This window comes from Schistocerca piceifrons, chromosome 4, assembly GCF_021461385.2.
Source record: "Schistocerca piceifrons isolate TAMUIC-IGC-003096 chromosome 4, iqSchPice1.1, whole genome shotgun sequence".
Lineage (NCBI taxonomy): Eukaryota > Metazoa > Arthropoda > Insecta > Orthoptera > Acrididae > Schistocerca > Schistocerca piceifrons.
The window spans coordinates 354,923,123-355,067,301 of NC_060141.1; the positions used below are offsets into that span (position 1 = coordinate 354,923,123).

At 40.4% G+C, this 144,179-nt stretch overlaps 1 protein-coding gene across 3 annotated transcripts; it reads left to right on the forward strand.

The window, feature by feature from the left end:
* Positions 1–31,345: 31,345 nt before the first annotated feature.
* Positions 31,346–121,229, forward strand: LOC124795254 (replication factor C subunit 3). 3 transcript variants are annotated; one of them, XR_007016668.1, is made up of 8 exons: positions 31,348–31,592; positions 39,433–39,570; positions 57,359–57,524; positions 71,160–71,359; positions 81,623–81,744; positions 105,649–105,817; positions 113,686–113,962; positions 121,206–121,229. XR_007016668.1 is itself a non-coding variant. In XM_047259199.1 (7 exons), the coding sequence occupies exons 2-7, from the start codon at positions 39,550–39,552 to the stop codon at positions 113,872–113,874; spliced, it is 867 nt and encodes a 288-aa protein (XP_047115155.1). In that variant the 5' UTR covers positions 31,346–31,436; positions 39,433–39,549; the 3' UTR covers positions 113,875–114,000. The 3 variants fall into 3 exon arrangements, 2 of the variants coding, with proteins under 2 accessions (XP_047115155.1, XP_047115154.1); XM_047259199.1 differs by lacking the exon at positions 121,206–121,229 and having other exon boundaries at positions 31,346–31,436; positions 113,686–114,000; XM_047259198.1 differs by lacking the exon at positions 121,206–121,229 and having other exon boundaries at positions 113,686–114,000.
* Positions 121,230–144,179: the final 22,950 nt, after the last annotated feature.

Sequence of the window (144,179 nt, forward strand, 5' to 3'; positions counted from 1 at the left end):
TCTGCAGCGGAGTGTGCGCTGATATGAAACTTCCTGGCAGATTAAAACTGTGTGCCCGACTGAGACTCGAACTTATCCCAGGCATGTTTGATATGGTTCATGTCTGGAGAACATGCTGGCCACTCTAGTCGAGTGATGTCGTTATCCTGAAGGAAGTCATTCAGAATATGTGCACGATGGAGGAGCGAATTGTCGTCCATGAAGAAAAATGCCTCGCCAGTATCCTGCTGATATGGTTGCACTATTGGTCGGAGGATGGCATTCACGTATTGTACAGCTGTTACAGTGCCTTCCATGACTACCAGCGGCGTATATTGGCCCCATATAATGAAACCCCCAAACATCAGGGAACCTCCACCTTGCTGCTCTCGCTGGACAGTGTGTCTTAGGCGTTCAGACTGACCGGGTTGCCTCCAAACACGTCTCTGACGATTATCTGGTTGAAGGCATATGTGACACTCATTGGTGACGAGAAAGTGATGCCAATCCTGAGCGGTCCATTCAGCACGTTGTTGGGCCCCTCTGTACCACGCTGCTTGATGTCGTAGTTGCAAAGATGGATCTTGCCATGAACGTCGGAGTGAAGTTACGCATGGTTCAAATGGTTCAAATGGCTCTGAGCACTATGGGACCTAACATCTATGGTCATCAGTCCCCTAGAACCTAGAACTACTTAAACCTAACTAACCTAAGGACATCACACAACACCCAGTCATCACGAGGCAGAGAAGAAGTTGCGCATGATGCAGCCTATTGTGCACAGTTTCAGTCCTATCACAACGTCCTGAGGCTGCACGAAAAGCATTATTCAACATGTTGGCCTTGCTAACAGGGAACTTCCAAGCCATAACGCGTAGGTAGCGCCATCCACTGCAGTAGTAGCCCTTGGGCGGCCTGAGTGAGGCATGTTATCGACAGTTCCTGTCTCTCTGTATCTCCTCCATGACCGAACAACATCGCTTTAGTTCACTCCGAGACGCCTGGACATTTCCCTTGTTGAGAGCTCTTCCTGGAACAAAATAACAATGCAGACGTCTAGGCATGGTTGAACTACAAACAACACAAACTGTGTACCTCCTTTCTGGCGGAATGAGTGGAACTGATAGGCTATCGGACCCCCTTCGTGTAATAGGCGCTGCTCATACATGGTTGTTTACATACTTGGGCGGGTTTAGTGATATCTCTGAAAAGTCAAAGGGAGTGTGTCTGTGACACGATATCCATAGTCAACATCTATCTTCAGGGGTTCTGGGAACCGGGGTGGTGCAAAACTTTTTTTGATGTGTGTATATAATTTGCTGATTTATTCTACTCTGCAGGCCCTATGGAAGGTAAATATCAGCAAACATTTGTCTTTCCTTTTTTGCTTGATCAGTCGTATTACCAAATGAAATTTACCGCAGTCAGTCAAAAAAATAGTAAGAATGGAAGAGACTGTCTCCAATAGGTGCACTGTTTCTGTATCTCACGTTTCCCTTTCATTGTAGAAATTCTCATTACTGAAACACTTAAAATGAACATGGTTAGATTACTGATGAGAATCAAAGGGAAGCAAGAGGAGAGAATGGACGAAGCATTCGTGAAGCATAATGCAGAAGAGATTTCTGATTGATGCTACAGTGTAAACAAGTTGTTTTGGAGCTTACCTTTAAACTGTATGGTTGTCACTACCATGTGTACTAAACTACCTAAGTCCACTAGTGCCTTGTCTAAACATTACCTCTCTGACATTAAAGTTTAAACAGTTCTTTTCTTTCCCCCTCACCACTCTTACATCGCAGTTTAAACAATTTAACACACACAGCACCTACCTAAAACTTGAAGCCCAAGAGTTCACTTCTCCTAAGTTTAAAATAACCGGAAAACTCGCTTTACCTAAATTTAAAAGTGACAAGAAGTTCAAAATCTGCTCATCCTAAGTTTAAAATGATGAGAAGTGCAGTGATGGTGATAGAGCAGCCCTTGATGTGAACCCCAGTGGGTGTCAGAACTATAGAAAGAGGCCTAATGGGCAAAATATGCTGAAATCAACAAATATTATGAATACTTTAGTGACAACACTAAAATTTGCATTGGAGCCAATGAAAACTTGCAGCTAAAGAAGTGTGAAGTCCATCTTCAGGTACAGTCGTCTGCTTTTAAAACGAATATTGGACTGACAACACTGAATTTTGCGTTGGGAACAGTAAATATAGCACCAAAATAAATTAAATTTGTACCTAAAGATGTGTTAAATGCCCTCTCCTTCTCCAAAAAACTAATGCAGAAAGTCCAGCATCACAGCCGAAACTGTTCCATCATGTGTATAGTAGAAAGAAACTTTTTTAATATATTTAAACCACTGTACGAGATGTCAGCAGACCGTAGCATCCATTGATGTGCAGAAGTGAGATCGCAGTGATCATGTATCAAATTCTTGTAGCCGTATGCAACTGAATTGGAGTGACAGATGCCATACGTTATGCCCTCTATGCAAACTGTTTCGGTGCATCAGATACTTCTGCACTGTCCAACGAATGGGATGTGCCAGTATTCACATTCCAATGCCATGACCATCTTTCCACAAAAAGCGATAGTGCAGACGACTGTCATGATCCTTGCAGAGTGTCTCTGATTCCATTAGATATCTTTTGTTGTACACTCCAGAATTGATTTATTCCACTAGTTTCAAAACCATTGCAATTAAAGCGAACTCCTTGCGAGGGAAATAGACATCTGCAGTACAGCAGCATTTGACATCCAAAGTTAAACAATATATTGTGTGTATACTATATATCTGTAGAATTAAAGCAACAGACACTAAAGGCTGCAGATTCTTAGGCCTATAGTTGGATGAAAACTTGTGATGGTCAACCCATATTAACTATCCATATGGGAAGATTAATAGTGGATTATATCTACACAGTCACCTATCAAAAATAGCCGCAAACTCTTATCAAAGCTGTCTATTATGGAACAATATACCTTTTACTAAATTATGGTATTGAAATATGGGGCAGTGTTGCAGGTACACACCTCAATACATTAATGTTGCTACAGAAGAAGGCAATTGAAGTAATCCATGGTTTAGGTCACCATGATCCTTGTGGAAAGGTCTTTGTGCAATGTAAGTATCTTACAGTATATTCCTTTAATTCATATAAAGTAATTTTATTTTTTGTAGATCATCAGAAAGATTCTAGAAAATGCAATGACATACATGACCACAACACTATAAAAAAAAGTAACTACATTAGACAAGGAAGTAATCTAAAAATAACAGATCACAGTACATACACTAGTGGTCAAATCTGGCTTAACAAGTTGCCAAAAGACTTATATGTGCGTGATGAAAATATCTTCAAAAGGAAACTTAAATTATTAGTGACAAAGAAATGTTAGTACTCCCTTTCTGAATTTTCAGTTGAAAACATGTGGTCCTTCAGTTTTTATTTGAAATGAGACATATTTTAATTGTATACCTATTTTTGTGGCCTTACATTCTCTTTTGTGTGCTTGTATTGCAGTTTTGTTAATTTAATTCAACTCCCTGTTTTTTTGTATTTTAAATAAAATCGCTGACGTTTGTAAAAGTCATTATCTTTTTGTCGACTCTATGGAAATAAACAAATAAATAAGAAAAGAAATAACTAGAAACTAACGGGCATGGACACGAAGAGAACAGATCACTAGATTGGCACAGTCTCTCTCTCTCTTTCCCAGTAACTATATAGCAAGAGGCAAGAGAAACATATGCTTAGAGTTGACAGGGCCTCACCAAAACTACACTCCTGGAAATTGAAATAAGAACACCGTGAATTCATTGTCCCAGGAAGGGGAAACTTTATTGACACATTCCTGGGGTCAGATACATCACATGATCACACTGACAGAACCACAGGCACATAGACACAGGCAACAGAGCATGCACAATGTCGGCACTAGTACCGTGTATATCCACCTTTCGCAGCAATGCAGGCTGCTATTCTCCCATGGAGACGATCGTAGAGATGCTGGATGTAGTCATGTGGAACGGCTTGCCATGCCATTTCCACCTGGCGCCTCAGTTGGACCAGAGTTCGTGCTGGACGTGCAGACCGCGTGAGACGACGCTTCATCCAGTCCCAAACATGCTCAATGGGGGACAGATCCGGAGATCTTGCTGGCCAGGGTAGTTGACTTACACCTTCTAGAGCACGTTGGGTGGCACGGGATACATGCGGACGTGCATTGTCCTGTTGGAACAGCAAGTTCCCTTGCCGGTCTAGGAATGGTAGAACGATGGGTTCGATGACGGTTTGGATGTACCGTGCACTATTCAGTGTCCCTTCGACGATCACCAGTGGTGTACGGCCAGTGTAGGAGATCGCTCCCCACACCATGATGCCGGGTGTTGGCCCTGTGTGCCTCGGTCGTATGCAGTCCTGATTGTGGCGCTCACCTGCACGGCACCAAACACGCATACGACCATCATTGGCACCAAGGCAGAAGCGACTCTCATCGCTGAAGACGACACGTCTCCATTCGTCCCTCCATTCACGCCTGTCGCGACACCACTGGAGGCGGGCTGCACGATGTTGGGGCGTGAGCGGAAGACGGCCTAACGGTGTGCGGGACCGTAGCCCAGCTTCATGGAGACGGTTGCGAATGGTCCTCGCCGATACCCCAGGAGCAACAGTGTCCCTAATTTGCTGGGAAGTGGCGGTGTGGTCCCCTACGGCACTGCGTAGGATCCTACGGTCTTGGCGTGCATCCGTGCGTCGCTGCGGTCCGGTCCCAGGTCGACGGGCACGTGCACCTTCCGCCGACCACTGGCGACAACATCGATGTATTGTCGAGACCTCACGCCCCACGTGTTGAGCAATTCGGCGGTACGTCAACCCGGCCTCCCGCATGCCCACTATACGCCTTCGATCAAAGTCCGTCAACTGCACATACGGTTCACGTCCACGCTGTCGCGGCATGCTACCAGTGTTAAAGACTGCGATGGAGCTCCGTATGCCACGGCAAACTGGCTGACACTGACGGCGGCGGTGCACAAATGCTGCGCAGCTAGCGCCATTCGACGGCCAACACCGCGGTTCCTGGTGTGTCCGCTGTGCCGTGCGTGTGATCATTGCTTGTACAGCCCTCTCGCAGTGTCCGGAGCAAGTATGGTGGGTCTGACACACCGGTGTCAATGTGTTCTTTTTTCCATTTCCAGGAGTGTATGAGTGTTTTACATTGTACATAGGACTTCCAACATATCTAGCGAATTTCTTATGGTATTATCTTCTGCGGTGAGAACATGCTGGTAATGATGTAATACCATACAGAAGACCTTAGGTCCATATCTTAAAATAAAAATTAATAGAGCCATACTTCATCGCTCTGTAGCTCTTCATACATCCCTCCTATAAACAGAAAGCGATCTAGTACTGAGGCGATTTTAAGCTATTGCACGCATAAATTAGAGACTGAGGTGACAAAAGTCATAGCATAGCGATATGCACATATACAGGTGGCGGTAGTATCTCGTACAAGAGTGGAAAGGGCGGTGCACTGGAGGAGGTGTCGTTTGGGGTTTTCTGGGAATTAACAGACTTTGAATACGGAATGGTATTTGGAGCTAAACGCATGGGATATTCCATTTCGGAAATCGTAATGAAATTCAGTATTCCGAGATTCACAGTGTCATGAGTGTGCTGAGGATACCAAATTTCAGGTACAACCTCTTATAATGGACAACACTGTGACAGACGGCCTTCACTTAATAACAGAGAGCAGCAGCATTTGCTTAGAGTTGTCAGTGCTAACATACAAGGAACACTGCATCAAATAACCACAGACATTAGTGTGGGACGAACGTATCTGTTAGGTCATTGTGGTGAAGTTTGGTATTAACGGGCTATGGCAACAGATGACTGAAGCGAGTTCCTTTGCTCAGAGCACAACATTGCCTGCGCAGAATCTCCTGGGCTCATGACCATATTGGTTGGGCTCTAGATGACTGGAAAACCGTGGCCTGGTCAGATGAGACCAGATTTCAGTTGGTAAGAGCTGATGGTAGGCTCCGGGTGTGGCACAGACCCCACAACGCCATGAACCAGAGTTATCAACAGATCACCATGCAAGCTGTGGTAGCTCCATAACGGTGTGAGCTGTGTTTACTTGGAATAGACCAGGACCTCTGGTCCAGCTGAACTGATCGTTGACTGGAAGTGGTTATATTCAGCTACTTGGAGAACATTTGCAGCCTTTCGTGGACTTTATAGTCCCTAACAACGATGGAATTTTTACGGATGACAATGAACCATGTCAATGGGGCACAATTTTTCGCGATTGGTTTGAAGAACGTTGTGGACAGTTCGAGAGAATGATTTGGCGAGCCAGATCACCCGACATGAATCCCACAACACATTTATGGTGCGTAATAGAGAGGTCAGTTCATGAACAAAATCCTGCACTGGGAACACTTTCATAATTATGAATGACTGGTGAGGCAGCATGGCTCAGTATTTCTGCAGGACACTTCCAACGATTTACTGAGTCCATGCCACAACGAATTGCTGCACTCATAGGGCAAAAGGATGTCAGACACGATATTTGGGGATATCCTATGACTTTTGTCACCTAACTGTAAGGATCTTACACTGCACGTAGAACATCCAACATCTCCAGCGAATTTCTTATGGTACTGTCTTCTGTAATTTAACATCTTGTGGACCTGTGAGCTGTTGAGTTCATTGTCATCATAAGGAAGATGAACGTAGGTACATTACGGATAGAACTCACGAGAGCAGATGTTGCGGTATTGTCTTCTGCCAGGCTCCACTGAGAAATACATTTCAAAGAGAATCGCCAACTAAATTACACTGCAAATAGCACTAGATTGATTGGTGATGTGTCCTTCAAATATTGGTGTGTCTCGAGGGTGGTACTTTATCTCATCTGCATAGGTTTTCCAAACATGTTTTGGTTTTAACCATTGTCTGTGGTAAACTACCAGCTTTTCAAAGTTTGTTACCAGTTATACTTACTGTTATCATGGGACATCTAACATTTCCAGCTGGTTTTTATCAACCAGACATCTCTAGCGTCCAGGTTTATTAGCTATCAATAATATACTGGAACAGCAAGCAGAACTGTTTGCAGACGAATTCCATGATAAACACATCTGATTCCAGACTTCGAGTTTCCACTATGCAATTTTGAATAATGAGACTTATTTTGGAACATTTTGTGATGTGATCTGGAGCATTTTGCAACAAATTTACTATGACACCGGGAATTTGTCACAACTGTTAAGTCTCTCTTTCACTCTCAGACATTGCAACAGCTGAATTATTGATTCATTTTACGTAAGACTGCGTAAAGTTTCTTTGATAAAGCAACAACCAGGTTGTAAATTCTCTCTCTCACATTGTAAATCTATGAACTACTACTAGGACCGAATCTCAAACAGCTGTACTGTTAAGTCTCAAGGGCATATGTATGATGGAATAAAAATATTGTAACAATTTTTATACATTGTGTACATACATCTTGTACTTTATGAAATTAGTATAGTTTAAACATTGTCATTCTTTTGTTTCTTCATCAACTGCATTAATCATCTGCTATATATTCCAAATAACTGTTTTAAATGCTTTAAATTCAGCATGTATTTCGCGCAAACAATTGGAGGACTGTAGACTTAAGAATGCCATCTGTAAACTTTGTATGCATGGAATTCCTGTTTATAGGAGGTATACTAGCAGACTTGGCGATAGCACACATAGACACACCTATATACAGATCTAACAATTCTTCTTCATTGAGAAATCTATGTTCCAATACATACTTGACAATATAATCGAAGAGTGGTTTAGTATACCTTCAACACTGACTATGTCTCACTGTAAGCAACACAGATTTGCGACAGTTGGACGCTTCAAATATACACAATGTGTCAGGTCTTGGGATTTTAACTTCTTTGTATTGCCACAAACATGTTGATGGTGGGTACCCAGTTACTGCCAAAGATATTGATATTTCAAGGGAATGGACTTTACTGTGTTGTCATGCAGTCCTCAATGTATTTCACCTTATTGCACATTTGATCCCACTCCATGTCACTGAAATGCACATTTGCACCCTGCTGTAAATTCTATATTTCCGCTATATCTTCAAAGTCCGTGTCAGGTGCTAAACCGACATTAACATGCTTTCATCCATTGTCAGTAATTAGTGATGTCATTTTGTTTGTTTGAGCTGGAGCCTGTTTTAGCTTTGCCAGGAATGTAATTTGCCTGCCCATTTGGATGCAATCCTACCAGAACCTGGCGAAATGACAGGAAAGGCATAGGCATCCAGTTCCTTTTTTGCATGCAAAGTTTTCTCATAAAATTTACAAACATTACACATTGACAAAATCAGATCATTTAGTACATTAATCACAATGAGCAAATTGCATCATTGGGAAAAAAACATCAAGGTATGAAATTTGCTTTTTTGACAGTTATTTGTTCTTGTGATTTGAGTTTGAGTTTTGAAATGTTCATAGTAAACACTTAGGAATCGTCTTATGGATTTTTGTTATGGAAACATACATAGTTTTTGAAACAGTTTATAGTAATCACTGATTTGAAATTATTTACTCTTGCTCGATGGTTGTAAAGGCGTCGCATTGTAGGTGAAGTCAGACATGCTGCAGCATTCGCCATTGCTGTTGTGCAGGACGGTCATGGGGGCGTGCTCGCAATGTTGACAAAATCTGCATATGTGTGAGCCACGACGATCTGCTTTGTTTGAGATGGAGCAAGAAGATTGCAAAAGTTCTGGAGCGGTTGTGCTCAATGGGATCCAGTCAGCTCAGGATACATGAAACATCCGGGGATTGGTGTCAGAAACACAATATTGATTTTCTGATACACACTCCCTAAAAAGAATTTTGATTAATACATAGTTATAATCTCTTACAGCACTATTTTATATCAGTTTGTTCGGTGATAGCTGTGGGTTACATACAAGTAGTATACATCTTCGTGTTGTGATACAAAAGGTCTAATGTACGATTTTTGTTCATGCACTTTACTGTCAGTTGACATCAACACCATTTCTGCACAAACACGTTCATGTTAATTTTGGTTTCTGCACATTCATTAGTGTTCTCAGAATACTGTACATTACACAGTTTGCAAATTGTTTATCAAAGTTTTCGCTTTTTAAGCGTTTAGCTTCGCATTGGCAGGTAACAATCACATGTGATATCACATTCACAAAGTTCCAGCGCTACATTCTCTTTCACAGTTTATGCATGATACACATTATCTGATTTTAATTGTAAAGTAACAACACTTCACTGTGTTTCACTTCAGTGGATCATCACACCTCTTCAATGCTGTCATCTGGGTGAGTACAAAATTAAGTTCACTTGCTAATAAAGGGCCGTCCATATTCGACATTAGGGGCAAAGTGTTTGTATTTACTTCACCAGGCGAAATTGTATTCTCATGCGTAAAACTTCTCTTGATAACACATATTTCTGTTTGCTCTTGTAAAAAGAGTCCTTCTGTGAAATGCAAATTTACGTGCACTACTTTTCCACTCACAGTTCTGTTTGTCATTGATAACTTATTACTCAGCCTCTGTCAGTATGTGTCATGTTACTTAAAACTATGCTCGAAGAAAAATCCCACAACTTATGTACCCTATGTAGGTACTAACAGTGTGATTTACAGGAAAGCCTAAAGGCATAGTAACACATAATGCTTCGAATTTTACAGGCAGGAAATGGAAATCCTTTTTGAGTGAAAATGGAATAAAACGAGTTTTCATATCCTCTTTTCATCCTGAATCAAGTCCAATAGAGAGAACGTTTCGCGAGTTTATGTTCTATAACTTTCTAACTTCTTCGTCTTACAATTCTTCGCAACATTAATTTCGTTGTGTGGCTGTTGACAGTGGTGCATACAAGTTTTACAGTGTTTTTTCAGTATGTAATGCAAGTTTAGTCATTGGTACTGGAGCCAAAAACATCGCAAACTGTTTTTAAGTCACACAAACTGGTGTGTGCCGTTGAAATTAGTGGCGAGATCTAGAGCAGAATACAAATCTACTAATGGCACAATGTTGCCATTTCCCTACTAAAATCTCAATATTTTTATCACTTCACTTTAAAAACACTACACACAGTACCATAGCTTGCTGTTTATGTTTACAAACAATGTGTTAGGCATAAACAGAAACATTATTTTACACTGCAAATCATTGCATCTGTACAAAACTTAAAATCCACTGATAGAAAAACTTTATCATCTGTATGGCTTCTGCCTTACTTTCTTTACTTAGAACTATATAGCAAAAGAAATGGAATAATTGCATCCATGAAAAATGTTACTACGATTACATCACAACAAGTTTCTTGTTTACTTTTCTCTTCATAATATTAATGAAATGACTTTACTTAAAAGAGTATTTCTGAACTTCTGTTATTAATGCGAAAGTTTGTTGTTCAGCAAAAGACTTACTTAAGATCTACTTATGCACATGAAGAAAATAAATTTGTCTTAAGACTACTATGTACATTGTGAAATGTCTTACGTAGTAACATATTTACAAATTCTCATAATATTTACATAGGTACATCCACTCTAGGAAATGTTTACTCAGCAAAATATTTCTTTACACCCTGGTGTGGATACCATTGATCTTATTTGATTCTGGATATGCTAGCAGACAGCTGCAACCATGTGATTTTGCTATTACTTTACTGTTGAAGATGAAGACCGCAGTGGACAACCATCAACCTCATGGACGGATGTCAACTTGGCCAGGGTGCGTGAACTCATACGATCTGATCGAAGATTATCCGTGAAAATGATTGCAGAAGAACTGAACATCAATCGAGAAACGGTTCGTCTAATAATATCAGAAGATCTTGGCATGAGAGAGATTTGTGCAAAAATGGTCCCCAAAAATCTCACACCACAACAGCGAGAAACACGGAAAAATGTGGCAGCTGATCTGTTTGAGCAAACGGAAATCAATTCAGAATTGTTGAGCTGTGTTATCACTGGTGATGAAAGGTGGTTTTTTTCAGTACGATCCAGAGACAAAACGCCCAAGTTCGCAATGATGCACAAAGGGATCACCCAGACCAAAGAAAGCTTGCATGTCAAAGTCAAAAGTGAAATGCATGCTTGTGTGCTTCAGTGATTCCAAGGGAATTGTTCATAAGGAGTGGGTGCCTCCTGGATAAACAGTTAACCAATATTACTACAAATAAATTTTAGAAAGAATTCGTAAAAGAGTTCTTAGCAGTTTTTAACCTCAAAACAAATTTCAGTACTACCACAACCACCTTATTCACCAAATATCTCTCTGTGCGATTTTTTTCTATTTCCAAGAGTCAAAACGGCGGTCAAGCGACACCATTTTGAAACAACACAAATGTGCAAAAAGCTGTGACGAGGGTCTTGGAGGATATTACAGGAGATGAGTTCCAGAAATGTTACCATCAATGGCGGAAGTGCTGGAAAAAGTGTGTGCACTCAGAAGGGAACTACTTTGAAGGAGACAACACTAAACTAGACTAAAACGGTAAGCAACTTTTTTTCCCACATCAGTCTCATTACTTTATTGTTGCACCTCGTACACAGAAGGTTTTCTTCACAAAGTTCATCACTCACATTTTTGCCCCCACGAAATTTGCCCCCTGTTTCTTCTGACACCGACATATGAGGGGTGTATGAGGTCGCCTTTAGTTTAACGCCTCTGAAGTGCTGTGCATAGTGTTGCCCACCACTTCTATAATTCTTACTGGTGGCTGTTAAATCCAGTTTTGTTCAGAATTATTGTGTTCAGCGGCACTGTTCTGTGATGCAGAAGCGCCAGCTGTTTGTGTCTTGGTTCCTGTGTTAGGATCCCAATCACTGTTTGACTGCTGTGATGGTGGTTGCCAGCGGTTTGGCTGATTATTTTTATTACTATTGTAATTACTGTACCCTGAATAATATCTGTTGTCTTGCCTATGCCTCTTATTAAAAGGAGCATTTCTTTTATCCCTTTGTCCTACATTATTATTACTGTTGTAAGTCTGAGGCAAACTACTCTCATTTTTGTTACCATTGCCGTTTTTATTGAGATATTGGTAATATTTATTACTATTGTTGTTTGATAATTCAGCATTACTGCCCCCATTCAATTTCGCTTCTTCATGCAACTGGTCAATAGAATCTAGCACTAACATGAAAAGTTCTATGTCTGAATCTGGTACATCAAGTAGTTTTTCTTTTATTGAGGCTGGTAATTTTGATTTTAAAAGCGATATGACTTCTTGCTTGGCATTAGTTCATCCCAATATTTCGTCTTATTTATATACTTATCAAAATATTTACGCAGTGTACCTGCTTTACTATTGTACTCCTCGGGATTATACACCTCATGCCTTAAGTGTTCTTGTGTTTTTTCTGACCAATACTTACTTAGAAAAGCTTTCTCGAATTCCTCGTAAGTATGGCAATAATCTGTTACTTCACTTGCCCATAAGGCTCCATCACCTTAAATATGGGTAGTGACAAAATGTATTTTCTGTTTATCAGTCCATAATTTTGGTAATATACCCCAAAAACTTTTGATATAATTGACAGGTTGTGGTATTTTGCGATCTGGTATAAAACTTTGGAACTGTCTATATTTCAGTAAATTCGCTTCCACAAGTATGTTAGAAAGAGAACTGGCTGCCCCTGTTCACAAACTATGTGAACGGGTTGCGGACTGGGCATTGTTGCTGAACAGCTGATTGATGTCACTGCTCGAGATGTCACATTCTGCGTCTCTGGCAATTTATTGACACTTAAATCAGACCCGCCTGCTACGTTTTTTACAAGCTCCTTTTTAACGTGTCTACTTCTTGTGTAAGTGTCTGTTTTCATTCAGAAACCTGTTCGGTGTTTTAACCTAACATATTTGCTGCAGGCAAAGCTTCATTTGTCGCTTTCTTTATGATTACAGGTAGTGCGTTCGGTAAACATTCTTGAAATTGGTTATCTTTCATGTTCAACCAGTTTACAAAGTCAAGAGTAAACTGACTACGCTACAAAATTCACTTCTACAGATTTCCCTTATTCGACAGCGAGTGTCTGTACCTGTGTAGCTATTTGGTGCACAGAATTTTCTGATGTATAGGGTGATTATAATTAAAGTTAAACTTTCAAAACACTGTAGAAATAACACCACTGCTCAGAATGACGTCAAATTGCAATGGAATATTATCGTAGAAGGGGGAAAACTTATAGCAGAAGGAGAAAACTGTGAAAGTTGATCAATAGATGGCGCTGTAAATGTGAGAATACATAAATGAAAACACCTGTTATGAGCACGACCCACTGAAGTTGATATAAACAAGCCAGGTACATGGCTTTTCCTCCTTTCACGTCTGCAACATTTGCCATGGCTGTCTCAATGCAGGATTGCGCTTATAAAGCTGTATTACAAGAATGATGACTGCACACGTCGCTCTTCAGAAGTTCCGGACACTGACGGCTCTGAAAAAAGGCGTTTGCCCGATGGCTGCAGTAGGTCTGGAGGAAATGATTCGGAAATTCGAAAAGACTGGCTCTTTTTGTATGCAGCCTAGTAGAGAGAGGAAACGAATTGATTTGACATCAGTGGAAGCAGTGGCCACAGCAATGCAGGAGGAGACGAGTGATGGTGTGCAAACGTGTAGTGCATGGAGAATTGCTAGAACATTGGAAATAACCGTGAACACAATGCCTAAAATCCTATGAAACATCCTTCTTTGCTATCCATTCAGAATTACCCATGTGCACGAGTTGCTTCCTGTTGACCTGCCAGCAAGAGAGACCTTTGCTTTAGAATTTCTTGCTCGCATGGAAGTGGAGAACGTTTGGCCATGGAAAATTTTGTGGAGAGACGAAGTCCACTTCCCTGTGACAGGCTATGTCAATACACAGAATTGTCTAATATGGACAACGGAAAATCCACTCGCAAATCAACCAGCACCACTTCATCCTGATATGTTCACTGCATGGTGTGGGTATACAGCAACATTTATCATAGGGCCATATTTTTTCAAAGAGACAGGTGCTTCTGGTGCTGTTACCTGTACCATCGCTGGTAAGCGCTGTGAGTGGTCTTTTGCGCAACCACGTCATTCCTGCTATCCAACAGTGTGGATGTGTGAATGCGATCCTTTTTATGCAAGATGGCGCGCCTCCGCACGTTGCAAATACAGTTAAGCAGCTGCTGCAGCGCCATTTCCGAAATGCTAGAATTATCAGTCGCCATTTCCCTATGTGACTTCTGGCTGTGAGGCAATCTGAAAGATGTTGTGTTCAGTGTTCCGATTGCAAACGTAGCTGCATTGAAGAAACGCATTGCACAACACATTCCGAACATGACCATGGAAACAATTCGATCGGTTATGGAACATGCACCTTGGGGAAGATCAGTTTGGATTCCGTAGAAATACTGGAACACGTGAGGCAATACTGACCTTACGACTTATCTTAGAAGAAAGATTAAGGAAAGGAAAACCTACGTTTCTAGCATTTGTAGACTTAGAGAAAGCTTTTGACAATGTTGACTGGAATACTCTCTTTCAAATTCTAAAGGTGGCAGGGGTAAAATACAGGGAGCGAAAGGCTATTTACAATTTGTACATAAACCAGATGGCAGTTATAAGAGTCGAGGGACAAGAAAGGGAAGCAGTGGTTGGGAAGGGAGTAAGACAGGGTTGTAGCCTCTCCCCGATGTTATTCAATCTGTATATTAAGCAAGCAGTAAAGGAAACAAAAGAAAAATTCGGAGTAGGTATTAAAATCCATGGAGAAGAAATAAAAACCTTGAGGTTCGCCGATGACATTGTAATTCTGTCAGACAGAGCAGAGGACTTGGAAGAGCAGTTGAACGGAATGGATGGTGTCTTGAAGGGAGGATATAAGATGAACATCAACAAAAGCAAAACGAGGATAACGGAATGTAGTCGAATTAAGCCGGGTGATGTTGAGGGTAATAGATTAGGAAATGAGACACTTAAAGTAGTAAAGGAGTTTTGCTATTTGGGGAGCAAAATAACTGATGTTGGTCGAAGTAGAGAGGATATCAAATGTAGACTGGCAATGGCGAGGAAAGCGTTTCTGAAGAAGAGAAATTTGTTAACATCGAGTATAGATTTAAGTGTCAGGAAGTCATTTCTGAAAGTATTTGTATGGAGTGTAGCAATGTATGGAAGTGAAACATGGACGGTAAATAGCTTGGACAAGAAGAGAATAGAAGCTTTCGAAATGTGGTGCTACAGAAGAATGCTGAAGATTAGATGGGTAGATCACAAAACTAATGAGGAAGTATTGAATAGGATTGGGGAGAAGAGAAGTTTGTGGCACAACTTGACCAGAAGAAGGGATCGGTTGGTAGGACATGTTCTGAGACATCAAGGGATCACCAATTTAGTATTGGAGGGCAGCGTGGAGGGTAAAAATCGTAGGGGGAGACCAAGAGATGAATACACTAAGCAGATTCAGAAGGATGTAGGTTGCAGTAGGTACTGGGAGATGAAGAAGCTTGCGCAGGATAGAGTAGCATGGAGAGCTGCATCAAACCAGTCTCAGGACTGAAGACCATAACAACAACAACAAACATGGAACATGCTATTTCGCGGCTTGAATTTGTTGCAAAAAACAGTGGACAGTATATTGAACTTGTTCTGCGTCAGTCATACGGAAATTAATAATCCGATTTGATTCTGATTGATGCTTTTCATGTGGTTTTTGGTCTCAGGACAATTAAAAATCGATTTTTCCCATCTGATGTGATATGTTCTTGCTGTAGTGGATCGGCTTACGTAACTAACAGTATCACACCTGTGTACCCATGGACATGGAGTAGTACAGTTTGTTTGACTTCAAATGTACACCTTAGACATTGTTGTATGATTCACGGCTGGCCGGGGTGGCCTAGCGGTTCTAAGGGCTACAGTCTGGAACCGCGAGAACGCTACGGTCGCAGGTTCGAATCCTACATCGGGCATGGGTGTGTGTGATGTCCTTAGGTTAGTTAGGTTTAAATACTTCTAAGTTGTAGGGGATTGATGACCTCAGAAGTTAAGTCCCATAGAACTCGGAGCCATTTGAACCATTTTTTGTATGATTCATTTGTCATTTTCAGTCGACCACTATAAAATTATGATACTCACAGCGCCATCTATTGCTACATTTTGTAATTATTTATTTTTCTTCTGCCACATGTTTTCTCCCTCCTCCAGTAATATTCTGTTGCAATCTCATGTCATTCTGACCAGTGGTGTTATTTCTACAGCAGTTTGAAAGTTTAATTTTAATCACTGTGTACTTTGTGCCACATTATCTTGCACGACCTGCTTGGTTATATTATTGACAGCTTCAGGCAAGTGCTTGTATCTTCTTCGCATTTTGTCAAATTCATCACTAATATTTTTTAGGTTAGTTTCAATTTTACTGAATTTTCTATCAAGGTTGTCACGAATCTGTGTGGCAACATTTTCTTGTATCTGATGGACAATGGCTTTCAAATTTTCGTTTACTGATGTGGCTATATTTTTTTGAATTTCAGTAGCCACAGTTTAGTTTTCCATTCAAACTGTCAGTCACATTTTGAAGTTTTGCATCTAAACTGCTAGTCATATTAATTTTGACTTCAGTTTGTAGCCTTGCATCTAAATTATCAATCACATTTTGTTGTTTTGCATCTAAACTGTCTGTTACATTTTTATGAACTTCTTTAAAGTGTGAATTTTGTTCATGAACAGCTTGATGTATTCCTTTTTCTGTTCTCTGAAAAATGTGAACAGTTCCACGAAATTAGTAGGTACTAATTCACTCTGGGTGGGTTTTTCAGTACGTTCAGTCGTAGGTGCATTTTCACTCACCAATAGTTCGTTATTTTGAGTTTTGCCATATCTTGCTCGTTACTGTCTATGTCTGACTCTACTCCAGGCGGTGTAGCCATTTTAATGTTTCTACCAACTTTGCCCATGAATTTAAGAAAATACACTTCACTGAATTTAGTAAAATTGACTGTTAATTCTAATCAAGTTACACATGGCAAATTTTATTTAATAGGAATTACTGTTAATGGATAGCAATTGACGATAAAACAATCTAGTGACGTTTCTCAGTCTGTCTAGGAAGCGGCCATCTTGCCAACATTTCGTTTTGCAAAATTCACCAAAAAATTTGCAAGCTATTGTGAGCAATGTTTTTGAAATTGAGCACTCCCTAACTGAGTTTTGCACACCAAGGCAAAGGAAAACGATAATGTCCTTACCTCCTTTCTTATTGCACTTTAGCAATGTCTCGAGTCATTATTTCTTATAAGGACCCTACTCCACATCTCGTATTACCCAGCTTGTTGAAATTGTCTCGTATCTCGTTACAGTGGTTTCTCATGCAACTGAAATATACAATTTTTTTTAGATACCACAATTATATTGATACATGTACATACATATGTACATACAAAAATAGGTCCTGTACTAAGGTAGCCATTTTAATGGTTGCTTTTTATTATTATTTATTATTGGGTTATGAAATTATTATTTAATTTTGTGTTATTCTGGCTCTTAAAATGTTCGAACTCAAATGGAAGTCTGAATCAAATTAAAATTGTCTTTGGCTAAATGACTCTTCAATCAAAGCAAGAAAATTACATAGTTGTAAAATTATGTAAAAATATTTTTAAATATTGAAATTTGAATGCAATATGCCAGATTTTGCCACCATAATAATTAATGATTGATATTTTTCTAGCTAGGCTCCTCTAACAGGATAATTTGGGACATGACTTACGCCTAAAAGTTATTGGACTTCATTTTCTAAAAAATGAAATTTTAGATGCAGGTTCTATTCTGAAAGCAAACCAAACGTATTACACTGATTAGTGCCATCTATACGCTATCATTCACTAACAGACATTCCCACACAAAGTGAGTCACATTTAATTATCAAATGGATGAAAAAAAGGCTGAGGAAAAAGATATAAATAGTCTTAATAACAAACACAATGAAATTAAATAATTATTATTAGGCAAAATGAGCACAAATAACAAAATCTCTACATAACATAGACAAAGCAATATATCTTATGACTGTACCAGACAATGGCTGAAAAGGAAGAGAGAGAACAAAAAAATTGCGAGTCCTTGTTCGCTTAAATTACATAGATAATCCAATTACAGAGATATTAATTTCATTTTCATCGCAGTGTTTATTGTCAGCGAAAAAATCACCTCAGACCTACTGCACGAAAATACACAGTCACGAAATCCACTAAAACTTGGGGAAACATTTCGCAACTGATTAGTGGTGTAGAAGAACAGCACTCAATAACGACTTAACTGAGGCTTGATGAGTAATCCAGGTGTTGGATGTAGTGGAAAGTCAGGGTCTGGATACAGTTCTACATACAGACCTGATTTCCGTGAAAAGGCATATTATCAATGATAATAACAATAATAATAATAGTAATAATAAATATTGTGAGAGGAGACTGGATTAGTAGTTATATCTAACTATCTGAGTGATTTTTTTCTGTCTAGTGGCTGTAGACCACTGATGGCATTTCATGATTACTATCAACTTTTCACTATGGTGGACAGAGCACAAGGTCTGCTTAATAGCAAATGAGAATGGAAGCTGAGAATGAGTAGTGGGAGTAGACGACTACAGCACCACAGAAACGGAAACAACTATTTTGGACTACACCCACATCCTCAGGTAAACCACCTCGGATTCTAAATTTATTGAAGACGGCATAGATTGCCATCTGGGAATCTGCACTTAGAATCATATGGGTCAGTACCTGTGGAGTGAAGCCATAGAAATACCGTTATCCTGTTCAGTGACATACTGTGTTGGAATGTCATATGTTAATAACATTTTAGAAACTCATGGCAGGGAATTCTTCTTATGGGTGGGTTCTACAAAGCCCTTTCTGTATCTTCCCAGGCCCTCTGTCCTAAATAAACTGCACAGCCCCTGCACACAGCCCCTGCACACAGCCCCTGCCACCTGTTTAACCACTTCCTGTGTGTAGCGGACGCCTGATCTATTAAGTGGGACCTGGAAACCCCCCTCTATAGGGCGCAAGTCAAGGAATCTGCAGCGTACACGATCGTAGAATTGTCTGAGCCTCTAATGCAGACTCCCTGAAGTGCAATGAGGAGTGGTGTCCCCACCACCAGAGCCTCAGGATGCGCAGTCAGACCTAGCACAAATCATTGTATTGGAGCAGTGAGATAGCAAACTTAACCCTAACCCTCGTGCACTCGCTCCCGCTTGCTTCCTTCCCCCTCTCACCCCATCCCAGCCCCACACAGCCTAAGGTCTTTACTTACATGGCTATGCAGCTACACATATGCCCTCCAAGGTGACCGCCAACAAACTCACATGCTCAGGTGCTTTGGAAGTGACGCCACCAGTTTCAAGCACCGTGCTAATGACATCCAAAAGCATTCAGCGACTGGCAGTAGGTGTGCCAGGATGCTCAGAAACTCCCTAGATCTGTACAGGCTCCAGCACCATGACCCCACCTTGCCAATCGTCTACTTAATCTATACAAGCTTAGACCTGTCCACCTTCCCACATAAATGACTGCCCTGGTCTGGACACCCTCCCCCTTCCTCATCACTACTGCAAATGGCTCTATCATCACTACCTACACATCCCACACCTGTCACATTGATCTCGTCATCAGTGAAGAGTTTCTCTGGACTTTTATCGTGGTTGATGTCACCAACCCTACCCTCGGCATAGATTTTATCTCCTATTTCAGTCTTCTTCCCAACCTCACAGAAGCATTGTCTAGTGATGACACATTGGGTCCCTCTCCCTACTGCATTTCTCGCCCTGCTGCTCAGCTTGCCATTAAACAACTTTTTGGCACTGGCCCTTTCACTGATCTCCTTACTCAATTCCCGCTTACCCACATGTCCCCCCTCAGTGCACCCGCAAACTGCACTACATTGTGACTACTCAGGGCCCACCTGTTCACTGCCGCACCCATGCTCTGTCAACGAAAAAGCTCAGGTTCCTGCTGGCCAAGTTCCATTGTTACCAGAATCCTCTGTCCATGCAAAAGCTCTTGGTACTCCATAGTTTATTTGGAACGTAAGAAGGACGGATCCTGGTGACCTTGTAGTGATTATTGGCGAATCAGAACGAGAAACATTGCTGACCATTACCCTGTCCCAAACTTATGCAACTACAGTGACGACCTTTCTGGCTCCACCATATTTAGTAAGATAGACTGTGCAAAAGGTTCGCGCAGATCACAGTCTGATCAGAGGACATTGATAAGACAACTATCATCACAGCTTTTGGCCTCTTCAAAATCCTTCATGACCTTCAGTCTCTATAATGTCATGCAAACCCGGCAACGTTTCTTAGACAATGTGTCTCGAGGCGTATCAAGCTGTTTTGCCTGCTTAGACGATATTCTTATCTACTCCTGGGACATGATCGAACACCATGAGTACCTCAGAGAGATTTTCGTCCAGCTGGAAAGAGAAGGGATCATTCTCAACTTACAAAAATGCGTGTTCGGGGAGCCAAGATTGAATTCTTAGGGCCCACCATTTCCACTTCTGGCTTGTAAGCAATGACCAATAAAGTCCATGTGATCTCCGAATTTCCACACCCCACATCCCTCAGCGTATGATTCACAACAACAAGTATGTGACGTCCAATGGCAGAGCCTACACTTCGCTGCTGCCACCAAACGGAGTCACTGACGACACTTCTCCAACGCCCTGAAGTGCACATCACACCTCACTGCTATACCAGCATCGCACACAGAAGTCTGGTAGATGGCAACAACAGCAGCAGCGCTCGCCAGCACATGCACACTCCACCACATCCTACATCAAGTGTGTTGGACACATAGTGCATAGCCATGTGTGCTCCAGCTGCCTGAGTGCCTGCCCCCCATCCACCCTAACTCAGCTAAGTTGTGCCACAACGTAGTTCCTCTTGCTGCTCGACACCTTCTCCATGCCTGTCGTTCAACCACACAGCACCTCATTCCCAAGTTGCAGTCACAGTGACATTACACCTCACCACACACACCTTCGACTGTGCACTCCAGCACACCATCCTGCCATTCAACCATTGCGTGTTCTGGACTGTCGCCTGCCACAGCACACAGCACACTGCAATCATATACCATCGTCTGTACTGCACCACCCTGGCTGCCGGCAGCAGCCAGCTATTTTCCCCCACTGCCTGCTGCACTGCCATGCCACACTGTCAACATGATGGCTGTCAACAGGGTGAGTGTCAGGCATTGCAGACCTCATCTATTACCTGGCCATGCCACTGCCACTGTCGCTCGCCACTGCGGCACTCATGTTAGCATTTGATGCCCTGGAGCTACATTTGGCATTGCTACCCCGACTTCCTCCTCTCACAGGTGGTGTGTGTGTGTGGGGGGGGGCTGTGTGGTGCCTCCCTCAATTATAAAATTTTGTGAGTCACACAGCCTGCTCCAGCAGATGTGTCCCCCTCACAGACTGACTTAGACACTCTCCAAAGCACACATGCCATAGTGTAAGTACCTGTAGATTCCTACTGTCGGGAATGTCTTTCTCCCCACAACCGCAATCTGCTTAGCTGCTTCTGCCCAGAATTCCCATCTAAATGCAGGCAAGCCTTCTTTGGTGTGCATGAGTGAGGGACGGTTGATGCAGCATCTGCGTGAAAACTCCTCCTTTTGGCCTGATCCAGTGCTACTGTTTATGAACCAGTGCTTCCATGTGTAAACTGTCTGTTTTGGACCAGCTCTTTCCACAAGGTGCCAAAGACTGCCACACGACGATTGTTTGAGGACAAATTGGGTGAGTCGACCTTTTGCATTGCTTTGGGCAGTTAGATGGTGACTGCCATAATTTGCCAAGCAAGGCTGATCACTATCCAGTAGTTTATAGCTCGCACGTCTTTTCCCTTTAGGTTTCCCAAGACACTTCCAGCTAGTTACAGGTAATATTAGTAATACTATATTTTGAAATCTGTTATCATGAAATAAACCTGCACCATAAAGCAATTCCCTTCCATTCAAATTTATATATACCACCATTGCTGATTTTAGTAAAATGAAGTATATTTTTATGAAAGCTAGAAAACATGCTTGGAAGAATACATATTTTGTATTTTACGAATAATCCACTAAAAAGTAATATGTTTTATTATAATTACATATCTGGCAACAGTTATAGTATTGTAGTAAAACCTGTATAAGTCTCGTGAAATCACTGTTGTACGCCCAGTTTTGCCTGAAGTAACGATGTTGCACCTGTGCAGATCAGTTAACATGTATTCAATGCTAACTTTGTACAGTTATGGTCTGAAATAAACAAAACTGAACCTCAAAACAATGTGTGGCACGAATTAATGTGAGCATTACAACCCACTTGGTCAGTATTTGTACCTCCAGAAAGTCGATTTATTCTGGTTTTCTGTAGCAACTGGAGCAAGATCAGCTCTTTGAAGCTGACAACACAAGTTAAGTATTTAATCCCAGTCAAAGAACAGCTCCCTTTTTATTTGGAAACTCCTCATGTGGTGAAGCAGCTGGGATCAATGTAAATCTGTGACCAGAGTGCTAACATAGTTTTGAAGTTTCAAGTATTTTTCAGTTACTTACATGATGTGATCAAAAGTATCCGGACACCCCCAAAAACATACGTTTTTCATATTAAGTGCATTGTGCTGCTACCTACTGCCACTACTCCATATCAGCGACCTTAGTAGTCGTTACAGATCGTCAGAGAGCAGAATGGGGCGCTCTGCGGAACTCAGAACTTCTAACATGGTCAGGTGATTGGGTGTCACTTGTGTCATACGTCTGTAAGCGAGATTTCTACACTCCTAAACACCCCTAGGTCCACTGTTTCCGAAGTGGAAACGTGAAGGGACACGTACAGCACAAAAGTGTACAGGCCGACGTCGTCTGTTGACTGACAGAGGCCAACGACAATTGAGGAGGGTCGTAATGTGTAATAGGCAGACATCTATCAAGACCATCACACAGGAATTCCGAACTGCATCAGAATCCACTGCAAGTACCACGACAGTTAGGGGGGAGGTGAGAAAACTTGGACTTCATGGTCATAAGCCACACATCACGCCGGTAAATGCCAAACGACGCCTCGATTGGTGTAAGGAGCGTAGATATTGAACTATTGAACAGTGGTAAAACGTTTGTGGAGTGACGAATCACGGCACACAATGTGGCGACCCGATGGCAGGGTGTGGGTATGGCGAATTCCCAGTGAATGTCATCTGCCAGCATATGTGGCGTGAACAGTAAAATTCGGAGGCGGTGGTGTTATGATGTGGTCGTGTTTTTCATGGAGGAACTTGCACCCTTTGTTGTTTCACGTGGCACTGTCACAGCACAGGCCTACATTGATGTTTTAAGCACCTTCTTTCTTTACACTGTCGAAGAACAATTTGAGGATGGCGATTGCATCTTTCAACACGATCGAGCACCTCTTCATAATGCATGGCCTGTGGCGGAGTGGTTACACGACACCGACGGACATCGATACCTCTCCTCAGTGCAGCACTCTGCGAAGAATAGACTGTCATTCCCCAAGAACCCTTCCAGCACCTGACTGAACGTATGCCTGCGAGAGTGGAAGCTATCATCAAGGCTAAGGGTGGGCCAACACCATATTGAATTCCAGCGTTACCGTTGGAGGGCGCCACGAACTTGTAAGTCATTTTCTGCCAGGTGTCTGAATACTTTTGATCAAATAGTGTATTTTGAACACGCAAGATGTGAAAAAAATTGGACAAAGAAGATAACAACCAAAAACAAAAAACTGTCTGGAGAAAAATACGACCCAAAATTCAGTTGACTACAACAAACTACAACATCATGCAACTGAGCCATCAGTAACATCATCACCTGCAATAAGGTAATTCAACAATTGTTTCTTCTTTTCTTCAGAGTGACAGTGAGTGTATAGTGTGTGAAAAACTTTTTGTTTAGGATACAATTTATTTTTTAAATTATATTTTGAGTGGTGATATTTCTGAGTAATTAAATACTTTGGGATACATAAATCATGTAAATGTCGAAAACGTGAATTACAGAAGGCAGGAGGATGTAGAAGAGCACACTCATGAAATTCAGTAGTGTAGTGTCTGAGGAAGAGTCAGTAGACCATGAAGTGAGTGGTGTACTTGGCGTTGAGAAGAGAGAAGGCATGAACTGAAGTAGTAGCAATAGTTTGTTGGAAAGATTAGCGATTTTAATAAAAGAAATCTTAGAAAAACAGAGTAAACATATCAATGACAGGTTTGGTAACCTAGAAGAGTATGCTAAGACGCAAGAGAAGCTTTGAAGTTAGAAAAATGACTTAGCTAAAATTAAAATCAGGTAACCTAGAAGAGTATGCTAAGACGCAAGAGAAGCTTTGAAGTTAGAAAAATGACTTAGCTAAAATTAAAATCAAAGTAAGGTGAACTGTAGAAAAAAAAAACAAAAAAGCTTGAGAATAATATTGTTAGTTTAAAAGAAGTTTTGGAAATGAACATCACAAAGTCAGTAATGGGATTGAGGGATTGGAGGTTAGGACACAAAAGTAAGAAACAGCCCTAGTTCATAAATTGGAAATAATCATAAAAATTTCAAAATACTGCATTTAATAGTAAAAAATGAAACACAGTTGTGAATAAGAAAGTAGATGAATCAACTAAAATTTTTAAGGACAACCTCTCTGAAATTAAAAGTGATGTTTATACATGTTTTACCAATATTTAAAATGTAACATCAGAAGTAGGATGACGCTGAGAAATGGTGCGAAGTCGTCGTTCTAACTCTTCCTACGATTGTTGCATTGGGATCAGGTCAGGACTCTGTGCAGACCAGTTCATTTTAGGAATCTTATTTTCTACGACCTACTGCATCACAATTGCTGCCTTATGATCCTGATACAAACAGTCATCGTCTCCGAAGTGTTCCTCTACTACACGATGTAGACAGTGCTGTAAAGTGTGTTCATATTCTTCCACATTTAGTGTTTTATTAAGCGCAATAAGGGACCACATCTTAACTATGAATATCACCTCATCCATATTTCACTGCTAGCGCAACATATAATGATGCCTAACTCAAACCCCTCCATCAGGCTGCCACAGACTATAGAGTGATTCATGACTTCAAGTCACTCCTTTTCAGTCATCCATTGTCAAGTGATCCTGCTCTTTACAACCCCTCAAATGTCGTTTAGTTTTGACTACAGAAATGTGGGAGTTTATGGGGAGGTGCACGACCATTGTACTTCATTCCTCCTAACTCCCTATGCACAGTCATTCTCCTAGCTGGACTGCTAGTAACATTTTGAAAGTCACGAGTGACTTCTGTTGATTTCATGGGCTACTTAACAACCAGTCTCCGCAATGCTCGACGGTCCATGTCATCTACATCTACATCTACAGTTACATAGATATTCCACAGGCTACCACACAGTGCATGCCGGATGGTACCCCGCACCACTACTAGTCATTTTGTTTCCTGTTCCACTCGCAAACATAGTGACTGCTCGTATGCCTCCCTGTGAGCCTGAATTTCTCAAAGCTTATCTTCATGGTCCTTATGTGCAAGGTATGTTGGTTGCAGTAGAATCTTTCGGCAGTCAGCTTCAAATGTCGGTTATCTAGATTTTCTCAGTAGTGTTTCTCGAAAAGGAATGTTGCCTTCCCTACAGGGTCACCCATTTGAGTTCGCGAAGCATCTCTGTAACACCTACATGTTGGTTTGAACCTACTGCTAATAAATCTAGCTGGCTGGCTCTGAGTTACTTCGATGTATTCCTTCAATCCGACCTGGTACAGGTCTCAAACACTCGAGCACCACTCAAGAATAGGTCGAACTAGCGTCCTTCATGTGGTCTCTTTTATGGGTGAACCACTCTTGTGTAGAATTCTCTCAATAAACCAAAGCCATCCACTTGCCTTCTCCAACACAGTTCTCATACGCTCATTCCACCTCATATCACACTGCAACTTCATGCCCAATTTTTTTAAATCATCTTGTATCACCCTAAAGTCACTAAACTTTGTCATCTTACCATACACCATGACATCATCAGCAAACAATTGCAGATTGCTGCCCACCCTGTCTGCCAAATCATTTATGTTTATAGAGAACAACGGCGGTCCCATGAAATATAAAATGTGATGATGTACTTATTTTCTTATTATGATCAGCTACAAAGATTTACTAATACTGAAGTTAAGAGCAACGATATCTTGAAGTGATGAGATTTTATTTACAGTTACTATCGATTTTGTAACTCTGAAGACATAATTGCTTTACAAAAGAAGTAATTTTCTAATAATATTTATGTGATGTGATAGGTGGAACCTTGCATACATATGTTTGATAACACTATGATTATTATTATTATTATTATTATTATTATTACTATTATTATAACTTGAGATGTTTTTACTGTTGCGAGAGAATGAAGAAATACTACACATATGAACACACATATTCATGATTTGCTATATAGACATATAGAATTTAATAAGAAATAACTTTCCATGTAGCACTGAAAAATTTGTTATGATATGTGGGAAGATACGCAATTGTGAGTGATGAATGAAAATTTTAAGTAGAGGAACTGCAACATAATTTGCACACATGCCTTAAAAACTTTACATTTACTTGTGGAAATTGGATTCCCTTAATGTTAATAGTTCATGTCTGAACTGCAGATAAACTCTGAAGTCTAATTTTGATGATTTTTCTTGCATAATACAAACTTGACTAAAGCATGTTATTGCAGTTATGCATGTCTTACTGCACCAAGAGAGTATATAAATATTAAGTGTAAAAGGTAAAGGCTTTAAGTGTTTTGTGTCGGTGATGATTGAGATAGTGACTAAGATGGAAGGTTCCTACTGAAAGAAGTAAAGTTTCATTTGACTTAAGCTATTTCTGATCAAAAATAATGATCATAATGATACAGGTAACTAGAGGTTTGAGTTTTGCCTATGACAGGAAAAATTTTCTCCAATTTAAAATAATGAATTTGACTATGCAACAGCAGCATTTTGAAGGAGGAAATATTAGAATTTAACGAGAAAACTTACCTGTTAAATTATGAACATAGTTTAATAACTGGAATTTAAATTGCACACACACACACACACACACACACACACACACACACACACACACAAACACACAAACACACACACACACACACAAGTTTGTGTGTGTTTATGTTTTGCTTATGGGTCATATGTTGTAAATGAGAAGTGTACTTAATAAATGTCTAAACAAATGATTTTGACACTTTATTAGCAAGGGACTTGATTATTGTAATATAAGGGAAAACTTTTTTGAAGTTTAGTTTTAGTTGGGATTGTCAAGTAGGATCACTATACCTGCCTCTTGAGCAAATAAAAAACATAAAAAACTGTGTAAAACACTTGAGTACTGAAATATGTTACAAATGATCAGTGACTAAAGTTGAACTTAGAATCTTGACTTCTCTCTCCTCAGTCATCAAAGATTGAAGAAAAAACATATTTTTAGTGGCAGAAACTGAACTGCCTGTGACATCTATATCCAAATAATAATCACTTGTCTTATAATATGTAAACTACATTTCTATAAGTAATTTGTTCTCGAACATTTGTACTCATTACCACATTGAAATGTCTTTGATACAGTGGTATGTGTTTAGAACTGTGTATGTGATATTTGTAAAGATTATTACTTGTTACTTACAAACATATTGCATTGTTACCTGTGAACTTAAATACACAAAACAACACTGGTAATCATATTTAAGTATGTACTTTGTCTTAAAGAATAATACAACTCATGTAATGCTTAATTATATATATACCCATGTGTTTGGCAATTTAATGTCAAGTTTACAAGAATACAAACCATTTTGTTCAAACAGTAAAATTTCACAGAAATGTTTGTGCTAATGATGTTCTGATTATGTAAAATTCGTATTGTGTTCATCACTTGTAAATTATATAAAGAAATGTAAAACTGTACCTGCCTGCTGTTACTTGAATAAGCTTCAAATGTATCGTCCAACCTTTAGCCGTTCAAACCTTGACTTGGTGGGGCACTGCGAAATGTAACACTTAGGACCTTACCACTTCTTTAAAATAATTGTTGCCAACAGTTTCCCATTCACAACAATTAACTGAAAATCTAATAGCATGTCAACAACAATCCTAAACGTAGCCAAATGTGAACAATATTAGTAATTCTGTACTTTGAGAACTGTACAATGTTTTCCTTATGCCTTGTGTATGCACTGTAATTGGTAGGAACGTTTAAAACTATACTATTCCCTTAAAATTTTTATATTTTTGCTGCCATCACTTGTTACCATTACTTCTAAAACAGAAGTAATTTGAAGGTAATTACATCAGAAAGAATTCAGTAATGATCAGTATTGATGATATATGGTTTAAAACTAATGTAATTAAAAAAACAAAGAACAGAGTTCAATTAAAATACGAGTGTAACTATGAAATTGCAAAACATATCCTATCTGCCAGACTCGACTTTGAAAAGATTGTTTCATTGAAATGAAGTACACTTTTTTAAAACCTAGGAACATGCTAGGAAGAATGAATGTAGTGTATTTTACGAATAACCCACTAAAATGTAACATGTCTCGTTATAATTATATATATGGCTATTTTCATTCTGAATGCGACTGGTTTATAAGGAATTTAATATATTAAGTAATGTAATTTTATTTCACGATTGCTTCAGTGTTATTTAATGAACTGTTACCTGTCAAAAATCGTTGCAGTTCTTTACATTTTCGCTTTTAGCAATTATGTCATTGCAGTAAAACCTATACAGGGTGCTACAAAAAGGTACGGCCAAACTTTCAGGAAACATTCCTCACACACAAATAAAGAAACGATGTTATGTGGACATGTGTCCAGAAACGCTTAATTTCCATGTTAGAGCTCATTTTAGTATCGTCCACCTGCGCTCAATAGAGCACGTTATCATGATTTCATACGGGATACTCTACCTGTGCTGCTAGAACATGTGCCTTTACAAGTACGACACAACATGTGGTTCATGCACGATGGAGCTCCTGTACATTTCAGTCGAAGTGTTCGTACACTTCTCAAAAACAGATTTGGTGACCAATGGATTGGTAGAGGCGGACCAATTCCATGGCCATGGCCATGACCTCAACCCTCTTGACTTTCATTTATGGGGGCATTTGAAAGCTCTTGTCTTCGCAACCCCGGTACCAAATGTAGAGACTCTTCGTGCTCGTATTGTGGACGGCTGTGATACAATACGCCATTATCCAGGGCTGCATCAGCTCATCAGGGATTCCAGGCGTCAGAGGGTGGATGCATGTATCCTCGCTAATGGAGGACATTTTGAACATTTCCTGTAACAAAGTGTTTGAAGTCACGCTGGTACGTTCTGTTGCTGTGTGTTTCCATTCCATGATTAATGTGATTTGAAGAGAAGTAATAAAATGAGTTTCCGGACATATGTCCACATAACATATTTTCTTTCTTTGTGTGTGAGGAATGTTTCCTGAAAGTTTGGCCGTACCTTTTTGTAATACCCTGTGTAAGGCTCGTGCGGAATCACTGTAGTGTACCAAATTTTGCGTGAAGTATCGATGTGTCACCTGTGCTGATCAGTTCACATGTAATCGATTCTAAACGACACAATGTTGTACCTTCAGGAAGTCGATTTATAATTTTTTGTACAGCAACTGCAGCAAAATCAATTCTTTGAAGCTGACAACCCAAGTTAGGTATTTGATCACAGTTACCATTTATCTGCAACCTTCTCATTTGTTGGAGGAGCTGGGATCAGTTTAAATTTCTGACCGTAGTTCATTCATGGTTTCGAAGTTTCAAGTATATTTCGACGACATAGCCTGGGGAGTTCTGTTCTGAACGGTGAGGATGTTAGATTTACTGTCTTTTTTTGCATTGAGCAGCAGTCTGTTGCAAGTCATAAGCTTAGCTGGGCTGTATTTCTGTTAATTGTTGACAGGAGAGATTTAGCTGTATTGTTTTCTCTGGGATAATTATTAACCTTCCCCCAATTTATAGAGGCTATTGATTGCAGTTCGTCTACTGAGTCATCTTTTACACTAAGTGCACTGTCATCCACAAACGTTACTATGTAGTCATCTACTGCTATTATCATATTGTTTACATACAGGATGAAAATAAGATGTCCGAGAATTGATTCATGAGGTATACTAAATGTTATAAGACTATTTCTGTACACTGATCTCTGTTTTCCATGTATGCTTTTATCATGTCAGATGCCCTGTATCTGATAACATATCAGTTTAATATGTGCGGTAGTCTGTCGTGACATACACAGTCCCATGCCTTCGAAAAGTCAATGGAAACACCACAGACATCGCTTTGCTCTTCAAACGTCTATATAATATCAGCTACAAAGGCAACTATGGCTGTACTAGTCGACCTACATTTTCTAAAACGATGCTGTGCCTCATTGAGGTCGTGTCCAAGTAGAGTTGTCAGGTTCAAAAATACAAAAACCGAACTCCGCCTTATCTTTAGCGAGACATTTTACCCTAAAGTTGCCCCACATATTTAAAATAGAATATGTCAGATACTTTCAATCGTTTAATAATAATCAATTACAGTCAGCTTTTTGCGAGATCAACCTTAAACGAACTTAAACTGAAAATATTAGTAAACAGCCTCATAATTTGGGAGTTATGATACCAGTAAGTGCTCAGTCCTCTAAATTGCTTAGTTTTCTTCTTGAGATAATCTTGTGTTAAAACAATCTAGAAGCTATTCATCAAGCAATATTTTCGGTAATTTTGGTTATTTCAATAGTAATGACACCGAGTAGGAGGAGCGCGTCAGCCTAACAGGGCGAAGCGTGTTGACCTCGGTTGATCGGTATTTCTACTTCGTTGAGGTCGCTCTACGCGTACTGTGATTGTGACATTGTAAGTGCTAGGCTCGTTCGGTCTATGAAGAAAAATGTGACACAGACAAAGGAATAGCATTAATTGGTACCTCCATATATCCTTATGGTATCTTATACCTCTTTATTGCTCCTAATACTTATTCCCAGCGCTTACGTCATTAGCGTGGGAGGGGCCTTAATTCATCGCCAAACAGCCTAACAATCTATATTTGGCATTTGGCGGACTTGCCCGTAAATAACGGACATGTCCGGCTAAAGCCGGAGTCCAGGTAACCTATCCCCAAGGCGATGGAGAATGATATTTAACAATGGTCTTCATCGATTGTATCTGGCAGATATCACTACACCTGTAGCACAGTTAGACTGTGCTTGTAGTAAGAGCTTCGCACGCCAATAATCTTTGGCAATTTATGAATATGGCGCGAAACTTTTGGTTATGTTGACACTTGACAGGTTATTAAGTGAAAAGCAAACAGAAAAAGATTAGGAAAACTTGGATTAAACTTTTCCTTGTGTTTGTGTTATAACAAAACAAACTAGATATGACGAACTACGGTCTTCTCGTTGATAAGTATCGTCCTCGGGACATAGCTGATCTGCGATATCATAAAGATTTAATGAAGAAACTGAAAAATCTTGTAAGTACACAAGGTTTGGGAGTTTTCAGCAATTGTGTTTTTTATTTAGCATAACGTCAGTAACTTTTAACTGTGCGTTTCAGTGTTAGGAAACTTATATCTGAAGTCCATACGAGGCTCCTACGTGTGTAGGCCTACATTGGAAAACTGTATTTTAGACCCTCAAAAAATGTTTAACACAAGCCAAGAGTGTAACTGGCAACTTTTTGACATTGAACTGTACGACTGATCTGTCTGTACCTTGACAAATTTTGCATACCTCTATTCACATTTGGCCAATAGAAAAAATATTTCGGAGTAGGCAAACACCTTGCTTATGCTCTGTCAGTAAAGTGTAGCACAACTACTATTCCATACATTGGGATAATTCCATGAAAGGTGAAACCAAAATGGAAAATTTTGTAATTCAGTAGATGTTGTGTTCCTATATATCAAGTCAGAAGTGAAAATGTATAGTTTCTGAAATTGTACGAAAACTCACACCATACTTATATACATTTTATATTTTCACTGAAAGAGGACTGATGAAGACTTATTCAAATAAAGTGGAGAAAAATTCATAAATTTTGCTACAAGATGTATTTCTTTGCTATTTCATTGTTTTCAATGTATCATTTAGACACATCCAAACAATTTTCAATCATAATTCCGTTTTTTAAAAAAAAATAAGAAAATAGTTTAAAGAATTGATTTACTAGGCTATCACAACCAAAATAAATTAAACTGAAAAGTTTGGTCAGAATGTAGTATTTTATATGTAATGAAATAAAAATTATGCTCTTGTATTTAGTCTATGATAGATAGAATTTCGTTTAAAAAATTGTTAAAACACATCACAGTGGCTGGAAATGCTGTTATGTATGAAACACCTGATTTTTCTCTCATGAAACAAGAATTCTAAAACATTTTTAAAAGGATATTTGGCATATTTCCATAAGTGTGAAAATTTAAAGAAGCATGAATAATAGGAAGAGCAGTTAAAGTGGTATAGGAAGGTTCTCTAGATGATGTTTTCAAAGTTTCGTAGAGCAAATTACCGAAGTTTCTTATACCCTGTGTTATCAAAAATAGGCAAAGTACCTTCTTTGAAATGACAAAAGCTGAGACTGTTTGAGATAGTGTTTGCTCATTAGGATGAGGTGCAGAGCACACACTGGAGTAAGGAAATTACCGTTAATGCAGCAGTGACTTACACAGCTACTGATCCAGTTTCATATGCTGTTGCATCTGATTATCTGCAGCGTGATAAGCTAGCTGTAGGCTGTTTTCTTTTAATCAGAAAATACCCATCTCCTAAAAGGTAAATTTCCTATTCTTAAAATGGTGGGAATGTTCTATGATGGCACTAGCCAACATTTCAGACAGTGGTATTCATTAGCTAATATAACATCCAGAGAAGACCATAATCTTGTATTAAATTGGTAGTTCCTTTGTACATTCAATGGAAAAATAGATGCTGATGGTATTGATGGAATGCTGTGAAGTATCAAGTGTAGCAGTGTCATTACTGATTACACATTATTTGTACACTGAGCAAAATCTATAACTGGTGAAGTTAATACAACATAAGTTGTGGCTTAGGAGGTAAACACCCTTGCTGACAAGTTACAGCAGCATTGGTGTGATATCTGATCTATTTTAAGGCGTAGTCCATATCAGTTCAGACACGGTAGGAAAAAATCTTACCTTCATAGTCTCGGATGGTACTGAATTTAGCACATGTTAAAATGAAGGACTGAGTAGAGAACCTGTATTTTTTTGTTTTCTCCAAAAAAATTTCTGCTTTGAAATACTGCCCTCCAAAGATAACAAAACACATACAATTTTGAAGATGTGAATTTTGGACAAAAATTTAAAATCTCTGTTAAGTTCTAGATATTTTGCTGTGTGTGTGTGTGTTTTTTTTTTTTAAAAAAAAAAAAAAAAAAAAAAAAAAGAGAGATAATTGCTTTATGATTACAAAGAAATCCTCCATATGGACTTACCTGTCAAAGTTAATTTACTATAACGTTCTAAACTTTTTTATAATTTGTAGAATTTTTTTTTTTCCGAAATGCCAATCCATAAAATTTTGAATTTTTTTTTTCTGTTTAGTACAATTTAGTTCTACATTCCCTGAAAGGTAGGGCTTCCACTTTTAGGTTGGACATGTTTTATAAACAATTAATTCTACATTCCCTGAAAGGGAGGGCTTCCAGTTTTAGGTTGGACATGTTTTATAAACAATTGAAATTTTTGCCATGCATAAAACCTGTTTTATTACCACATTTTCAGTTGACAGGCTCATAAAAATCAAAACCTAGCCTTATTTAACATAATTTTAGTTTTGAAAGATGAGTAAGAGACTCATTTTTCAAGCAATTTAAATGGTTTCAAAATGAATGTGAAAGGTCTGCAGACTTGAAGGTTTCAATTTATAAAAATTCTTTGCACTCTGTTTTGTACTGAAATTAACCAGTCAGTGAACTAAAAATGTGTTCCATTGCTTCAGTATCTTCCTTTGATGTAGAGTGATGCCTTATTGTTGAACCAATAGAAACTGGAGCACTTACAATCTTCAAAACATTGTGAACAGGAAGTGAGCACTGATGGCGTTGTTGCTGTTCTTCAGCTAGAAACCTATATCCAGCAGCTGATCCATGTGGTAGCATGAAGTTCACTACAATTTCGTTTAACTCATAACTGGTGTTTATAATCTCTGCAATCAACCAGTCACAGTCAGACACACACGCCACAAACATCCCCCTTCTCAGGTTGTGAATCTGAATATTATCCTGCTGTTTCTGAGGTGCTGGCCGAACGAATAAAATTTCTTCTTTCTTGTTCTTTATAGTGTATGCAATACGAATTCGTCCATCACTTTGGGTCCGAAAAGTGTCCTTTAAATTCCTGTCTCAGGAGTAGTTTGTGGACCATTCTTCTTTTTTCTTTTCATGGACTTATGTGATTTCCTCTTTGGACAAAAGAATGAGGGCTGTGGATGTGTAAGATTTCATGGCTCTCATAAAATCCTCAGCATTCTGAATCACAGCTGTATTTGGTGTGGAAAGATATTGTTTTGTAGCATGGTGCTTCGGCAGGCCTCGTACACCATCAGTGCCACCTCCCATGACCACCAGCAGTCCATTGGCACAAGTGACTTACTCAATTCAAACAGCTGGTGACGATTTTTAAAATCCATCAGAAATAATGATGATGATCTCTGCCCCTGTTTGCAGTTGAAGAATTTTGCACATTGCTAGCAAAGCATGTGCTGAGTCCACGCCCTTTCGCTTATCTGCAATGTGCTATTGTTGCAATTTCTTCAGATGCTTTCACTGACCATTTACCAAACTCATCAATGAAACTCTAAAAGGCAACAGTTTTCTTAATTAGTTTATTTTCCTCCCATGTCACATATGTAATTTCTGCAGAGTCATCTGCTACATCTTCCAGGCCAAGTGTCTGTAAAAACAGTGCTCCCTTTACAGGGCAGTCACCACATTCTTAAAAAAAAAAAAAAAAAAAAAAAAAAACTAGTCTCTCACTTTACATCTCATACTACTAATGACTTCACACTCCCAACCAAGGTGTCATATGTCACGTGCTCCAGTAAGTTCTCCAAAGTTACCACACAAAGTGTAAAATTCGCGCAGTACACACATAGAAAGACATCTCTAGGTGGGTGTGGAACTACCCACTTAGGTTGTAGTGTGTAAAATTTTGTTCTTCCAATACGTGAAGGTGTATAGTTGCTCTCATAAATTATTAAAATTTCTTTAATTCTGCGAGTTGTGTATCTCTTCACTTTCACAACTTTTTGGCCTTCAGCTGTTACAATTATAGTGTCTGTTTTGTTGGCACTTTGGTAAGAACAGTCCCATTTATCTTCCAGATAAAATGACTGCACTATTTGAACTTGAGCTGCTTCTACAGGATGACCATAATAGGGATCTGGTCTTCCAAAGACTCCTTTTACAGACCTCACATTTGTTGATTTGTCTACCATTTACTTTGATACTGATGGAACGTGGTTCAAAATTGTTTTCTTTGAAAATGTCTGTGGAATAATAGTTAAAACTTGCACTTGATATTTGTGGAAAATTCCTGGCAAGAGCTGCAGGAGTTCTTTGGTTAATTTTCTTCTGAAGGTGGAATTTCTACTTTGAAGAGTGTGGTCAGTTTTGCTGTAGTGTATTCTGAACTGTAAGTTTACTACTGGTTCACCAAAGGTTATTAATCTCTATCAATACACAAAATGTAAAGTGGAAGTAGGTGCCAAGGAACATCAGGTGAAATTACACACAATTTTCAATAACACTATTCAAATTTGGTGCAAGACTTTACGGTATTAAAAAAAAAGACCAACAATCATTTAACAAATAAGTCGCAATTTACGATAGGAAAGGACTATTAAATTATTATAAAAAATTTCACGCCAGTAAAAGGCAAGTACAGGCAAGCAATTTAACGTATACAACATGATGCTGTATAATATTTCAAGCTCAGCTAAATTACAGGTGAATTTCACTCCATTCATTAAATGGCACAGAGTCTAATTTGTCTGCAACATATAAAGACAATCCTGTTTACAAAAGTTTTCAAAATAGAAAAACCAAAATGCATGAGTCATGCATGCGGGGGGACATTCACAGTTAATAACATGATCATTTCCAAAATATATAAAAAAACAAATTTTACCAATTTCTGCCAGTTAACTTACGACAAACACACATGGTCGCCAGGTAGGACTTGTGAACTTTTACAACATTCTCCTTTCAAGGTAACAATTTCTACCCGTAATGAAATGGCAAACTTTTGCATGGCAAGAAAACACACTAATAACCAACTACCTGTATAAAACACATAAGCACGTTGAGTAAAAGCCTTAGAAGGTATTGAATTGGAAAAAAACACAACCGTTTTTGCTGACTAGAAACAATATAAAAGAATTCACTACGGCATACATTAACCTTGCTGGATTATATCCAGATATACATAAACACAAATTTACATAAGTTACAGCTTCCAGATGAGCAGGAATTCATTATGCAATTGACTAGTTCTTACCACGAGCCAAAAGTAATTTTTTATTCTTTCTTAGAGTACCTTTTACACGTGAGTCTAGTAATATTAGTTATGGCAGGCCTTGCATTTTTGAAGATACAGTCAATGGTCTTAGACTTTCACAGACATGCCAGAGGCTAACAGTCGAATAAACCTGTAGGTAAGCTGGGAGGGGAAAGCAGCAATCTGAACCACAGATTTACTCTGACCCCCCCCCCCCCCTCCCCTCTTTCATCCTCAAAAATGGACCACCCTTTCTAATATTACCACCTTCCCCCAGGTGGGCAGACGAGAATGAATGGTGGGAAACCCCCCAAAAAATACGGCTGCTATAATTAACAAGAATAAGTAAATTGAATTCAATTAAACTTCATAAATCTGTTAACAATCAATACTCAACTTCTGGTGCGAACCAGCGAAGCACCTCCAAATGCTCTGCTGAGCCGCCCGCTGCCAACCGTTTCAACGGACGAAGGAATGCGCGCCGATTTTCAGAACCTCCTCGCTGGTCGACAGCATACGGCCGAACTGCAGATTAGGCCCCTTGCGGACCCACGCTCAGGAAGATTCCTTTTGCGACGAGCAGTTAACGCCCCATACCAGGGAGCCGCTGCTCGCGTTGCTTACGCTGATACCGTGGTCTGCGTGCTGTCCCTCTAGCACCAGCAGAGAAGTTGCTTCTTGATGCCCCAACTGCCAACTCTCTTCAAGAGCCCATACAGCCACTTCTTAAACCCACACGAACAGCCCACTTTTCCCCCTTTCGCGATAGAGGGAGACACCGAAGCCTTCAATTGCGACAAAGGTGCCACTGCCAGAAAACGGAGGGCAACTGCTTCACACTACACGCTGCGGCGCACTTTACAAAGCTAACTTTACTACGGCTCATATTCATTCATAGGTTTAGTAATTTATCTGTGCTTTCTTGATGCATAGAGCTTATGACCCAACTTCACTGACCACTGTTTCTTAACAGAACTAGCACCTACCTCTGTAGTTGACTGATTCAGGGTCTTTCATTCTTCCTCTATTGATGCAAAATCTGCATCATCTGCACTATGGGAGGCTTCACCTTGTTGAGATCCTATCATTGCTGTTGTACTGTGAAAACATTTTTTTTTCCCCCGAATAGTCAGCACACTTCACTCTCCTGTGGCCCCAGTTAGAAGACATTTCAAACAGTCTTTTTCACAAAACATACTGCTACTGGCAAATTCCTCATGAAAACACAGAACTCACTGGATGGTCTCAGATTTCTTAGAAGCCTCTTCAGTAAACAAATTAGCATTGGACAACTACAAAACGTAAACCTGCAATGAACAATCATGACAAAGAAACTACAACAAAGTGTAAGTAGTATCTGCAACAATGAAAGTGAAAACAAATAACTGCAACAAAGACAATAGAAATAATCATTGTAACAAAGAAATTAGTAAGAAACAACTTCAGTGAATACATCCATTACCCTTGAAAGTTAAAAAGAATGAGTTTTTAAAATAAAGTCTGTCCAACTTAAAAGTGGAAGCTCTCCTTTACAGAGATTGTAGTACTACATGGCATTAATCAACAGAATAATCTGACTTTTCTGGATAGGCATTTTTGAAGAGAAAAAAAAAAAAAATTCTGTAAATTATAAAAAAATTCAAAAGGTGACAGTAAAAGAACATTAACAGATATATCCAGATGGAGGATACCATTGTAATCATTAAGCAATTATCTTTCAAATAAAAAAAATTGTAACAAAATATCTAGAACTGTTACAGAGATACAGCATTAAAAAAAAAAAAAAAAAAATTCGCATCTTCAAAATGGTATTTGCAGTGTCATCTTTGGAGGCCTGTATCCGGAGGCACGATTTTTTTTGGAGAAAACAAAAAATATGTGTTTCTTACTTACTCCTGAAATTTTAACATATGCTAAATTCAATAACATCTGAGACTATGAAGGTAACCCCCCTGCCTGAAATGATATGGATTATGCCTCAAACACTCATCAGGTTCATAGTGTCAGCACTATTGGGAAATATGCATTTAAAATATGCCTGTTGCCTGTAGAAGCTGGCTCACACTTCCATTTCAAACCTATTACAGATCAGAGTGATCAAGAAGAAACACACATAAACTTCTTCATTAATAGTTGCAATGATGCAAACCTTGCACTGTCTTTTCGTCAGTGGTTGTGTTCAACTAGAATCTGAATGAGGACATTTGCACACATTTGTTGAACAATAATTTAGTAAAGAATGCGAAAAAGTTAAATTCATTAAGAGGGTAGGGAATAAATTTGTATGCTCAGAGAAAGATGTTACTAGTAAAGGTGACATTTCCCAAGTAGTGCATCCTTTACATTCTCAGAAAAGGTTAGCTTTTGCTGAAATGGAATTAAATCTTCTAAACTAAGTTAGTTTTTGGAGTGCTCTTCATCTATTCATAAATTTGTCACTACACAACAGAACATACCTTATTTTATATTAGTGTACATTTATTTAATGTCAGATACATTTACATAAATACTTCCCCTTGTATTTTATGTAATATTAAATCTTAGACGTATGTTGCTCCTATTAAGGTCTATCTATATCAAAAAATGGTAACTTTTGGGATTTATTTTCACTTTAATACTTCACTTTCAATTGCACTAATGTTGTGCTCATAACCAGGAATGATTCCATTGGTATTTATGCGTATAGCAAGATTGTCAAGACTTTGTCATTACCTGTTTTAAAAAATATTTTTGATGAATTTGTGTTTGGATAGAAATCTATAAATTAAAAGTTGATTTGTAATTTTTGCAGGTGCTGGCAGGAGATTTTCCACATTTACTTATTCATGGCCCCTCTGGTTCTGGAAAGAGAACAATCATTAATTGTTTACTTCACGAGCTTTATGGACCAGGAGTTGAAAGACTGAGGATGGAACAGTCAAGCTATATGGTATTTTGAGTTACACACATTAATTATATTTGTGTTGCTTGTTATTTCAGTATTAATAGTATAGATGCAAGGGAAGCGGGTATTACCAGAGTATGCAGATACTGAAAGAATCAAGTAATTCTTGTATGCAACTCTGACACGTAAATACAGTGGTAGGCCCTATGTCTGAAGAAAGGAACTCGTGTAATGTACACTGTGTGGTCCACAGCACTGGACTTTGTTTCACGGAAGGTATCATCAACACGTTAAGTAGCTGTGGTGTAGAATGTGCCGGTATGCCAGTACTTATTTTATTTTTGTATATGGCCCAGTCAGGAAATTAATTTTGTGGATATGGTGTGCAGTCACTGTAGCCACAGTTCCATTTTATTTTGTCATCATTTTGAATGTAATATTTTTGCTTTGGAAAGCTATTAGTTTTTCTCTCAGATCTGGAGAACATGTGACTTACTGATCAGATGCTAACAGTTGCAAAAAGAAGAAGTCACATTCGAACTGTTCGCTGTTGCCAATTCCTGGTCTGGTTTTCTTTCTTGACATGTTTGGACCCTGAACCCCAGGTCTGGCCCTGTTATTTCGCATTTCATCAGACATGATAACCACACCAAAAAAATGCACTTAAAGCAATGGTAACAAAATGCACACTTTTCATACACAGCTCTAGACAAACACTACTGGATCCTTTCACACAAGACGTTCACCTATTCAGTTATCATCTTTATCAGTGCTGGTACAAGGCCCAAGCGACAAAAGATGCCGCTTGGAGCACCGAGCTGAGAGGTTTGCCAAAGGTGCCACAACTTCCGAGATTTCTATATGTGAAACCACAATTAGTAGCTGCTGCTTGGGGCACCAAGCTGAGAGGGGCACCAGTTTTGTCCAACTGCAAGACCTATGTGCAGTGCATATCACAATTGATGAAATTATATGGGGGAAAAGGGGGAAGGAGAGGGGCAGCAAATGATAAGGTGCTTGTGTGGAAAAAATGTTCTCAAACTTGCCCTGATCATTATCACAAAGATCAGCCTACAGTAGTTAAGCTTCATACAACATTGCATGAGACTGAACTTTTTGAAGACCATATCATAGCTGCAACTGATCCCTTTTTTTTTTTTTTTTTTTTTTTTTTTTTTTTTTTTTTTTTTTTTTTTTTTTTGTTAAGTCAGCAAGTCAGCAGTCAACTGACTGGCTTAAGGCAGCCTGCCACGAACTCTTCTCCTGTGCCAACCTTTCCATCTCAGAGTCGCACTTCCAGCCTACGTCCTCAATTATTTGCGAAATATATCCCAACCTCTGTCTTCCTCTTCAGTTTTTATCCTCTACAGCTTCCTCTACTGCCCTGGAAACTATATCTCTTTTGGTCAGAATGCCCTTTTTGCCATTGCTAGTCTGCTTTTTATTTCCTCCTTGCTCCGACATCATGCCCTATTTCGCCACCTAGGTAGCAGAATTCCTTAGCTTCATCTACTTTATGATCACAGTTTAGGATGTTCAGTTTCTCGCTGTTATCTCTTCTGCTACCCTTATTTATTTCGTCTTTCTTTGATTTAGTCTCAGTCCATATTCTGTACTCAATAGACTGTTCATTCCATTCAACACATCTTGTAATTCTTTTTCATTTTCCCTGAGGATCATCAGCAAATCTTATCATTGGTACTGTTTCACTTTTAATTTTAATTCCACTCTTGAACCCTTTGTTTATTTTTGTCATTGCTTCTTTGATGTATAGACTGAACAGCAGTGGCAAAAGACAACGTCCCTGTCTTACACCCTTTTTCAATTTGTGCACTTCGTTCTTGGTCCTCCACTTTTACTTTTCCCTCGTGGTTGTGGTTCTTGTTGATATTGTATATTATCCACCTTTCTCTATAGATCATCCCTTTTTTTTTTTTCAGGATTCTGAACGTCTTGCACCATTTTACATTATCGAACACTTTTTCCAGGTTGACAAATCCTGTGAACGTGTCTTGATTTTACCTTTAGTCTTGTTTCCATTATTAACAGCAACATCAGAATTACCTCTCTTGTGCCTTTTCCTTTCCTAAAGCCAAACTGATCGTTATCTAGCACATCCTCAATTTTCTTTTTCATTCGTCTGTATATTATTGTGGTCAGCAACTTGGTTGCATGACTGTTAAGTTGATTGTGCGATAATTCTCGCACTTGTCAGCTCTGGCCTTATTGGAATTGTGTGGATGATGTTTTTCCGAAAGTCAGATGGTATGTCACCTGATGCATACATTCTACACACCAATGTGATATAATCGTTTTGTTGTCACTTCCCCAATGATTTTAGAAATTCTGATGGGATGTTATCTATACCTTCTGCCTTATTTGATTTTAAGTCTTTCAAAGATATTCTAAATTCTGATTCTAATACTGGATCACCTATCTCTTCTATATCGACTCTTGTTTCTTCTTCTATCACGCCATCAGATAAGTTCTCTTCCTCATAGAGGTCCTCAGTGTATTCTCTCCACCTATCCACTCTCTCCTCAACATTTAACAGCAGAATTCCCACTGGCAATGTTACCTCCGTTGCTTTTAATTTCACTGATGGTTGTTTTGACTTTTCCATATACTGAATCATTGGTTCCAACTAACATTTCTGTTTTTTGATTTCTTCACATTTTCATCTAGCCATTTCACCTTAGGTTCTGCGCATTTTCTGTTTATTTCATTCCTAAGAGACTTGTATTTCTGTATTCCTGAATTTCCGTGAACCTCTTTGTACTTCCTTCTTTCGTTGATCAACTGAAGTACTTCTTCTGTTACACATAGTTTCTTCGCAGTCAGCTTTCTTGTACCTGTTGTTTTCTGTCCAACTTCTGTGACCGCCCTTTTTACAGGTGTCCATTCCTCTTCAACTGAACTGCCTACTGAGCTATTCATTATCGCAGTATCTTTAGAAAAGATCTCAGAAAACTCTTCATTCCTTAGTAGCTTAGTATCCACATTTTTGCGCATTGTTTATTCCTGACTAGTCTCTTAAACTTTAGCATATTCTTCATCATTATCAAATTGTGATCTGTGTCTGCATTTGCCCTGGGCATGCATTACAATCCAGTATCTGATTTTGGAATCTCAGCTCGGCCTTGATGCGATACAACTGAAATCGTGCTGTATCTCCCAGCCTTTTCCAAGTATACCTCTCCTCTTGTGGCTCTGAATAGAGTGTTTGCTATTACCAACTGAAATTTATTGCAGAACTCAATTAGTCTTGCTCTTCTCTCATTCCTAGTGCCAAGCCCATACTCTTCCATATCTCTCTCTTCTGCTCTTTCCCCTACAACTTCATTCCAATCCCCCATGACAATTAGATATTCATCTCCCTTTATTTACTGAATTATCTGTTCAACATCCTCATAAACTTTCTCTCCTCATCTTCTGTTTGCAATATCTGCGTGTATATCTGAAGTATTGTTGTTGGTGTTGGTTTGTTGTCGATTCTGATGAGAACAATCCTATCACTGAACTGTTCATGGTATCTCACACTCTATCGTACCTTCCCATTCATAATGAATCCTACTCCTGTTATTCCATTTTGTGCTGCAGTTTAGTATTACCCTATACCCATCTGACCAGAAATCCTTGTCTTCTTTCCATTTGACTTCCCTGACACCCACTGTATCTAGATTGAGCCTTAGCAGCTCCATTTTCTGATTGTCTAGCATCCCTACCACAAAAAGACATTATTGTTGTGTTGGTTATTAAATCTTTATCTCATGGTCACCTCCCTCTTGGCAGTCCCCTCCCAGAGATCTGAATGGGGTACTATTCCAGAATCTTTTGCTGATGGAGAGATCATCATGCCACTTTTCAGTTACAAGTCACATGTCCTGTGTATACATGTTTTGTGTCTTTAATGCAGTGGTTTTCATTGCCTTCTTCGTCGTCTTGCGGTTTGACGTTGCTGATTCTTCTGCCCTTTAGGGACAATTTGTCATCTTAGGGCAAGAGAGTGCCTGAACTTCTTTCCGCTCCTCCGCACTCTTTCACCAGGCTGTTGGGAGAATGAGGGAGACTTCTTATGCCGGAAGCTTTCAGCTGTCATTGCTGATGATTTGTATTCAGAATTTAAGCAGTGCCAGGGTTCGAACCCGAGACTGAGGGCATTTTGATTGCTAATCAGAGACGCAACCCCTAGACCATGGGTGCTGATTCTATAGAGGCATAAATAGAACACTACATGATGAAATGATACTGTAGTTCACTGGTTAATGTGCAGTCCTGATGTGCAAAAGATCACGGGTTTGAATCTAATAATGAGACTATTTTTTTTTTTAAATCTTTATCAAAATGAATGATTGTCATTATTTTGAACTGATTATTTTAAATCTACTTTTTTCATATTTAATATTTTCTCATGTCATTTTTATCATCGTATTGACTTTTTATTTGCTCTTATTTTTACTTCATATCATTCATTTTACATTTGGAATCAGCCTGTTTCTCCTAAACCTGTAGCTGAGAGTCAGGCAGGACTGCTCATCACTTGGTATCATGTCAGCTTGTGTGGCCAGTATGAGGATTGTTTCAGGTAGCTGATGAAAGTGAAACATTTCATTTTGCTTTTAGTGCTGAAATTGGAATTTTTCATCGTGAGTTTGCTCACAAAGGCCAGCTTTAATCACCGTTATCAAAGTGGGCATGATCAGCAGTTCTGCCGCAGGTTGCTGACCAGTGTTTTATCATATACATAGCACATCACAAGGTTGTGGTTAGGTTAGGACATGAGTTTAAATCCATAGCTACAAAATGCATTGTCTGCCGCTGTTCAGTCACTGATTACTTAAAGTCAGTTGTGGACAGAGCATCTCACATTCCCACCATATCTAATGGCAACCACTTCCAACAGTGCTCTGCTTTACATGAACAGCAAACACAGAGGGACCTGCCATGTATGAGTATCACTTTGGACCAAGCGGCAGCTAATGTGGCAACGCTATAGCAGCAACTTACAGAAGTCAGCTGTCAAGTAATTTTGATTGGACTATAGGGCAGGGTTCTCAGGCATACATAGTGTGTCCATACAATACACCCCCAGTGCAGTGAGAGTTTGTGTATGGGATCTGAAATCCAGTGTGGGCACTAGCCATGGAATATCTGAATATCTGCAACTACCTTTTCTGTCCTCGAAAGTCTTCTATTGGTGTGAAATTTATATTCACTAGGCATTCAGTGGAATGTGATAAAACAACGATTTGGCCTATGGAGATATACATTGCAGGAAAATATTATGAGCTGGGACAGAAACTATCAGTTGGATTACATATGGAATCCCATTATTTCTGCAGTTTGCTGTCAGCGAAGATGACAAAATATTTTGCAAGCATACCAAGCAAAGTGGCACAGTGGTTAGCACTATGGACTTTCATTTAGGAGGACGGCAGTTCAAATCTCTGACCAACCATTGAAATTTAGGTTTTCTGTAGTTACTCTAAATCACTTACGATAAATGATGAGTTGAATGCTTCCAATTTTATTCTCCACCTTGCTCCAATCAAATCTTGTGGTTTGCCTTGAATGACCTCATTGTTGGCAGCATGTTAAATACTAATCTTCTTTGCTTTCTTCCAAGCTACTGTAGTCTCAGTCTCCTTGGGCTTAAGGGAAAGTCACGAGAAATACCATTCGGTTTATCTGCATATCCACCATGCGTATCTGCTTGACAAGGTTGAGAAAGAGCATATTCCACTTTAGATCATATGCATGTATTTATGTGAGAGTAATGCCATTTGTCTCTTGTAAGCTGTTACCATTGACTTTGTTGTATACTTGCAGTGCCAGGCATTTGTTGTTGGGGTTTTTTTTTTTTTTTTTTTTTTTTTTTTTTTTTTTTTTTTTTTTTTTTGCTGCATTTACGCATTGTTTTCACTGAAGTAATGAGTTGCCAGTCTCGCAGTTATGCATACTTGAAGTTAGGTCTGAGAGTACTTTCCTGTAATACTACACATGGATCTCTTGAATGCAGCACTTTCTGTGTTATTGTTGTGACAGTATACATGTAGTGTTAAGGATCAGAATCTACATTCCTGTGAAAATGGCATGTTCCAACGTACCTATATTAGTACTCAACACTTATTTTCTCTTCTGTGAGTTTTATTATGAATATAAATGGTAGGGTCTATGCCTAGAGAGGAAGTGAACCAATCTTTTTCAGCCTACTTCGCTCTGTAATGTTTGATAGGAGTGAACACCCTCTATTGTCTGCCCTGTTTAGCTACATTCATTGCTGTTACTTGCCCACAATTCTTTGTATTTCATTTCCGCAGCTCAGTAACTCTTCAGACAGTGTCTGCACTTTCCCTGTTTTCTTTCCTGAGCCAATACATGGCTCTGCTGCTTTCTGTTTGCAGAAATTTTTAAGATAAGTTGAGTTTCTGTTGGTATTGTTCTATACTCACAGGTCTCTTGCGTCTTTAGCAGAACCTTTCCTGGCCCAGGCAGTGGTGGTTCCAAATAGAAGTCAGGACTGGTTCACTGTGTTGACGAATACTTGACTCTGAACTACGGCAATACTGGAAATTTTCTACATGATTTTGAATCTCTTTTTGCACAAGATAGAGGTCAAAATACTGACAGACATGTTCTTTGAGTGACCAATTATTGAGACAGATAATTTGAGTTCATAGCCTACAGAAATTCCCTGTGTGTTTCATTGTGTTGCCTGTGCAGCAGCTCTGCTTCAGCACCAATGTTTCTTCACAGTTCCTTTTGAGTTGAGCTATGGAAGCCATGGAAATGTTGAGCTGCAAGTCGTCTGTGTATGCCATGTACCAACTACTTGTACGTTACATTCGTTACATTAAAAGTTGTTCCAGTAGATCATGAATACAAACTTTCGCAACAATGTGGAATGTGCCATTTTAACATAATTTTTCTTTACACAATACAGTTTTTTCTTCTTCTTTTTTTTCAGTTGCTACTTCGTACCCAAAAATTCATGTGTTGAGTAGAAGGGTTCCAAAATCCTTTTAATTTGCTTTTAAATGCTGATTGGCTATCTGTCAGACTTTTAATGCTATTTGGCAAATGACCAAAGATTTCTGTGCCCAAGTCAGATTTAGCCCAGAGTAGTGAAGATCATCCTTCCTTCTGGTGTTGTAGCTATTATTTTTGAATTGGAATGGGTTTTTAAAAATAAATTTCATAAGTGAAGATATGAGTTGCGAAGGTACTGTGAATATCCCGAGTTTCTTAAATGTCTGCAAGGTGATCTTGGGTGGGCTCCAGCTATTGTACTGATCCCCCTTTTTTGCGCAATGAATACTTTTTCTCGTAATGATGAATTACCCCAAAATATGATGCCATTTAAAAGCAGTGAATGAAAATAGGCATAGTAGGCTACTGTATTCACAAGTAATTATGCAAAGAAAGGTGGCTTGGCACATTACGACATGCATACGAGTCTACTGAAATAGTCTGATCACTTTGTGCAACAGCATCTTGATTTCTTAAACTTTTGTCTCGTTGTGAGGGATATTTTGTATTCAGTAATGTCCATGTCATCCAGAACTGCATTCATGCAACCACCTAATTTATGCGACCTTCTATTACAGCCTTGTGTTAAGTAACCTGTGACAGACTTTTGGTGTTATTAATGTACCGATTCCGAGTGTCGACTTTATCCTTTAATGTAATGATGAGTTGTCATATGATGTCATTTGTTTGCAGACAGAAAGAGAACAGAACATTGACAACATTTCTTTTGCATCTGTATTAGTTTTTGGAACACAGGTTGTGATGAACTGAAATGTAATGTAACCTGAGGCTTACGTTAGGTTGGGACATTACAGTTTACTGGTGGGTTGGTGATGCCAATGAATGTGAATGCAAAATCTTAGATGTGCTGACTTACTGATCGTGCTGTAGCACGCGGTTATGTTGATAAGTGACAGTTCGGTTATGAGTTGTCAAAGTGGTATTGAGCACTGCAATTAATCTGACTTGCATCAGAAAACAAAACATCATTCTGAAACGTAGACAAAGATGCGTAATCAGCATGGAAAATATTTTTACATTTAGTATTGTCGCTATGAATTGCACAGTTTATCATAATTTTTCTCATATTATAAACCCCAAATACCATTAGGGATGGCACATAAGTGTAGAAATCCTAGGGTCCCTGCCAAATTTTTAGGTGACAGATATACATAATATAGTATTTTGCACACTTCAGTCGGATAAATACTGGTGTAGCATGAGCTGCATTGCCCCAGAAGATTATGCCATAAAACAGTACTAAATGAAAGTCTGAAAAGTGTACTAGCAATGCTGCTTGCATATCAACATAGTGATAGAGATTTATGAGAGCATCATGGACAGAACCGAGCTTTTTGGTTAGCATATTCAGCAGTTCAGTTCAGTTTATTACCCAGCTTTGTGAATGGATGAGGCCGCAAAGTGCAGTTTCCTACAAAATTAAACTGAAAACAATGTTTAATAATCAGAAAAGTTAATAATACAACCACTTTCTAGTATTTATCTATTATATGTAATTTTTATAAATGAGACAGTATATTTTGTTTGAAATTTGTAGATGGGCCATTTCATACCAGGTGGTCTAATTTCAGAAAAAGTTTCCTTGTGACCATCTCAGATTTTGCTGAAATTTTGTGTGAACATTTCCGCATGTTCTCAAAGAACATTAGTAAAGTTTTACTTTCACGACTTTAAAACTTGCAGTCATTTGTTTGATCACACAGTGCAGCTACAAACAGTGCACCTGTCTCTTTTCAACAACTGAGAGACATATCTCTGGCAATATTTTCTTGAAAGGAACAAAACTAGACCATCTTGCACAACTTTTTGCACTATCTTCAGCGGAATAAAAAAAGGTTTTCTAGGGTGATGTGCGTAAAAGGTACTGAATTTAATCGCTGAAAGGAGAAAACATAAAAATTTAATAAATGAAGCAGATGAAAGGGAATACAAATGTTTAAAAAATGAGATCATAAGGAAGTGTAAAATGGCTAAGCTGGAATGGCTAGAGAACAAATGTAAGAATGTAGAAGCATGTATCACTAGGGGTAAGATAGATGCTGCCTACAGAAAAATTAAAGAGATCTTTGGAGAAAAGAGAACCACCTGTATGAACATCAAGAGCTCAGATGGAAAACCAGTCCTAAGCAAAGAATGGAAAGCAGAAAGGTGGAAGGAGTATATAGAGGTTCTGTACAAGGAAGATGTATGTGAGGGCAATTTTATGTAAATTGAAGGGGATGTAGATGAAGATGAGAAGGGAGATATAATACTACATGAAGAATTTGACAAAGTAGTGAAAGACTCAGTTGAAACAAGGCTACAGGAGTAGACAACTTCCGTTAGAACTACTGATAGCCTTGCGAGAGCCAGCCATGACAAAACTCTTCCAACTGGTTAGGAAGATGTATGAGACAGGGTAAATACCCTCAGACTTCAAGAAGAATATACTAATTCCGATTTCAAAGAAAGCAGATTCCGACAGGTTTGAAAATTACTGAACTATCAGTTCAGTAACTTTGAGGTGTGCCAATGACATTGTAATTCTGTCAGGGACAGCAGAGGACTTGGAAGAGCAGTTGAACAGAATGGGCAGTGTCCTGAAAGGAGGATACAAGATGAACATCAACAAAAGCAAAATGAGGATAATGGAATGTAGTCTAATTAAATTAGATTAGGAAACAGGACACTTAAAATAGTAGATGAGTTTTGATATTTGAGAAGCAAAATAACTGATAGTTGAAGGGAGAGGATATAAAATGTAGACTGTCAATTAATAGAAAAGATTTTTTGAAGAAGAGAAATTTGTTAGCATCAAATAAAGATTTAAGCGTCAAGAAGCCCTTTCTGAAAGTATTTGTAGAGAGTGTAGGCATGTGTGGAACTGAACATGAATGATAAACATTTCAGACAAGAAGAGAACAGAAACTTTTGAAATGTGGTGTTACAGAAGATGCTCAGGATGAGATGGGTAGAGCACGTAACTAATGAGGAGGTACATCTACATGATTACTCTGCAATTCACATTTAAGTGCTTGGCAGAGGGTTCATCGAACCACAATCATACTATCTCTCTACCAGTCCACTCCCAAACAGCGCGCGGGAAAAACAAACACCTAAACCTTTCTGTTCGAGCTCTGATTTATCTTATTTTATTTTGATGATCATTCCTACCTATGTAGGTTGGGCTCAACAAAATATTTTCGCATTCGGAAGAGAAAGTTGCTGACTGAAATTTCGTAAATAGATCTCGCCGTGACGAAAAACGTCTTTGCTTTAATGACTTCCATCCCAACTCGCGTATCATATCTGCCACACTCTCTCCCCTATTACGTGATAATACAAAACGAGCTGCCCCTTTTTTTTTTGCACCCTTTCGATGTCCTCCGTCAATCCCACCCGGTAAGGATCCCACACCGCGCAGCAATATTCTAACGGAGGACGAAAGAGTGTAGTGTAAGCTGTCTCTTTAGTGGACTTGTTGCATCTTCTAAGTGTCCTGCCAATGAAACGCAACCTTTGGCTCGCCTTCCCCACAATATTATCTATGTGGTCTTTCCAACTGAAGTTGTTCGTAATTTTAACACCCAGGTACTTAGTTGAATTGACAGCCTTGAGAATTGTACTATTTATCGAGTAATCGAATTCCAACGGATTTCTTTTGGAACTCATGTCGATCACCTCACACTTTTCGTTATTTAGCGTCAACTGCCACCTGCCACACCATACAGCAATCTTTTCTAAATCGCTTTGCAACTGATACTGGTCTTCGGATGACCTTACTAGACGTTAAACTACAGCATCATCTGCGAACAACCTAAGAGAACTGCTCAGATTGTCACCCAGGTCATTTATATAGATCAGCAACAGCAGAGGTCCCAGGACACTTCCCTCCCTGGGGAACACCTGATATCACTTCAGTTTTACTCGATGATTTGCCGTCTATTACTACGAACTGCGACCTTCCTGACAGGAAATCACGAATCCAGCCACACAACTGAGACGATACCCCATAGGCCCGCAGGTTGATTAGAAGTCGCTTGTGAGGAACGGTGTCAAAAGCTTTCCGGAAATCTAAAAATACGGAATCAACTTGAGATCCCCTGTCGATAGCAGCCATTACTTCGTGCGAATAAAGAGCTAGCTGCGTTGCACAAGAACGATATTTTCTGAAATCATGCTGATTACGTATCAATAGATCGTTCCCTTCGAGGTGGTTCATAATGTTTGAATACAATTTATGCTCCAAAACCCTACTGCAAACCGACGTCAATTATATAGGTCTGTAATTCAATGGATTACTCCTACTACCCTTCTTAAACACTGGTGTGACCTGCGCAATTTTCCAATCTGTAGGTACAGCTCTATCGGTGAGCGAGCGGTTGTATATGATTGCTAAGTAGGGAGCTATTGTATCAGCGTAATCTGAAAGGAACCTAATCGGTATACAATCTGGACCTGAAGACTTGCCCGTATCAAGCGGTTTGAGTTACTTCGCAACCTTTAAGGTATCTACTTTTAAGAAACTTATGCTAGCAGCTGTTCGTGTTTCAAATTCTGGAATATTCCATTCGTCTTCCCTGGTGAAGGAATTTCAGAAAACTGTGTTCAATAACTCTGCTTCAGCGGCACAGTCTTCGGTAACAGTACCATCGGCACTGCGCAGCGAAGATGTTGACTGCGTCTTGCCGCTTGTGTACTTTACATACGACCAGAATTTCTTCGGATTTTCTACCAAATTTCGAGACAATGTTTCGTTGTGGAACCTATTAAAGGCATCTCGCATTGAAGTCGGTGCCAAATTTCGCGCATCTGTAAATTTTAGACAATCTTCGGGATTTTGCATTCTTCTGGACTTTGCATGCTTTTTCCGTTGTCTCTGCGACAGCGTTCAGACCTGTTATGTGTACCATGAGGGATCAGTTCCATATCTTACCAATTTATGAGGTATTAATCTCTCAATTGCTGTTGCTGCTATATCTTTGAATTTGAGCCACATCTCATCTACATTTGCATAGTCAGTTCGGGAGGAATGGAGATTGTCTCTTAGGAAGGCTTCTAGTGACACTTTATCCGCTTTTTTAAATAAAATTATTTTGCGTTTGTTTCTGGTGGATTTGGAAGAAACGGTATTGAGCCTAGCTACAACGACCTTGTGATCACTAATCCCTGTATCGGTCGTGATGCTCTCTATTAGCTCTGGATTGTTTGTGGCTAAGAGTTCAAGTTTGTTTCCGCAACCATTTACAATTCGCGTGGGTTCGTGGACTAACTGCTTGAAATAATTTTCGGAGAAAGCATTTAGGACAATCTCGGAAGATGTTTTCTGCCTGCCACCGGTTTTGAACAAGTATTTTTGCCAAGATATCGAGGGAAGGTTGAAGTCCCCACCAACTATAATCGTACGAGTGGGGTATTTATTTGTCACGAGACTCAAATTTTCTCTGAACTGTTCAGCAACTATATCATTGGAGTCTGGGGGTCGGTAGAAGGAGCCAATTATTAACTTCCTAAAAAACCGCCCTGTCCACGCCACACAGCCTCCGCTACCCATGTAGCCGCCAGCTGAGTGTAGTGAACTCGTGACCTATTCAGTGGAACCCGAAACCCCACCGCAAGTCAAGGAATCTGCAGCCAACATGGTCGCAAAACCGACTGAGCCTCTGATTCGGCTCTCCACCAAAGGTCCGCAGTCGGTTCTGTCAACGACGCTGCAGAAGGTGAGCTCTGCCGTCATCTCATAAGCAAGACCGGCAGACTTCACCAAATCAGATATCCGCTGGAATCCAGAGAGAATTTCCTCAGATCCAAAGCGACACATGTCATTAGTGCCGACATGTGCCACCTCCTGCAGCTGGCTGCACCCTATGCTCTGCATGGCATCCGGAAGGACCCTTTCCACGTCAGGAATGACTCCACCCGGAATGCACACAGAGTGCACACTGGATTTCTTCCCCTCCTTAGCCGCCATATCCCTAAGGGGTCCCATTACACGCCTAAAATTGGAGCTCCCAACTACCAATAGGCCTACCCTCTGCGATTGCCTGGACCTTGAAAGCTGAGAATCATCCTCTGAAACAGGGCAGGCAGCTGCATCTGGCTCAGCCAGAGGCAGTACCTGAAACCTGTTTGTCAGACGCACTGGGGAGGCTTTCTGATCAGCCTCCGGGGATGTCTTTCGCTGCCTGCCACGCCTTGGAACGACCTCCCAATCAACCACAGGCGAGGGCTCAGCCCCACTACGGGCAGCAATCGGGGCAACCACAGTGGTTCTATGGTTTGGAGTTGGCTGCTTACAGGAGTGTGGCACCAAAAGAGCCAAAAACATTCTGGCCATTGCCACATCCTTACCTTTCAGTCTGAGCTTTTATAAGGACCAGCAGCTGCAGCTTCACCCCCATCGTGGACTTATTGCTACAGTGATTTACCACCTTGCAGTGAGTAGCGGTTTAGTTGTTCATCACCTTGAACAGAACACAGCAATATTGCAAGCATGTGCTCATTGTTGTATTCACTTGGTGCGTGGATATATCTCACTCGACAGCCGCAAATCGGTGGTGCCAGGCTTGTGGTGACGTTCATAAGATTCATCGGAACCTCCTCCATTGTCACCTTGATCTGGTCTCTTGGTTCAGTACTTTCTCCCCAGCTTGACCATAGTTCCTGTTTCACTCATGTGCTTTGTGTCATTTATTATTGTGTAACACCAACAAAGGCTGTCGTCAGCAGTGTATTGTGTTTTGCTTAGTTCTAATTTCAGAAGTTGTATTTCCCAGTACCTGACAAATGAGGAACCTCCTGCAAAAAGGAACACTGCTAATGCCTTAATGTGTTGGAATATTGGGTAGATAATAAATTTAAAATCTCAGCAGCCTTTTAACATGTACCACTCCCATAAACTAGGGTAATCTCTTTCCATTTTTGCCGACTAGTACTGCAACAGCTGTGGATGGCAGTAGGGTGAGGTAGACACATCTTGTCTGGTAGGGCATAGGGCAAGTTCAGTTTACAAATATCATGCCCTTGGCTGTGTATGCCACTGGAGGGGTGAGTGCAGCTGCAGTTGGGGTGGTGGTTTGATGGCTGTCAGGAGAATAAGCAGAGGGCTAGGTTTGATTGTATTGGGGATGGCATACTTCCTTTATGCAGCTTGGAATTCAGATTTTCAAATAAATCTGTAGTATATTGGTTACATTGTTGTGTAACTGAACTATTTTCACTCTTTGGATTAGCAGCCCTTAGTTTTTTTCAACTCTTGTGGGAACTTCAGCTGTCTCCCATCAGAGCTTGAAGATAATTGATTCCAATGTAATACAGTTTGCATGTGGAGCTTGGAACTTTTAACGTCTTTCTGTATTTAAATAAATTCATAAATACTTAAATTTGCTCTTGCCAGCTTTAATATATACTGAATGTATTATAAACTGTTTAATTAGTGACAGCTGCAGTAGACTTTCTGCATAGAGAATAAACATGGTAGCTAAAGATAAACTTTGTGCCTCAGCTACATTAATTTAATATGGTAGCGTCTTGAAGAGCGATATTGTTTCTATTTATTTGTTACAATTTAACAAGCTGTTCAACAGATCCATGTCCAACTATTGGACATAATATGGTGGCATGGACCCACCCGTAATTAGAGTGAAATATAAACTTTAAGTGTATTCATGTAGAGCCACGACCCATGTGCATCATAATTGTGGGTATGTGTCACAGATAGAATTTAGCTTTATTAAAATATAGGCACTAGAGCATTCTGTAGCATCTGCATATTAAAGAAGATAGTATGATGTTGGATAATAGAAATAAAGTTCACAGACTTTTTTTTAAAAAACCTTGTGAGGTATTTCTTTAGTAATAACTATTCTTCACTGCAAATGTGAATTTGACTCAACCAGCTAAGAGTTTATAGTTATGCTATCTGACTCTCTCGTGATGTTAGACGTTAAGCATGTACCTGTAGAGGTACGTACTTCTTTAGATCATAATTTTCCTCCGTTGAAGTCTACACCTCCAGGAATATATGCAGACAGCTACAAAATTTATACATCTTTCCTCAAACGGTTTCAAAACATATATAATTATGAGCGCATTCTTTGAGTTGTTAAGTTATGGCAAGTAATAGATATAATTATTTGCCTTATATTTCACATTGCCTTTTCAAACTGCATTCGATAATATATTGGTACGTCAGTGCCTGTGCACCTGGCCTATCAGTATGACAATTAAGATACAATAAATTCTCCACCCAATACTAATGTTAAGTAATGATGTACTCTGACCTGTTCGCTCAGATACCAACACTGGAAGATGTGGAAGAAGACAATGAACATCAAATAAAATAATTAATGAGTGTAATTCCTCCACAGGTAGTGTAAAAATGTACTGACTGTTTTATCTTTGCACATGAGTCTGAGTATACAAGAGAGTGTTTTAATTAATTAATTTGAAGCATTTCTTAAATCAACCAGGAGAAAGAAATCATGGAGTTGGTTCATGATGCTACTATTGCGACCATGTGTGCCACAGGTGCAACTATACCCTTTTTTCTGATCTTCTCTGACAGAAGCCCATATTAGGGCAGTCAGGAGAAATAACTAAGGCCTTTAGAGAACTTGTAATGGTGTTCTAGTGCAATGAACACCAACCCTCCATGACCAGTTCAGTTATATCCAAAACAATTCTGGACAAAGGCATATTAAAAGAAATGAGTGCTACATCTCACCTACTAGATTGCTCATCACATTCACTGACATACTTCCTGAGCCCTGATACGTTTTCAGTGTTCTCCTAGCCAGCACATATCTGTGGCACAGCTAATGAAGATGTTAGCAGTGACCCCTGGATACCGAGCGAGGTGGCGTAGTGGCTAGCACACTGGACTCGCATTCAGGAGGACGACGGTTCAATCCCGCGTCCGGCCGTCCTGATTTAGGTTTTCCGTGATTTCCCTAAATCACTCCAGGCAAATGCCGGGATGGTTCCTTTGAAAGGGCACGGCCGACTTCCTTCTCCGTCCTTCCCGAGACCGATGACCTCGCTGTTTGGTCTCTTCCCCCAAACCAACCAACCAACCAACCCCTGGATAGTATTGAACTTTAAAAGCACAACTTTTTGAAAAGGGTAGTTGCTACTCACCATATAGCAGATGCTGAGTTGCAGATAGGCACAACAAAAAGACTGTTACAAAATGAGCTTTCGGCCAACAAGGCCTTTCCCAAAATAAGATAAACACACACACACACACACACACACACACACACACACACACACACACAAACGAACGCAGCTCTGGCTTCAGATGCCAGAGACTGTGCTCATGTGTGTGTGAGTTGCGTGCGCGCGCACGCGCACACGCTTGTGTGTGTGTGTGTGTTCGGCAAAGGCCTTGGCCGAAAGCTCATTTAGTGACAGCCTTTTGGTTGTCCCTACTGGCAACTCAGCATCTCAGCTATATGGTGAGTAGCAACTATCCTTTTCATAGTATTGTTTCATTCCCTCCTAGATTTTGCATTGTTTAAAAGCACAACTTGTAGAGATGTTGTTTTCAGTAATTACAGACCATCATTGTCAACACCTTGAAACTTAAAGTGGCCCTTTTAATGAACTTGCAGCCGAATTTTAGCTTTATGCAATCAAATACTACGACACCTATGGAATAACAGTGAAAAGAAGGGTATAATGAAGAACAACTTGTGTAATAGGTAATTTGTGCAAATTGTTAGAAAGAATGGTTAACAGGTAACTGTATTGGCACCAGTAATCCAGAAAACTTCTATCTCAATTCAAATGTGGTTTTTGAGAATTCTGGCTGACCAGTAGCCATGTTCTGCGTGTAGAATACCCAGTCTGACTTGACTTTGTACACTGGTAACGTCTGACTGCATTGTTCTTACACCTACATAAAACAACTAACTACATGACCCTATAAAATTTTGCTCACTTTACATAGTATGTTTTTCAGGCTTGTCTACACATTTTTATACAGCACCTTTTGTTACTTTGGTTGATTTGGATCATGAGTGAGCATGACATTTAGGAATCAATATGTCCAAGAAACATTCTCCCACCAGGATCAGTACTCAGCACTACTTTCTTTGTGATAACAATTAATGATACCATAACCATTGTCGGACTTATTGTCTTATCAAGATTATATTTAGATGACTTCTGCTTATACTAAAGATCAGCATCACACATCGTTTTTTGGACAGCACATATTGTGAATTTATCTAAATGTAGACTGGAATGAATGTTTGGTATCTCTGATAGTAGCTGGTGATGCAATAGCTACTGTCAGCTGTGTTTCAGGTTTTTGGAGTAGAAAGTGAACATTTCGACAACATATAATGCTGTTAACCTCTGTATTGGTGTAGGGGATGAACACTGAGGAAGTACCGCCCACAGTAGTTCTTATCCCAAGGGATGTGATGCTTTGCTATATCCTTGAAGTAACATATATGATTAATTTCTTACCTCTTATCCCTATACCTCTGTCAGTCTAGAAACACACAAGTTTTCCCTTGCCATGTTTACATAATACACAGAGATTTGAGTCTTTACTCCTCAAGATATTTCATTAACTGATGTCAGTGCAGGACGAGCATGGAGGTAGTAATTAATTTTATTTCGAGTCGTCTGATTTTGTAATTTGTTCCAAGAGGATGATGATAAAATGCCATTTGTATCTGTCACTTTTTGCATCTCACAGGCTATGTTTATTGATGTAACAAGAAATGTTAAGTGTGTTGTAATCCACAAGTTGTTTTAAACACCTCAGTTTGTATATCTTTTTGATTCACAGACTCCATCAAATAAAAAAATTGAATTAATGACTTTAAGCAGTAATTACCACATTGAAGTGAATCCATGTGATGTTGGAATTTATGATAGAGTTGTCATACAAGAACTGATTAAAGGAGTAGCTCAGACTCATCAGCTTGACTTGCAAGGACTAAGGGATTTCAAAGGTATGTGAGAGTATACATTCACTCATTGCGATTGTGAACTGCAAGTTTCTAAGCAAAGTACCTTGTATGTATGGCTTTAGTTATCCAAGCTTGCAGAACTATGTATAGGATTTTGAATCATTCCAATGGAGAGTAAGAGGAAGGAAACTATTTTACTCCTCTTTACCCAGTTATTTTGGAAGAAAAGCCTCCGCAATATCCCATGATCTTGTGCTTTCATAATAGAATACAGTATATAATGCATACAACAATATTTTGACCTTTGGGTTATTATGTATGATTGTCTTCATTGCTGCATTTTAATTACATATTCTGACTGTAAACACATTCATTTGGAAAAAATAATAGACCCCGTATTGAATGTAGATGAAATAACATTTTAAAAATATACAGAGACTGCCATCTAGTTAAGAAATCAGGACCTAAAACTTTTTCTTTAAGGAGGCTCATTTAAGTCGTACAGTCGTTAACAGTGTATAATCATAGGAAAATGCCTCAATTGCAGATGCCATACTGTAAAAAACAGAAGTATGAAAGAAAAGGAATTGACGAGGGGGTGGAGGGAGTCACATTTAAGAACATTACAACCTAAAAAAATCTTGCTGTTGTCTGATGCCCTTCCAGATCATGGGTTCCTATCCCCATGATCACTGATATGAATTGGTCTGTTTCCTACATTCCTTCCATTCAGATGGCTACTAAGCTTGAAATATTACTTAAGGTTCTTTAACATGGTGGTCTCTTCTTGCCTGTCTCATTCAGAGCCCCAGGACAAGACCTTACTCTGACTTCTGCATAGCAATTGTGAGGAGGGGGACTGGGTATACTTATGGTCATTTGATTCCTACTTGCATTGGTGGCCTATGGTATTCATCCCCATACGACAGTGAGGTGTAAGTCAACTATATAGTGAAAAGGACTGCCTCACAGACTTCGTTGAATAAAGAAATTGAATTAATGACTTAGAGCAGTAAATTCCGTGTTGTAAGTGAATCCATGTGATATTGGAATTTATGATAGAGTTGTCATATAAGAACTAATTAAAGGAGTAGCTCAGAATCATCAGCTTGACTTGCAAAGACTAAGAGATTTCAGAGATATGTGAGTATCATTCACTCATTGTGATTGTGAACTGCTCGATAGAAGCAAAAATATCACATATATAAAAACATGGTGGAGGGGAGAACCAGGTGGCTTGGGTTGTGAAGCAGCCACTGAAATGAAGCATGTTACGTTCAGCTGCATGTTGTGCCACAGGGTGGTCCACTTTGCTCCTGGCCACAAGTTGGTAGTTGTACCAATATAAAAAGCCATCCAATGATTGCAGAAGAGCTAGTATATGACATGGCTACTTTCACATGTGGCCCGGCCTCTGATAGAGTAGGGTATGCCTGTGACAGGACCGGAATAGGAAGTGCTGTTGTGTGGACTGGGGAGGTCCCTGTGGCAAGGGGTTGGGATTGGGAGTGGCATAGGGATGCACTAGGATGTTGTGTGGGTAGGATGTCCTTAATATCAGGCATAATGATGGATAATCAAAGTCCTGATGAAGGATGTGGTTCAGTTGTTCCAATCTAGGGTATAGTAGGTGACAAAGATGGTGTGTCTTTGTTGTTGGCATGTGGGTGTAATTGCAGCATTGGGTGTGTCTGCGGATATGGCAAGGGAAATCTATCTGCGGACTATGTCTGGAGAATAGTGCTTGTCTGTGAAGGCCTATCTGAGATATTCAGCATACTGGGCAGCACAGTTTTTGTCAGTACAAATATGCCGTCTCTGGGTGGCCAGACTATATGGGAGGGGTTTTGTGGTGTGGTAGGGATGGCAGCTGTTGAAATGCACATACTGTTAGTTGTTGGAGGGTTTAGTGTGGACGGAGGTGTGCATGGCAGCATCAGAGAGGTGGTCAATGTCTAGGACAGTGGCACATTAGGTTTAGGAGAAGTAGTTGAAGCAGATGGAAGAGAAGGTGTTGAGGTTATGAAGGTCTGAGGATAGGGTGTCTTGGGCTTGAGTCCAGATCATAAAAATGTCATCAATGAAGCTGAACCAGATCAGGGGTTTGGGGTTTCAGGAAACTTGGAAGGTTTCCTCTAGGTGGCCCGTAAACAGGTTGGCACAGGAGGGTGCCATACACATTCATGTGGCTGTGCCATGGAAGTTTTTGTATTCCTTCTCTTCAAAGGAGAAGTATTTGCATGTTAGGATAAAGTTAGCAAGGAGTATGAGGAATGAGGTTGTGGGTTTGCAGTCTGAAGCATGTTGGGAGAGAGAGTGCCCAATAGGGCAAGACCACAGCCATGAGGGATGTTGGCATATAGGGAAGCGGCATCAACACTGATGAGTAGGGGCCCAGAAGATAAAAGGGTGGGGATGATTGAGAATCAGTGAAGGAAGTGATTGGTGTCTTTGATATGGGCAGCTAGATTTCAGACATTTGCTGCAGGTGTTGGACATTGAAGACCAAAATTATGTCAGTGGTGGTGTAACAGCCAGCTACAATGGGCATTCAGGATTATCGGGTTTGTGGATTTTCAGATTGCATATAGAAGGTGGCTGTGTGGGATGTCATAGGAGTGAGGAGAGAAATAGATTCAGGGGAGAGGTACTGCAAAGGGCCCATGGCCTTAAGCAGGGATTGGAGGTTATGTTGAACTTCTTGTGTAGAGTTTGTGGGTGGAGCAGGCAGTTGATTGGCAGAGGTCTTCTGCCAGATAGTCACTGAGATTCATAGCATTGGTGGTGAAATCTTTGTCTACAAGTAGAATAATTGGGTCTGGATTTGTTTTGAGGTTTGTATGGCAGCCATTTCTTCTTCTGAAAGGTTGGTTTTCTGAGAAAGGAACCTGGAGAAGTACGGTGAACCCAAGTTGGAGCTGAGGACTTTGTGGAAGGTGACCAGATGGTTAGGTGGGATGGCGGGAGGATAACAGTTAGATGGTGGTGTGACCTGGGAGAAGAAGGGATAAATGTTGGGATTATGTTGGCTTTGGTTGGAAGGATTGGTGGCAAAGAAGTGTTTCCTTTGCAGGGATCAACGGAAGGAGAGTAGGTCTTTGACAAGTTTAACATGGTTAAATTTGAATGCAGGGCTAAAGGCGAGGGCTTTTGATTGGACTGAAATGTGTGTGGGGTTGAGGGATCGTTGGAAAGATTAACAACAGTGATATGACAGTGACTAAACAATGGCGGCCATGCAATGGAAACCCCCGCCCCCCCAATCCCCTATGGTCTAACAATAAACATTCCTTTCTCCTGATCCTACCCCTCTTTTCTCAGTGACCTTCATCTTTTCAGATTCTGCCAGTCCTTGTCACTCACAAACCTGGTACTGCAAAAACATATTTTCAAGGCACACTCCGATAAATCCAGAGCTGAAACAGTCCTGGAACACTGTTGTTAGTCTTCCCAACAAAATTCTCAGCCCCACAGAAGTTTCAGTCCTGTCCACAGGCCTCACCTTGAGCCCAACACCCAAATTTCACCGTGTTGGACTTCTCAAAGACCTACTCCCATTGTCTTGGTCCATGCAATTGGAACACTTCTATGGCTTCAATCCCTCCATCCAAAGCCAAGATAATCCCGACATTGAACCTTGCCTCTCCTAGGTCGTACCACCATCCAATGGTGATCCTTACCCCCAACTTTCGTACCACCTAACCACCTCTTCGGTCACCTTCCAGGAATTTCTTACCTCCAACTTGCCGTCACCATCCTTTCCCAGGTAACTTCCTAAGAACATCAACCTTTTAGTGGAAGAATTATCCTACCTGCAGACAAAGGTTCCACCATTGTTGTTATGAATCACATTGACTACCTGGTGGAGAGCCTCTGCCAATTATTGGACTACTCCACCTATAAACTCTGCCAGAGTAATCCCATCCTAGAAGTCCAGCATAACTTCCAATCTCTGCTTAAAGCCTTAGGCCCTTTCCAGAACCTGAATCCATTTCCCTCCTTGCACCTGTGGCACCCCACACACCCATCTCTTACATGCTCCCCCAAATTCCAAAAACCCAACAATCCTGGACACCCCATCGTAGCTGGTTATTGTGTTCCCACTGAAAGAATTTTTGACCCTCTTTGACCAACAGCTCCAACCAATAGTCCAAAGTCTAGTTGACCACATCAAAGATGGTGGCTTGTATAGACATGTTGTGTTTGTGCAAAAAAAAAAAAAAAAAAAAAAAAAAAAAAAAAAAAAAAAAAATAATAATAATAATAATAATAAAATCAAGTACTCTTCAACTAACCACTAACATCCTAATGAGCAATGTGAAAAAAAACTTGGATCTGAAAAGTGTGAACCGTCAAACCTGTGAACCATTATCACTACAAAAATTGTGTACATTTCTGGGTGATGGTGAAACTCTTCCAAATAAGTGGACTGCAATTACAGCTGAATTAAGTGATAGTCATAAACATGAAAGTGTGAAGTGTTGGCAGCAAACTTCGTAAACAACGCAGCAGTGGAACAAACAAGACAACTGTTAGAGATAGTGACAGCAGAACCAAGAATCTATCACATAAATGGTACACTGTTCTTTTCTTAACACACAGCCATGGCAGAAAATGGCCAGTACTTTACAAGATAATAACAAAGACTTCCAAGCAATGGGAACAGTAAAACCAGTTGCAAGTATGAAAAATGTTACTAATATTGATTGCAGGAAAAATGAAAGACGAAAATGGATGTGTCATATGAATGATATTGCAAGAAACGAGGCACAAAATTTCTTAGCAAGTCTGAAAAAGTTCTTAGAAGTTAATAGATATCGGTACACAATAGTTACAATGCTACCTCACAGGTGTGACCAAATATGCAATTTGTGTGTCAACAAGGAGACACAGAAAATGAATATTAAAATGTGTGCTTCATTTGAAAAATTTGGAACAATGGATGTAGGTAAACCGGACAAATGCATACATACCAAATATGGTTTGCATCTAAATTCTGAAACAAAAAACTTTTGTGTGCCAAGATAAGCAAAATTATTGCAGAAACAGAAGAGTTAATGAAAATTCTCAACCACGGAGGGAATAGCAATGCTTTTGTAGAGTAAAATATAGCAAATTAACTCTTATGTACCTGAATATTCAGTAAATAACAAATAAAACAATGCACTAGTGTGTATACCTAAATGTAACTAAACTGCATTTCTTCATATTAAGTGAACTGTGTTGCAAGGAAGACGAAGCATATGGATACAGACTAAATAATTACAAACTCATAAGCTTGTTCTGTAGAAAGACACATAAAGGTGGTGGGGTAGGAATTTATAGTAGAAATATTAGCATCTGAAAAAGTCAAATGGATTGATGATCGGAGTAATGAAATCGAACTTGAGGTTGCAGCAATAGATATAAAAGTAGGGGACAACAATCTGATTATAGCAGCAGTGTATAGGCAACCTGGGAGTAGCATTGAAGGATTTTTTTAATTACCTGGAGAACTTGCTGTTGAAGACATCAGCATATAAAATACTTTGTTTGTTGGAATCATCAACATAGACTCATTAAAAAATATTCTTAACTATTTACATCATGTCAGCTTACTACAGTGTTATAATTATAACCACATAAACTCTGAACCTACAAGAATTACTGTAGATACACAGACAAGCACTGACTACATTCTCACAAACATAACAAAGGAGATCATAAACATAACACCTCAGAAAACCACATGTCTGACTACTGAGCCCTTGCTATGAAAATTGATGTAGGGTATGTAGATATAACCAAAAGTGATGCATTTGTATATAAAAGAAAATGTAATTGTAATAAATGTTAAAGGGCAATGGTAACCAGCCAATGCAGCTGATGTGAATGATAAATGGGAAAATTTCTATAAGCTATGCAGTGAAACTTAAAATGAAACATGCCCTTAAGAAAAGAAGTAATGCTGAGAATTTCCCTCCTGAAATCATTGAACTGAGAGAGAAAATGAAAGATTACTATATACTCTTTTAGAGATGCTAAATTACGATATTTTTAACAAAATACTAGCTCCTCAGAAAAAAATGCAGAAATTCCTTGACTAACCTTAAAGCTCAGAAATATGGCTGTCTAATGAGAAATTCCAGTTGTGTTAGTAAAACAATGTACAAAGAGTATGGGAACAGCAGTCTCATGAACACAACAGCATAATGTTAAAAGATTTGATGAAATAAAATATGATCCAAAAGAAGTGTGTGACACATTCATACAGAAGTTTAGTACAATTGGCACAAATGAAGTATGTGACTAGGCATGCAATTTTAATGTTACAAACAATAGCCAAACTTTTTTCATCCATGGTAATACTGAGAGGGACCTCCTAGCAGTAAAACTGCAAGCTAAAATGTCTTTCGGCTGGGGTGATATTTCACCTAAGTTGCTAAACGAATGCAGAGGAGAATTAGTGAAGCCTTTGACATACCTAGTAAATACCTCCCTCTGCCCAGGAGAATTCCCTGACCTTGTAAAAATCACTGAAATTCTGCCAGTGTATAAGAAGGGAATAAAAACTGTCATAAAAAGCTACAGGCAATATCGTTAACTTCAGAACTTGGCAGATTGCTAGAGAAAGTAATACTAAGTCATTTCAAGGCATATTTCATCAAACATAATCTATTCAACAAGTTAGAAAATAGTTTTAGAAAATTAAGATTTACTGTAACAGCAGTAGCAACATTTATACATGAAATATTAATCAAGCTAGATAAAGGAGACAAGATAAGTCACTTTCCTGAATGTGCTTAAAGCTTTTGATACTGTGAATCATACAGTTCTATTGAATAAATTAAAAGAATACAAGAGGAGAGGAGTATCTTTACAACTACTTACCTCCTATTTTAAAGACAGGAGACAGTGTGTCAAGCTAACTGAAAAGAGCAATGAGCAGTTGGTAACAACTAAATCAACCTATAGGATATTTCAATGTGATGTGCCTCAAGGAAGTACATTAGGGCATTTTGTGTTCTTTGTTTATGTAAATGATGTAATTGAACCCAAAAATTATAAGGTCATAAGCTATGCTGATAACATCATTTGTTAGCTGGAGCTGTGATATCTGAGCTGCTGCCAACAGTAGTGAAATTAGTTACAATTTTCTCTCAACTTACCTTACTGCAAATAATCTGCTTGTAAATATAGAGAAGACAATGCAACCTATGCTTAGCTGTAATCAGAACATAAATGTTACTCAATTTACACCTCTGTTGTCACTTACCTATACAAGTAAACACAAATACTGGGTATGTAACAATACCAGAGAAGGAAAGCTGCTACTCACCATATAGCGGAGATGCTGAGTTGCGATAGGCACAATAAAAAGATTCACACACTCATAGCTTTTGGCCATTAAGGCCTTTGTCAGCAGTACACACACACACACACACACACACACACACACACACACACACACACACACAAATGCAACTTGCACACATATCTGCAGTCTCAGAGAGCTGAAACTACACTGCGAGCAGCAGCACCAGTGCATGATGGGAGTGGCAACTGGGTGGGGGTAAGGTGGAGGCTGGGGCGGGGAGGGATAGTATGGTGGGAGTGGCGGACAGTGAAGTGTTGTAGTTTAGACGGAGGGCAGGAAAGAAGGGGGGGAGGGGGTAAGTAACGGAAAGGAGTGAAATACAAATAAATTAAAAGACTGGGTGTGGTGGTGAAATTACGGCTGTGTAGTGCTGGAATGGGAACAGGGAGGAGGCTGTATGGGCGAGGACAGTGACTAACGAAGGTTGAGGCCAGGAGAGTTACAGGAACGTGGGGGTATATTGCAGGGAAAGTTTCCACCTGCGCAATTCAGAAAAGGGGTAGGGATCCATATGGCACAGGCAGTGAAGCCAGTGAAGCAGTCATTGAGATGAGGGGTATCATGTTTGGCAGCATGTTCAGCAACAGGGTGGTCCACTTGTTTCTTGGCCACAGTTTGTCGGTGGCCGTTCATGCGGACAGACAGCTTGTTGGTTGTCATGCCTACATAAAATGCAGCACAGTGGTTGCAGCCTAGCTTGTAAATCACATGACTAGTTTCACAGGTAGTCCTGCCTTTGATGGGATAGGTGATGTTAGTGACCGGACTGGAGTAGGTGGTGGTAGGAGGATGAATGGGACAGGTCTTGCATCTAGGTCTATTACAGGAGTGTGAGCCATGAGGTAAGGTATTGGGAGCAGGGGTTGTGTAAGGATGGACAAGTATATTGTGAAGGTTCGGTGGACGGGGGAATACCACGGTAGGAGGGGTGGGAAGGATAGTGGGTAGGACATTTCTAGTGGGTAGGACATTTCTCATTTCAGGGCACTACGAGAGGTAATCGAAACCCTGACGGAGAATATAATTCAGTTGTTCCTGTTCCGCTCGGTACTGAGTTACGAGGGGAATGCTCCTCTGTGACCGGACTGTGGGACTTTGGGAGGTGGTTGGAGACTGGATGTACAAGGATGGGAGAATAATTACTGTCAGTGAAGGCTTCAGTGAGACCCTCAGTATATTTAGAGAAGGACTGCTCGTGTCTCTCTCTCTCTCTCTCTCTCTCTCTCTCTCTCTCTCTCTCTCTCTCTCTACCATTTGGTGAATATGTACCTTTTTTGTTTGTGTTCATGATCTGTTGTCTTGTGTGTGGTTGTTGTCTGTGTGTTAAAATCTTCTACCATGTTGTGCAGTGTCTTGTATGCATATGGTCTATTTCCTGTCTCATTACACATTTTTTTGTTCAGTTTCTCTGTCATATGGGTATCATAAAAATTCTCCACTGCTATTTGTTTTATTGTATTTAGCTCCTGTGTGAAGATTTGTTTGTTTATGTGTGTTATGTTTAATCTGTGGAGCAGGAATCTGAAACTTGCTTGTTTGTGTGTCATTGGGTTGTTTGTTCGATTAAATGTGAGTGGTGGTGGTTTTGGTTGTGGGTTTCCTGTATCTTGTGAAATTGTGTGTGTTGTTTATTCTGTGTATGGTCAGATCCAGAAGATTCAATGTTTTGTCTGTTTATGTTTCTAACATAAAATAAATTTTTGGATGTGAATTTTTTTTATTTTTGTACCTGTTTTATGTGTGTATGTGGTTTGTCAGTCAGTCTTATTATGTCATTAACACAACGGTACCACTATATAACATTGTGTTTATTAAGATCTTGTTATCTAACAATAGAATGTCCAGCTTGGAATATCAACAATTATGACCGGTCTCTTCCCCTTCTCTGCTCCTCTCCCTCTCACTTCCTTTTTCACTCGCCTCTTACCTCCCTACAGCCTCCTGCCAGGCAGCCTTGTCCTGCCACCTCTAGTTCCTGTAGCACTGACTCCTCGTCCCCTTCCTGCAGCCTGCTATCTCTTCCCCTTCTCCTCACCACTCTGGATTATTGCTACTGTTCGATTTGTTTTGGTTGCATGCTGATTAGAGTGGCCAGAGATAAATCATGTTGAGAGGTGTGCTTCCTTGCTTTTGTGGGTACCAGTCTTTTTGTTGTGCCTGTCTGCAACTCAATGCATTATCTTTACGATAAGTAACAATCTATCCATTTATAATTGTTGATATTGTTCTCTAGATTGTTCATGAATCTGTTGGATAAGAGGTCACTAATCTGTGATCCTAGTGGCAGTCTGTGGTGGAAAAGAAATTGTTGAACACACAGTAATTTTTTGTGCCGTTATAGACCTGAGAATGGTTGGTGTTTGATCAGTGTGTGTTTTGTGTGTGTGGCCATGTTGCTTTATGGGATGATGTTGATTCTGTTGGAATGTGCATTGATGTCACATCAAATGATATAAGCCTTGCTGTGTCTGGAATAGCCATGTCCTTGATTCCATATATTAATTCCTCTTTAGTAGTGTGTGTGAGGGAGGGGGAAAGGGGGGGGGAGAGAAGGGGGGGAGCATTTCTGAATTTAATGGTTGGTCTTATGGGAGTATTTTGTTTGTACACTTTTGGTAAGGAATTTAGAATAGCTGTTTAGGGATACTCTGTGTCATTCTTTTTATCTGGCCTTTTGTGAATATACACTCCTGGAAATTGAAATAAGAACACCGTGAATTCATTGTCCCAGGAAGGGGAAACTTTATTGACACATTCCTGGGGTCAGATACATCACATGATCACACTGACAGAACCACAGGCACATAGACACAGGCAACAGAGCATGCACAATGTCGGCACTAGTACAGTGTATATCCACCTTTCGCAGCAATGCAGGCTGCTATTCTCCCATGGAGATGATCGTAGAGATGCTGGATGTAGTCCTGTGGAACGGCTTGCCATGCCATTTCCACCTGGCGCCTCAGTTGGACCAGCATTCGTGCTGGACGTGCAGACCGCGTGAGACGACGCTTCATCCAGTCCCAAACATGCTCAATGGGGGACAGATCCGGAGATCTTGCTGGCCAGGGTAGTTGACTTACACCTTCTAGAGCACGTTGGGTGGCACGGGATACATGCGGACGTGCATTGTCCTGTTGGAACAGCAAGTTCCCTTGCTGGTCTAGGAATGGTAGAACGATGGGTTCGATGACGGTTTGGATGTACCGTGCACTATTCAGTGTCCCTTCGACGATCACCAGTGGTGTACGGCCAGTGTAGGAGATCGCTCCCCACACCATGATGCCGGGTGTTGGCCCTGTGTGCCTCGGTCGTATGCAGTCCTGATTGTGGCGCTCACCTGCACGGCGCCAAACACGCATACGACCATCATTGGCACCAAGGCAGAAGCGACTCTCATCGCTGAAGACGACACGTCTCCATTCGTCCCTCCATTCACGCCTGTCGTGACACCACTGGAGGCGGGCTGCACGACGTTGGGGCATGAGCGGAAGACGGCCTAACGGTGTGCGGGACCGTAGCCCAGCTTCATGGAGACGGTTGCGAATGGTCCTCGCCGATACCCCAGGAGCAACAGTGTCCCTAATTTGCTGGGAAGTGGCGGTGCGGTCCCCTACGGCACTGCGTAGGATCCTACGGTCTTGGCGTGCATCCGTGCGTCGCTGCGGTCCGGTCCCAGGTCGACGGGCACGTGCACCTTCCGCCGACCACTGGCGACAACATCGATGTACTGTGGAGACCTCACGCCCCACGCATTGAGCAATTCGGCGGTATGTCCACCCGGCCTCCCACATGCCCACTATATGCCCTCGCTCAAAGTCCGTCAACTGCACATACGGTTCACGTCCACGCTGTCGCGGCATGCTACCGATGTTAAAGACTGCGATGGAGCTCCGTATGACACGGCAAACTGGCTGACACTGACGGCGGCGGTGCACAAATGCTGCGCAGCTAGCGCCATTCGACGGCCAACACCGCGGTTCCTGGTGTGTCCGCTGTGCCGTGCGTGTGATCATTGCTTGTACAGCCCTTTCCTAGTGTCCGGAGCAAGTATGGTGGGTCTGACACACCGGTGTCAATGTGTTCTTTTTTCCATTTCCAGGAGTGTATTTTCAATGTTTTCAGTGTTAGTTGAGTGTTTCTTTGGTATCTGAGATGGATCACTTATTGTTTTGGTGGCACTGTTGCCCTTCAGAGAAACTAATATTTTGTGTATGTGCCTCTTTCCATTCATGACCACTCCTCTTACATCGCCTTTGTCTGATATTGTTAGTATGGTATTATGTTGTTTTAGTTTTTATTGTAGACTACTGGATGTGATTGCTTTAGGTGTTTTGCAATTGGAGGTTATGATGGATTTGTGTTTTTTGATTATTTGCACAGGTACAAATTCTCAAGTTTACATTAAAATTTGGTGTGTTGAGTCTCTCTCATTCCTTTATAATGTGTTCAGCATCTGTTATAAGGTCTTTTGTTATTTTGTATAATGTATGTGTGAATCTTAAAGTTGTGTTTTGGTCATTTATCAAGTAAATATTTTTCTTGTTTCTTAAGATTTATGTCTGTTACTGTGATGATTCTGCCATGGAAAATATGTTTGATTCTAATGATTGATTGTAGTTGATATTCTTGTGCTGTTTATCCTGTTGAGTTTTTTTGCTTTGTGCCTATTGTTTTTCTTGGATTATCTTTTTTGTGTAAACAGGCAGAGAATGAACATGCTACATGCAAACAAGATCTTTGTCAACAACGCCAAGAACTCAACACACAGACAAAGGCCACATACAAGACACAACAAAGAAAGAACACACACGCAAAAGTGTATCATCCACAACAATAAAATAGTTCTCAGAATAACTAATATTTTTAAGAAACATGGACTTCAAATACAATACAACATAACACAGAAGGAACTCAGGACATGGTATGCTCCCACAGATAAATTCGACAAATCACACATATGCAAACTTACATGGAACTTTTGTTGGTCAGTATATATGGGGCAGACTTGCAGGAACTTCAAAACAAGGTAATCAGAACCCTTCAGAGCTCTAAAAAGTAACAGCTACCATGGTACATTTGGTAAGTACTTAGTAGCCCATGACCGTCACCTAATTTAACTAGAAACAGATTTAAAAATACGAAAATCCAGCCACAACCTATTTGCAATAGAAGAAAACTTTCACATACAAAAGATATTTGCACAAGGAAAGCAAATTATAGACAAGTAGCACCAAACTGCTATGAAAAAATGAATGTGCACACCTAGCAGCAACATAAGCAGTGTGTTCTGTAAAATGAAAAAGTGTAACATGTGAGTGAAGCTCTGAAAAAAACATGCATTGTGTTTGTGTGTAGATTTTAACAGCATTTGAGGATGGATGTTTCGAAACTAACTATAAGTAATCGCAAAATGTAGTTGCAAAATATTTTCACACAGCAAAATTATGGTTATAGAAAAAGTGGCTTGTTAACTTGCTAACAAGACTCCCATAAAATCATTTAATTGCGGACGATAAGCTACGCGGTACACAGTAGGGACAGAGGGCCCTACATAACACAGCAATGTTGGGAATAAATATGATAACAGCAACAACAGACAGAAACTGTTTTTAGGACTGATTTTGTTAGAATAATTATTACTTAAAATGTCTTTACATTTTAAAGAACTGAATAAAAGTAATCTCTGATGATAGCACAAAAATGCTGTAACATGTATGGGTTTATGTAAAAAAACAGTTATTTGGATAATATGTGGACTTGAAATCTAGTGATTTTTGTCTGCAAACACAGCTACTGCAAGAGCTTCGAAACTAATGATGAAGAATAAAATGCGAAAACTAGAATGACATAATAGTGTTGGCAAGAAACTAATACAAATAGCTGCATCAGCAAGGCATTGCCTTTAATGGATGATGTTATAAGAACATTATAAAGTAGCATGTAGAAGCAGAATGTAGCAGATATTACAACCAAGTTTAATGACCATAGGAGTGTGATTAACCATATATGTGTTATACATTTATCAGCTCATATTGTAGTAGGAAATAAAAAGCTCACAGAGTATGGTAAAGGCATTTTATTGGACCATCAATGGATCCAAGCAGTCTTTCAGATAGAACAAGGTCCGAAGTTTGTTTACGATACAGGCACTTGTTTGACTCATCTCCCCTCCCCTCCCCCCCCCCCCCTCTCTCTCTCTCTCTCTCTCTCTCTCTCTCATACACACACAGTGGCGAGTGTCAACAATTATTTTTGTTAATAATGCTTTAAAATTTTGCAGCAGTTGGAAGAAAATGTGTAATGTTTGTGTGTTCCAGTGATTGTTGTTATGGATGCAGATAGGTTAACGAAGGATGCACAACATGCCCTTCGTAGGACAATGGAAAAATATATTGCCACATGCCGTATCATTCTGTGCGCTTCATCCATGTCCCGTGTTATTCCTGCTATCCTTAGTCGTTGCCTGGCAGTGCGTGTGCCTGCTCCTTCAAAAGAGACAATTATTTCTGTTATCAAGGTGAGAATGGTTCTTTACTGTAGTGCTTCATTTTACTTCGTAATATAATTGCTTTGTAACTGTATGTTCTGTCATGCATGTAACTGTCTTTTTTTGTGTATACTTGGCTGCTCCACTACAAAAGTTTACAAACTAATTTACTCATTCTCCCCATCCACACTTGACTGTTAAAAGCAACTAAGGCATTACTGGGCCCACGGCAACATTACTACAAGTATCAAAATGGATAATCTGCCACAAATTAATGGTGTATGGGAAACAGAATGAAGTTGGCTTCTACCACAGAAATACATAAAGATGAATGATGTTGAAGGTTAATTACAGCAAATGCACATCAGTAATATTAATAACAGATGCAAGGAATGTGCCAGCAGGTGCATCAATTGAACATATAATATCTCTTTCAGAAATTGTGTATCCGGTATGACATAAATAGTTAACAAAATTAATACTGCAGTTACTGAGTGTTACATACCAATTGTTGGAAGAAAGATATGCCACCATATTTAAGTGTACTCCTGCTCCTGTTATGGAATTAAAGCTTCATTTCTTGCATTGTAATAAACCAGTGTTGATGCATAAGACCTTTACTGTTGCACTGCAGACAATATTTGATTAGCAACAACCAAATCGGTAAGACTGACAAAATTATTAATACTGCAGCTCATCGATAACACAATATAAAGAAAACAGGAACTGTGGAAGTATGAAGAAAAACAATTCAAATTGAGAACATCTGGCATATCGGTTGTTGTTGTAGTCTTCAGTTCTAAGACTGGTCTGATCCAACTCTCCGTGATATTCTATCCTTTGGAAGCCTCTTCATTTCCAAATAACTACTGCAACCTGATCCTTCTGAATCTGCTTAATGTATTCATCTCTTGGTCTCCCTCTACGATTTTCACCCCCCACACTTCCCTCCAGTACTAAATTGGTGATCCCTTGATGTCTTAGAATGTGTCCTATCAACTGATCTCTTCTCTTGATCAAGTTGCCCCACGCATTTCTCGTCTCCCCAGTTGTATTCAGTAACTCCTCATTAGTTCTGTGATCTGTCCATCTAATCTTCAGCATTCTTCTGTAGCACCACATTTAAAAAGCTTCTATTTTCCATTTTTTTTTTTTTTTGTCTAGACTATTTATTGTCCATATTTCACTTCTATACATGCTTACAGTACAGGCAGTTACTTTCAGAGAAGACTTCCTAGCACTTAAATCCATATTTGATGTTAACAAATTTCTCTTCTTCAGAAATGTTCTTTTTTTTTTGCTATTGCCAGTCTTCATTTTATATCCTCTCTACTTCAGCCATCATCAATTATTTTGGTGCCCAAATAACAAAACTCACCTACCACTTTAAGTGTCTTGTTTCTTAATCTAATTTCCTTAGAATCACCTGATTTGATTCGATTGCAGTCCAAACATTATCCATGTTTTGCTGTTGTTGATGTTCATCTTATATCCTCCTCTCAAGACAGTGTCATTCTGCTCAACTGCTCTTCCAAGCCCTTTGCTGTCTCTGACAGAATTACGATGTTATCAGCAAAACACATGGTTTTTATTTGTTTTCCTGAACCTTAATTTTCGCTCCAAATTTTTATTTTGTTTGCTTTACTGTTTGTTCACTGTACAGATTGAATAACATCGGGGATAGGCTACAACTTGTGTCACTGTCTTCTCAACCACTGCTTCCATTTCATCCCCCTTGACTCTTACAACTGCCGTCTGGATTCTGCACAAGTTGTATATAGCCTTTTGCTTCCCGTGTTTGACCCCTGCTACCTTCAGAATTTTGAGAAGAGTATTCCAGTCAGAATTGTCAAAAGCTTTTTCTAAGTCTGCAAATGCTATAAATGCAGGTTTGCCTTTCCTTAACCTATCTCCCAAGATAAATTGTGGGGTCAGTATTGATTCGCTTAATCCTATATTTCTCCGGTACCCAAACTGATTGTCTCCGAGGTCAGTTTCTGCCAGCTTTTCCATTCTTCTGTAAAGAACTCTTGTTAGTATTCTGCAACCATGGCTTATTAAACTGATAGTTCAATAATTTTCACTCTTGTCAACAACTGTTTTTTTTGGAATTGGAATTATTACTTTCCTTAAAGTCTGAGGGTATGTCGCCTGTCTCATACATCTTGCACACCAGATGGAAGAGTTTTGTCATGGCTGACTCTCCCAAGGCTGTCTGTATTTCTTACAGAATATCGTCTACTCCTGGGGCCTTGTTTCGTCTTAGGTATCAACGTATCAACAGCTATGCAATACTTAGTAACAACAAAATGTTTTTGTCATGTCTTTCTTGTGGGCCTCGTTATGATATGGGAGGCATCACAGTTATTTATGTTTCTAACAGGTTGTGGGAAAATATGGAATGGTGGTGTGAAAAGCACTACAAGTAAATTTCCTCTTACTCTAGATGACTTACATTACATGTGACAGTGTGTGACAAATTTCTTAAATCATGGAGCATTAAACTCTCATTCAAAATTGAGAACCAGCCACTTAAGAAAGTTTCAGGCCCAGAAGACCAGCCATTTATGCCATTATTTAAAAGTTTACATTTGTGTTTGATATATTTTAACGGGCAACAAACGCTAAAAAATACCAAGTTTTGATGTTTATTTTTCATATTTATTTTAATTCTTTCGTAGATTACAAATTATGCTATAACAGTGGCAATAAGTACAATTTTCCTTAAGAAGGGTGCAAGGTGAATTCTTGAGCGATTTCACAGGTAGTTGGCTTTTCTATGGAAAAGTTGAAGTGTTTGATGGAACATGTATGCAGCCAGGTAACCCACAAAATGTTCATTGCACAGCAGTGAAAATTATAACAGTGCTTGTCAGTAATATTCCGCTGTTTCAATTTAAGTTTGTGCTCTTAGGATCCTGGTGAACCACACTTCAGGAAAAAAAACAGCAAAAAATTTTTGATAACTGATATTAAATGTGAAAGCTTAGCTTTTCTTGTAGCTATGCTGTTTGTATATTACCATATTTCCTCGAATCTAAGCCACCCTCGAATCTAAGCCGCACCTGAAAAAATGAGACTTGAAATCAAGGAAAAAAAAATTTCCCGAATCTAAGCTGCACCTGAAATTTGAGACTCAAAATTCAAGGGGAGAGAAGTGTTTTAGGCCGCACCTCCAAATCGAAACAAAATTGGTCCATTGTAATATGAGACACAATTTAGGTTGAATGAATGGCTATATAGCTACAGTAGTTTGGTTTGAGTCGTAAGCTTAGCAGTTAAGCTTTACCAGGTAGCCATTGCTACGCGTCCGTATTTATACAGCTACCCTTCCTTTTTCACATGCTTCGTCTGGTTTGAATCGATTGCGTATTTTTGTTTGATCTGATAAGTGCCGTTCTCTTTGTTATAGGTGTTTAAGTCACTCTAAGCTGAAAATGCATTACTGTACTGTGTCATGCATTGTTTGTCGCATTCTGATAATGAGTGTTTACGGCCTGTCGCCGCTCGCGGCATGGCTTGCTTTTGTGCACGCTACCGCCGCTTACAATTAAAAATAAGAAAGGAATCGTCTCATTAGCGAAACAATGACAAGAGACTGCTATTTGTTGTTACTTACACTGCTGCTTTCTTTGACAATGATGGACAAGAACCAAATAATAGACTGCGTATGATAGATGATGTTCTGAACGAGAGTTTAGCAAAAATGTTTCTCCGTTTGAGAATCTTTACAGACGCCTCTTTAGTACATTACATTCTGCACAGAAATAAGAGTCATCTTAGAATTAAAAATCTAGTCAATTGTCGTGCTTCATTTCTGACTGTATCACTATTAGGCATAAGAATAATAGGAATATAAACATGACATGATATGTATATTCTTCCGCGTTTATTGTTGTCCACTCTAGTTTCGTAGTTTATTAGGCATACGGGATTTAAATGAGATAGCAGCAAATATGAAAGAATACACGGCAAAATGTTTATATTCATATTATAGTGAAGAGAATACTGTACGTGATTCACAATTCATAAAAGTTCCTATTAGCAACCATCTCTTCTCATAGGTAGGAAAAAATTCAGAACGTAGAGTTGGCCATATTGACAAACATCCCAAACAGTCTTGCCAGTCAGATTTTTGTAGTACATTGAAATGCTGCTACATTCGTAGATTAACAATACGAAATTTGTATTTATGTCGTTGGATAATGTATGAAAATGCAGTGGTCGAAAATTGAGGCAGAGAAAAAAGCTCATCTTCCACCTTTTTTTAAAATTTCTTTACTGACGCAGAGGTTTTGACGCCAGTATTTATCTTTGTGCCTGCAAAGCATGTCTGTGTAGCGCTACATATATTCGACGGCAGAAGTTAGTTGTGGCGCACCTACCAGCATTTTTCAGAACTCCCAATTACTTTGCACTCGGTTCTAAGCCGCAGGCAGTTTTTGGATTACAAAAACTGGAAAAAAAGTGCGGCTTAGGTTCGAGTAAATACTGTAATTTAAACCATTAACTTTTTGTATTTGTGTATTCATGCTCCTTAACAATGATGGTGCTATTGGTTGACTACATCACATTTCCTGGGTTCTGAATATCTGCTGTCATTGGCTGGCAATGTTACGTGACAGGAACTGTGATTGCCTGAGAAAAGCGCTTCGCAGTCGTGATTTCAGTGCTTTAGAAGCTACATCTAAATCTACATCTACACTCTGCAAACCACCATGAACTGCATGGCATACCGTTCTGTATTTGGTGGAATTTGTGTTTATAATTGCGTAATACAAAAATATTTAGTGTAAATATTGCCATGCATCAAAGATCTCTCCAGAATGCTTTCTTATTTTTGCTGGTTTTTGTTTACTAAAGTGCTGGAAGTTCTTTATCGGTCTATAAAACCTTCGCTATTCAAAAGATTAACATGTTTTACAGCTCCAAGGGAAAGTATATTTTTACCCAAGAAAAAAATAGGTATCAACCTATGCTGAAACACCCATATTAGTACATGGTGTAGCCTACATGGACGGCAATGCAGGTGCTGACTCTGACATCCAGTTAGTCGTACAGAGGATGAATACTGCTCTGGGATATGTTATTCCATACCTGATTGATCTGTTCATATAATTCTGTAAGAGGTGTTGGTTGACTAGTCGCAGGAGCCACTTCTTGTTCCATCACATCCCACAAGTGCTCAACTGAAAACAAGTCCAGAGATCGTGTTGGCCAGGGTTGCTGCACAACATGCAGAGCACATTGAGTTTTATGAGCAGCGTGTGGGCACACCTTATCCTGGTGGAGCAACGCATCACCTTCCTGTTGCAAGATGGGCAAAAGAGCAGGTGTAACAACATTCTGCATGTATCAAGCACTGGTTAGCATCCCCTCCAGAAGCACCAAAGGTGAGCAAGAGTTGTAGTTTGTTGCACCCCAGACCATAAGGCCTGGGGTTGGGCCAGTGCATGTTGAGTGAATGCACTCTGTGAGACACAAATGACCACCACTTTCATGTAGGCAGAATCTGCTTTCATTGCTGAAAACCATGGTGAGCCATTCCATCTTCTAAGTGATCGTCTGACAGCACCAGTCGAGCTGTGCACCTCGATGCTGTGGCATGAGTGGAAGATGGGCTGCATGCCCATTGCCCTGCTGCTAATAACTGGTTTGTAACAGTTTGTGTTGACGTGACCGGGATCATAAGCCCTCTGACAATCCTGGCTGGCATGTATGCGCCGTTGATTTCCAGAACCTCATCTACAAGTGTGAGAATGCTCATGTGACCATTTGATACCAGCAAAGTTGAACAACTGATACAATATGTCCAGCTTGTGTGGCAATTCTCCAAAAGGACCATCTCACCACTCAGAAGGCCATAATTCGACCCCTTTCAAACTCGCTCAGTTCGCTGTAGGAAGCAGGAGTGTATCTCTGTGGCATGGTTGCCTGCTTGCTTCATGTGTTTGCACTTTACTGAACTTTCTGGCTGTGAGCATTTCCTGTTAAAGGATAGACACAGGTGGCACTCTTGCAGCTATGCCACTATCCTATCTGTTGGTGGACGACGTCAAAACCATTATCAGTATAGCTACTATCCCCAGATGACATATGCCATCGTCAGATCAAAATCAGTGCTGTCTTTCCAGGTATAATAATTCTTTTTTCTGGCAGTGTATTGGTGAAATATTTTGTAATGTTTCTCCTTATGCTGACCATAAATGGGTAGATGTACTCACCTGTTGCAGTAAGGTTGCCCAGTTTTTGAAAGAGCTCTTTACAGTGAGCATGACTACTGCATCCAGTTATTATTCTTATGGCCCGTTTCTGCGGTTTAAAGACTGTGTCTATGTTTTGTGCCTTTAATCCCCAGAAAAGGCTCCCATAGCTAAGAACTGAGTGTACAAATGCCAAATAGTCCCCACAAGACATTGACTGTAACAGACTGATGCTAACACCCTAAGAGGATAACATTCTGATGGCATTCTGTTTAGCAGTATCTTTGTGTGTTCATTTCGCAACAGCTGACAGTGTTCATCACTAAAAACTTTGTGTTTGTTACACCATCTATGGTTTTATCATCTTTGCTTAATGTGACAGTTTTCCCCTCTTTATGCTGAAGTGTACACCCTTTGTTTTCTTTACATTCACCATTAATTTGTTACATGCTGCCCAGTAATAAACATTCATTAGGGTTTCATCTGTTTTCTCTTAAAGGAGCTCTGGTGTTTCATCAGTGACTATGATGTTGCTCTCATCACCAAAGAGAATTTTTTCTCCATTTCTTACACTCTCTTGAGAGTCACTGATATACTATGAACATAATTGGACATGATGCACTACCCTGAGGGAAACCTGTGTTTATGTGTTTCATATCTGACAATTGTTTCACTAAAAATTTTTCAACAACAAATGTGTGAACTATTTTCATGTTTTACATCCTGTTTTCCAAGTAAGACTGGAACCACTCATTCACTGTTACTATTATATCTATTGCTTCTTGCTTGCTTAGTAATATTTTATGGTCAGCAGTGTCAAAAGCTGTGGAGAAGTTCAGGAAAATACCTGCTCCTTATCAGGAGCTTCAAGTACCACTTTTGTGAACTCTGTAATGACCAATTTGTACTTTTCCACTTTGGAAACCAAACTAATTCACCAAAAAGGTTCCATTTATGCATGTAATTTATTAGTCACTTTCATTATTGATTCATTTATTTTTGAGAATGGAGACAGTAGTGAAACTGGGCTGCTGTTTTCTTTACTTTCCACATTTTTTCTTTAGTAAGGGCACCACAAGTGGGGGAAATACCTGCACTAAAGTACTCATGTATTACATTTGTTAATGGGGCTTTATGCTGTCTATCCACATCTTCTGTGCAGAGGCAGGAACTTCATTATGCCTACTGACTTCTTATGTTTTAATTGGTGTTTGTCTTCCTAAGTTCAAACGCTGTTGTGGGAAACATCATTGTCGTGTTTGCTGTGTAAGACATGGGGCGTTGCCATATGTCTTTTAGGAAAATTTTGCTGCAACTTTTCCGCTATACCAGAGAAATAATTTACAAAATTTGCTAATTCCTGAGAACTTTCTATTATTCTGTCCCCATCTTTAACTAGTATGTTGTTATACTTGTGTATGCCTTTTTAGTTTCTTGTTTTATAACATCCAACACCACTTTACTTTTATTTTCTGCACTATATATAATTTTATCATTAATTTTTTTTCAGCCTGCGGTACTCTCTTGTATCTTTTTTTGTACCTATGAGAGTACTCTAAGACCTGTGGATTAATGTAGTGCCTGCGTTATGTGTCTGTTTCCTTAGCTGCTGCAGTAGAAATGTATAAATTTGGAAATGACTTCTCAAAAGTTAATTTAAACAATGTGCAGATGTCATTTGTGTACCCCAGCCTGAAAAATACAATAAATGAATTTCATCTGGAGGCACCCACTGTGTGCCCATAAGCTTGTATGGCTAGTTGAATAATAATAATAATAATAATAATAATAATAATAACAATAATTAGTAATGGCAATAGACACAGTGCAAACTACACAACTTTGAAGTCAAGTTATTGCACCTATCTTGTTTCCTGTTGCTGTTACAATAATGTAGTTCTTGTGTTCCTTGTTGTTGGAAACTCTGGATTCCTCTCTGCACAAAGGCAATCAAATCAAACATCGATGGAAATTGCTTGAAGATTTACTCTTGCCTCATTGTAGTCATGTTGTTCTTAGCAGGAAACATCCAGTCAAGCTCATCTCTCTGCTGCTGCTAAAACATTAGGGCTACAGAGTTTCATATAAGACATGATTCCTCATTCTTGTAATTAATAAATAAGTTTTTTCCTAAGAAGGAGAAGAAGAAGGAGGAGGAGGAGATTAGCTTTTAATGTCCCATCAACAACGAGGTCATAAGAGACAGTTTTTATGATTATCATCCTGCTTTTTTTAATGTTGTTGAAAGTTTCTTATCGCCTAGTGCTAAAATACACAGGTGTGTCCTATCACAACAACCAGAATTCCGAACAGTGATACATTAGTGTGTAAGAATCTTCATTTGGAAAGCAACAAGGGGAAAAAAGAGACAAGTGAGAAATTCTTAAACATTGGTGAAAACTGTTAATATAACAGCTGAAGGCTGCTCCACTCATGTCTTTGCATCACTCTATAATTAAAAAGGCTTATTGCCCAGGAATGTTTATAATACTGTAAATATTTGCTCATAATTAGAATGTTTGTTAATGGCAGCTGTAGAAAACCATTTAAAGATTCCACGCAGAACATATTGGTGTGGCTAAAAACAAATAGTTACAAAGGGTGGCTAATTATTTTGAAAGCATTTTGAACATTTGTTCACACCATGAGATACAATATGTCATTAGCTTCTCTATCAAATAGTGTAGCATTTATTTGAAATAAAGCTTTCTCCCTTAAATCTGGCCTTGTAAACAGTGTGTCCTGCAGGCTGACAGGCCCAAGGATAGTCAGGTGATATGATGTTCACCACATATGTTTAATTAGTTTGCATGTGGTGAAGAAGAATTTACTTGAATTAATATGAAGTAATATGAGAGATGAAAGCTGCCAAAGTGACATTAAATTGAGGCTGTAATCTGCAAGATTTCATTTATTTTATTCAGTTTCAGTACTGTTCTACATTTTTCTCAGAGTCCAGAGAAGACTAACCTGAGAGGATAGCATTCTCGAGATCCAAGGTACCCCTCAGGATGTCTCAGAATAACCTGAATATGACAGTGTTTTGAGGACACTTACCTCAAACAACTGAGACATTTGCTCGAAGCTCCATTGGACTTGGTGCCTCAGAAAATCTGGACTGTGAAACTGCTTAGCACTCCTCCTTCATCCAATGAAACATTTCTTTATAATTGAGCAATAGCCATGATAAAAAAGTGGGGGAGTAACAGAAGCTCTTGGCCATAATGAACGTTTGGACAAGCCTAAAGAAACTTATTTACTTGGAGATAAAGTAAACTGATACCGTGGTTCAGTCGATGGATTCATGACTGGAAGAAATAATGTTAAAATAATCATCCACCCATCGTAATTTAAATTTGCCATGGTTTCCTTAAATTAATGAAGCCAAAAACCATGGTAATTTCTTCGAAGAGGGTGAAGGTTTTTTCCAATGCAACCCAGGCTTGTGCTCCAGTTCTGATGATTCTGATGACCTCATTGTCAGCAGGATATTAAACCCTTATTCTGTTTGTACTCTCAGACAGTAAACACAGTCTTTGACTTGGCATTGCTTTCAGTGTACTCTTAGTACTTGTTTTTGCATCTGGCCTTCTCTACAGAGCTGTTTTAAAATTTGATTTTGCAGTGTTCTTTGCTGTCAGATAGCTTCACGTTCTTGGCGACTACTCTGCTAATGAAGAAGAAACTTCTCCTGTCTTTTCTGCAAGTGTTTTCTGAGCAAAATAAATTGAAAGGCATGTACAGGATAATGACAGTAGGATAACAATTATCATATTAACAATGTAGGAAAAGGCATATTGGTACTTACCATATAAAGAAGACACGTTAAGTTGCAGACAGGCACAGTTAAAAGACACTTCATAAAGCTTTTGGCCACAGCCTTCATCAGCAAAACAGAGACACACACAATTCATACACACAATTACAGTAAGTAGCAATCTGTGTTTTCCTACATTGTTGATGTTTGTACCAGTAGTTTCTATTGTTCAGTTATCATATTATTCATTAGCTTCTATATTATCTGATTTGCCAGTCTGTTATTCTGCAACTGTTTAATGTAACTTTGCTAAATCATTGCCTTATTTTGCAGAGTGTTTGTGAAAGGGAGAAGTTTGAGTTACCAGCAGAACTCATAGACCGTATTGCTGAGAAGTCAGACAGAAACATGCGTAGAGCACTTCTTATGACACAGACCTTTTTCATTGATCGAACGTAAGTAATACCTCAAGCACCAATTACTCATGTTCACCTTCCTGGCAATTGTTGCTTAAGTTATACAGAATATCTACACAGCCTAAATCAATTTATTTGTAAGACCAAACCTTACTAAGTGTATAATTGTGATATGTAAGCAAACAGAATGAAATTTAGTGGTTGCAGCAGTGGCAGTGCATGGTATTGCCACAGTGTTGCACAACTCCCAATAATTTTAGACTTTGTATGTCCCATTTTCATGTTGCAATGAACTATCTGTGGTCATACAACATACTATTACCTCATAACTGATCCAGAAATGCTGCCAGGCTTGAAGCAAACTTGCGGTGGGGAGGGGGGGAGGGTTGTACTCCTACAGCAACTCCATGACAGATAACACGGCCCCATGTTTTTCGAGCAGGGATGAGTCGAGGTCTGTCTGTAGCACCAGGAAACATGCTCGCCAGTGACATTGTGGGGTATTGCAGTCAGCATCCAACTCCCTGATTAGAAACGGTTCCAAATGCCCCGTTAAGTAGCACCTTTGTATGGAGGACTTTTCTCCCAGCTTTCTCTGCGTCCAGAACATTAATTTGCTATCCAGGCTGCTAGGATAAGCCATTTTGCCATGCACAATATTGGCAGTATTGATATTTCAGCAGAAATTATAGTCATTTTGTTTAATTCAAAAATTGATCCTGAAGGTTGAGATTTGGAGGAAATGGTTTTTCATAACTGCATTTTATATTTTTGTCAATTGTAAGTAGAGCTTAAATTTAATGCTAACTTCGTGACATTTTGTGACTAGAATATTGTGATTGTTGGTGTTACTGCAGCCGTAATGTTTATGTTTATCATATGTATGAATATTATTTCTAAGAGCCTTTTGACTGTGCAAGGTGGCACAATGGCTAGCACAATGGACTTGCATTCAGCAAGACAACAGTTCAAACCTGCATGCGGCCCTCCTGATATAGGTTTTCTGTGACTTCCCAAAATCACTTCAGGCAAGTGCCAGGATGGTTCCTTTGAATGGGCATAGCTGACTTCCTTCCCCATCCTTCCCTATTCCGATGGACCGATGACCTCGCTGTTTGGTCCATTTCCCCAAATGAAGCAACCAAACAGGAGTCTTCTGTAAAGGTGTTGTGGTGTTTCTAAGTGATTGAGTGTCTCCGTACTTGATACTGCCATTTTCTATGCATTACTGTATCTGATAAGTTCTGGACAGTGAGAACTACTAGCTCGTCGCATAGTTAGTAGGTTGTGAAGCTTGATTGAAAATAATTTACAAAGTACATATTTTCCCTATTTTTTATATAGAGCAGCTTGCTGTAAAGAGACTAGAGTGACTGTTACCAGTTTTAAATATTGTGCAAAATAATACTGAAATAGACTGGGGCATTCCCATAATGTAGGTCAAAGGCCAAAAGGTGCTTTTCAGGTTTGAAAAGAATAAACTCATTCTGGCTTTGGTGATGCTTTCCATTGAAAGATATCTCATGTTGGAGATCATAAAACCCGATCAGTGGATGGCTAACAAGTTTGCACCAATAAAAACTTGGAGGGCAAATTTTCAGCACAAGTGAAGTAAGAATAAGTGTATTTATAATGTATACTTTCTCTCTTATTTCCAGTCTTTTAAATGATGATTGTATTTCATTCAGATTAAGAACATTGGTCATTACATAACAATAATTGTTTTCCTAATTAATTGATAAATTGTAGCATGCTCTTTGGCACAGACATTTTTCTGTCATAGGTATAGGGGGTGTCATAATTAAAGTTCCAGTTTCAAAGCACTCTAGAAAGACAACCACTGCTCAGAATGACATCAAATTTGAATAGCATATTATTGATGCACGGGGAAACATCAGGGGGAAAAGAGAGAGAGAGAGAGAGAGAGAGAGAGAGTTTGACCAATAGATGGTGCTGCAAGTGTCTTAACATAAATGGGGTTGACTAAATGACACATGAATTGCCAAAGGACAGCTATGGTTTGAGTTGCGCATTACATCATCCATACTCTTCAGTATGCATGACAGCACGAGTTGTTAGTCAACAGTTGTGGCACTGTCAGTTAGGTAATCCATCCTCCACAGCAAGGTCATAGCACATTGGATGAGAAAAATCAGTTTTTAAGTGTCCTGAGACAAAAAAACTGCATAAAACGCAAAATGCATTGATTTTTAGTTGTCCTGGGCCCAAAAACCTGCATATAAGCAAAATGACACCATTTTGTGCCACAATTTGAAATCAAGTAACGGCATGTTCCACAGCTGATCGGAGTTTGTTGGCGGTCACATTCCGAATCTGTTGTGCGCTGTGTGGTTTCAGTTCATAGTTCCACCAGGTGATTTGGACAGCCAGGCTGTTGGGGAATGACAGCTGTTAATTTTAGAATTTGCTAAATGCTTCTGCAGGAGCCGCTTCTCTGGCTGTGCAGTCTGCAGAGGAACACCATCTTGCATAAAAATGATCCTACCCACACATCCACACTGTTGAAGGGTTTAAATGATTGGTGCATAAAAAGCTTTCAGAGCGTTTGCCAGTGGCGGTAAATGGTGCCGCCAACCAGCACCACACAGTCACCTTTGCTGAATGAAGTGGTACCAGTTGATGTGTGTGCACATTTTTCATTGCCCATATTCTGCAATTCTGCACATTGGTATGTCCTTGGAGATGGAAATGGGCTTCATCAGTCAACAGAATGTTCTCTGGCCATTCACTGTCCACTTCCATGCAAACAACAAATTCTAGAGAGAACATTTGTCTTGATGAAGGACAGTAGAAAGCAACTTCTGAACATAGGTGATTTTGTATGGATACCAATGCAGGATGTTTCATAGGGTTTTATGGACTGTGCTCGTAGGCATGTCCAACATTCAGGCAATTCCCCATGCACTGCATTTTTGCACACTGCCTCTTGACCCCTCCTGCAGTGCTGTGGCCCCATCTTCAACAGATGTTGGATCAACTGCTTTCCTCGCTACACCACATTGCATTTCAAAGGAACCTGTCTTTTTAATTTTGTAATCTTTTCTCCAGACCCATAGCAGACATTGGACCAATGCCATTTTTCATACCCTTGAGTGTCTGAACTTCTGCAGGGGTGCTGGCATACATTCGCTGTTCTTGTAAGAGAGCTTTACTATCATCAGCACATGATCCTTCATGAAGAGATTCATATTCCGTGTCTTGGACATAAACTGAGGAAGAGCTATATCCCGCATGTCTCAGGTGGAAACTGAGGAACAGCCATGTCCTGCATGTTTGTTGGTGTGCATATTCTGATGCTTACAGCGCCATCTATTGGTCAGATTTCACTTGTTTTTCTCCCACGACATTTGCCCTTGCTCCAATAATATGCTTTTCAAATGTGACGTCATTCTGAACAGTGGTTCCCTTTATATAGCATTTTGAGACTGGAACTTTTATTATGTACACCCTTAATCTAACTTTTTGCAAGATCTTAAATTGGGTTTTAAAAAGTGAATTTTGTGACCTTCATACACCATGAACTCTAGGGGAGTTTACATCATAATAAATGTCACAAAACTAGGCACTGAGATAAAGAATCTTCTCCCTTTTAAGTGTCTCTTATAAAAATGCAACATCGAACCTCAATGCAACACCCAACTTCAGACACCAGTGGTGGACACTGGGTTGCAGTATGGTGTTGTATAACAGTTTCTTTCTTATGTAATTAAACCGCACAACAAGGAAGTGCTTCATTTTTTGTAAGCGTTTGGATGTATGATGGCATAATACGGGGTGTCCACAATGAGACTTCAACATTTGAACTCATAAAATCTGAGAGGAAACACAATTTATTGACGAACAAATACAGGGAAATCATACAGCAGCTCATCAAGTTCTCCTACACAGGTGGACGGTTCTATACACTTGAACATGGGAGCCACGGGTAGCGCGAAGAATATCAAGTCTATAATCGATTTCGTGCCATGTGTTGCGGAGCATCTGTTCTGTGACAGAGTTGATGACAATTCTTATGCGCTGTTTCAAGTCTTGCAGGTCCTTTGCTGGTGTATTGTATACCCGGTCTTTCACATAAACCCACAAGAAAAAATCGAGGGGGGTTATGTCGTGCGAACGTGGTGGCCAAGGAATTGGACCTCCACGGCCAATCCATCGTTGCGGGAATGTGTCATTTAAAAATTTTCGGACATCAAGGCTCCAATGTTGTGGTGCACCATCCTGTTGAAACATCACATTTGGCTACAGGTCTGTTATCTGTGGCACGGCAAATTGTTCCAACATGTCCAGGTAGATGGCTCTATCCACAGTCGGCTCCTGAAAGAAAAATGGCTCAACAATGCGATTTATCATCAAACCGCACCACACATTTACTTTTGGACTGTCGCGCATGAGTTCCCTAGGTGCATGTGGATTTTTGGACCCCCAGATGCGCACATTGTGACGATTGACAGCCCCTGACACGTGAAAGGTTGCCTCGTTAGTAAACATCACGAGTGATAAAAATGTCTCGTCCATGGCAATGCGATCTAACATGGCACATGCCAATTCTTCTCCTTTTGGTCGATCATCAGGCTTGATTTCTTGTACAACCTGCACTTTATATGCGTACAAACATAATCGCTGATGAAGCACTTTGTGCACTGTTGAACGTTTCATACGAAGTTCTCGTGCTGTCTGTCACACTGACTTCTGTGGACTTTGCTCGAACGACTGTCGCACTTGTTCCACATGATGTTTGCTGATCCCAGGCTTACCACCACCATGCCCTTTCGCAACACTCCCAGTAGCCAAAAACTGATCACACTACTTCTTTATAGTCTTGAACTACGGGGGCACTTTGTTGTAAACTCGACGAAAGTTTCTTTGCACTCGGGTTACCGATTTTGTTTCTGCATACCACCAGACCACTTGTGCACGCTCCTTCATATCCTCCATTTTGCTAAAACAATTGATTGCAGCTCCACTACGGCCACTTGACGTATCAAATTTGCACACCACAAACTTGTTGAGTTGCTCTGTCTGCCCCTTCAGGATTCACAGGTCCACCATCTGAAATGAGAAAGATATAGGATATTAAAATGTTGGAGTCTCATTGTGGACACCCTGCATTTGTATTTTTCTGGTACAGAAAAATCACAGATGGTTTAAAACCTGTTTGAGATATGGAAAAAATTGAGTGCGGGGAATATAGGTAAGGAGGTAAAGCTGTCCTAAACCCAAAGATCAGTTTGATCACTGCAGTGCTGTACTAGATGCATGAATCTGCCAGAGATGCTGTTTCTTTGCCATCCTCTTATCTTCAATTTCACTTATCCAGCCAGTTATAGCAAGATCTTCAGTTTAATGTGAACCACTCTGCAGCTTGACTTTTCCACATACACAGGTCATTGCCAGAGGTCTCTGAAATGAAGCTTGTGTTACATATTATGTACCTACTTTTGTATATGTAGAGAATATTTTATTATTCTTGAATAGTAATAGAACTAGGGCACCTGCTAACATCTTCATCGAAGGGGTAGTGTTGCTGTCAGGCTTCAGTCAGAGCACGAAGAGAGAGAATGGTCTCCCAAGAGAATGGTGTTCTTGTATATTTGAGAACATTAGGTAAAAAATTAAGATTGTGATAAAACCTACAGGCTGAGAAAGGAACTTGCCTTACTAAAATAATTGCCCATTAATAAGTTGAATTGGAATTTGATACATCATTTGAATTGTGATGAAGTATTTAACTGTATTTAAGATCTTGTGAGCAATAAGGACATGAGAACCTGAAGTTTCTAAACTAAAGAAGGGATGGTAAAAATAATAACTTATCATTGTTAGAAGAGTACTAATGATTTTTATGAGGATTTAAATAAAATTGCCCATTTAACTAGTCATATTGACTGGGTGTGGCAGTCCTGGTTCTTGTATCTCTAACTTAATAACAAATCCAGTTTATTGTTTGTGTACTCTCTTTTAGTATCTCAAGGGAGAGGCAGCTTTGAGGGGTATATAGAGGGAAACTTATAATAAGGGATATCATTTTTTGTTCCCATAAGTCTGTATGACCACTTATATAATCAGCTAATATCTATCTTTATGGAGAAGCAAGAAATTCATGATTACTCATAATTAAAGCCACCCTGCAAACCTGGACTAATAGTCAACAGGAACATGTGCATGCTGGTGTACATACAAAGTTTCATTGGTAATGAAACTGGTGTTATGTTTACTTGAATAACTTTCATGTTGCACGAATTTGAATTATAACAAATCCGTCAAGCAACCCTAGTAACACTGATATGAATATTTAATGGACCTAGAGTGTTCCTTTAGGAATAGGTGTTTGTCAGGAGAGAGGTCTTCAACTTTGGGATCAAAGTCTGTTGTTTCTGTTAAATTTTGATCATGCGCCAGGCACAGTTTACTATTGTATACAATTATGCAAACAGTGACTACTAGATAGTTGGGTCACTGTAGCTCATTCAAAGCTAAATGGAACGGCCAGTGCTATACAAGCTGGAGTCTCATCGGGCTGGTTCCACTGGCGTCATCAACAGTATCTTTAGCTGTATCCAGTTGTAGGAGGGAGGAAACATTCAGCAACTGTAAGGACAAGGTTGACAACATGCTTTCTTGCTGTTAAGTGCTTGAAATGTCATATCACATCATACTTGCCCTGGCTAGAGACCTTGTGGTAGCCTGCAGATAACACATTTCCAGTCAGGCTGTGTTGTTTGCTTTGAGAGGCTGATCTATATGTTTGAGTGATCTACCATATGAATTCCCCTTTTGCAAGGGCATCAAGTTGCTTGACAAACATGGTGTGCTGCCTTCAGGGAGTAGATTCAGAAATGGTTGTGTTGTGTTCTGTTCGTGAATGGATTACAGTTTTCGTGGAGAGTAATTCTTGCCATCTCTTCCTCTGGTACCTGCAAGAGACATGTTGCAACATGGTAGTACTGTGGAAATAAACTGAAGTGGTGGCACTAGTGTTTCTGTCTGGAGTGATGTCGTATAGTGAGCGTGTATACCACTACATGTTTTCCAGGGTTACTGTGATGGCTTGGAATTTTTTTTACCTTCAAAAATTTGTGTTCCTTTTTATGGTGCATATGGTCCTGGGTTTCCTCTGATAGATGAAAGTGGCCAACCACTCGGGGATTAGCAAGCTATATTAGACAGTCTGACACACAATATGAACAGATGTGTTTTCTGTGTCTCTCTGAGGGTCCATGACACATTATCTTGATGTTAAGTGTAGCATCACTAGGGGGACACTACACACTGAAAGAGACATGCACAACTCCTAGCTAGTTGTAAGGTATACAGGGTGGTCGATTGATCGTGACCGGGCCAAATATCTCACGAAATAAGCGTCAAACGAAAAAACTACAAAGAACGAAACTTGTGTAGCTTGAAGGGGGAAACCAGATGGCGCTATGGTTGGCCCGCTAGATGGCACTGCCATAGGTCAAACGGATATCAGCTGTGTTTTTTTTAAATAGAAATCCCCATGTTTTATTACATATTCTTGTAGTACGTAAAGAAATATGAATGTTTTAGTTGGACCACTTTTTTCGCTTTGTGATAGATGGCGCTGTAATAGTCACAAACGTATGGCTCTCAATTTTAGATGAACAGTTGGTAGCATGTAGGTTTTTTTAAATTAAAGTACAGAACATAGGTACATTTGAACATTTTATTTTGGTTGTTCCCGTGTGATACATGTACCTTTGTGAACTTATCATTTCTGAGAATGCATGCTGTTACAGCGTGATTACCTGTAAATACCACATTAATGCAGTAAATACTCAAAATGATGTCCGCCAACCTCAATGCATTTGGCATTACGTGTAACTACATTCCTCTCAACAGCGAGTAGTTCGCCTTCCATAATGTTCGCACATGCATTGACAATGCGCTGCGCTGACACATGTTGTCAGGCGTTGTTGGTGGATCACGATAGCAAATATCCTTCAACCTTCCCCACAGAAAGAAATCCAGGGATGTCAGATCTGGTGAACGTGTGTGCCATGGTATGGTGCTTCGATGACCAATCCACCTGTCATGAAATATGCTATTCAATACCACTTCAACCGCATGCGAGCTATGTGCTGGACATCCATCATGTTGGAAGTACATCGCCATTCGGTCACGCATTGAAACATCTTGTAGCGACATCGGTAGAACATTACGTAGGAAATCAGCATACATTGCACCATTCAGATTGCCATCGATAAAATGGGAGCCAATTATCCTTCCTCCCATAATGCCGCACCATACATTAACTCGCCAAGGTCGCTGATGTTCCACTTGTCGCAGCCATCGTGGATTTTCCGTTGCCCAGTAGTGCATATTATGCTGGTTTACGTTACTGCTGTTGGTGAATGACTCTTCGTCACTAAATAGAATGCATGCAAAAAATCTGTCAGCGTCCCGTAATTTCTCTTGTGCCCAGTGACAGAACTGTACACGATGTTCAAAGTCATCGCCATGCAATTCCTGGTGCATAGAAATATGGTACAGGTGCAATCGATGTTGATGTAGCATTCTCAACACTGATGTTTTTGAGATTCCCGATTCTCGCGCAATTTGTCTGCTACTGATGTGCGCATTAGCCATGACAGCAGCTAAAACACCAACTTGGGCATCATCATTTGTTGCAGGTCATGGTGACATTTCACACGTGGCTGAACACTTCCTGTTTTCTTAAGTAATGTAACTATCTGGCAAACGGTCCGGACACTTGGATGATGTCATCCAGGATACCGCGCAGCATACATAGCACACGCCCGTTTTGCATTTTGATCACAATAGCCATACAACAACACGATATCGACCTTTTCCACAATTGGTAAACGGTCCATTTTAACACAGGTAATGCATCACGAAGCAAATACCGTCTGCACTGGCAGAATGTTATGTGATACCACGTATTTATACGTTTGTGACTATTATAGTGCCAGCTATCACAAAGCAAAAAAGGTTTTCCAACTAAAACATTCATATTTATTTACGTACTACACGAATATGTAATCAAAAATGGGAGTTCATATTTTAAAAAATGCAGTTGATATCTGTTTGACCTATGGCAGTGCCATCTAGCAGGCCAACCATAGCGCCATCTGGTTTCCCCCTTCAAGCTAGATGGGTTTCGTTCTTTGTAATTTTTTTGTTTGATGCTTATTTAATGAGATATGTGGCCTGGTCACTATCAATGGACCATCCTGTATATTGTATCCATATCACTGTGTCCCATTGCAAAAAGTCACTAGGACATTATCAGTACACACGTATTCATTGTGTCTCGTATTGTTTTATAGATCTTCCCCTGTCCCTCACCCCAGCCCACCCCCTCCCCTCCCCCACTCCCACCTCCGATCGAGTTACCTTTGTAATGGGTTAAGTCAAAGTTTACTTCTTGAAAGATTGAAATATGCACTAGGAACATCCATTCACATAAATGAGGTTAAGCAAGTGACTTCTAATTACAGACCAATCTCCCTCCTTCCTGTGTTAGGGAAGGTGGCTTATAACAGAACGTTTCTGGCAGTAACCTTTCAACAACGGTGTTGGTCTTATCTACAGAGAAAGCAATATAAGACCCCTGGTAAAACAATATAAAAAGTTAACCTGTTGTATTTTTATGTGTTCTTGGATAGGTCTTCAACTCTGTAGATCATAAAATTCTTCTAGGTAAACGAAAATGTTATAGATTTAGAGGCACTACTCGTGTATTGATGGAGTCATACATTAATGAGTCCCCAAAATTTTATGAGCACTGCATACTGAGAGATTGAATGCCACCTGGTGAGTCACTGGCATGTGACACAGTAAGGAAAGTGTATAGGTGAAGCAAAGGTGACTAAGGAATCGTTATATTGATGACACGGGCAGAAAATGGGGAAATCCTCAGACATAAGTGACTTCGACAACTAGCTGATTGTTATATCCTAGTGCATGGGAATGAGCACCGGAAATGGTGGAGTTGGTTGGCTGTTGGTGTGGTACTGTCGTGAGCAACTGTGGAAACTGGTTGAATGACAGTGAAAAGGCGAGCAGTTAACAAGCTATTAGGACATGTATGCTTCATCACAGAATATGGAGGTTGGAGGTTTCCCTGCTGTGTAAAGCACCAATAGGCAGCGATATGTGGCAGGTATGATACCGAGTACAATACTAGGTGTAGGCACAAGTACTTTGGAGCACACCCTTCAGTCAGGGTGTATACGGCCCGGGACATCTGGGAGATCCGGGAAAGACATGGGAATTTTTTCATCCGGGAAAAACCTGGGAATTTTTCAGAATTCTGGGATTTTTCATTGTTTTAGTTTCCAGGTAAATATTTGTAGGTTTGATGTGTAAGATCTGACACGCTGACAAAGATCTTTAGCCCACAACTGTTGAATAATATTGCAGCAGTAAAACATAAATCGGAGAATAACACCAAAATAAAGTTCAGTTGCATAGAAAATGGGTAATTTACACACTGCAGAGACCAGTTTGCCAACACCAAAAAGTGTCAAAGGCTTTAGGTCGAAGGTTATGCAGTATGTCTGTAACAACTAATCTGCATTCGATGCGCGTGACGTCACAATTGTTTACATTTCTAACAGATCACTGGAAAATATTGAATAGTGGTGAAGATAAGTCATTTATGCCACTATTTAAAATTTTACTGGCACATTTGTGTTTGATATGACTTAACATGTAACACACGCTAAAAAAAAGACTGAGCTTCAAGTTAGTTTTCGTATTTAGTGTTGTTCTTTCATAGATAACAAATTATGCAATTGATGGCAAAATGTGTAATTGACCTTCAAAAAAAGTGCATAATGTGTTACTGAGCAATGTCACAAGTCTTTTCATGCCAGAACACTTTGACTTTTCTATAGTATAGAAAAGACGAAGTGTTCTGGCATGCAGAGAAATACCAGTTCGCTTCTTTTCTACTTTTTTTGCCAGTGAATTGTCTTTTTGTCTCCGAACAGCTCTAACGTTCGCTATTGCTTCTTTCTAACTAATCCTATAAATGGACAACAGAAGGTAGCACCAGTCAATTGATAGGTAGCGGGACATCCGTACCTTGCTCTCGTACGAAATCAGTCCAGTTTTAGAGCGAAAACCTGTGTCAAGCACAGCTACTATACTCCCCACTCTAAAATTTTCTTTAAGTAAGGACAAGTACGTCTTTTACCTCTTCCATTCCTCAATTTTTCTCATTTTATTATTGTTTTTACTTGAATACAAAAGCTTGCGGTTTAGTCATTGTTAAAGACCTTTAATTACTTTCTTTCGTTTTAGAATAATAAGAGATTTTCTTCCGTAAAATATTTTGTGCATTTTTACAGTCTTTTCTTTCGGATTTTCGTGTTGCTAAATTTTACCTCTGGTCTTTATTTTAATACTTAATTTCTTAAATTAGGTTTATTTTTCAAACATTTTTGAATCATGAAAATTATTGTTTGCAATGTATATTTAAACATCTATGGGAGTTAGCAGTTTAAAATAAATAACACTACCATATTCATTTGTTTTGAAAACATTTTATTAAAGAAACATTTTAATTATTATTAGACAATACAACAAATAATTTAGAAGGAAGTACGATGTTTAACAACAAATACTGTAATTTAGGAATTTACTTTGGAGAATAACTCACTTGGAGCTGTGTGCGAGAGCATTGATTCGTTCTGTAATAGCTCTATCTGAGTGTTTTGAATGGTCCCCTCAAGTTTTGTCTTCTTCTCTTTAAGCTGTCTTATTTCTGCGTCAACAACCTTCCTTTTACTCAGATGATGCTTTTTCCTGAATGACTCGTCATTTTGATTTTTGAAGTCTTCAGCATATCGATCTCGTGAGTTTCTTACAAGAGTGTTTAAGGGACTTTGTTATAGGCACTCCTTGGACTCCGCCGTGTGTCTTGACTGTGTCGTACACCAGTCTTCTGCTCACTACAGATTGATCCCTCATATTCTCGAAGAGGCACTCTTTGTTCATCAAGAATCCTCACTCCACACCTGCTCGACTGTGCAACAAAGTGAGCGTGACTTCCATTGCCTTCTGCTGCTCGTGGCACATTGCATTCTGGTTCTTGAGACATTTCATCCAGAACTCATCCAGCCGTAGCTCCTTGTTGTTGAATGTTTCGAATTTTGTTTTGCAGTTCTTCTTTACAATCGTATTGCACTTCTGCTTTATCGGCACATCCACCATCCATCCAATTGCTCTCCACCAAAACCTGTAGAAAGGAATGAAATCATTTGAGACCAGCCTCCCTGCACACTATTGCGGGATAAAGGCAGCTTACAGCTTTTGTCAACTTAAAGTGTAGGGGAGATTTCTCCATCAACTTTGATACGAGCTTGATCATTCTTCTTCTGCATTCGTTCCGGAACTTAGCGATTTCAAGGGCTGTGAGAGACCTGCACTTCCTGAACTCATTCTTGATGGTGAACCCAATCTTGACGTGGTTCACACCCAAAAGATTGGATTCTTTGTCCAAATTAACTGACGGCAAGATCTTCATCGGCTGGACAAATCGTGTCATCGTTGTCTCCATTATCTCTTTCAAAGCAGAATGGAGGAATGGTGCTAGCGGCCAATTGGATTGGAAATCCTTTAGGAAAGGTATCAAGTCTCCAGCATGAGTTTTGAAAAAGGCAGTTTTCGGACCAAGTAGCTTGTCCTTAAGGTGATCCTCCACTACCCTGTAGCTAGTACATTTTGGTTTGTTTTTTTCTTCCAGCTTTGCAACAAATATTCGCAGAAACAGAAGCATTACTAGAGTACGCTCAGCAATGCCCACATTCTCCAGCCATCGGATCGCACAAAACTTCAAGGGAAACAGTTCCGATTCCGTTGTCAAAATATACAGAGCTCTTCTGGCAGGGACATCCTTAAAAAGATTGTTCAAGGCAGGTAAGAACTGAATTATCATCCACTGTTTCCTGATTGCGGACTTGAAGGCGCCGTGAACAACGTGAAGCCCACACGTTCCAATTTCCAATAAAACGGTGTCTACCCCTTCAATTTCTTTCAGAAATTTTTTAAATTCCCTTAAGAGCGCGAGTTTGACGTTAGGGCCGTCCTTCGATACTTATAAAAGTTTTTTCATTGCTTCGCCGGGAATTTTTTTCTTGAAGGACTCAAGTAGCTCAGCTGCTGTCGAACTGCCTAGAAAAGCCGATGCGTGCACACCAGATTTTTTTTTTTAAATGTCCCAATAACGCACTAAAATGTCCATCTGGATTCTTTTGCACATCTTGTTCGAGGATTTGTCAAAACAAACAACAATCCGTGATGCGTTTATGAGGTCAGCTTTAATTTCAGACTCAAGAAGGGAGCTAGTCCATATTGCACGATATAACCGATTTTGTGCTTTTGTAAACGCATTCTCTTGGCCACTTCACTGTCAGGGAACATTGCGGGGAAATATAACACGTCGTTCGCAGACCTACACAGTGACTTGTGTGAAATGATGCACTCCAAACACCACAATATTTCCGCCTTTGTTGTTTGTTGTTGTTGTTGTTGTTGTGGTCTTCAGTCCTGAGACCGGTTTGATACATCTCTCCATGCTACTCTATCCTGTGCAAGCTCCTTCATCTCCCAGTACCTGCTGCAACCTACATCCTTCTGAATCTGCTTAGTGTATTCATCTCTTGGTCTCCCTCTACGAGTTTTACCCTCCACGCTGCCCTCCAATACGAAATTGGTGATCCCTTGATGCCTCAGAATATGCGCTACCAACCTATCCCTTCTTTTAGTCATGTTGTGCCACAAACTCCATTTCACACCAATTCTCTTCAGTACCTCCTTATTAGTTATGTGATGTACCCATCTAATCTTCAGCATTCTTCTGTAGCATCACATTTCGAAAGCATCTATTCTCTTCTTGTCCGAACTATTTATCGTCCATGTTTCACTTCCATACATGGCTACAGTCCATACAAATACTTTCAGAAACGACTTCCTGACACTTAAATCAATACTCAATGTTAACAAATTTCTCTTCTTCAGAAACGCTTTCCTTGCAATTGCCAGTCTACATTTTATATCCTCTCTACTTCGACCATCATCAGTTATTTTGCTCCCTAAATAGCAAAACTCCTTTACTACTTTAAGTGTCTCATTTCCTAATCTAATTCCCTCAACATCACCCGACTTAATTCGACTACATTCCATTATCCTCGTTTTGCTTTTGTTGATGTTCATCTTATATACTCCTTTCAAGACACTGTCCATTCTGATCAGCTGCTCCTGCAGGTCCTTTGCTGTCTCTGACAGAGTTACAATGTCATCGGCGAACCTCAAAGTTTTTATTTCTTCTCCATGGATTTTAATTCGTACTCCGAATTTTTCTTTTGTTTCCTTTACTGCTTGCTCAATATACAGATTGAATAACATCGGAGAGAGGCTACAAACCTGTATCACTCCCTTCCCAACCACTGCTTCCCTTTCATGCCCCTCGACTCTTATAACTGCTATCTGTTTTCTGTACAAATTGTAATTTCTGTACAAATTGTAAATAGCCTTTCGCTCCCTGTATTTTACCCCTGCCACCTTCAGAATTTGAAAGAGAGTATTCCAATCAACATTGTCAAAGGCTTTCTCTAAGTCTACAAATGCTAGAAATGTAGGTTTGCCTTTCCTTAATCTTTCTTCTAAGATAAGTCATAGGGTTAGTATTGCCTCATGTCTTACAATATTTCTACAGATCCAAACTGACATTCCTCGAGGTCGGCTTCTGCCAGTTTTTCCATTCATCTGTAAAGAATTCATGTTAGTATTTTGCAGGTGTGACTTATTAAACTGATAGTCCAGTAATTTTCACATCTGTCAACACCTACTTTCTTTGGAATTGGAATTATTATATTCTTCTTAAAGTGTGAGGGTATTTCACGTGTCTCATACATCTTGCTCACCGGATGGTAGAGTTTTGTCAGGACTGGCTCTCCCAAGGCTGTCAGTAGTTCTAATGGAATGTTGTCTACTCCCAGAATGTTGTCTACTCCCGGGGCCTTATTTCGACTCAGGTGTTTCAGTGCTCTGTCAAACTTTTCACGCAGTATTATATCTCCCATTTCATCTTCATCTACATCCTCTTCCATTTCCATAATCTTGTCCTCAAGTACATCGCCCTCGTATAGACCCTCTATATACTCCTTCCACCTTTCTGCTTTCCCTTCTTTGCTTAGAACTGGGTTTCCATCTGAGCTCTTGATATTCATTCAAGTGGTTCTCTTTTATCCAAAGGTCTCTTTAATTTTCCTGTCGGCAGTATCTATCTTACCCCTAGTGAGATACGCCTCTACATCCTTACATTTGTCCTCTAGCCATGCCTGCTTAGCCATTTTGCACTTCCTGTCGATCTCATTTTTGAGACGTTTGTATTCCTTTTTGCCTGCTTCATTTACTGCATTTTTGTTTTTTTTCTCCTTTCATCAATTAAATTCAATATTTCTTCTGTTAACCAAGGATTTCTACTAGCCCTCATCCTTTTACCTACTTGATCCTCTGCTGCCTTCAATACTTCACCCCTCAAAGCTACCCATTCTTCTTCTACTGTATTTCTTTCCCCCATTCCTGTCAATTGTTCCCTTATGCTCTCCCTGAAACTCTGTACAACCTCTGGTTTAGTCTGTTTGTCCAGGTTCCATCTCCTTAAATTCCCACCTTTTTGCAGTTTCTTCAGTTTTAATCTACAGTTCATAACCAGTAGATTGTGGTCAGAGTCCACATCTGCCCCTGGAAATGTCTTACAATTTAAAACCTGACTCGTAAATCTCAGTCTCACCATTATATAATCTATCTGATACCTTCTAGTTTCTCCAGGATTCTTCCATGTATACAACCTTCTTTTATGATTCGTGAACCAAGTGTTAGCTATGGTTAGGTTATGCTCTGTGCAGAATTCTACCAGGCGGCTTCCTCTTTCATTTCTTACCCCCAATCCGTATTCACCTACTACATTTCCTTCTCTCCGTTTTCCTACTATTGAATTCCACTCACCCATGACTATTTAATTTTAATCTCCCTTCACTACCTGAATAATTTCTTTTATCTCATCATACATTTTATCAATTTCTTCATCATCAGCCTTTGTTACTTCGTCCTATATTGTCATCCGATCAATTCCTCTCAGTTTACCCCTGGGTTTTGACATTGCAGTGACATCCTTCCGTGGAGGCGCAACAACTCCAGCGGCCAATGCCACTGTTGTTGACCCAGCTGAATCCGCAGGTGTGGTAGTGGAAGTAGAATCTGTCTGCTGGGTTGAAGTGGTCGCTTCCGGCTGGGTGTAGACATACAAACTTGCTGTGCTTATCATGGCAGCTGCTTTCGCGACATGCTTCTTGGATTTTGTCATGTGACTTGTAAGAGCCGATCTTCCCATGGTACGGATGTTAATGAGGGTCCCTGGACATAATCCACATTTAGCACTATAAAGGTCTGTGGGTACTTTCACCAACCAGTCCTTGAATGCTGGATCTGAAAGCCAGCTATCTTGAAAACCAATCGACATAGCGCAGTCGTAGTGATTGTTGGTGGGCAACCTTTATTGGAGAAAGAGGAACGATGGATGAAATAAGGCTGCGCCTCAGTATTATGCATAATGAAATATGACACAGTGAGTGTTACCTACCTTGTCAGTTTATAAAACTTTGTCCCGCACGTGTGCAGAACTGCATTCAACAGATGAGCCGAACACACTGACAACTGACAGACTGTGTGGTCTGAAAAGCTAGCGAGGCACGTTTAAAAACACTGTCTCTGCCAAGCAACAATCGGCGCTAATTATGATATTATTAGTAGCGTTGCGCTTATTGACCCTTGAAGAAACTATGAATGACAAGGCTTATCAGCCAGTCTTACTCCAGTAATCTGTTGCAAGTTTCTAGCTAATTTTACATTTACAGTACAGCACCTCAATTATAAAGACGAAAGATATTAAGGCCACCACACTCATCGATCAAAGTTCTTCTCTCTCTCTCTCTCTCTCTCTGTCTGTCTGTCTGTCTGTCTGTCTGTCTCTCTATCGGCTGCTATTGGTTCCTTGCTCTCGTCTGCCATCCACGATTTCTAAGTTATGAAGTCTGCCGGTTACGAATGACTTGGCTCCCAGTTACTTTACAACTGAGGCACTTTGCTGTATGTAAAATTTCCGAAGTGCTTTAGGGCTTGGTACACCTTCTGTTGTACGTATACTGATTTTAATTTAAAGCCTAGATTCTGTACCAGTGTACATGTTGATTTACTTGTAGAGGAATGATTTACCCACTTAATTTTAAAATATGGTTTCACTTGACATCCAGTATACTGATAATGTCGCTTTTTATGTATCCCTTCGTACCTTGAAACGTAATAAATGCTCTTCAGCTGTTATTGTTGTCTTCACGCTTTGTTTTCTTGCTGTTCTTTGACGTACTTGCAAGCCCCCTCTCCATATTTTTCTGCTAATCAAGTCCGCAGTAAAGGAAACACTCTGGATGATAATTCAGTTTGTACATGCCTTGTAAAACGTATTTAAGGATTTCCATGCCAGAGTAGCTCTGTATATTTGGACCACGGAATTGGAAAGGTTGCCCTTGAAGTTTTGCGTGATCCGATGGCTGGAGAACGTAGACGTTGCGGAGTGCGCTCTAGTAACTGCTTCTGTATCTGCGAATGTTTGTTGCAAAGATAGAGCACAAAAACAACCCGAAACGTGCTAACTACACCGTAATCTGATCATCTGAAGAACATGGTACTCGGTTCAATAAACAAGTATTTTAAGACTCTTCCTCCAGATTTTCCTCCTTTAATTACTGACTAACTTACGTAATGTTATTGTTTACCACTTCCCTGCCAGCTAGTATTTTCCTATAATACTGTCTCGACGTTTTTTTTTTTCTCTTTACATATACCAAGTTATATTTTTTGGCATTGGATGTGAAACACCAATTGTTTTATTTGTATTTAATCTCAGTAACAACGGCTGTATTATTATGGCGTTTCACGGTATTGGGATTTTGAGCAGGAATATAACGATGTTAGCTGCTGAAAGCGATGGCTCGTCTTTCGGGTGATCGATGCTGGCTCGGTCACCTCACCTCGCCATCTCAGCTCGCAGCGATCTCTCTTCCCACTTCATCCAGTCACTGGATTGCTTTGCATTGACCAGCTGACGCCGTGGTGACTGCTCTCCTATTCTGTCCCATCCTTCATTGCCACTCCAGTCCCAGTCAGGCAGAACGCAGAATGCTCGCAAAGATCCCCAGACCTTGCTGTGAGTGCTCGCAGCCTTACGTCAGTGGGTGTTTAAATGTTTTACAATATATTCGGAGTTTCAAATAAAAACAGCGTAAAAGTTGTTGCATAACTCTTGGAGAAAACATGGCACTGACTACAGCTAAGTATAAACTTCACTTTGTAAAGGTTCTCCTAAATCACTGCAGCCATGATCAAGAAATAAAAACTAAATTAATTGTGTTATTGGAAAACGGCTTATGGAAAGGTTAGGGGTTTTATACTTCCGAGGACTTTAGGAAATGAAATCCAGCAAAAAACAATGCATTTTGGAAAGATCATTGATTTGCATCGCCATTTGAACTGCATGTTTGCGTAGTACGAAAGTACTTTTACGAAATACATTAAATACAGCAGTTCAGTTTCCGAAGCATTCTTAGGTTCCTGCCTAACCATGCCCTCTGAGAAAAAAACAGCAAACATTGTTAATGCCCAATATTGTATGTGAAAGTTCAGCTTTTCGTGAAGATATAGTGTACTTACATTTCTTTAACCCATTAACCTTTGGTCTTCATATGGTCACGCTACTTAACAGTGATGCTGCTAGTGGTTGATTACATAACATGTTTTATGCTCTGAACGAGGCTGACGAGAAAGACAGGCTGCGGCGCGTACATCATGAAGAACGGCCTGAGCTCGTTCGTTCCCTTAACGCAGCGGGCAAAATGCGTTTCTAAATCTGTTAACTCGCAACTGGGTACGTGCATACTCGCAACTGGGTGTGTGCATACTAACGAGAATTGCATCTTGTACTGGAATCCGTTATTATGAAGTCTTACTGATTACTATTTGTACAACAAAATTTAAAATAAAGTCTCGATAGAAATGGTATAACCGCTCGTTTATAGCATTTAGTCTCTTCTCCGTAACAGTTCTCCTTTCATAGATGTGGTGCCTTACGCAACTGATAATCATTTTGGCATGATTTTAATTGCCAAATTAGAGCCTGTTAGTAGGCCTACGGATTTCCTATCATTGTAGGACTAACAATGGTAAGATTCCATAATAGTGCATTCAAATAGACAATGCAATTCTCGTTCGTACATACACATCTAGTTACGGGTCAACTGGTGTAGAAACGCACTTTGCTGAGTTGAGCGAGCTTGGCCTACTTTCGTAACGTATGCGCCACGGCCTGTCTTTCTCGTAGGCCTCGTGCTCTGAATAACTGCCGTCATTCGCTAGTGAGACCACGTGACATGAGCTATGACTGGCTGACAAAAGCACATCGCTCAACACAATCTCTATTTTAGAGCTACGGAATATACTGTGCTGTAATTTGTGGAATTTGTGTATATATTTCCACAATACAAAAATAAACGGTGTGCATATTGTCTCGCATCAAACATATTTCCAAATGCATTGTTTTTCCTGGATTTCGTTTCCTAAAGTGCTGGAACATCCTCCGCCGGTATAAGACCTTCAAGATTCAAAGAACTGATAGGTTTTACAGCTCCAAGGGACAGTATACTGTTGCTTAACACGGATGTATTTTCACCCGCATTATACGTAATTTCATGCGGGAGAAATTGTGTTTTTAACCAGGATATTGTTTCAACACACAGCCTATTTGTGTTATACTTATTTCACTGTTAAGTTTATGCAATTTTGTTGATCTAACCAATAGGGGTTCCTTGTCTGAAACTCTGCTGTGGACTGGCTGACTCAGAACCAAAAATCGAGCGCTTATATATATCACCACAATAATAGGTACTGAAACTACACATTGTTTGATGTTTGAGTTACATAAATTACAATTAAAACTTAACTGAGTACATCGAAAAATTCGTTTCTTTTAACAGTTTCTTCTACTACAAGGGTTAGACTGAATTATTTGTTTATATGATGAAATTAACAGATATACAAGGTGTACAACTTTGCTTCCGCCTTTTTCCAATAGGTTGCAACAATGGTAAGTAGCCGTCGAAAGAAACAGATCACAGATGTCAGGACCTCGGTCAACATAACCTCATTCAAACATTAGTCAGTTTGTGTCTGCATCGTAAAGTTGTTCTTGATTGAAAATGTCCGTTTATGAGCCTAATTCCCATCATTTGCAGGAGGTGTTACTGTTTTGTTTCGGTATGAAGAAAACAGCGGCTGAGTCCCATCAAATGCTCTCAAGTACGTATGGTAAGGACGTTATTAGTGAAAGAATATGTTGTGAGTGTTTCAATGCTTCAAGAAAGGTGATTTTAATGTTGTAGACTGGCACAGTGGTGGAAGAGAGAATGTATTTGAAGATGCAGAATTGCAGACAGTGCTGAGTGAAGACTAGTGTCAAACTCAAGCTGAATTCCAGAATGAGGTTTTCACTGTGCAGCGTACACTGATATGAAACTTCCTGGCAGTTTAAAACTGTGTGCCGGACCGAGACTCGAACTCGGGACCTTTGCCTTTTGCGGGCAAGTGCTTCAAGATGAATTGGCACAATTAGTGAGAGCCATTTCAAAACGTCTCAAGGCTATGGGCATGATTCAGAAAGAAGGAACTTGGGTACCGTGTGAGCTGAAAACAAGAGACATTGTATTGCATTTGTGTGTTTTTGACAGTTGCTTCAGCGGCAAAAACGGAAGGGATTTCTGCATTGCATTGTGACCGGGGACGAAAAATGGGTTCATTATGATAAACCTAAAGGCAAAAATCATGGGGATATCCCGGCCATGCTTCCATATCAATGGTCAAACCGAATATTCCTGGCTCCAAGATCATGCTCTGCATTTGGTGGGACTAGCTTGGAGTCGTGTACTGTAAGGTGTTAAAACCAAGTGAAACAATCACAGGTGCCCATTATTGAATACAATGCGTTTGAGCAGAGCATTAAAAGACAAAAGGCCACAATACAGCGAGAGGCACGATAAAGTGATTTTGCAGCACAACAACACCCAACCCCACGTTGCAAAAGAGGTCAAAACGTACTTGGAAGCTTTAAAATGGGAAGTCCTACTCCACCCGCCGTATTCTGCAGACATTGCTCCCTCTGACTGTCACCTGTTTAGATCAGTGGTGCATGGCCTGGCTGACCAACACTTCCGATCTCATGAAGAAGTCACAAATTGGATCGATTCGTGGATCGCTTCAAAAGATGAGCAATTTTTTCGGCGCGAGAATCGTACACTGCCCGAAAGATGGGAGAAAGTAGTGGCCAGCGATGGAAAATACTTTGAATGATACATGTGTAACCAGTTTGTTTCATTAAAGCCTCAAATATTAGGGAAAAAACGGTGGAAGCAAAGTTGTACACCTTGTAGTTATGCAAACAATACTTTTGACAAAACTAGTAATTACTTTGGAATTAATTAAGGGCTGGCTTTGCTAACATGTTTTCAAATAGAGCCAAATAGATCCTTCAAGAATACTATTAGTTGATCCTCGAAATGTTTATAATTAGTAAAAAATTTATATTTGTTTATGAGTCAACAATAGAATTTAAGTTACAAAACAATTACTGATTTCATCCTATAACAAAAGATATTAACTAGAAATAGTTGAAATAAATTAGAAAATCAATTACATACAGAAAACTAAGCACAAAACTAGATCTGGTGCTGTATTCTTTAAAACTGAGGGCCAACCTTTCTCTTTTATGAAAATGCAGATTATACTCACATATGACAATGATAATTAGTCAAAAGTGAAAAAATGAATTCCAAGGAGGCAGATAGCAAAACAAGAGAGGAAATAAAAAGATACCAGCTTGCTTCCCCACACTATGCAAGCCTTAAGACTCAGTGGCTCCTTCTTGCGGCAGAAGGGTTGAAGGGGAAGAAAGTGGTAAAGGAAAAGGACTGGAGAGATTTAGGAAAAAGGGCAGAGTTTGGAAAAGTCATCCAGAATCCTGAGACGGGGCAGACTTACTGTATGGGATAAGAAGGAAAGACTGATGCCTTCTCTTCCTGTCCGCTAAGTCTCCACTAACAATGGGTTATGGGTGACTTTCCAAACTGTGCCCTTTTTCCTAAATCTCTCCAGTCCTTTTCCTTCACCCCTATTTCTTCCCCTTCAACCCTACTGCCGGAAGAAGGAGCCCTTGGCTCCGAAAGCTTGCATAAGTAAAACTTTTTTATGTGTGTTCTTCTTCTGCTGCTTGGTGAGCAGATTTTTTTAAATCTTTCCTATTACATTAATAAAGAGTTCAAAATTTATGGCTGAAGGTGTACTGCTGTGTACTTGAAATTGACCACCTGACGTTTCAACCACCATCCTCTACAAAGCTGGCATACAAAGGTGTTGTAAAGTTGTTTTGTAGCTAATTTTTGTGCCAGATGATAATACAGCTGCATAATAAACATTGAGAATTGTCATTCTTATCTTGGAAAAAAAGTTGTGATTCCCACTCATTTTGTAGGCCACTGGACTGCCTCTTTTTTTAGTGTACATCCCATTGCAATAACCATTGGACGTTCAAACTGTCTTTATACCGTGAGCAAATAGCTAGGGATAAACAGCACTGCCTTCACAAACAGAATAAAGTTGTGCCAACAAAAAAAAAAAAAGGCCACATGAATGACTGGAGGAAACAGCATTACATTGCAGTCACCTCATACCGAGTAATTCTGAGAAGGACTGAGCATAGCCAAAATGAACCTGACAAAGCTGATACATGCTGGACAGCATGCATACAGTCTGGCATGTTGTGGCTGACTGCGCTCAAATGATATTTGTGGTTAACAATAAAAGTGAATTTAGGATAAACTGTAAAATCCACAACCACAATATTAGAAGTAAAAGTCATTTCCTAATTGACCCTGCTTCTGTATCTAGGGTTCAGGATGGAATATTGTGTTCAGGTTCTAAAATCTACAACAGGCGGATAATGGATTCGGGCAGGAAATTGGAAATACGCAGACAAGAGAGTACCTTAAAAGCCACTCCTTTTATAAATCATTGAAATAATTATTAAACATGTTTTCAACTTTCCAAGTATTGAAAGCCGTAAGTTAGATAAATGTTTAGTAAAGAAAAACAGCAGTAGGATAGTGTAAGAGGCACACACACACACACACACACACACACACACACACACACACACACACACACAGAGAGAGAGAGAGAGAGAGAGAGAGAGAGAGAGAGAGAGAGACATTTTGGCACGTACAAAAAATGAAACTACATTCATGTAATGCTGAAAAGGACTTAGAAGTTATGTACAATTTTTCACTCTAACAAATGCTTGTAAAGTTACTCCGACTTGAGTAAGAAAGAACAACATATAACTAAATAATTTTGTTGTGCCTTTTTCTGACATCTGCTCACAGCTACCTGTTCCAGCACAGTTTCCAAAGGTCGTTCCTCTAACTAAAAAAGCTTTGACATAATTATTGGAGAAAAAAAAATTGTTAGGGGTATTTTTGTGTGCTAATTATGTTACTTGCTGCAGACAATTTTCTGCACGTGTCAAACTCACCCTGTGTGTGTGTGTGTGTGTGTGTGTGTGTGTGTGTGTGTGTGTTCCTATAAATTTCAGTTCTCAGTAGATTAGCACTAGCTACAATTTTATGTTAGTTGCTTTACTGCAGTAGCTGTTTTTGCCTTCTAAAGTGTAACTTACTTTGTTCCACATTCCAGAGGGCTCTTTGTAATGATGAGATTTAGGGAACTAAATGTATGAATGAAACACTGAATAATTTTTTTTTTCTTACACAGGAATACTCCAACAGCAGATTCGCCAGTGCAGTTGCCAGACTGGTTGGTGTTTTTACAAGGTGTGTCAGACCTCATGGTTGCAGAGCAAACACCTAGACAGATTGGGATAATTCGAGAGAAATTGTATGAACTCATTATCCATGGCATTCCTACAGAACTCATTTTCAAGGCAAGTGAACTTGTTCTGATAAATTTTGGCTTTAAATGCTGAACTTTTAGAGCAAAATATGGCTGTCACGTAGTTTTGGCAGAAAGTAGTAGTCAAAATGGGTGTACAAGAATGGATTAAAAATGTAATTGGGAATGAAGAGGCATAAAGGTTTCATTGCATAGTGACTGTCTTTTCTCCAGTGTACTTGGCTGTACAGTATTCATAGTTTGTGTATGAAATATTGTTTGCTCAACTTGTACATCAGACTTTCTCTTGGTAAGTGAGTCACAGCTTCAGTCCATACCGGTCTCAGACATTGAATTTGGAGTTTACAGATGATGTGGCTTGATCTAAAGCATTTTAATCAGCCTGTGCTTACTTTAAAATTTGATAGTCTTCCAAGAGTTTTGTTAGATTGTATTGCCATTTAACATTTTTTTTTTTTTTTCAATTGGGAACGAAGATATATTCTCTTTGTGATCTTTTTTGTGTAAAACACTTCGAAACAGCATCATCTAGGTCCATGTTCATGATAAGCTTCATAGTTTTACGACTTGTCGATCCATTAGTAAAATTAAACTTATATATAAAATTTGTGATGCTCCTCTTTTGCTTTTTATATTTGTAATTTTTGTGTTACCAATCTTATACTCATTAGATTACTTAGATGCAGATTCACCTTCCTCTAACCTTTTATTTATGTTATATTTATCTGTCTCATGTTTTCATTTAGGAATTTTGTGTCACAAGTTGAAACAAGTGATTGTAACAGAGCACAAAATGATTACTATTGTCGGCAATGTGACGTGTGTGTGTGTGTGTGTGTGTGTGTGTGTGTGTGTGACGCGGGGGGGGGGGGGGGGGGGAATGCTAGCGGATAGATCAGTTAAGCATTCATTTGATTGACCACACACACACACACACACACACACACACACACACACACACACACACACACAGTTTTAATGAATAAGGTGGCGAAGTAGTTTACACCCTACTGCCAGTCCGATGAAACATGTCACTCTAACTTGAAGCTCATGTGTAGTTGGCTTTACTGCAATTGCGAGGTCGCTATAGTTGGAACCGCAGGATGTTCTGCAAATGTAGGTTACAATTGCCACGTATATAAGCAGTTGCATAATAATGTATACGTAAGTATAACAAAGAACATGTTTCTGGCAATCAAGAAAACAACTACAGAGAAAAAGTGTATGCTGATATATGAAACTGCGACATTAATAAATAACAACCAAAGTTAATGACAGTGTCTAAGAGAAATTGTTCCGACTTGTTACCACAATAGCTGTGTATAAAAACTTCATATAGTAATGTAAACAAAAACACACTATCAACATTCATAGAATGAAATAAAGAAATGAGTGCTTACTATGATACAGAATGAAAGTGTTAATTCTTTGTATGTTGACATGCACCAACTTACAGTGTCAGTGGTCCAATTCCATCAAGTTCTAATCACTATCATTGAAATTGGTGCCAAAACCATCATTTTCATCAACAGACATCCTCATTTATAATTCTATCTATAGTCTGTGCTAAGCTTACCAACGTTGTCTACTTTCTTCCTCCATGAGCCATCGTCTACACTAGCAAGATCTTTGTGCAATGCTGTCGTAAGAGGCGACTAAAAGGAGTCTCAACTGTTTCGGTCTTTAATGTGATGGTCCCTTAAGGGGTTTGACCACTCCATTTCTAAATTTTTCCGTTAGTGCGTACCATTTGGGGAAGGACACCTTACATGGTGCATCTTAAATCCATCTTGCCCTAAGATCTGGCACACCTGATTTTTCATGGACTTACACCGAGCTTCCGGCCACATCCACTGCAGTGTGTTCTGGGTGGCACACATTCCCTCCAATGTGCTCTTCGATCTTTGCCCTCATGATGTACATGGATATTTCGACACCCGACATCCAGCACGGTAGCTAGTCCGTTGTGGTGGGGTCGTCATGTACCCTCTTGGTGGTAGCCTCCTGACTACACAGGGATCGCACTGCTGATGCCTGAGCTGCTACCTCCCCACGTATGCCGAGGAGTAGATGCGTATCCCTCTGGGGCATCGGGACTCCCAGCAAAGGCCATCCTGCCAGGTGGTCTTTGCTGCGGCTGGGTGGCGCCAGTGGGGAGAGCCCCTGGTCGGAGTGGGTGGCATCAGGGTGGATGACCCGCAATGAAGCGTGGTACATCGTCTCTCGCTGGTGGGCGTCCACCAGCAGCCTCTAAGCGATCGAGGTCTACCCTCAACGGGAAGAAATTTGATCAGAGATTGTTTCCCTCCCTGCCCACTCCATGGGAGGAACGCCTGGCTTAAGACAGCAGTGGGGAATATTCCCCCCGATACCTCGTATGTATGCGGGTTGATGGGGACTCGTTTATGTCGACCAAGCCCCAGTTTTTTGTGAAGCATTTAGAGGACAAGTTCGGGGAGGTGAAAGGCTTGTCCAAGATGCGCTCTGGTTCTGTGCTCATCAAAACGGCATCCTCTGCCCAGTCACGGATGTTGCTCAATTGTGACAAGTTGGGGGATGTTTCAGTTAGCATCACGCCGCATAAGAGTCTCAACATGGTCCAGGGTATTACATTCCACAGGGATCTTCTTCTGCAGTCCGACGATGAATTACGCGCCAACCTCGAACGACGAGGTGTTCACTTCGTCCGGTGCGTCCATCGGGGTCCGAGGGATAATCAGGTAGCCACCGGTGCCTTCATTTTGGCCTTCGAGGGTGATGTCTTACCCGAAAAGGTTAGGCTGATGGTTTACTGTTGTGATGTGAAGCCATATATCCCTCCTCCGATGCGGTGTTTTAAGTGCTGGAAGTTCGGGCACATGTCATCTCGCTGTACTTCCAGCATCACGTGTCGGGATTGTTGACGTCCTTCGCATCCCAATACTCCCATGTGCCCCACCTCCTATCTGTGTTAATTGCGGAGAACAGCATTCCCCCTGCTCGCCGGACTGTAGGATATTCCAGAAACAAAGGAAGATAATGGAATATAAGACCCTGGACCGCCTGACATACCCCGAGGCTAGGCGGAAATATGAGCGGCTCCATCCTGTGGCAATGACGTCCACTTACGCCGCTGCTGTCACGACGGTTCTCCCATCATTCCGAATCGGCTCTCAGATCGGTCAGAATCCACCAGCCCCCTTGCTTGTGGGGGGCCCTTCACAACCTGTTGCTCCTGCTCCATCTACTTCAGGAGCAACACCCCCCCAACATTCGGGGACATCAGTTCCCCCTTCCCAGCCGGAGAAGCATAAGACTTCTTCGGCTCCTCTCGCAAGGAAGAGGTCCCTTGGGGACCTCCCTTCGCAATTTCCGACCAGCGGCACAGCAGACACCCGCAAGTGGCTCAAACAACCACCAGTCCCTGGTCTTAGGGCCTCACGGTTGTCGTCCGTCCCTGAGACTGACCCTGTGAAGCCCTCCAAGCCTGAACCACCGAAGGCACAATGCGAGAAACTGAAACAGAAGCAGAAGAAAGTCCCCAAGAATACCGACATTGCGGTGGCACCCGTCCCACCGCTTCCTACAAGCTCTGCGTCTGAGGACGAGGTGGAGATTCTGGCGTCTGCTGAGGACCTCGATCTCGCTGGTCCCTCAGACGCCATGGATAGCGCTAGCACCGGTGCTCTATTGGAGGCAGCAGGTGACCCAGCGGCGTAATCTGCCTTCAAAGTCCCGTCACGCCTCTCTCAGACATGGCCAATAACATCCTCCAGTGGAACTGCGGTGGTTTCTTCCACCATCTAGCTGAGCTCCGACAACTTATCAGCCTTCATCCTTTTCTCTGCATTGCTCTGCAGGAAACTTGGTTTCCAGCAATGCGAACCCCCGCCCTCCGTGGCTATCGGGGTTATTATAAGAACCGAGCAGCTTATGCAAGGGTATCTGGTGGCGTCTGCATCTATGTCCTTAACTCTCTTCACAGCGAGTCTGTCCCTCTACAAACGGCTTTAGAGGCTGTCGCTGTTAGGGTGTGGACGCCACAGGCTATTACCGTCTGCAGTCTTTACCTTCCACCGGATGGTGATGTCGCGCAGCATGAGCTGGCTGCTCTGCTGGCCTAATTGCCGCCACCTTTCTTGTTACTGGGCGATTTCAATGCCCACAACCCTCTATGGGGTGAGACTGTCTCCGATGACCGCGGTCGTGCCGTGGAGCATTTGTTGGCTCAGCTCGACCTTAGCCTCTTGAACACGGGTGCTCCCACGCATTTCAGTGTGGCCCATGGCTCGTTCTCAGCCATCGATCTCTCTCTTTGCAGCCCCGGACTTGTCCCATCCCTCCACTGGAGAATGCATCCTGACCTGTGTGGTAGTGACCATTTTCCCATCTATTTGTCACTGCCCCAGTGTCATTCTTCTGGGCGCCTGCCCCGCTGGGCTCTCCACAGGGCTGACTGGCCGGCTTTTACTTCCGCTGCAACCATCGAGTCTCCCCCCCACAGGGTGACATTGACGAGGTGGTCCGTGTCTTAACCACGTCAATCATTTTGGCGGCAGAGGCTGCCATCCCCCGCTCTTCTGGACTCCCTCAGAGGAAGGCTGTACCCTGGTGGTCGCCAGAGATTGCTGAGGCTATTCGCGACCGTAGGCGGGCCCTCCAGCATCATAGGCGGCACCCGTCTCTAGAGACCCTCATCACCTTTAAGAGGCTCCGTGCCTTGGCCCGTCGTCTTATTGCATGGCGTAAGCAGGAGTGCTGGGAGAGGTATGTCTCATCCTTGGGCTCCCGTGTCTCCCCCTCGCTCGTGTGGTCCCGGATCCAGCGGATTTATGGATACCAGACCCCTATGGGTGTCCCTGGGATCTCCTTGGACGGCGGTCTGCACGGACGCTGCCGCCATTGCTGAACGCCTTGCTGCGCACTTTGCTAAGAGCTCTGCGACTGCAACTTATCCCCCCGCCTTTCGCTCTCTAAAGGAGCGAGTCGAGCAGTCGCCGTTATCATTCCACACGCGTCATTCTGAAAAATACAGTGCTCCTTTCAGCGAGAGGGAATTCCTCGCTGCCTTTCGCCGATTGCCCTGATAAGGCACCAGGACCAGACTGCATCCACGCACAGATGCTGAAGCATCTCTCCAGGGACTGCCAGAGACACATCCTCACCATCTTTAACCGCATTTGGAGCGAGGGCGTGTTCCCGTCGCAGTGGCGAGAGGGTGTTATTGTCCCCATCTTGAAGCCCGGTGCGGACCCACTGGTGGTGGACAGCTATCGTCCCATTACCCTCACCAACGTTTTGTGCAAATTGCTCGAACGTATGGTTGGGCGGCGTTTGTGTTGGGTCCTTGAGTCGCGCGGTCTCCTCGCTCCATCCCAGGGTGGCTTCCGTCGGAGCCGATCTGCTGCGGACAATTTGGTGCGGCTGGCATCTGCTATCCGTACGGCCTTTGCCCGACGTCAGCATCTTGTTGCTGTCTTTTTTGATCTGCGGAAGGCGTATGACACCACATGGAGGCATCACATCCTTGCTACGTTGCATGAGTGGGGTCTTCGTGGTCGGCCATACCTACCTGACGCACGGTCATCTTTTGCGTCAGGAGGATCCCCCCCTGTGTCGGTGTGGGTCCCGGCTGACGGGCACCCACATTTTGTTGGAGTGTCCCCGACTGCGCACCCTCCGGCAGTCTTTTAATCTCCCGGGCACTTTGCCTTTGGTTTTATGCGACGATGCCTCCATGGCTGATGACGTTTTAAATTTTATCCATGGTAGTCCTTTTTATGGTTCCATTTAGGGAGGTCCTGCACCTTTCCCTTTCTGTGTCTTTTGTCCTCGTGTCTCTCAATATTCGTTGCTGTTTTGGTGTGTCGTCGGATGGTTGACTCTTTCCCTTTTTTTTGTTCTCGTGGTCAGTCAACCAGTCTCCGGCCATCTTCTTTTCTTCTGTTTCTTTCTGTCTGGTGTTCATTTGTACTCTTCTTGTCTGTAGTGTTTGTTGCTGCATTTGTGTTCTTTTAGTGCCTGGGGGGGAGTCTCCTCCCCCCTTTGGTTTTTACCTGCTCCGCCAATTTTCGGCTCGCCTGTTTTTGGAATGGGGGACTGATGACCTTCGCTGTTTAGTCCCCCTTAAACATCCCAACAACCACCACCACCACTTTGTGCAATGCCTTTCCATTTCTGTTATAGTAAAAGATTTATTATTTTGAATGCAAGTCTCAATGTCACTCTGAGTCAGTTCAATTTTGTTGAAATGTCAGTGATAAAGTCGTAGTCTACTTACCATATGACGCTATTCTCTAGCAACTTCATCTATAGACACATGTGCTTACTTTGTTTCACAAGCTCATGTAGCAGCAGTTTTGTTAGACTCATGTCCACAGCAATGTCTCTCACCATAACCACTGCACAATAGTTGCTTCGGAGTCAGTAGGTGTTGGACTTTTGTCTAATATCACTGAATGATAAGGTGCATTATCCATTACAAACACTGTCGGAACTCTAAACTGGAGCACCAAATATTTGAAGCACTGCAGAAATTTCAGATGGTCCAGATCCTTATGGCAGTCACAGGTTTTTCTTGATTGAAAAACTAAAAGTTCTTCATACACAAAACCGTTCGAAGAACCTGTGTGGTCTACAATGAATCTGGCTCCTCTTTCCGATGATTGACGACTGCTCCTATTCAGAGTATCATCTGTTCAGCATTTATCAACTGCTTCTCCAACATTTACCCAGGTTTCATTTGACCATATAATTGAATGGCTATCCTTTCCTATAATTTTATGTAAGAAGATACTAGGAGCCACAACTGCATTAGCTTTTTGGAGCATAAGACCATATTTTTTAAAAATATAATTTAAAGTGCTGTTTTCCCTACTGAAGAAAAATCAAAGTCTTTTAAAGAAATCAGGAAGTTTGCTGTTGTGGGGTATTCTTTCCTACTATAATATCCATAAATGTGCTGAGAAACTGCATCAGTTTGGAATGACTCTAGATCTGTAACTGGGCAAGGCTGCTTATTTTTCTTTCCAGAGGTACTTGAAAATACTATGTTTTGTTCCAAATGGTCTACTTCAGTATTTTACAAGTCTTGAAGTAGCACTTCTTTCCTTATTACAGCTCTTTCTTCATTGTGTTATGAACTGAAAGGCCCTTGCACATACATTTTGGTGAGTTGACTTGATTTGCAACTTTCCTCATACTTCAAATCTGGTACAACAATAACAACTATTAGTGTATTCACCACAGTGTACAATCTCATGGACTATAGCATTCTGCTTACAGCCTGCAAATAATAGTTAATTAAAAGTACAATGAGATCTGACACTGATAGAAAATTTGTTACTTATTCACATACTTAGCATTAGATTTGCATTGAATAAAGCAAACCATACGAAGCTAGAACCAGCACAAATGGGCCGTCAAAATTTTGTCTGAATAATTACTGTTCACTTACCTTAATTGTTTTAAGTACTTCAGATTTAAAATAACAGGTCCTATGTCTTCATTACATTCAGAGATGATTGTTACCTACCATCAATCATTTTCATTACTAGTAATACATTAATAGTTGTTTGCTTTTGTTTGTATTAATAAGCCTTAGCATTTTGTCACTTACACAATTTGTCACTAAACACATCCATGTAAATCTTCTCATTGTGGATAAACAAAGTTTTTTAACAAACTATTCTAAGCATGTTCTTTAATAATACGTCTACTGCACTTAAGATATCTCCTCTTCATTTCTGGTTATATATACTGAATGTAATAAAGTAAAGACAAGACGTTATAATGGAGGTGTTACAAACTGTATGAAATTCTAGTTAATGGTCTTGGTAGTTAACATCTGTGTGAAGAAGTATTTGATGTGCTGCCCCTTTCCAGTTATTTTTGTTTATAATATTATTTTATTCCCTACAGCACCTCGTTGATGAAGTGGTGGAGAAGTGCGACATGCAACTGAAGACACAAGTGGTTGCTGCAGCAGCTTTATATGAACACCGTTTACACCACGGCAATAAAGCTATTATGCATTTAGAAGCATTTGTTGCAAAGTTTATGAGTATCTACAAAAAGTTCATGGAGGATATGATGCATGATATGTTTTGAGAAACAATAAACCACCTCTCTCCTCCTCTCGCTATCCTTTCTGACCGTCTTTCTCGTGTGTGTGTGTGTGTGTGTGTGTGTGTGTGTGAGAGAGAGAGAGAGAGAGAGAGAGAGAGAGAGAGGGAGGGAGAGGGCGGGGGGGGAGGGGGGGAGAGAGAGAGAGAGAGAGAGAAGTGAAGGTATTCATTGATGGAAAAGAATAACTTATTTTTAGAAATCTTATTTAAAGTTTTCTTTGGACTTGTATTTTCCACTGGAATATGCTTGTTTAATTCTGCACATGTAAATAATAAATCAGTACTCTAAAAACAGTTTTGCATTTTATTATTTCTCAGTGCTGTACCTTTGATCTGGATATTATTTGTGGAGTACAACAATTGAAATAAGATAGACTGCTACTCACCACACAGAGGAGGCACTGAGAGCAGCAGACAGGCATATGTGCTTACATTGTGCCTGTCTGCTGTGTTTGGTGAGTAGCAATCCATCCAATATCATTTGTTATGTAAACAAAAAATCTATTCATCAAGCAGCAGCAGGAGAACAGAGATATATGTAAAGTTTTGCGTTTGCAAACTTAAAGAGCCTTTTTCTGCCAGAAGGGGAAGGAAGAGGAGTGAAGGAAAAGGACTGGAGAAGTTTAGGAAAAGGGGTAGAATTTGGAAAAGTCACCCAGAACCCTGAGTTGGGGGAGACTTACTGGATGTGATGGCCGTTCCTCCAACATCTGTCACTGGTGTTGGTCTTACCCGTCCATTATGTCCATATGTTAGCAAATGAATTTGCAAAGAAAAAGGTAGGTCCTCCTTGAATTCTTTATCATATCTGGCTAAGGACCCTGACTGACTAACAGCATTCGAGATTCAGGCAAATGAGTGTTTTCAGAATACCTCCTTTGTGAATGAATTATGAATTACACTTTTCTAATATTGTTGAAGACAACAACAATGATAAGTTGATTTGTATTAACCACTGTTGTAAAATCTTGTTAAATGCTTAATACTAGATTACAACAGCCGTATATGTATATTGCACATTGTGCTTACAGAGAAGGTTGTTCAAAGATCAATAATTCAAGCATTTGAAGCATTCAGAATCAAAAGTTGCTACATCACTGCTTGAAATTTGTATTATGGGAGAGCTAATTAAAATGGATAAGTGGTTGCGAAAAGTAAATATTAGTGCGAGATCTGTAGACAATCTGCATGCCCCTCCTGGATTTCCTGTCGCATAATTTACGCAAAACTCCCAATTTACAAAGTGAGCTTATGGAAAAGGACCATAATGCTACCTCTACCACAACATCATGTTCTGACAAACGGAGTGCTGGACATGATTTGGCATACTGCAAGGTATATGATAGTGAATAAATCTGAAATTTTGTGGCACACAAAGTCTTACAAACATTTTAATCAAATGAAGACTGTTACATCTACTTCTAATACATCTTCAACACTACACAGCAATGCGAACGATGTAAGTAGGCCAGAAATTACATTAACATCACTTGTTGCTGCCAATAATTTACAATCATCACCTTTGATACTGTACATTGATCCCTCTGTGTAAGAACGTCTATTCTGATTCAACAATCGCTCAGAAGATTGCTTTAAAGCGTGCAAAATTTTAAAATGTTATTGGGGATGTGTTAAGGAAGTCATTCAGAGTCCTTACATGATAAACTGAGACATCCAGGTACGTTTCTTTCACTCGTCATGGATGAAACTACTCATGTAACTGTTACTAATCAATGTGCTTTAAAGGTTGTGTATTTTGATAGGGTTCCAGGCCAGATTTAAACTAGTTTCTTTAATATGTTTGAAGTTTCATCGGACAGTGCTACACTCTGTCCATCCTGAGAATAAACATGATGTAAACAAACACGATGATTGATCAGAAGCCGTAGCACATGTACACTGGTGGTGGTAAGTCTAGTTTAAACGACGACATTGGGTTGCGCCACTCGTTCCGTGGAATGAGTTGCACGCAAGTGGTTTCATATATGACTATAGACACGGCGACACCAGTATACACTTCAGTTTCGTCGCACGAGCTGTGATGGAGTTGAAGCTTGTTGCGTGGGATCGGTGCATAAGAAAAAAATAAGAAACGTATTTTTATTCGCGACTGGATGAAGAAAAGAAGTCAGCTCAGTTGCTCAGCATCCTTGCTGAAATAATTTATAACGGAAGATCCAAGAAGTCCATTTAATTATCTTAGAATGTCACCAGAATTGTTCACATTTCTTCTAAATATAGTTAATTATGTGATAAGGAATAAAGGTACTGTAATAGATGAAGCACTGTCGCCAGAGCTGAAATTACATATATTGCGTGCATTACAATCGAGATCACTCGGCATGCTATAAGTGCGGTTTAAGTTGGCGATAACGCTTTTTCACTAACACCAACAATTATTAACATTAACAGCAATAGTTATTCGAAGCAGGCCACATTACGAAGAGAACGGTTTGCAAACTACTCTCTTGAAAATAGATCTGAACAGTGGCAATATTTCAAAATTCTAACAAATTTGAATGGGGAGCATTGCAGCGATGTTTTAAATAGATGAATATTGAATAAAGAATGCAGCTTCTTGAATTTGTATAGCCTTCCCTCCTGTCAACAATATTGCTTAACAAAGAGTTGGGCGAATCGAACGATGGTATTTCAGTTCATATTTCAGTCTGTCTACACTCTACGAACACACAACCTCAAAAACTCACGCAACTAGTATCGCCAAAGTTGGAACACGCCGAAAGTGTTTAGTTTCACCAACGAGTTGGGCAAACGCGGGGAGCGCATGCGCAGTGGCCGGTAGCGCAGTCGCCTGCAACCTAGTGTGTAAGCAAGGCTTCATGCTCTTGGAAGTAGGTAGTACTTACGTATTACATATATTATTTCTAAATTCCGTTAAATGAAGCTTTAGGGTAATTTGATGTATTAACAGCCATAAACGTTTTTTTTTAATCAGGCTGTAGTTGTGTAGTTTTTATTTCAAATATCTTGTACAGTCACAGACTCTGTACTGTTGTGCTCCGATTGTCGCGCTGTTAATACACAGTATGAAAACGGCTGAGGATGCTTTCTGCTCCTCAGTGCAACACGCGTGTGGGACACGGTTAAAAATGCCGAGAAATGGGTTGTTCTTAATGTTTTTCATAAATTTAGAGAAAAAAAATCGGCTCGGAAAAGTTTTTCGAAGGACTGTATTAGAAACAGTTGAGATACAAATGCACACTGGATGTATACGGTAATGGAATCAGTAGTGCAGTAGGTTGATAATCTGGTGCGGTTCATGGAGCACTGATTCAAGTCTCACCTTGGTCTTCGTCTATTTTTTCGTTCAATTTGAAATACCTACATCTCGTATTTGTAAAATTCACCATCAATTTATGAATAATCCATGTCTTCTTGTTTCTAATTACATATGACATGCGAAATTTCTGTTTTTATTTCAAAAATAAGTTTTTATGTGAAATATTGTTAATAGAGATTGCTTAAATTAAGAAAACAAGACAATTAAATATTTTAGGACCAAAATGAAAAACCAAATATTCTTGTGTTATACTATACTCTTGTTTTATATGACACTCTTGTTTTATACCACAGATGTAGTCTCACACGAACCAGAGTGATGAATGTCGTAGAAGCATGAAAAACAATCATTTTCACAGCACTGAGCGCACTGTACAGTCTTTGACATAAAAACTGACCGCCGGCCGGCCGCCACAGAGACTAAGTCCGAGTAGTTCACATAAGGTGGTCAATAAAACTGGCCGCCCCTGACAACTCTTAAGTCCGGCCATCTGCACAATCTGGCAACACTGTAACACGCGGAAGTGTTAGGAGGAAGTTTTGTCTACTTCCGAGACGTTCTCGGATTGTGTGAGCCTATGGTCTAGTGGTCACCGTCGTGCATTGTAAACTTATAGTCGCTTGTTCGCGTCCAACTGTGTTTTACTTTTTTTTAGCACATTTCGGTCCTCATCTAAAGTTATGAGTCTGATTTAACATCGAAGATAATTCGAGTCAAATTCTACCCACCAGCAATAACAAGTATTTCCAGAAAAAAATTCCGCAGGGCAGCTCGTGTCTGCGTCGCGATCAGAACAGCTTACGCTCGAGCGTTTCCTCGCGCTGCAGCGGCTACCGGCCACCGGCCAGACGCCACCCCGCCGCCTGAAATTCGGCGCCGCCCATGTGAAAGCAGCGCGACGCTGTCAGTGTATGCATCATCTGACATTTTCGAATTTGAAGTTCTAGTTATCATATTGCAGTTAAGCATTGGATTTTGCATACTTGAAAATCATTAACTACGGTTAAGCATTGTAAAACTGAGTCGCAAGTGGAAATAGGTGTAACATCTGCAACACAATATTTACTTTTGGTATAACAGTGGGGTGAATGCAGAGGAGGCAGATAGAAAGATTTGAACTGTGTGTGGAGCGAGTGCTTTTGGGAAAAATACGCCAGATCGTTCTGGCATGAATGATTTTCCACACTAAGGAAGTCTCGACTACTGATATATGTGGTGGATTACCATTTAATAACCATCATGCGACATTTGCATTCAACAGGCAAAGTTCAGAAGTCTGATGTAGGAGTACTGCATGCTCTAACTCGAAGCAACAAATTCAACGGAGTGACTTATTGAACGTCATCAGGTCGCTCATTGAGCATTCCTATGCAGTATTGTTACTAGTGACGTGTTATGATGCCTTTATCGTTAACTTCCTAAGAAGAAATGAAAGGCTGAGCCCCACCAAAAGACGTAAACTCGAGCAAAGAGTAGTGTGAACATAATATTTTACATCTTATAGCTCCAGAAGTGTGTTTTGGGCTACGAATTCTGTCCCAAGGAGTGTGTGCATCACAGCTGGAATTTGTTGCCAACAGCTGAGACACCTTTCGGTCGCATTGTAAGAAAATCGAGCAACAAAACTACATCACCTGTGCTACTGCATGATAACGCACTCTGTTGATTTGAGAAACAAAACTATCCAGGAGATTGATAGGAAAGTCGTCTCTCAGGCACTTGTATTGATAGGGAAGTCCTCTCTCAAGCACTTGTCCATCTCGTCATCAGTAGGTTTCTACGGGCATAGAATTTGTAAACTACTTTAGCATTGTCAGATTGTTTTACATATCGTGAAAGAAAATTCTGCTGCTGATTAATTTCTCCTTGATGATTACTGTTGCGTTCAGTAAACCAATGGAAAACGCAATTAAAATATTCACTATAGTAATACAAACTAAATTCAGCTTACTACAGAAACATCACGACAGCAGTCTATCTTAATAAAGCATTTAGTATCTGTAAGACGATTGAGCTTACTTTAACACGAGTTAGTAGGATATTACCGACTTTTGACTTCGAAAAGATCTGTATTTACTTCATTTCCTGTATCATTCGCAAGTATTATGAAAATGTGGCAGTTCATAGATAAAATTACGTATTCACGACAACAAAAAATATGTCAGCATAAAACAAAAGTGGCATTATGAATTTCGCAGTACCGTAAGGTTATCGCTCTGACCCTAAGGGTTACTGAAAGTAGCAAGACGAATTTTGCTCGAGCATTGTCTTACGATTCCCTTATTGAGTTTGTATCTGCTTGCTTGTTGCTCTGCTACAAAAGGATTAAAAATCTATCTGTCAGCGTGTCTCTAAAGGCGAACGAAAGCAGCTTGCACCTGGTAGCCAAGCATGTTAGCTGGGAACTGTTTTTTTTTTCCTAAAGTGGGTAGACATCCTTTTGATGTTGAATTGTTGGCAAATGTCACAGTCATACGAGTGCCGATGGTGTAAGTGTTTCGGTGTGTTAAATTTGTACCAATGATTTTTCTATAGGTTTTTCTTTCCCAAATAGAGAGTTGAAGTCTCCCATTAGTATTTTCACGTCATCTTGGTGAATTTTGCTCATAGCTTTTTCGATTGTTTTCCAGAATTTTTAGACATTTTCGGTGTTTCTTATTTTCGATGTTTTTGGGGACATGTGCATTGATGAGTGTATATTTTTTGCTGGGGCTCTGAATGAGCATAGTCATTTCCCCTATCCGCCACACGGGATTATTATTATTATTATTATTATTATTATTATTATTATTATTATTATCATCATCATTCTGTCATCAGCAAATCCGATATGGTATATCTTCCCACCACTGAAATTGAAATGGTTCAAATTGCTCTGAGCACTATGGGACTTAACTTCTGAGGTCATGAGTCCTCTAGAACTTACTACTTAAACCTAACTAACCTAAGGACATCACACACATCCATACCCGAGGCAGGATTCGAACCTGCGACCGTAGCGGTCGCGCGGTTCCAGACTGTAGCGCCTAGAACCGCTCGGCCACTCCGGCCGGCACTGAAATAGATGTTTATTGTTCGATTCAGTACTTCCATCACATAAATATGGGTTATAATTACGTTACATTGCTTCTAGTAAACATATTTCTAATTTTTTCTTAGACAGTTGCTACCAGTTACTCCATCAAAGGAATTTATGTGCGCAACATTGTTGCAATACAGTGTAATTTCATTTCGATACCAGATCGTTCTAATTCATTCAGCCAGTCAGTCTTAATGTGGATATCCGACTACGGCTCTCATCATATGATAGACTGGGTAAACCACATTCTTAATCGGACCGTTGAATCTAGATCACTTAACTATGACAGGATCTGAATTCTTAAACACTATGGAAAATAATAATACAATGTGCTTATTACAAATACGTTATTTAAATATATATATATATATATATATATATATATATGAAGTAACGAGATAACAGTTTATTTACAGGAGCAGAGCTCTATCCATCTCAAGATTGGTTTCAGGGCCAAGAGAGGATAAAGCTGTTGCTGTTTGTTCCACGATCACCGAACAGCAACCAGATAGAGAATATGTGGGCAGTGGTAACAAGGTCATTGCCATGTGGACCTACAAATGCAAGCGACCTTTGTACGAATATAGAAAACGTATAGTGGGAAGTAAACCATCACGCTACACTATCGACGACTTAATGAAATCAATGCCCCTACGGCTTCGAGAAATCTTACGTAATGGAGGGTGGGTGGTTGGTTACTAAAAGTATACTCGTCCACAAAACCCATTTGGACTATTATCTGATAATCGGTGAAGCTTTGCTTTGTCGCAGCTCTTTAGCATATAAGTCCATTTACTTTCAGTCTCCTCCTTACAATTCTTGCAATGCAAAGTATTGAAAAATCTCATCCATTCGACGCCAACTGAGGAATTGATTGTCGCATGTGTTGTTCAACACACAGTAGTCGTCACCCTCACTGGAATCAATGACTGTTTGTGTGTGTGTGTGTGTGTGTGTGTGTGTGTGTGAGTGTGAGTGTGTTTTTCGTGTTCACGCACAATTTGAATCAATACTATTAACATTAGAGAGACAACCAACAATAAATATTGCATCAAATATGACTGTAAAGTATTTTAATGCGATGGGAAGTTACAAACTGTATTTTTACCCAACCCACGCCCTGCATATCACGTTAAGTAAGATGTATTAACTCCATAGTATCGTTAGCAGAGACAGTGCGCTCTTGTTGTCCAGGCTCGCCACAAGTGCAGCGATTAGCAGTGCCCAATGCCGCCGCGATTTGTTTATGTTGGCTGAGCGTGGACACTGCAGCAGACGCTTCGCCATGAACAGAAATAAATCACCTTGGCTCTGACTGCAGTGAGCGGATATCACTGCCTGCGTGTTCTTATAGTAACCAACGTGAGACTCTTACTTACAGGTGCCATGGAGCAATTGCAACGGGTATCATGTTATTAGTCATCAGAATATTAACCAGTGATGAAATGTCCACTCTATTTCAATCCCAAGAAAACAGGAACCTTCCACAAAGGAAGGTGAGGTGATATCAAAATTTATCCAACATACAAAAATTGACTGCAGGGCTTTCATGTACGCAGTAGTAGCACACAAGGAAATATTATGTCTTGGAAGCGTATATTTCATTTCTTCTTCTCATATCAACGCCATTGTTTTAGTATGAAGTGAGAAAATAAACACGAAAAACTTAAGTTCCTGAGAAGCATATGTCATTTCCTCTTCTCATATCATAGCTTTTGTTTCAGAATGAAGTAAAAAAATAAACAGCTTAGGGTTCTGAAGCATAATATGACACCAGATTCTTATCGTAGGCGCTATCGGAAACGCAAAAAGCAGGGAGCTTGGCCATTCTTTTGTTCAACAGTCTTTTTCCTTTCATGCATTACTTCCGCTCGGAGATTCTTATTTAAGGACTTGTGGGCATCAAGTTCTTCAGCGGAAGATAATTGCGGTATGGAAAAAATGCAACAAAGACGAGTTCCTCTAGAGCAGTGAGGATATTTGCACATGCCTGTATTCGGCAATGACTGCCAGCTGCCACAACACTTCGCAGAATCCACGCAGCAGGCAACACAACTGCGCGTGTACTTCATTCAGTAAGACGTCAGGAGATGGACGGAAACGTCAGACTAACGTCGCTTTCCGAGTCGTATTCAATCCAGACTGAAGTGTTATTAAGGTAGTTGAGCGTTCTAGCAATTATACTTTAATAATTCCCATATGAGTATTCCGATAGCCAAAAGAACCCGTTAGGGTGAAACCATCGGGAACTGCATTAATATCAAACTCCAGGAACTTGAGACAATACGTGGTCTCTTCTGTTATTTAGGATTCTCTCCGTCCTAGGCTTAATGCAAATGGAACTTCACATTCATGAGGCGCTTTCCGCTATTATTGACAAACTTGTAATCACTGCGAGTTACAACTGTGTGATGATAATGGTACAAGTTGCCAGTAGTTGTGGTTTTGTTGTCAAACTGCTTACAGTACCGTTAGTAGTGGCGCACATAATTTATTTCTGACTACCTACTTAAGTAAAGATAGTGTTGCGGCGTCATCGCTTCTCTTTATTTGGGATCAGCTTGAGTAATCCGATTTAACGAACATAGTACTCCATTCGCGAGGTGCTAGTGATACAGTATGACTACAGAGATCATCGTGCGGGAATTACATTAATTCTGCAGTGAATTGCTTAACAAATATTACCCTCAGCTATGCAGCTGGAATGACTCATTACACAGGTACTCTATGCCGCACTTGGTTAAGTGATCAGTTCGCTGCAATCCTGCTTCTACAGTTCGTAAATACTTGTATACTGACCATTCGTTATTTGACTAAATATGCACTACAATCTGATCAATCTGGTTCGCATGTATATGACATGGGTTAGCGCTGTCACAAAGCAATGACTAAGGGCTGTATGCCGTTCAATTTCCGTTACATTGATGGCAAGACAAATGTTCGCAAATCACCTCTACCACCTCAAAAAACAATTGCATCTTAAATATCGAAGGACCGACGTCCACACTGCCACAGCGCGTTGAAATACAGCGACGACGGCAGATGAAAATTTTTGACCGACTGGGGTTCGAACCTGGACCTCCTGCTTACTAGACAGACGTACTGACCACTGCACTATTTTTTTTTTTAGTTTGAAAATCTCAGCATCAGGTAGGCGGAGGCAAAGAGGGCAGGGGTCGAAGATCCGAGGCCTGGCCACAATGCCTCACCCATGCCTGTCACTGAGTAGCTGCATTATTCCCATGTATTCCATGTTTGTTCCCATATGTGCCTTAAATTGTAGAACAAAATTGAAGTAGTAATTAAGGTAAAATAAATTACAGATTGCCGCCTCCAATGGCGTGCATTCCTTGTAGAACATAGCTTATAACAGTGAAAAGGGTGACGGAAAAATAGATAACAAACATTAATTCGGAAATACAGGGTGATTCAAAAAGAATACCACAACTTTAGGAATTTAAAACTCTGCAACGACAAAAGGCAGAGCTAAGCACTATCTGTCGGCGAATTAAGGGAGCTATAAAGTTTCATTTAGTTGTACATCTGTTTGCTTGAGGCGCTGTTGACTAGGCGTCAGCGTCAGTTCATGCGAAGATGGCGACCGCTCAACAGAAAGCTTTTTGTGTTATTGGGTACGGCAGAAGTGAATCGACGACAGTTGTTCAGCGTGCATTTCGAACGAAGTATGGTGTTAAACCTGCTGATAGGTGGTGTATTAAACGTTGGTATAAACAGTTTACAGAGAATGGGTGTTTGTACAAAGGGAAAAGTTCTGGACGGCTGAGAACGAGTGATGAAAATGTAGCACGCATCCAGCAAGCATTTGTTCGCAGCCCAGGAAAATCGACTCGCAGAGCTAGCAGAGAGCTGCAAATTCCACAATCAACTGTATGGAGAGTCCTACGAAAAAGGTTACTTATGAAATCTTATCGTCTGAAATTGGTTCAAGCACTGTCTGCAGCTGATAAGATTAAAATAATCGATTTCTGTGATTTTATCCTTGCTCAAATGGAAACAGATGAATCTTTCGTTTCAAAGATTGTGTTTAGTGATGAAGCAACTTTCCGCACTAACGGGAAAGTCAACCGTCACAATGTCTGTATATGGGGCACTGAGAATCCGCGGGAAACAACTCAGTATGAACGTGACTCGCCTAAGGTGAACGTTTTCTGTGCCATTTCAGCCAATAAAGTTTTTGGTCCCTTTTTCTTCGAAGGTGCTACTGTAACTGGACTACAGTATCTGGAGATGTTAGAGAATTGGCTGTTCCCTCAGCTCGAACAAGAAGCACAACAATTCATATTTCAGCAGGTCCCTTTTTCTTCGAAGGTGCTACTGTAACTGGACTACAGTATCTGGAGATGTTAGAGAATTGGCTGTTCCCTCAGCTCGAACAAGAAGCACAACAATTCATATTTCAGCAGGATGGAGCGCCACCACATTGGCACTTATCTGTCCGTAACTACCTGAACGTCAACTACCCGAGGCGATGGATCGGCCGCCAGGCAGCCCGTGACAGAGCACTTCATCACTGGCCTCCAAGAAGCCCTGATCTTACCCCCTGCGATTTTTTCTTATGGGGGTATGTTAAGGATATGGTGTTTCGGCCACCTCTCCCAGCCACCATTGATGATTTGAAACGAGAAATAACAGCAGCTATCCAAACTGTTACGCCTGATATGCTACAGAGAGTGTGGAACGAGTTGGATTATCGGGTTGATATTGCTCGAGTGTCTGGAGGGGGCCATATTGAACATCTCTGAACTTGTTTTTGAGTGAAAAAAAACCTTTTTAAATACTCTTTGTAATGATGTATAACAGAAGGTTATATTATGTTTCTTTCATTAAATACACATTTTTAAAGTTGTGGTATTCTTTTTGAATCACCCTGTATATTCACAATTTAAGGTATTATGCACTGGATGCATATGAGGTCTGTAAGGAAGCCATATATTTTTCAACAAATGAAAGAAATTTCGGAGCCGGAGGGGTTTTGCCAAATTAGAACAGTTCTGATTTTAGAGCCAACATAAAAGAAGATTCCAGGAATAAAAAAAAAGTGAATGAATAGTAGGCCTATTCTGCTTCTAATCAATAAAACTGTCCACCTCTTTGTAGCCTACGTAAAGCAATAGATAAAAAATTTTGAAACCATTCCTTATATGTGTTATTCTTCTTCGGCTTAAAAAGTTCTTCTGCAATATAAGTTTGAAGTTTTGTTTGTTAAGACGTAAAACACAAACTGTCCCAGAAGCCACGAATAACTGTTATTCTTTGCGGACGGGTAACATTTCCAGTCAGGTTGTAAAGCTTCAGTTATCGGTATATGACTTCCTGCGGGCCGGCCGGAGTGGCCGAGCGGTTAAAGGCGCTACAGTCTGGAACCGCACGACCGCTACGGTCGCAGGTTCGAATCCTGTCTCCGGCATGGATGTGTGTGATGTCCTTAGGTTAGTTAGGTTTAAGTAGTTCTAAGATCTAGGGGACTTATGACCACAGCATTAGAGTCCCATAGTGCTCAGAGCCATTTGAGCCACTTTCTGCGGTTCTGTTGATAGTGCTACTTTCTTCCTAGTCCAGTTCCAAATTCTGATTTTACTTTCACATAAGATGTGCGCTACAGTTTCCACAAGCCGACTTTTGTCGCAGTATGGAGAAGGTCTCAATTTGATTTTCCCTAATCGTTCCGCTGTGGGTATGGTTTCGCTTACAACGTCGTTCCATACGGCACTGACGCTAGTTGGTAGAATTTTATTGTTGATAGTTTTACAGACGTTCATCCAGTTTTTAGTAGGTTAATTTACCGGAATTGGGTTGTGAAGATGATGTCTGGTAATACAATCATAGACGGTTCTAGTGTTGGTTTGTGCTGGTGGAAGTCTTATACAGCTCCAATCGCCATAGTGCTTTCGGACGTAATCTAGGCTGGCATCTATATGTGCTACATTAACAGGAGCGTTCCTGGCCCCAGGATCTAACGACAAGAACAGATGTTTCGTGATGCCTGTCTTTGTGGCATGTATTAGTTTAAAAGCACGCCTTTAATTTCAAGTCCTTCGTTTCGCCTCTGCAAAGTCGCCATGTGGAAGGATACTTTGAAGATTTTTGTTTCTACACATACTAAGACGCTACAGCTACTATTTTATGTGCGGTGACCTGCGGCATCGTTAAGACTGCTGCGACATGATATATTTTGTTAAATATGTATGTATTTATAAACTGAACTTTCTGCAGTCGGTCTAACGATCGCATGTCATGGTCCTTCAACAAGGTTCCGATGACATTAAGTTTCCGCTCCCAATTGTTCGTAGCCATGCGCTTGGGATTCGCTCTTAACCACAATCCGAGTTGGAGTCTCTCTTCAGTTACATCTAACCAGTGCGCACCTATCGATCTATTGTAAGAACCGAGATGCAGTATTTTGGATTTAAATTTTGTAAATTTGTGGTAAGATCTTATCGGACCAAGCTGCTTAGGTCATCGGTCCTTAAGTTTACTCACTACTTAATCTAACTTAAACTAACTTACGCTATGGACAACACACACACCCGTGCCAGAGGGAGGACTCGAACCTCCGACGGTGGGCACTGTCGGGACACAGCAGCCAACCTCTCTACAGCACCTATCTACACACGCTCCTCGTCAGACGCGAATTCCCATCTTTGCCGCATACCACATGCGCGGTACATCCCTCCTCCCTCCCCCCCCCCCCCCACCACCACGTCCATTAATCCCCCTCTCACGGCCACAGTGTATTCCCGCCCCGCGAGGATTCGGACGATGACGTGCGCCTAGCACTGAAAACTTTCGATGACCCGTCGAGACCCGAATAATTATACAGGATGTTTCTGTAAGAGGAGGAGGAGGGAGGAGATTAGTGTTTAACGTCCCGTCGACAACGAGGTCATTAGAGACGGAGCGCAAGCTCGGGTGAAGGAGGGATGGGGAAGGAAATCGGCCGTGCCCTTTCAAAGGAACCATCCCGGCATTTGCCTAGAGCGATTTAGGGAAACCACGGAAAACCTAAATCAGGATGGCCGGAGACGGGATTGAACCGTCGTCCTCCCGAATGCGAGTCCAGTGTGCTAACCACTGCGCCACCGCGCTCGGTGTTTCTGTAAGAATAGTAAATATTGTAGGAGGTGGCAGAATAGACATATTGCAGAAAAATGCCATACAACATATGTCCAATTTTTATGGCGTACATATAGCTGGGTTCAACGCATTTTCGTTTCGTATGTTGGTCCTTACAGGACCCAGTTGTCTACACTTCCTTGAAAATGAGCTTCCAGCGTTATTGGAAGAGGTTCATTTGGCTAGAAGAATGCGTATGTTCCTCCAGCAAGACGGGGCTCCTGCACATTCTAGTCGTCAGGTGACACATTATCCAAACCTAACATTTCCCTGAAGATGGATCAGTAGATATGGGTACTTGTCTTGGCCTTCAAGGTCCCCAGACCTTATCTCTCTGGATTTTTATCTACGGGGATGGTTAAAGGCGAAGTCTACAAAGAAAAAGTAAACCCAAGAGCCGATTTGATCGTTCGGATTATGAACAATGCAGCCCTCATAAAAGAACGCAAAGATGACCTCAGAAGAGCTACACATGGTGTTATTAAGAGAAGTCAAATGTGCATTGAAGTTGGTGGGGGAATTTTTAGAAAATCAACTTTTAACGTCCTCATTTTCCTTTGCTTTGAGTTTGTTAGGGTTACGTACTAACAGCTGCATCTCTGTACTCAATAAAAATTGGGCGCTTCTATATGGAATTTTTTATGCAATTCGTCTGTACTACCACCTGCTAAAATATGTACTATTCCTCCTGAAACACCCTGAATATGGATATGTGTGTAGTGTCTGTTCTTTCGGACATGTCCGAAAGAAAAGACACTACGAATCCAGGTTCGAACCTGGTCAGGTACAAATTTTCATCTGACGCCGTTCTATTTTAATGCCCATGACAGACTGGACATCTGTCCTTCGATTTTTAATTGATTAACAAGGCTGTCCATTTCGATTCGGAAATGTCCGAAAGAACAGACACACACACACACACACACACACACACACACACACACACACACACACACACACGCACGTTTTTATCTTAAGTGCTATTCGGAAAATGTTTGGCAATTCAGTGATGGTGCCGGACTGGAGCTGCATCAACCTACTCATTTCACTAGATATAGTTGTAATTTTCTGAACAATTCCTGTTTTATAAGTGACAGCAACAGCGTCTCTCATAGTTTACTTTGTTGGAAACCTGCTTCTTCCTGCCCTAGCATATACTACAGCAATGAGTGATTGCTAACATTCTTGATACCTCACTGGACGTGCTACTGCAACTGTAACCAAACGTTCAAATCACGCTGGAAAAGTATGTTTCAAGTGAGATGGTTTTGGTCCTCCCCTACTGTCACTGAAAACGATCACAACGGAATTAAGTATAGGAATCCTATGAAGCCCTTAAGCTCATACTGCGGTGCTGTGCAGATGAAAAAAGTAGTTTTTCACAATTATCAGATGACAGATTGAATTTGTCAGCTTCCACTAATTATGACTACATTATTAATTGTTGGTTCACAGGCGCTTTTCTGCCACTTATTTTAACTGTTTTTGACTGTTAGAGCTGGAAGAATAGAAACATCAAATTTTCGCCATATGGAATGTTCGAATTCACCTCAAGTCTTCAGGTTTCGAGCAAAGGCAGAATATCCGTCAGAAAAGCTGACAACAATAAGCCAGGCCATGCCTGTCTTCTGGCGGATGTGCCAATGACAGTGATCTCAATAACAATATTTTACAGCAGAGGTACATTGCTAACTCAACCACTGGAGAAGCTCCAAAATTGTGTCGCAGTTGTTAATTTATGACATTTAGTTTGCATTCAGTGCATCGATGTATTACAAGTAATTGCACTAAAGCCCCAAACCTTGTTACAGAAATGCGAATAAGACTCATTGAAATATAATGAGGATCTTGCGGCCCTTGCCACCCGCAACTACGAAACGAAACTGCAGTCACTACTGGGGTCACTCACTGAACACATCAGCTGGTATCATTCCTGGCAGTATAACTTAAACTTGGCAACAGCGCAGAATATGTTTGGCAACTCTGTGACCGACGAGTTACTACCTTGATGGCACAGAACTATCCTGCTAAATTCACTTGATATTGTCGTGTCATTTCAATTGAATACTGTGAGTGATTTTCTCTTGAGATGTGATATCAGTTAATGCTTTTGAGTCGACGAAAGTCATTCCATACGGTAAATACTACTACTCTCGTCTCTTATGTTGCGATTTATCTGCCATAGCGGCTAATGAGCCAGTAAGTACGCCAAAGCCATCGCACCTGGTCACTAGCTCCTAGGTAACGTGCTTGCCTGTCAGGTGCACGCTGACGTTATTCGCCTTTCGAGACTCGCTGAAAGATAGATTTCTAATTCTTTTGTAGCAGAGCCACAAGCAAGCAGATACAAACTCAATAAGGGAATCGTAAGACAACGCTCGAACAAAATTCGTCTTGCTACTTTTAGTAACCCTTAGTGTCGAAGCGAAAACCTTACACTACTGCGAAATTCATAATGCCACTTTTGTTTTATGCCGACATATTTTTTGTTGTCGTGAATACGTAATTTTATCTATGAACTGCCACATTTTCATAATACTTGCGAATGATACAGGAAATCAAGTAAATACAGATCTTTTCGAAGTCAAAAGTCGGTAATATCCTACTAACTCGTGTTAAAATAAGCTCAATCGTCTTACAGATACTTAATGCTTTATTAAGATAGACTGCTGTCGTGATGTTTCTGTAGTAAGCTGAATTTAGTTTGTATTACTATAGTGAATATTTTAATTGTGTTTTCCATTTGTTTTTCTGAACGCAACAATAATCATCAAGGAGAAATTAATCAGCAGCAGAATTTTCTTTCGCGGTACGTAAAACAATCTGACAATGCTAAAGTAGTTTACAAATTCTATGCCCGTAGAAACCTACTGGTTCTAACGATGTCATTAAATCAGTGAAGTTTTAAGAGTATTGCCGGCCGGAGTGGCTATGCGGTTCTAGGCGCTACAGTCTGGAACCGAACGACCGCTACAGTCGCAGGTTCGAATTTTGCCTCGGGCATGGATGTGTGTGATATCCTTAGGTTAGTTAGGTTTAATTAGTTCTAAGTTCTAGGCGACTGATGACCTCAGAAGTTAAGTCGCATAGTGCTCAGAGCCATTATTTAAGAGTATTTTAATCTAGAAATGAATTTCCTTGACGGTTGATCGATCAAGAGCGGGAAAGGTAAAATTTTACGAGTATATGACGAGATGGACAAGTGCTTGAGAGAGGACTTCCCTATCAATACAAGTGCCTGAGGGACGACTTTCCTATCAATCTCCTGGATAGTTTTGTTTCTCAAATCAACAGAGTGCGTTATCATGCAGTAGCACAGGTGATGTAGTTTTGTTGCTCGATTTTCTTACACTGCGACCGAAAGGTGCCTCAGCTGTTGGCAACAAATTCCAGCTGTGATGCACGCACTCCTTGGGACAGAATTCGTAGCCCAAAACACACTTCTGGAGCTATAAGATGTAAAATATTATGTTCACACTACTCTTTGCTCGAGTTTACGTCTTTTGGTGGGGCTCAGCCTTTCATTTCTTCTTAGGAAGTTAACGATAAATGCATCATAACACGTCACTAGTAACAGTACTGCATAGGAATGCTCAATGAGCGACCTGATGATGTTCAATAATAGTCACTCCGTTGAATTTGTTGTTTCGAATTAGAGCATGCAGTACTCCTACATCAGACTTCTGAACTTTGCCTGTTGAATGCAAATGTCGCATGATGGTTATTAAATGGTAATCCATCACATATATCAGTAGTCGAGACTTCCTTAGTGTGGAAAATCATTCATGCCAGAACGATCTGGCGTATTTTTCCCAAAAGCACTCGCTCCACACACAGTTCAAATCTTTCTATCTGCCTCCTCTGCATTCACCCCACTGTTATACCAAAAGTAAATATTGTGTTGCAGATGTTACACCTATTTCCACTTGCGACTCAGTTTTACAATGCTTAACCGTAGTTAATGATTTTCAGGTATGCAAAATCCAATGCATAACTGCAAGATGATAACTAGAACTTCAAATTCGAAAATGTCAGATGATGCATACACTGACAGCGTCGCGCTGCTTTCACATGGGCGGCGCCGAATTTCAGGCGGCGGGGTGGCGTCTGGCCGGTGGCCGGTAGCCGCTGCAGCGCGAGGAAACGCTCGAGCGTAAGCCGTTCTGATCGCGACGCAGCCACGAGCTGCCCTGCGGAATTTTTTCTGGAAATACTTGTTATTGCTGGTGGGTAGAATGTGACTCGAATTATCTTCGATGTTAAACCAGACTCATAACTTTAGACGAGGACCGAAATGTGCTAAAAAAAAGTAAAACACAGTTGGACGCGAACAAGCGACTATAAGTTTACAGTGCACGACGGTGACCACTAGACCACAGGCTCACACAATCCGAGAACGTCTCGGAAGTAGACAAAACTTCCTCCTAACACTTCCGCGTGTTACAGTGTTGCCAGATTGTGCAGATGGTTGGACTTAAGAGTTGTCAGGGGCGGCCAGTTTTATTGACCACCTTATGTGAACTACTCGGACTTAGTCTCTGTGGCGGCAGGCCGGCGGTCAGTTTTTATGTCTAAGACTGTACATATGTTGCATTTTTACATTTGCCTCTGTACCATTTCAATATGAGCCAAACAGAACTGACATGGAGCCAAGTTAAGGGATTTATCGCGGGAAATAGACTGTCACTACCAGACGTACTGGAACTAAGACACGTACCTTTTACACATGTCACTATCAAACGTTGGCGGGATATAAAACGGCACACCATAAATGAAAATGCGATGCATGGGTGGCATAGTGAATTCAGTTGTTTATTGACTCGTTATGAAGGTAGCAGATGACAGTTACGGAAGTGAAATGTATTTCTAGGATTCGGGTAAGGAAGGAGCTAAGAGGTTAACAGACGACTGAGTGTAATTAATACTTTCAGTGTTCAACAATACTCTGAAATTCCTGCAAAATGTTTTTGCATCACACATAGCTCGCTGAGAAAAATTACACTATGTTTAAGTTAGGAATTTTCATCACTCTTGTTTTTAATTAGATTACTATGTTAAGTGAGAACGATAGTATTTCATGCTTCCCGCCTGTCACCTTTAAAAATTAAACGACACCCGAATCTATACTGTTTCCCTGCTCCTCTCTTTTTACACCTGAACTTCAGCTGCTTACATCATGGCAGGTTAGCTGGACCAGCCGGTTGGCCAGTGCTGTCCAAGTTAAATGCGCCAGTAAAACTGTTGTCCCACATTATCGCTCAGTCTGTGTGCGTGTAACACAGCATAAAACGTACCCTTATGATCGTACTTGACGATTGGACGCAGCTTGTCTTCCGCTTCCAGTGAAACGAAATTAAATGAGATTCAAGCTAACGTGGAAGAATACATGGCTTAATGTTTATATCAAGTTTAGTCTTATGATGAACACAGTATACCACTTTATACAATCCAAAGATACATTCTTCAGAATCAAAGAGCATTAATCTTGATAATATCGTTGGTTTTAGCTTGGACACAGCAAATGTTATGGTTGGAGAGCATCATTCAGTTTTTTGTAGCCTCTAGAGAGACTTCCCACAGGTAGCATGTATTAACTGCTCATTTATATGATTTATCTTTGTACTTCAAAAACATGCTTAAAATTTTCAAGAAGTGTCGAAGATTTGCTGAGAAACTTAGGTTCTCATTTCAGTAGAAGTTTTGGCAGGACAGACATTAAAAGAGTTTCAAGTGTTTTTTCGTACTGAAGAACACAATATTCTATGTCCTTGTGCAGCTCTATGGTTGTCTGCCATATCGTGTGTGGATTGGGTACTGGAACAGTATACTGCACTGAATGTCTACCTGAGAAATGTTACGAAAGACCCATCTTTAACTACAGAACAAATGATTTCAACTATGGATAACGCATTTATTTTCGCATATCTGGAAATCATGTCGTATATTTTAGGCATACTTGCAGATTTTAATACATTTGTCAACGTGAACTCCTTCACCTTCACAAATATTAACTCAAAATTAGAAAAAAGTGCTAGAAGATCTGTATTCTAATTGTATTAATTTTGATCGTGTCTTAATAATACAAAATTAAATTTTGCTGTTAGATTATACAAATCCGAGGCTCTTCTTTGGATTAGATAAGGTAAACTCGGGTATCGCTGCACAGGAATTATTTGATGGACTTAAAAGCCAATAGCGGTGAAGTGCAGCAACAAGACATAAATTGTTTTTACAAAACTTGTTTCAGTTTCAATGTAGAGCTTGTACATAGGCCAAAAGACGATTTGACTTCTCAGATTACATTTTTTAAATTAACTTTCATAGTGAAAGCTAACTTAGCCCAATGTCACACTTAAATACTACTTCTCTGTCGTAAAAAGATTTCCTGTACTTCAACAATTAATCAACTGTTAGCACCTGGATTCTGAATGGAAAAATCATGCTATGCTCGAGCATGAGAAACTTTGATTAGATGTTTCTGAATCTAATACTGTATACTGGAAGAAAGTTTTTGATACAATACCTGCAGCCAAAATTCCACGTTTCCCAAATTTACAAAAAGCAAACTGCCTTCTCCTCTCTCTTCCCTTTTCAAACGCCTCAGTGGAACGAGTGCTTAGTACCCTTAAAAACTTGAAAAGGCTCATAGGAGCAAACTGAAATTTGAAACAAAAGTAGTATTATTATTGATGGCTGCAAAAGAGGAGATAGAAGGCGAAGGAGGATGTGTTTCTTTCGAAGCGACGAGAGAAATAATGAGAAGCAGTGTATGACTTCGCTCAGTGCCTGGAAACTAGGATTAAGTGAGTAAAATATTTAACTGTTAAGTTTTCAGTTAACTTATTGTCATTTTTCTTGTATGTAAGCATTCCTGCAACTATTTTTGAAACGGAGGGTATTTTGAAGAAAAATCGGGTAATTTGACGATCTTGGGTGGTTGACTTAGTAGATATTCACTGGCAACACTGGTTGTAGCTATCCCTTGAAACCCAAACTCTCTCGAAAAACTCGTAGCTCCAAATGAATACTGATGCTGAAAAAAAAGGTATTGGAATGCAATACGTACAAAATTCGGTTTTTCCGACTTAAACGAAACTGAGATGAATTAAAAGGGGCTAGCGTGTGGTACTGGACACCCTACTGAAGTTATGGTTGTGGTGACAGACTGATGTGTAGCTAGCCTGAGTCCGTCATTGCAGAAAGCTCACGAGTAAATTTTTTGTACAAAAATTATTTGTGTACTGGAACTGTGTGATGAAGGGTAGTCACATTAATACATAGAAGGAGGGAAGTTATCAACCTTCAATGGCGTCACTATCAGAGCTCGAAATCGCCACCCCACGTGGAAAGGTAATGAGGGATTGACTCGTGCCCATTTTGCAATGAAGATACGTAACAATCTGATTAGTGGTTCACCACAGAAGGCCCAAAAATTTTTTCAATGAAATTAATAATGTTTCTGAACGCAGTGAAAAGGAACATGCTCGTAATGTCTGTGGGCTGGAGTTTGATTACAAGCAAAATTTTCTATTAGCAAATAATCCTGTTCAGGATATCTTTTATTTGAAAAAGATATGGGAAATGTTTTCGACGTACATAATATGAAACAACCACCCACGCTTTTAAAGGTATCAAAAGCCGAAGCAAAGAAAGGTGGAAATGAAAGTTGCCCATTTCTATATCATTATGTGGAGAAACATATCCAAAAGGATGTGAATGAGCTTCACCTGTTCTCCAGTGAGTGTGCCAGTTAGAGCAAGAATAACACAATGATTCACTTTTGTTTACCACTTGTATCAGCTGGGACACAGAATAAGATGAAACATTACTTCTCTATAAACGGATATAATTTTCTGCCATATGATGAAGATGAAATTATGAAGAAGCTGGTGAGCCATCATGGCAAGACCAATATACTTGAAGAGTATGCCATAATGATCAAAAACGTATCAAATAAATCCTCAGTGGAAACTATTGACCATGTTGCTATATCAACATTTAAAAATTAATGGCCTGTCTATTTTAAAAAGTCTTGCCTCTGTGAATCAAGCATGGGAAAATTTCCTGACGAGCATAAAATTTCTTTTTCCCCTTCTAAATGGATGAGTCTTGAGTATTACCGAAGGATCCTGTACTTATCAGTGAGTTACCGTACCACGAAAAACGGCTGCCCATCAATGACAAAAATGTACAAGATATATTGAAAGTGAAAAGGTATACTATTCACCTCAGTATTATGGAATTTTATGAGCAGTAGTAAGGACGGGCAATAGCAGGTTGGACACAAAATGGTAATGATGATGATACAAAAGAATAACTTGTTTTATTGTGTTTTGCTTCAGCATTATTGTAAGTGCAGCTACAGCTTAAAATAGGAATAAAAAAGTAATAGTCTCCTTTGAGTTGGCAATTTGATTCTGTATAAAATCTACATGTTTACCAAATATAGCATTCATTTATTGTAACAAATGTTTGTATACTGGAAAAAAGGTCATGAGTCAGCAATAGTTAAATTTACTTTTGTGCAAAACTGTAAATCTTGAAACAAAAATACACAATGCTACACAATCCTTGAAGACATTGAAACAATAAATACACACATCGTTTACGGTGTAGGAAGTTTTCGCCTTCTCCTGTAAAATTGTACTTTTGTGACTCATGATCTTTTTGAAATGACCTATTTAATTATAGGACAGGTTGGGAAGCGATAGTTTCGGTTGTGAGTTGGCGAAGCCAACGAGTGTGAATGCCAAATAAAAGCTGTGGCAAAAGATTGACCTGTCGCCTTACCTAATGTTTATGTTCGCGCTACGTATAAAGAATTTTGCCACATTTAACGAACCTTTCGTCATAAAAACTAAAATTACAACGTAAATCCAGAAAATCTGTATTGGATCATGGGCATTTTCAGGTGAGTATTTTGATGAATATCACATGAAGTATGAAAAATGCAAGGGGATGGGGGTCTGAAACGAAACTTTTACCTTAAAAGAAATGTTAAAGCGCAAGAACGTAATGTAGATGTAAATATTCATGTATTTTTGCCGTTTATAATATGGGGCAAGTTTTAAGAAGGTGGCTTGAATGTGTTTCGAGATCTGTATGGGAGGATCTGTAAACGAATTTTCGGTAGAAAGTAATTCAGATTAATTTCTAATCCAAATATCTCTATGGTGTTCTCATTGCCTACACTTACTTTAAAATCATAGGTGACTAGTGGCAGTATTCTACAGCGTTGAATACTCTTCGTCCTGAGAAATTTGTTTGGATTGCTGTGTTGTATTCTGTACTGATGTCTTGTACATGCAGCTTGAATAGTTATATCACTGTAATTTTCACAGATTAAATGCTCATGGTTTCACGAGACTAACTGAAATATTTGATACCATCATGATCAAAATAAGACACGAATGATTCTTCGAATGCAACATGTGCAACCATAACAACAACGATCTCAGAGAATCTTGGTCCTCGCAGATCAGAGATAGAAGAGATTAATACGATTTTAGTAAACTGCAGGAGCATCCAAGGAAAGGTCCCAGAATGAGTATCGCTTACTGAAGACTATAGTGCACAAGATGGCATTGAGAACAGAAAGCTGGTTGAAGCAGAGATCCGTAGCTGTAGAGCTCTTCAGACAGAACTTGCAGAATATCATTAGTACTTTTTCTGATCATGGTGTTGTAATAGGGGGTGACTTCAACTTGCCAGATCTGTAGATTGGGAGTGTTATGCCATCAAAACTGGTGCCAGAGACAGCGAATCGTGAGGTATTGTTCTGGATGTCTTGCCCGAAAATTACCTTGAGCAGATAGTTAGAGGGTAGCGTTTCCTGGCAACAAACAGACCTGAACTTATCGAATCAGTTAACATAGAGGAAGATATCAGTGTTCTTAAGGCTGTGACAGCATCTATGACGACGGGTCCTACAAGGAATGTTAAAAAGGCAGGAATATACACTACTGGCCATTAAAATTGCTACACCAAGAAGAAATGCAGATGATAAACGGGTATTCATTGGACAAATATATTTTACTAGATCTGACATGTGATTACATTTTCACGCAATTTGGGTGCATAGATCCTGAGAAATCAGTACCCAGAACAACCACCTCTGGCCGTAATAACGGCCTTGATACGCCTGGACATTGAGTCAAACAGAGCTTGGATGGCGTGTACACGTACAGCTGCCCATGCAGCTTCAACACGATACCACAGTTCATCAAGAGTAGTGACTGGCGTATTGTGACGAGCCAGATGCCCGGCCACCATTGACCAGACGTTTTCAATTGGTGAGAGATCTGGAGAATGTGTTGGCCAGGGCAGCAGTCGAACATTTTCTGTATCCAGAAAGGCCCAGCACAGGACCTGCAACATGCGGTCGTGCATTATCCTGCTGAAATGTAGGGTTTCGCAGGGATCGAATGAAGGGTAGATCCACGGGTCGTAACACATCTGAAATACAACGTCCACTGTTCAAAGTGCCGTCAATGCGAATAAGAGGTGACCGAGACGTGTAACCAATGGCACCCCATACCATCTCGCCGGGTGATACGCCAGTATGGCGATGACGAACACACGCTTCCAATGTGCGTTCACCGCGATGTCGCCAAATACGGATGCGACCATCATGATACTGTAAACAGAACCTGGATTCATCCGAAAAAATTACGTCTTCCCGTTCGTGCACCCAGGTTCGTCGTTGGGTACACCATCGCAAGCGCCCCAGTCTGTGATGCAGCGCCAAGGGTAACCGCAGCCATGGTCTCCGAGCTGATAGTCCATGCTGCTGCAAACGTCGTCGAACTGTTCGTGCAGATGGTTGTTGTCTTGCAAACGTCCCCATCTGTTGACTCAGGGGTCGAGATGTGGCTGCACGATCCGTTACAGCCATGCGGATAAGATGCCTGTCATCTCGACTGCTAGTGATACGGGGCCGTTGGGAACCAGCACGGCGTTCCGTATTACCCTCATGAACCCACCGATTCCATAATCTACTAACAATCATTGGATCTCGACCAACACGAGCAGCAATGTCGCCATACGATAAACTGCAATCGCGATAGGCTACAATCCGACCTTTATCAAAGTCGGAAACGTGATGGCACGCATTTTTCCTCCTTACACGAGGCATCACAACAACGTAACGTTTCACCAGGCAACGCCGGTCAAGTGCTGTTTGTGAATGAGAAATCGGTAGGAAACTTTCCTCATGTCAGCACGTTGTAGGTGTCGCCACCGGCGCCAACCTTGTGTGAATGCTCTGAAAAGCTAATCATTGCATATCACAGCATCTTCTTCCTGTCGGTTAAATTTCGCGTCTGTAGCACGTCATCTTCGTGGTGTAGCAATTTTAATAGCCAGTAGTGTATATTTGCTCAGCGGGGGTGACAGGATACAAATTTCAGAATATCTCAGCAGTCAGCATCAAATACTCAGTGATGAGAACGAAGATGTGGAGAACAAATGGAAAAAATTCAAAGGCATCGTTCAGTATACCAGTATACCCTAGACAAGTATGTTCCGAGTAAGGTTTTAAGGGATGGGAAAGATCCACCATGGTTTAATAGCCGTGTTGGGAAAGCAGTACGTAAACAAAGAGCACTTTATCTCAGATTCAAGAGAAGTAAAAACCTAGCTGACAAACAAAAGCTGAACGAAGCGAAAATAAGCGTAAGAAGAGCAATGAGAGAAACGTTTAATGATTTTGAAAGTAAGTTGTCGTCAACCGACCTGAATAAAAACCCTAAGAGATATTGGTCGTATGTAAAATCAGTAAGAGGGTCAAAATCATCTGTTCATTCTCTCAGCGGCCACACCGGCACAGAAACGGAAGATAACAGAGAGAAGGTGGAAATACTTAATTCGCTCTTCCGAAGTTGTTTCACCGCGAAAGATCGTAACACTGTTCCTCCTTTCAATCGTCGTGCGAACGTCGAAATGGCGGATATTGAGATAACCGGTCGTGGAACTGGAAAGCAGCTACAGTCGCTTAGTAGTGGAAAGGCTTCAGGACCAGATGAGATACCTATAAGATTCTATAAAGAATATGCGAAAGAACTTGCTCCCCTTCTAGCAGTAATTTATCGTAGATCTATGAGTAACGAAAGGTACCTAATGACTGGAAAAAAGCGCAAGTCATTCCAGCTTCCAAGAAATACCGTAAAACAGATCCACACAATTATAGACGTATATCGTTGACGTCATACTGTTGTAGAATTATGGAACATGTTTTATGTTCTTGGAAAATGAACATCTACTCTACAAAAATCAACGTGGATTCCGCAAACAGAGATCCCGCTCTGTTCCTACATGAGATGCGCAGCGCAGTGGGCAACGGCGCTCAGGTTGATGCCGTGTTCCTTGATTTCAGTAAGGCTTTTGACACATCCCGCATTGCCGTTTGATGAAAAAAAATTGAGCCTACGGAGTATCGGAGGAGACCTGCGATTGGATTCAAGACTTTCTTGCATATAGAACTCAACACGTCGCTCTTAACGGAACTAAATCGACAGATTTAAGGGTAATATCTGGAGTGTCACAGAGAAGTGTGATAGGACCGCTGCTGTTTACAATACGTATATAAACGATCTAGTAGAAAGCGTCGGATGGTTTTTAAGGTTATTCGCAGATGATGCAGTTTTTTTATATCAAAGTAGCAACGACAGAAGATAGTAAGAATTTGCAGAACGACCTGCAGAGAATTGATGAATGGTGCAGACTCTGGCAGTTGACCCTGAACGTAAATAAATGTAACACATTGCGCATACATAGGAAAAGAAAAATCCACTACTGTACAACTACGCTATTGATGACGGACAGCTGGAGACAGCGCCTGCCGTAAAATATCTAGGCGAAACTATCTTACCTTACGTGGAATGATCACATAAAACAGATAATGGGAAAAGCAGACACCAGGCTCAGATTCATCGGAAGAATCTTAAGGAAATATAACTTATCCACGAAGTGGCTTATAAGGGACTTGCTCGCCCGATTCTTGAGTATTGTTCATGTATCTGGGATCCCTAAACAATCTCTACTGGCAGACGTTGCAAGAGAGGCGTTGTGCATCACGGAGAGATTTACTACTGAAATTTCAGGGCAGCACTTTTCAGGAGGAGTCAGACAACATATTACTTCCATCCACATACATCTCGCGTACTGACGACGAGGAGAACGAGAAATTAGAGCCGATACAGAGGCTTACCGACAATCATTCTTCCCACGCACTATTCGCGAGTGGAACAGGATTGGAGGGATCAGATAATGGTACCGAAAGTACCCTCCGCCACACACCATTAGGTAGCTTGCGGAGTATGATGTAGATGTAGATGTGAACAATTATAGTTATTTCATGACAGCATATTCGTTGATGTTCGAAGAGATTTCGGGATGGCAGCCGATTGTCGTTAACTTCATTCCACGATATTTCAACTGGACACCTGCCAGCCATCTCACTGCACTGCACTACACATTCAGAACGAGCAAGACGAGAGCTCGTGTGGAGCAGAGTAAGCGCAGCCGCTGTTATTGCAGGACCTGAGTGGGAAGAAGTAGAGAGAACTCACTGTTAGGACTGGCATGGCGGACGGGATGCGTCCAATGGAGTATGGTTTCGGAGAAATTGGGCTATATGGTCTGGAAGAAGGCAACTGATCGGAGTTGGAGGCGGGTCAGGCGGGTATATGACCGCTGCTGACTTTGCCAATACGCACCTGGCTGAGACCACAAAAATGTGTTTCCAGTCAGAGAGCATGAAGACAGGGTGGCGATTGATTAGACTGAGGACTTCCTCGGCACTAATGAGCGCAGGATCCGGTGATGCCTGACGGGATCGTATGGCTCGTGTGGAGGGGAGGGGAGAAAGGATATGGATTATCCACGTGGGGGTAAGACCCATCTGCAGCACAGGTTGACGGCTGCTCTCGTCGGGGAGCGGCGTCAGTCATCTCAATCTCCGCTCTGCCTTGTAAAGCGCACAGATAGTATTGCCGCGCATGCGTCAGAATCACGGTGACACAAGGACCACACCGCCCGGCGGCAGCGCCCTCGCTAGTGGAACTGCAATGATCACCTGTCTTCGGCGTTGCCGCTCGCCGCAAATATTGGAGTATTCTGATGTCTTCGTGGTGGTAAGTTCCTATGGGTTCCAACTGCTGAGGTCATGGGTCCCTAGGCTTACACACTACTTAATCTAAGTTAAACTAACTGACGCTAAAGACGACACACACACCCATGCCCGAGGGAGGACTCGAACCTCCGGCTGGGGGAAGGCGCGCGAACCGTGGCAAGGCACCCAGACAGCGCGGCTACCGGGTGCGTCGAAGTCTTCGTCTGGTTCAAATCTCGGAGATGACAGGATTTCACGCATTATCCAGCTGGATAATCTATCTGCCAAAACCTATAACGAAAACATAATATTGACTCAAAACTAATGTCCGTATCCTATTATCGAGCGTATACCACACACTACAGCTTAATTACGCCAGAGTTAGCATTTAAGATACAAATACAATGATGTAATGAGAATCTTGTAATCTATAATCTTAATAACACAGCTGCATACCTACGTAGTTGATTTGTTATTGGTAAATTAAACAATTGCCTCTGTGACATTGGTGATGTGGAATAATAATCGTCTTCGTTGTATGTAAAATATTGCTAGTAAAATGACCTCCAGGAGGCCAATTCAGATTTAGCTTTCGTGTGAACATACGGATTCCATTTTCAACGCTGTTACTGTTCCGAAATATCACCGAAGACTGATCATGAGTAAATGGGCACCCTGACTCGCAAATGATCATGGTAGCGTGACCACAGCGTCATCTGTCGGTTTGCTCGGTAGGTCCCTTAAATACTGCGTTACCTCCAGTCGCCGTTGTGTAAATGCGTTAAAAGATAATCTGCAAGAACAATATAGACACTCCCGAAACGCTGACAAAACCAAACTGTCAGCATTGTGCATGATTCTAGATCCTAGCTCCAAGCGGCTCCATTTTTAAAAACCCTCGGCAGTAACTCCCATTAAGCCGTTCTTCAGAAGAAGCAGGCAGAAAGAAGTTGAAGATTCACAAGTACAGACACCGGCTACTGCAGATGATTTGTGGAGCATTCATGAGACAATACAGCAGGAGCAGAGTTCTACACACTAACAGCAACTAGCCAGGATTTAGTATCTGAAGTTCGGCTGTACTTGCAACCACCCTGTAATCAACTGAAAATAATCTCCTCTACAATTTCGGAAAGACAATGAGGCTGTGTATCTTGTTCTGCTTAGTGTGACTGGTAAATACCTGGGAATAGTGACTTCCTCTGTTCCTTCTGAAAGACTGTTTTCTTAGGCAGCGCACAAAGAAACAGCTTGTCGTTCGAGACTCAATGGACAGAATCTCTGTTAAAAAACAACGATATTTTTTAGTTTTACTAATAAATGGTAAATAGGTATACATTACTGCTAGAGTAGAAAAGGTAATTATGCATTTCATAAAACTGGGCAACCATTGTTAGATACAAAAAGTGAAATATAAGTGTGATAACATCGCTGTATTTTTTGTAGAACATGCTTTTTTATCGTACAACAATAATTTTAGGGTAATTTTCCGTAGACCTGAAAGTGAAGACGTGATTATTATAACATTAAACGATTATTCGGATACAATTAATCGATTCGGTTAATCGTAAAGGCCAATTATTCGACTCTTACTCGAAATCGTCCATCCCTACTTTAAATATTGACTTCTTGCTAATGAGGGGACGGATCGAAGTTAATCCATCGTCGTTGCAGCTGACCAGTCGACGCATACCGGCTGGGTTCGGGCGTTGTCGTCCAGCGTGTGTCGTTGTTTAAAGGAGACGTGACAAGTGTTAAGAGTCATTCGCTATTGTGTCTGGTGATACCCTTGGTTCCCTCGTTGCGCAGTACAGCGGTCATGCAGTGGCAGCTGTTGTGGCTATGGAGATATGAGCGTTTGAAGTGGGCGGCGTCACATCGTGGTGGTCACCAAGACGTCTTCGTCTCGTTCTCATCAATTTACTTTTCAAGGGAAAAATTCGAGGTGGTTCCATGATGTTCCCGAGCGTTTACGAATGCTCTAGCATATACAACTTCGAAACGGAAAAATCGCCATAACTGCACCTTTGTGCAACGGTAAACAACTCATGGGAAACGTGTACTCGCTTATACAGGGTGTTACAGATTAGAGGGGAGTGAGTGCATAACATCATCCAACGATGCTACAGAGCGCCTAAGTTATAGGCCTGTGACTGTATGTATATACAAGATGATTCCGTGATGCTACAAACTTATTAGGATGATGAAGATGGATAAATGTATCAATCTGAGGAAAGGGCCTCGGTTTGGAAACGAAAGAGTCGAAAGTTACGAGCGAAAACCGTTCTGATTCCTGTGACAGTGCAATACATCTACCGCTACTGTTTCTGCCAAGAATGTAGGTTATGAAACTCTCAGAAGTGGTACTGGGACTAAAAGAAGAAACAGTGTCCAGTAAACATGGGCTCTATAATGCATACCTTAACAGAGGAGATGTGCTTCGCAGCAGCAAAGATTAACAAGTGCCCATAGTTCCTTAGGTATGCATTTTAGAGTCCATGTTTACCGAACATTTTTTCCTTGTTTTGGTCCATACTACCTACCACCTCTCAAAGTTGCATACCCTGCTTTCTTAGGAGCAACAGTAGCGGTACATTTATTCAGCTTTGCCAACCTTTCAGCGTTACTGGATCGTACAACTAGAACGAAATTATCGTACATTTC

Excerpts from the sequence above, each read along its gene's own strand:
- LOC124795254 (XM_047259198.1), top strand. The coding sequence starts at position 31,497 with ATGACGAACTACGGTCTTCTCGTTGATAAGTATCGTCCTCGGGACATA. Across the intron at positions 31,593-39,432 it reads TGAAGAAACTGAAAAATCTT|GTGCTGGCAGGAGATTTTCC; the intron begins GTAAGTACACAA and ends TAATTTTTGCAG. Across the intron at positions 81,745-105,648 it reads ACCTTTTTCATTGATCGAAC|GAATACTCCAACAGCAGATT; the intron begins GTAAGTAATACC and ends TTTCTTACACAG.